The sequence below is a fragment of the Moschus berezovskii genome, chromosome 16 (assembly GCF_049115385.1).
Source record: "Moschus berezovskii isolate FMDL1 chromosome 16, NW_MosBer_1.0, whole genome shotgun sequence".
Lineage (NCBI taxonomy): Eukaryota > Metazoa > Chordata > Mammalia > Artiodactyla > Moschidae > Moschus > Moschus berezovskii.
In genome coordinates, this window is record NC_142475.1 from 17,622,259 (window position 1) to 17,738,039 (window position 115,781).

At 39.0% G+C, this 115,781-nt stretch overlaps 1 protein-coding gene across 2 annotated transcripts; it reads right to left on the reverse strand.

Annotated features, from left to right (window-relative positions):
- Positions 1 to 1,072: 1,072 nt before the first annotated feature.
- On the reverse strand, positions 1,073 to 57,964 carry RNF19A (ring finger protein 19A, RBR E3 ubiquitin protein ligase). 2 transcript variants are annotated; one of them, XM_055431750.2, is made up of 10 exons: positions 57,822 to 57,964; positions 32,650 to 33,415; positions 22,232 to 22,440; positions 20,417 to 20,561; positions 19,452 to 19,614; positions 16,387 to 16,501; positions 15,746 to 15,907; positions 10,041 to 10,254; positions 8,779 to 8,922; positions 1,073 to 8,114 (listed from the first exon to the last, which is right to left on the reverse strand). In XM_055431750.2, exons 2-10 carry the CDS (start codon positions 33,321 to 33,323, stop codon positions 7,424 to 7,426), a joined length of 2,517 nt encoding a protein of 838 aa, XP_055287725.1. In that variant the 5' UTR covers positions 33,324 to 33,415; positions 57,822 to 57,964; the 3' UTR covers positions 1,073 to 7,423. The 2 variants fall into 2 exon arrangements, with proteins under 2 accessions (XP_055287725.1, XP_055287726.1); XM_055431751.2 differs by lacking the exon at positions 57,822 to 57,964 and adding an exon at positions 57,058 to 57,198.
- Positions 57,965 to 115,781: the final 57,817 nt, after the last annotated feature.

Consider the following 115,781-nt stretch of genomic DNA (forward strand, 5'->3'; position numbering starts at 1 on the left):
TTCATAACGAGTCGCTCTTCTCATCAAGTGGCCAAAGTATTGGAGCTTCAGCTTCAGCATCAGTACTTCCAATGAGTATTTAGGGTTGAATTCCTTTAGCATTGACTGGTTTGATCTCCTTGCAGTCCAAGGGACTCTCAAGAGTGTTCTCCAGCACCACAATTTGAAAGCATCAGTTCTTTGGCACTCAGCCTTCTTGATGGCCCAGCTCTCACATCCATGACAAGACTGCTGGAAAAACCATAGCTTTGACTATACAGACCTTTGTTGCCTTGAGATCCCCATGAACCTATTTGGTTAACCTTGTTTAAAGTGACTGCCACTGTCTTGTTTCAAAATTTATTCTAGTGGTTCATGAACTCTGAGGCTTCGGTCCACACTCCCACGCCTTTACTGTTATTCTGTCCTGTTGTAGCAGCCTCAATGCCCTCTTCATAGATGGGAGTGCTTATTAAGTACACATAGGGAAGAGTAAAGACAGGATTCTTACCCTCGAGAGGGTTTCTTTCTTTTAAAGGTTTCTGTTTTCTTAGTATCCTGAATTCAGAATTTGGAGGCATCTGGTACACATGGGGTTGTGAAATATCTAAGTTTTACCTTCTCCATGCAGGATAAAAGGCAGCAGAAACAGGAGATCCAATATTCTTAGGCAAGAAGTGGGAAGAAAAACAATAAAATCAGGACTACATTGGCACCAGACAACTGCTAATCTCCATGCTCCAGGATTAGTAAACTCTCAAAGAGGAACGAACATGCCATGCCATGCTACTCATATATAAATGAAAAGGAACAGCTTACTAACCCTAAAAACAGGGTCTCCATGGTACTGAAAAACAAATCAGAAGGTCCAGTCAGGTTTAATAGTAATTTCTACCAAACATTCTCGGAAGACATAATTTCAGTCTTACATACTCTGATATTGAAGTTTATCCCAGGAGGTTAGTTTAATATTTGGAGTCAAATTCACTATGTTAAAAACATTAAAGGAATAAACCATGATTATATGATAGGTGGCCCTCCCCCCAAAATAGCAGCCAATAACGTATTTCCCAAGGTAAAAACTCTTGGCAACTAAGAGTTAAGTAAGAATTTAATAAATTTTATAAATGATATCTATATTTATAAATTGAACAAACATAAATATCATAATGGCTGAAGAATTGAAGGGGTTCCCTTTGAGATGGCCAGTAAGAGAAATATATGATGTGATGATCAAAGAGAAAGATCTGAATCCTTGTTCTGCCACTTACCAGCTATGTAATTCTGGGCAAAGCATTTAATAACTCTGTATCTCAGTTTCCTCATCTGTAAAATGGGGACAATGAGCATCTCCTTCACAGGGTTGTTCCAAAGAGCAAGGAAGAATATTTTAGAAGTACATAGAAACTGTTTGACACTTTAAAGCACTGTAAAAGTGTTTTTCAAATAAAAAAATTCATAGATGATGATTCTGTATAAAGAAATCTCAAAGACTCTAGAGATAAAAGACGCAAAATCATTACATAAAAATAAGCTGTGGTTCTATACGCTAACAAACAGACTGCAAGGAGATCCAACCAGTCAATCCTAAAGGAAATCAGTCCTGGATATTCACTGGAAGGACTGATGCTGAAGTTGAAATTCCAATACTCTGGCCACCTGATGAGAAGAACCGACTCATTGGAAAACACCCTGATGCTGGGAAAGATTGAAGGCGGGAGGAGAAGGGGACAACAGAGGATGACATGGTTGGATGGCATCACAGACGTGATGGACATGAGTTTGAGTAGGCTCTGGGAGTTGGTGATGGACAGGGAAGCCTGGCGTGCTGCAGTCCATGGGGTCGCAAAGAGTTGGACATGACTGAGTGACTGAACTGAAACAAACAGAAAATGGTATCTAAAAAAATTAAGTACCTGGGGATAAGATTTAAGAAAAGATGTGAAAGATCTCTAGAGGGATAATTATAGATTCAGTGCAATCCCAAACAAAACTGGTGGAATGCAACATGCTTATTCTAAAATGCTTACGGACATGTAAAGTGCTAAAAACAGTCAAGACACTCTCGAAGGAAAACAAGGTGGCTAACATATTTCCAGATACCAAACAAATTCCAACACTGATGTCTAAATTGTCCATTAACTCACCTGGGGAAAGATTTCTTTCTAGAATGCTCATCCAATAGGTCTGTCTTCAGTTTATCCCTCACTTTTAAAAAAAATACTTGCACCAGTGTCACATAAGACTTCTTTCCAATTTGCCCTGTATAAAACGGCATACCCAAAACTTCCAGTCACTTTTCCCCAACCCTGTATTTTCATAACATCCATTATCTGACAATATTTTAATGCATATGTTTATTATTTATGCCACTCTCCTGACTATAAGCTTGCTGAAATCAGAGAATCTGGTTATTTGCTATAATGCTATATAACCAGATTTACTTTCTTCATTGAATGAATGAATAAATAAATTGAAGGAACATTCTGACTGGCATAGAAAATGTAGTGACTCAATTTGAACTAAATGTATAAACTGCAAACTCCCCTTCACTATTTATCTGCTAAATGATGGCTACTAAAGTACTATAACCCTCCCCAGATTTAGAATACTATTTTGGGCTTCCAGAAACAACCAATATGTAAATAATGGCTTTACACTTAATTGAGGGAAATAAATGAAACAAGTCCGTTAAAAGAGCCATATAAAATTTAACTTTGAGAATCTTAACTGACTCTAAAATTGGCAAGATGATAGAGGAGTTTAGGTATTTTGCTCATGTTATGTATCAATTAATAGCTCTGATGGTTTTCAACATATATCTTATCCTTTGGTAATCTTAAGTTTTTTTATTTTCTAATTAAAATACAGTCTACATACAATTTTATGTTTCGGGTGTAGTGTACAGTGATTTGACATTTACAGACACTACAAAATCATCACTATGATGAACCTAGTAACGATCTCTCCATAGTTGTTATAATAGTATTGACCCTATTCTTTATGATGTAGATTACATCTCTGGGGTTTATTTTACAAATGGAAGTCTGTCTCTCTTAATCCTCATCACCTGTTTTGCCCAAAACACCCTTCTTCTTCCAAATCTGGCAACCACCCTTTTGCTGTCTGTATTGATGAGTCTGTTTTCTTAGTTTTCACATACAAATGAGATCGTATTTGTCTTTGACTTATTTCATTTAGCACAATACTCTGTATATCAAGTTGTTGCAAATGGCACAATTTCATTTTTATGGCTAATATTCCATACACACACACACACACACACACATATATAGGTATCTATACCCAAATATACACAGACACATATCCACATACCACATCTTCTCTATCCATTTACCTATTGATGGACACTTAGGTTGTTTCCCCATCTTGGCTATTGTAAATAATGCTGCTAGGAACACAGGGGTGCATACATCTGAAACGTGTTTTTGGTTTCTTCAGAAAAATATCCAGAAATGGAATTGCTGGATCATTTGGTAATTTCATTTCCAATTTTTTGAGGGGCCTCCATACAGTTTTCCATTATGATTCTACCAATTTATATTCTCACCAACAATACAGGAGGTTTCCCTTTTATCCACATCCTTGCCAATACTTACTTGTTTGATAACAGCCATTCTGATAGGTGTGAGGTGTTATCTCTGTGTGTTTTAAATTTGCATTTCCTTAATTATTAGTGATATTGAGTATTTTTTCACGTGCTTTTTGGCCATCTGTATGTCTTTCTGGAATAATGTTCATTCAGGTACTTTGCCAATCTTTTAGATGAAATTTTTTTTATATTGGTAAGAAATTTGATTTGATATTTGATATTCGGTAGGCTGCCTTTTCCGGAGAAGGCAATGGCAAGCCACTCCAGTACTCTTGCCTAGAAAATCCCATGGACGGAGGAGCCTGGTAGGCTGCAGTCCACGGGGCCACTATGAGTCAGACATGACTGAGCGACTTCACTTTCACTTTTCACTTTCACACTGGAGAAGGAAATGGCAACCCACTCCAGTGTTCTTGCCTGGAGAATCCCAGGGACAGGGGAGCCTGGTGGGCTGCCGTCTATGGCGTCACACAGAGTCGGACACGACTAAAGTGACTTAGCAGCAGCAGCAGCAGCAGGCTGCCTTTTCACATGGTAGATGATTTCATTCACTGTGCAAAAGCGAGTGGGTTTGACCTGGGCTCCTTCAGAATTTCTCACTCTGCTCTAGGACTTGGAGCATGTTGAGATTTTGCATGTGCCCTGTAGGAGCACCCCGTCCCACCCCACCCCCCAGCTCTCAAAGGTTAAGTCCAGTTGTTCAGAAAGGTAAGTTCAGTTTTTTAGCCTGTTTTTAAATCCTTGAGCAGATGTCCTGGGGGGTCATCTTTCCAGTGCAGAACTCCCGGACTAGGAGCCCAGCATGGGCTCAGAGCCCCCCTCACTCTTTGGGGAGACCTCTGCATGTGTGATATTCTTCCCATTTGGGGTCAAGGACTTGGGGGCGTGAGTCCAGACTATACCAGTCTCTCCCCCTCCTAGGCATCTTGTTGTGGCTCCTTCTTTATATCTTTAGCTGTAGAGACTCTTCTGCTAGTCTTTAGGTGGTTTCCATAGATAGTTACTCTGTAAATAGTTGTAATTGTGGTGTAAGTGTGGGAGGAGGTGAGCCCAGAGAGTCTTTCTTCTCCATCATCATGAGGAACCTTTCCAAAATTTATATTTAACTAGAGAATATGCTATGGAAAATCTTTCGTATTTATAAATTAACCTAATTTCTAGCAAAAGAATGAACTGTGTTAATATAAAAAGCTAATTTGTACATGTAAGAGAATTCAAGTAAACTGGTAGCACATACAATGACCAGTAGGGTATATGATCATAATCAGTGTATTCTCTCACTACGATGTCATTTTCCCCACAGGCCTTAAAGAAAGTGAGTATAAAAGGTCTTTAAAAGATTCTGATGAATTAAGTGAAAAAGTGAAAGTGTTAGTCACTCAATCGTGTCTGACTCTTTATGACCCCATTGACTGTAGCCCACCAGGTTCCTCTGTCCATGGAATTCTCCAGGCAAGAATACTGGAGGTGATGAGTTAAGGCCTGTCTTAATTCTGGAGTATTCTCTCATGCTAAAGAGTCGGACATGACTGAGCGACTGAACTGAACTGAACTGATGGTAGCCCAAGGTTGAGCTCCAGAGGAATCTGATTTGGTCCTTAATTAACCCAAGTTTGAAGGAACTTCTGAAGTCAATTGAAAGGTTTAGACCATTTTTAAAGTGAGACTGAGATGGTACTGGTTGGGTACAACTAGGAGAGGGAACGTGGTGAGCTGCACACACAGGCCTCCCGACGCAGCACCACTTTTGCTGTATTCCTCCTAAGATCATTTAGCTTTCCATTTAATCTTTAGTCTTTTATGAAATGTCAAGAAGGCAGTCAACATATTCATACATATTACTTTCATGACGTATTAACTATGTAACAGAAAAACAGAAAAACCATCGATTTTATAGAGGTTATAAGAATACAAAGTGTTTCACTATAATTATTAGCTGGAATTAACTGACTGTAGTTTCATAACCTAATGTTGCCAGAGTAGGATCTCTTAAAGTTAAGATCTTTTTACTTTTCAGATGAGGATTTATAATGCTTTTCTCTTCATAATTTAGTAACAGATCTACTTACTTTCCAACCAATCTACTTAAAAAAAATGAAATTCTGTGGATGAAGAAAGCAGCTTCTTTCTGAAAAAGGCAGGTCTTTGACATGAAGAAAGGATACTTTCAAACACTGTTTGTTGAGAATTTCAGCAGATGCCGCCCTCTGGGCTGAGACTAGAATGTAGAAGCCTCTCAGTGGCTTGCAATATTTATGAATTTACCACAGCAAATGAATGTTCCTGTTCTTATAAAAACGCCTGTGCACAAACCATACAGCAGTGATACATTAGTATTTACATTTATTTCATGTATGCAGTTTACACACTCACTATTGAACAAAATTGGAATGCAGACAAATATACAAATACCATAATAAGCATTATCAAATAAAATAACTGGCACTAGTGTTATAAGCATATTAATGGGCCTGGTGAGAAAAGTGATGAAAGAAGACTGCAGCCCATGGCATTTTTCCTTTTATCAAAAGAAAATGCTTAGTAGCACCATAATGGTAATACTTAATAGAAACATATAAGATGGAATATTTTAACTGCTAATCACTGAGGTGAGCCTGTTTTATTTAAGTGAATTATACTGGAAGTTAACAGTATAGGCAATATTTTGGCCAACTTTTGTTTATGTCAGTTGAACATGTTCCATAAACAAAAGCAAAGGAAAATAAAGCCAGCCATACACGGACCCCTCCTTAGTACTTGGTACAAACTCTGTGCCATGCTTTGATTTCATGATTGGAGAAGGTATGTGCTAAAAACTGAGGTTATTATGTAAAGTTATTCACTAAAGCCTGAGTGTGTCTTTGGTAGGCTAATACTTTTTCAGCATTGTTACTATAATTATATTGATGTTTCTCTATCCTGTATTTTTCTACATAATCCAAGGTGACTAAGGAGGACATTATGGAAAACAATACAGCCAAACTCTCAAACATGTAGGCCCTTAAAATCCAGTCTATTCCCAAGGCACCAAGGATCAATGGGGTGCAAAGTTCCCCTTTGGGAAAGGTGACTTTTTGTAATACTTATAAACTAATGGAATTTTATTTTGCAGCTTTGTATATCTTATTTGGTGCTGTCAGTATACTTAATTACCTACTTTTACACTTGTCTTCTAAGATGGCAACAATATACAAGCTAAATAGAGTACCACATATTTCTATTTCAAAGTTGTGCAAAACTGCCACAATCTTGCTCAAGGTGTCTAAGTATCCACATGGTAGCAAATGGGCTGCCTTAAGCTGTATATATCCACATTGCATATGAAGAAGAAATGAAATTTATGCCCAGTTATGAACAGAAATGTTACAAAGAATATCATATACTGAAAATAACCTGCAAGGTTCTTTGAACAGTATCCCTTAGTGGTTTCAATAAAATGTCACTAACCACTTATCCCTAAGCCTCAAGTTCTCTTCATAAGAATGCTGTAGAACTGCATTAGTACTTTATATTGATTATAAATTAAGCCAAATTTCTATCTAAATACACAAGTATGTGCTTCAAGCACTGATTTGTGGCAAACACACAAAACATAATTCTCTTAAGAATTATTGTCCTTACGATAATGCACTTTTAAAGCTTTCATTTCATAGTTTGGTAATTAAGATCCACATGAAACACAATGCTTTGCTGAACATAGAAAACATATCTGCATTATGATTATGTAACCCGGCCTTTGGTGGCACCTTGAAATTTAAAACAGTCATCTGTAGTTCAACCAGATCCAAACAAGGTTTTTCAAGTGGTAATTACTTTGCAGCATTTATAGGTCTATATATCAGTCTGAATTGCAACTTTTAATTCCATTGTCTGGTGTGTGTGGTTGTTATTTGTTTCTTTTAGTGCACTGCCAAAATATAAATCAACACTGGGTTTTATTCCACCGTTACTATGTTCTTCTGCAATATGATTCAACTGTGGAACTTCTGAACATGAAGCAGTTTGGGTAAGCACAGAAATGCTACACTGATGGGGGGAATTTTCCAGTCGGTCATTTTCTACCTCAGGAAGAATGTTAACAGTAGCAAAGCGGGCGTGATAATCAGTGGAACCATGACTACAAGAAGTTTTCATGCTTTCTAGGTCAGAACAACTAAATTCAGAAAAGTGACTAGAGTGGGAATCTGCTACGGACGGCATACTGTCACTGAGGGATGGAGCCTCAAATTCACTCGAGTTCGTGCTTTGTTGTTCTAACAACTGTGCATCCATGTCCTCTCGGGTCTCGTTTATCTTCATGTTACTCTTTTTCCTCAATTTACCACTTTTTGATTTCTTTCCTGCCGTTGCTTCTTTGGACCACTTGGTGGCGCTGGATTTACCTTCGGGCAAGCCACCGGACGAACCCCCAGGATGGCTTCGGGTGGCACTGCCATCCTCCACACTGCTGCTTCCACTGTTGTGCCTGAACTTGGATGGCTTTGATTCAATATCTACTTGAACCTCCATACTGTTGCCTTCTCTGGAACATAAATGAAACAAATATAAATTTCTGACTTCCTCTTTTTTTTTTTTAATTAAATACAAATGTATCAAAGGGGGAGGGTTTCTGGGTGAAATGTTAAAGACAGGATAAATGCATCAGAACAAATTAATACAGGATACATTCTACTAATGGAAAAAAGCTGCTTGAAATAAGAGAATTGTCTTTATAACAATGCTTCAATTAGGGGAAAATGAAAAAATCAAAAGCAACTATGCTCACTTCTTACATACACTGTTCCAGGTACTATGCTACCTTCTCCATTTTTTTTCCAGAACAGTTGTAATGAGAGAGAATTTGCATATCATAAATTCACCTGTTTAAAGTACACAATTCAGTGGCTTGTAGTGTATTCACAGTTGTCCAATCATCACCACGATCGAACTTGAACATTTTCATTGTCCTCCAAAGAAGCCCTGTACCATTAGCAGCCAGTTCCCATTCTCCCCTCCCCTCAAGCCCGAGCAACCACTAATCTCCTTTCTGTCTCTATGGATCTGCCTGTTCTGGACATCTCTCACCACTTTCATCTTTCAGAGAACCTAACAGAAGAGATAACAATTATTTACCATAATTCTGCTTAATGATAGGGATACAAATTAATCTAAGAATACTTTTGACTTTACAACAACTTTTTCCTTACTTGTCCAGTGGGATATAGGAATTCAGAATGGATCCTGCCATTGCCTTGGTGCTGGCATTATCACTAACTGTCCCCAAGCTGACTGTGCCAGACTCTCCACTTAGACTGTACCGTTCTTTCTGTACATCTGCTTGTACTTCCAACCTTAAAGAGAAGGGTATCAGAAAAAGACAAAAATTATACATAATATCAGCACTACTATGAGAATGCTTATCTTCAAATAATTGAGTAACAAGAAGCTAATTTAGAGACAACTATAAACATTATTTTTTTCAGTTTCCTTTTATTTGATTACTCAAATTCTACTGCAGTACACTGAATAGTACCAGTCATCCGAATAAAATGGGAAAATGAGCTGTCGGCCAAGTCAGGCAGTTACAGAGTAACACAAATAGAATAGAAGGGATTTTAACTTAAACATGCTCCATTATCCTCACTTAGGGTGTGGCACTCTGCTTCCCCTACTTCAGTGCAAAACGCCAAATCTGAATACACTGAAAGCCATTCTAAGATCGATGCATCAAAATATTCTGGGCATCTGTATATTAAAAATGGTTCTAAATTTAACACCTGACTCTTTAAAAAAATAAGAATATATACCACTATAACTTAAGAGTTTGTGTTTAAAAGCACACTACCTAAAAATAACTGATTTATATTTTAATTCATGTATTTTCCCCTACATTTAAAAATCCCCTAAAGCTAATACAAGTGAATTAAAGAGGAAACAAGAGAAGATAAAAATGCTTAACTTATCCTACTTATCTACATAGCTTTTGGTAAAAGACTTTATGAGAATTAAATAACCGTTAATACAGAAAAGGGCCCAGGCAGACTCTCATGGCCTCAGCCCATGCATTCCCGACATCCTGACACCACTTGTCCCCTCAGGCTTCAGCCAGTATCTCATTTCCAAACATCCAGCTGTGGCTACCTCCAGATAGATGTAAGTACAGGTAATCACTGCCTTTACAGTGTTCACCAGAGAAGTGAACTCCAGCACTGACTCATAAAATCTGACAAGTGCAGTGAACAAAAAAATGGAACAATGTTATCCCTAAGATTTGGTTTTTACCTCATCAGATCTCCTCATTCACTGTTTACCACTAAATTTCATTTTCTGAAACCTTAAAACTTACTTGAAACCTTGTTTTCAACCCTGACACAGTCGGATCATATGTAATCATCATGCTTTGTGTTCAAAATTCTCATCTAATTAGTTTACAATTAAAGCAAAACAAAACAATGCACAGTTTTCTTACCTGTTGAAACAGTTTACCATGGCACTTCCTGACAGACTCCCTGTGATACTGGCTCCAGCGAGTGCCATGGTGCTGGCCGTCTCACTCAGGTTGTCCCGGATGGCTCCTATTCGATCCATGTGGCTCCCGCTTGCACTCAAACTGCCAGTCAAACCACCAACACTTCCCTCCCCTATGCTGGGGTTGTGTCTTGCTTCTGCTACTGAAGTTGTGTCTAAATGCAAATATTTCAAAGAAATTAGTGTGATTATTAATTTCCCTCTCCTTAAGAGTCTGTCCTGATTTTCAGATAGGATTCATTTTCATATGAAGTGTAAAACATACACAGGAATAGAAAAGATGTCTGGAGTCAGGGACATATAAATGGGATAACAGTAAAGGGAAACCTCACAGAGCGAAGCTGGATTAAGGACTGGGCCTCAGTTCTAAATGGTCACTACAGGCATATCTTGGAGGAACTGTGGGTTTGGTTCCAGACCATGGTAATAAAGCAAATATCACAATAAAGTGAATCATGAAGTTTTGGTCCTCCTAGAAGGCAATGGCAACCCACTCTAGTACTCTTGCCTGGAAAATCCCACGGGCGCAGTCCATGGGGTCGCTAAGAGTCGGACACGACTGAGCGATTTCACTTCCACTTTTCACTTTCATGCATTGGAGAAGGAAATGGCAACCCACTCCAGTGTTCTTGCCAGGAGAATCCCAGGGACGGCAGAACCTGGTGGGCTGCCGTCTGTGGGGTTGCACAGAGTTGGACACGACTGAAGCGACTTAGCAGCAGCAGCAGCAGTGCATATAAAAGTTATGTTTATACTATACTATAGTCAACTGTGCAACAGCATTATGTCTAAAAATTGCATATACCATTGATTTAAAAATTTCTTTATGGCTAAAAAATGCTAACCATAATCTGACAAGTCAGGGTTGCCACAAACTTTCTTCAATTTGTAAAAATACGTAATGAGCTACAAAGTGCAATAAAATGAAGTATGACTGCACTTTAGAAGAAAATCTAGAAGATTTAAGAATTCTGTAAAGAACCTAATCGTTGAAAAATTTAGCTGACTTTGAAGGAAAATTATGTGATGGTTTTCAGTAAGGGTGTCTTGAGGTCAGTAAGAATGGGTCAAAAGTTGACTTCTGAATATATTCCACAGCTCCGATTGTAAGTTATTATGAGGTCTGATACCATTATATTCCAATCTTTCAGTACTTTTTCACATGCTATATACTGGAGAATTTACTTACTTGCTCTAATATTTGAGCTCCTATTACATAACCCAACTCTGTTTCTAAGTGCTGGGACACAGTGAATCAGAGGGACAAACATCTTGCCCTCAAAAGGTTTATGCTCCAATTGGGGAGAGCGATAAATACAATTATATGGTGACAAATGCTATGAGAAAAAATAAATCAGAATAAAGAGAGTGAGTAAAAGGCAGACAGAGTGATGAGGAGTGCATGCGTCTGTGTGTGTAAGCCTGCTTGCCTGTTTGCTGTTTTATATAGTGTAATGAGAGAAGCCCTCTCTGGAAAGGAAGTGAAGGAGTGAGCCATGAAATTATCTGGGGGAAGAGTAATCCAGGCAGAGGAAACTTCAAGTTTAAAAGCCTAGAGGTGGAAGTATGTTTGGCATCTCAGCATCAAGGACAGGAGGTATAAAATGGAATGATAAGGGAAGAGTTCAAAGATGTAGCTCAGGAAGGACCACAGGTGGACTTATGGGACATGGTAGGGGCTGTGGAGTCCATTCCCTCACCCCTGGTACAGTCAGAAGCACTGAGAGAATTCTGAACATAAGTTAGATCTAACTAATGGATCACGTAAGAGGCTACTACTATCACAGGCAAGAAGAGAGTAGTTTGTACTAGTCGAACAGAGATGGTGAGAAATGGTTGAATTATGGCTAAACATTGAAGGGACAAGCAGAATATGCTGATGGAAAGAGGAGCGTAATCTTAACTAAAGGTTTTAGCACAGCTATAGCAAGAATAAAGAGACTACTTAATGAGGTAAGGATGACTGAGAGGCCAACAAGTTTTAGAGTGAACGGTTTGGTTATAGAGAAGTCAAGCTTACAATTCTTGTTAAGACATTCAAGTGCAGATTAAAGAGAAGAGTTACATGTACAAACTGAAGTTCAGAGGGCAGTTCTAGCCTAGATATAAATTTAAGAGTCTCTGTCTATATATATTATTTAATAGACATTACCCAGGGAGTGATTATAGATAAAGAAATCTGAGAATGAGCCCTGGGAAACTCCACAATTCAGAGGTTAGGAGAGGAAAATGAATCAGCAAACAAGACTGAGAAGTGGCTGCAAGACATGAGAAGACAAGTAGAGAAAATGTTTTAAGAAGGAGGGCATGCTCTACCATGTCAAGTATACTGTCATAGTAAGATGAAAATCAAGAACTGACCACTATATTTGCTACATGGAGATGCCTGGTGACTCTGCTTTGGTGGAGTGGTAGAGAGGAAATTTTGGACTGGTAGGAACCAAAATCTAATTGGAGTGAGTCCAAGAGAAAATGGGAGGTAGGAAATAGAACACTATCTTTGCACACATGCCTGATTACAGATAAACCTCAGCTTACTGCACTTCAAAGATATATATATATGTGTGTGTGTGTATATATATGTATATGTATAATTACAAGTAAAATAAAGAAAGCGAAGTTGCTCAGATGTGTCAGACACTTTGTGACCCCATGGACTGCAGCCTACCAGGTTCCTCCCTCCATGGGATTTTCCAGGCAAGAATACTGGAGTGGGTTGCCATTTCCTTCTCCAGGGGATCTTCCCAACCCAGGGACTGAACCCTGGTCTCCTGAACTGTAGGCAGACGCTTCACTGTCTGAGCCACCAGGGAAGCCGAAAAGTAAAAGGTATGTGGCAACCCTGCTGTGAGCAAGTCTATCAGCGCCATTTTCCCAACATCATTTGCTCACCTGGTGTGTCTGTGTCACATTTCAAACTTTTTCATTATTATTGTATTTGTTACGGTGATCAGTGATCAATGATCTCTGATGTTACTACTGTCACTGTTCTGGGGTGCCATGACCGTGCCCATATATGACATATAAATACTAACAACTGATAAACGTGTGTGTATTCTGACAGCTCCACTGACGATGGGCTGTTCCCCCTTCTCTCTCCCTTCTCTTTGGCCTCTCTATTCCCTAAGACACAACAATATTGAAATTAGGCCAATTAAAAACCCTACCATGGCCCCTAAGTTTTTAAGTGAAAAGAACTGCACATCTCTTACTTTAAATCAAAAGTTAGAAGTGATTAAACTTAGTGAGGAACGTTCTTCGAACGTCACAGCAGGCTGAAAGGCTAGGCCTCCTGTGCCATTTAGTTAAGCTGTGATCACAAAGGAAACAGTCTTGAAGGAAATTAAAAGTCCTACTCCAGTGAACACATGAATGATAAGAAAGCAACACAGCCTAATCGCCGACATGGAGGAAGTTGTAGTAGTTCGGATAGAAGATCATACCAGCCACCACATTCCCATAAGCCAAAGCCTAACCCAAAGCAAGGCCCTGCCTTTAATTCTACAAAGACTGAGGTGAAGAAGCTGCAGAAGAAAAGTCTGAAGTGAGCTGTGTTGGTTCATGAAGTTTAAGGAAAGAAGCTGTCTCTGTAACGTAAAAGTGCAAGGTGAAGGAGAAAGTTCTGATGTAGAAGCTGCAACAAGTTATCCAGAAGATTTAGCTAAGATACTTAAAGAAGGTGGCTATACTAAATAATAGATTTTTAATATAGAGGAAACATCTCCTATTGCAAGAAGATGCTATCTAGGACTCTCATATCTAGAGAGAAGTCAATGCCTGGCTTCAAAGCGTCACAGGACAGGCTGACTCTCTTATTAGGGCCTAATGCAGCTGGTGACTTGAAGTTGAAGCTAGTCAGTGCTCATCTACCATTCCAAAAATCCTAGGGCCCTTAGGAATTAGGCTAAATCTGCTCTGCTCCTGCTTTATAAATGGAACAACAAAGCCTGCATGACAGCACATCTATTTACAATGTAACTTATTGAATACTTTAAGCCCACTACTGAGTCCTACTGTTCAGAAAAAAAAGGATTCCTTTCAAAATATTACTAGCTCACTGGCAATGCATCTGGTGACCCAAAGCTCTGATGGAGATGTAGGACAAGATTAATGTTTTCATGCCTGCCAACTCAACATCCATTCTGCAGCTCATGGATCAAGGGTTCATTTCAACTTTTAAGACTTTATGATTTAAGAAATACATTCTCTAAGGCTATATATGCCATTCATCAGAAACAACGATTCCTCTGATGAATCTGAACAAAGTAAACTGAAAGCCTTCTGGAAAGGATGCTCCATTCCAGATGCCATTAGGAACTTTCACAATTCGTGGAAAGTGGTCAAAATATCAACATTAATTGGAATTGTAAAGAAATAACAAAAAAGTTGATTCCAACCCTTGTGGATGACTCTGAGCGGTTAGACTTAAATGGAGAAAGTAACTGCAGATGTGGTGGAAATTGCAAGAGAACTAGAAGTGGGGCCTGAAGGTGACTGAACTGCTGCAATCTCATGATAAAACTTTTACAAATGAGTAGTTGCTTCCTCTGGATAAGCAAAGAAAGTGGTTTCCTGAGATGGAATCTACTCATGGTGAAGATGCTATGAAGACTGCTGAAATGACAACAAAGGATGTAGAATATTACATAAACTTAGCTGATGAAGCAGTGGCAGGATTTGAGAGGATTGACTCCAACTCTGAAAGAAGTTTTACTGTGGGTAAAATGCTGTCAAACTGCACTGCATGTGAAATCATTTGGGAAGAGAAGAGGAAGAGTCAATTGCTACAAAGTTTATTGTTGTCTTATTTTAAGAAATTGTCTCAGCTACCCCAATCTTCAGCAATCACCACCCTGATTAGTCAGCGACCATCAACATCAAGGCAGGACCCTCCATGTTCAAAAAGATTATGACTTGCTGAAGGCTCACATGATGACTAAAATTTTTTTAGCAATGAAATATATTTAAATTAAGATATATACACTTATTTTTAGACATAATGCTATTGCACATTTAATAGACTATAGTATAGTATAAACAAACTTCTATATGCAGTGGGAAACCCTAAAATTCATGTCTTGCTTTACTGTGCTGTTTGCTTTATTGCAGTGGTCTGGATTAGAATGTATAACACCTTCAAGGTATGCCTGTACTTCCATGAAACAACTTCTTTAATAGGAACTGTTGGAATTTCTTTAAGAAAAACTTCCACACTTTAAAAAGTGTAACTTATACTCCTACTGGTAGTCTACGATGGCCTTTATATGATCCATTTAAAAAAAATAATGCCTGTTTCTTTGAATAACATTAGGTTGAAGGTATTTTCTACTCATTGGGTATCTGCATTTCTTCTTTCATGAACTGCAGTTCTCTATCCTTTTATTACTGATTTGTAATGCTTTACACAAAATTAAAGATTAAAAGTCTAGACTTTCTAAGATACTAGATTTCCGTTGAAGGTTACAGGCACCCAGAACCATTCCACCACCTTTCATCCATGAATCTTTCCTCAGCAGCTCTTCTCTGATATACTTCCGGGTGAATACTATTAGGACTAGAAAGAGAGCAAAGCATGTTACCTACAGCCTCCCACTTACACTATTACCACTAGTAAGTAAATCTTCTTCCTTTGCTGAAAGGACTTACCTACAGCTGTATTTGTTCCACCAACATTTATATCATTTTCATCATCAAACTCAATTCTGACTCCTTTTCCATTGCCTGCTGAGACTCCACAACCTCCACTTCGACAGAGAGAAATTGGAACAACACCATAGACATAAGCTAACATAATAGGAACACCAATACCTAAAGAGGAATTAAATTGGTCATTACAAACCAAAAAATAAATCATAGAAACACACATTTTAGAAAGTTTTTCAAGAGAAAGTGTACAGGAGAAAAGTGTTAGGGTTCTGTAACTCTTGACCAAAGTGGACTTACCCAACTATTAAAGGATGAAAGCAGATTCAAAGCTTCTAGCCTATCAGGTGACATGAGGTCATATATATATAATCTTTCATGTGCCAGGGCTCTAAACTTTCTCTTGGTGGGGAACCATTAGTAACTTACAAACTATCCCTAAGGCTAGCCTCTTAAGTTTATATTACTTTTAACCAATTTGGTTACTAAATGAGAAGCTTTCTATAGGCTCAGCTTACTGTCCCTAAATAAATAAAAGTAACTCTCTTATCTTTAACAATAAGATACTCTGGTTTTCAAAATTCTTCCACAAAATTTTAATTCTATAAAAGGTGAGGTAATAACTATTTTAAAGTATTTCTTACCTACAGTTACTGCAGCTACAACGGGAGACACGATTACGGACAATGTTACACCACCTGCTATGGCCAAATTCCGTTTGTGCTTTGAAACATCCTTGCCTTCATATCGATTGTGAATCTTGAATTAAAAATAAAAATGGGGATGATGATTAAAGAAAAACCATATTACATATTTAAATAAAATAGACCTACATTTGCTGGAAGTGTAGTGATTTATCTTATAACTTCATAGTTAAGTATCCAAATTCAAGGTCAATATATTATTGTTCTTAAATCATATTCTTATCATTCGCTCTTTATTAATAATTTGTTTACACAAAACAGTGATTTAATAGATTTTACTTTGTGTTTATTTTTAAACAGTCTTGAGTAAAAGTAGTCCTTATAATCTTATTCAGGAACAGGATAAATCATGTTTTGAACAAAGACAACATTAAGAACATTATTTTCAACATAGTTAGGAGCTGGATATTTGACCAATAGGATTACTTCTAACAAATGTATCATTCCACAGTCTTCTAAATAAGCATCCCTAAGTAAAAACTGGTTCCTGGAAGAGGTTTACACAGTCTTTGGAAAAAAGAAAAAAACCTGACCTTAAAAAGCAGTACTAATAAGTAAACATCACTAAAAAGAATGAATTTTTTCTCAGATTCCTTTTTATGAAGAAAAGTATTATCAAATGACTCAGAATCCTGGACTCTTATTTATAGCTCAAAATAAGGGGTACAGAGAGACAACAAGAACAAATAATCCTGCCACAGGACAGCAGTCCGATCTACTTGGCATCTCTACAAAGCATAGGTGTTACTAATAAACAGAACTTAATATCACCATGGAAGCTGCTTGTGAGATATATGAACTTTAGGAAATAGCTCAGTATCTTTGTTCTTATGATTTCCAAGGGCTAAAACTAAAAAAGTACATTCCCCCTTGTTTCAAGACAGATTCAAAACAGCCTCAAAAGTGTACAGGTAGTCTCTAAAGTAAAATACCTGACTTAAAAACAATATCACAGATGAAGCAAAATAACATAATCTATCATTATCATGTGGTTATTTTGAAGGCTGTAAAGTACAATGAATCTTGTGGGATGTTTTAAACAGTGAGAAGGCTGGGGTGGGGAGACGGGCAAAGCAGGCATGAACAAGGAAATTTTCTATATTCTAGTCAGAATCCTGTTTTCCAGAACGGACTGTTTCAAGGAATGGGCCTCTACACTTCCCAAACAGTCCATACAGGCAGAGATGGCAAAGTTTCCCAAGGCATCTTTCATTATTCTTCAGTATTCCTTGCCACTCCCATTCCTAGAAAACTTAGCACTGAAGCAGAAAAAAGCCAAAGCTAAAAACTGGTGGAACAGACTTGCAAAAGCAGGCAGCTGAGTCTTCCAGAAAATTCTGCATCCTCAAGCACTAATGTTCAATTACAGTGATCATATCATCCTACTAACTTCTGGCTCAATTTTTTCTGTTTTACTATTTTGTGTCACATTTTCTATTTGTTATTGTAAAAAAAAAAAAAAGCTCACTTTTAAGTACTTTATCAATTATATAGGTTTTCCTGGGCTGGTTTGTATCCCTAAACACCACAGAGAACATGACTTCAATGGAAAACTAATGCATCAACTTGCAACCATTTGAGGACACATTTGAAAAGAGGAGACTTGTTACTGCACCTGAGACTGAACAATGAGGTAAATAATCTCTCCTCTATAAATTATTTGTAGGTATCCACAGTACAACAGTCTCTCTTCCCCTTCTACTTTGAAGTATCTGAATAGTTTTGTTTTTAGCAAAACCTTGCTTTGGACAACTCTATGAAAAGTTAAAATCTGTTATTGTGTTTAGGACTTTAACAATTATGTTTAATTACTTAAAACCTTCTGAAATAAACAGTTGGCCCATAAATATCTCTGTTTGGCCTCAGTTTCAAGCTAATTAAAAAATAACATGTACTATTATTTCTGACTATAAAAGGATGTTGAACATTACAAAAAAAAAAAAAGTGTGGTTGTTCTATGAAATAGGATCAGCCTTGTCTTGAGTTTTGTTCCAAAAGTCAGAACTAGAATCAAATGAAACAATTTAAAGGAAAATAGATTCTGACTCAACATAAGAATTTTCAGTACAGCTCCCTGACAGCACAATGGGCTGTTGGTTTCCCCACTACTGAAGTGCCCAAATGGCTAGGTTGAAATTTATCAGGGATCTTACATAAAGAATTTGGGCATCTGGGTTTAAATCCTAGCTCTGCTTCTTCCTGTGTAACTTAAGATAAAACACATAAATTTTTCAAAACTTTAATATTCGAACATAAATTGAGGTCAAAATGAGTCAAAGAATATAAAACATCTACCACACAGTTAAAACTCAACAAATGTTAGTTCCCTTTTTAAAAATTCCTGTTACTTTGTTCTGCTTGGTGCAGGGTTGGGATTAGATAATTTCTGAAGTTAGTTTTCAATTCTGAGATTCTACCAGCAGACTTCTTAACCACTTCATAAATCATCCCTTTAAGCTTTCAATAAAAAAGCATTTGCTTAGCTAATGAAGTATAATTCATCACTCAGGACAGTGGCAAATACTGGGCATTCAGACTTTCACAAAATGATTGTAATCTACCAAACTGCATATTTACTAATAGCAGTAAGAAAAAAAACTTTGAAGGTGGAAATAACTCAGGAACTGATTATTCTTTTGCCTTGAAGGCATAGATTATTTATCTATTAATTTCATAGACCTGAGTGTACAAGGACACACGCATGAGAAAAATGTCAGATGTGTATCCTTTAAAATTTTACATGGAAAGTTAAAATGCAAATGTGCTGAAGTGTCCAGATTCAGATAATTTTCAAGTAAGTCTACTTTTCATGCAGACATACAAGCTTGCCAAACACTGAAAATGTATTATCTTATGAAAAAATAGTAATTATTTTATATTTAAGATGCTAAAAATGACCTGTCTTTAAAAACAAACAAAAAAACAAAACAAACACAAAGCAAAACCATCAGTCTTAAATCAAAGATTAAAAATGAGATAAATTAACAAGGAGTCAAGCATTTTACCTTCCGGCCCACATACACAGGAATGCCAATGATCATGGCAGGGATAGCAATGCCAGCTATTAAGGCAATTCCTACGGGAGCACCAACAAGTGTGCCCAGTTGCCACAATATTTTCTTCTTTCGGCTCCAGGGTTTCTTCCCCCAGAAAGTACATCCTGATGGACTAAAGGAAAAAATGACAATGTAAAGTAACTGCTGCAAAACATCACAGTAACAATTGACTACAGTACATTCAGCAATGACTATAAAAATTCTCAAATTTAGCAATGAGGGGTTTTTCCCCTTTCTTTGAATTCTGGGTTTACTAAAAGCTAAAAAATCAAGGTAAGAACCACCATAAATTATACTAAAAGGATACTAAAGCTGGGATTCAGGTTAAACATTCATTCCTTGTCTTCCGTTAGCCTCAAAACCTTAGGTTTGTCTTTGAAGAGTAAATTAATGCAAAATATGCTTATTTTATCCCTGTTTTAAGACACAAAATTATCTGAATATATCATAAACTCACTCTGTGACCTAAATGAGGAAATTTATATATGAGAAAAGCAAATGGAAATATTTGTGACCTAGCATAATTAATATTAAATGCTGACTTTCCAGTTTAACAGAAACACAGCCAGGAATTTCCTGGAGGTCCAATGGTTAGGACTTGGTGAATTCACTGACCCAGGTTCAATTCCTGGTCGGGGAACTAGATTCCACAAGCTGTGTGGCATGGCCAAAACAAAACAAAACACAAAGCCAAACAAAAAAAAGAAAAAATTTCCGTTTCCTCTTTTTGACTAGTTATTAATCTCAAATGACTGGCATAATAATTGGCTTCCTGTTAAATTTAAGTAGCTAGAATAAAATAGATAGATCTCTTTAAGTAATACTAAGGATAATGCTTTTTCCAAAAAAAAAGTCCTTTTGTCTTACAATATAAAATTATATTTAGATGTAAGTAGCCCCTTCTATAAGCTTACCTGAGATAATGTAAATCTGAGATTTCTTTCATACACAACCAACAAAACTCACAACCACAGACAGCACATGTCATGTGATTACAGCTCCCATCATTCATCTTTATTATATAAGCAGCACATCGTGGACATGGTTTTATATCATCAGCTATTAGGAAAATAGACATGTTTAGTATATAAAACTTGTCTAAAAATAACAATTTATAGTAGATAATCAACTATATAGCATTGCCAAAAAATCTTAATGTGTATAGTTTGTTAACTGATAGCTTTAGCCTGCTATTTTCAGTATATAAAGCACTTTTTCCCCCCCTTTCAAGAAAAGGAACAATTTTACATTAAATTTTCAAGCTGTAAACATTTTTCAAACAGCAGCAAAACAATGAGAACAAAGAATAGCAAAATAATAAAAAAGAAAGAAATGAGAACCAAAGGCAGCTCTAGGCAAACTGGAAACCATACAAGGCTTGTCTTTGTCCCTCCCCCATAGCTGTCTTCAATGAGCAGCACTTCAAGTTCTACAGCTTTTTTAACCATCTCCACTTAAATAAAATGTAGATATTCCCCAGTCACGCAATGGAAAAGAATCTGCCTTTAATGCAGGAGAAACAGGAAATGTGGGTTCAATCCCTGGCTTGGGAAGATCCCCTGGAGAAGGAACTGGCAACCTACTCCAGTGGGAATTTCTTGCCTGGGAAATTGCATGGACAGAGGAGCCTGGACATGAGGTTGCAAAGAGTCAGACATGACTGAGCAACTGAGCACACACATAAGTAGCTAAAGGCTATAAACAGTAAGGCATGCCAGAATAGCTTTAGCTGATTCTACAGAGTACAGTTTAGGTATATTTGGCTCTTCCCGGAATTGCTTCTGAAACAATACGTACAAATTATTATTAATAATACTTTTGGAGTTCTATCCTAAAATCTTCAAGAAAGGAAATAAAACAAGTGAATCAGTGAACAAGCAAGAAAATCCATGTCCATTATATAAAATATCAAGTGTTGAATTTAAAGTTTCTTTAATTTTAAATTCAACTTTAAATATTGAGCAAGACTTCTTTTTCTAGTAGCATAAAGTACATGACTCTTAATATGCTGCTGGTAGGAATATAATTTTCTCAATAAATTTCTGTATTTTCCAAGTTTTTTCCTTTAATAATCAATGAAAAAAGTAAATATTTTTCTAAAAATGAAGTTCCAATAAAAAGTGAAAATTCTATGAATGTACGATAGACTTTTTCTAATTTTTGAGATTTATGATGTATGTTTGCTCATGTATAGATTTCCAGGCAACTTTAAATTTCTAGCCAAAGACATAAAGTTTTCTTAGTGTACTCCCCACCAAGGTATGACTTTGAATCCCTGATCCTGGAATTGGTAATATTGAGAAATAAAAACTGCATTTCGTAAAACATGTAAATGAAAAGGATCCAAAAAATACTACTTAAAATCTGTAACTGTGTGATATTAGCACAATAAAAAATAATCTCTAAGGAATATTAGTATTTAAAATAATTGCTAAGCTTTGCATAAAACACTTTTATTTTAAACAACAGTTTCGGACCATCTTTAGCTATCAGTCATAGAAATCATCTGTGACATTTCTTTTTTTCCTTTCTATTTTTGGACAATAAAATCTTTCCAACTCAATACCACTTTCTTCTACAGAAAAAAATGAGTGATTCTGGGACAGAAATGCTAACACGTAAAACACAAAAGAAGACCAGGGACTGAATATTTATTGCATTTTTGAATTAAAATAACAGGTGTTCTACATGTGTCAAATATTTTGCTAGAAGAAGTTAGATGTAAATACCTGCTGCTCCAGACTCTTGACTATAACTAATGGATGAAGAACGTATAGTTCTCAGACGTAAACTCTGAGCCCTCTCCTGTCGAGCAGCATCACAGGTCTGATTGGGGTGCCAAATCTGCTTACAGTGGTAGCAAAACTCTGTTCCACAGCCTTCTCGCCCACAAGTTAATTTTGGACAGCTAGCACATCCAAATGCTATCACAGCATACCTGTAAAGAATAAGAAAAATGATTTAAAATGTGATATAAAATAAGAGATATTCATTCAGTAAAAAAATTATCCAATTTAAATGCTATTCTTGAAAAAGTTTTATATTTATGCATGAGCTAACAGTCATAAACTCATGAAATCTAAAACTATCTTCCCATTAATATAAAAATGGGGAAAAATAAACAGTTCGCAAAAGACACAGAAATGGCTAAAAAACATTGTTAAAGTTTAATTTTCAACTTTTAACAAGAACACCAAACTGTATATATAGCCTATTCCTAATTTTATAAAAATTCTATTAAATTAGCATTGTATGCACATAGAAAAGACTAAAAATACACCAAAAATCTCAACAGTAGTGGTATTAGGGTTTTTTCTTCTTTGTATACTTAAGAGGCCAATTCATACATTTTGTGAGTATCTTTTATTTATGCATAAATTCTCATATTTTTGTTTTTAAGATGCATGGCAGAAATAGTCTTTGGTACCAATTAATTTCTCAATTCTCAATCAGGAAATGTGTATTTTTTTTGCTGCAGATAAAAGACTGAGAACAGCAGATTCGTGACTAATATCTCTTCTCTAAGTTAAAATTTTTGGCACTTTAAGAATTTCTGACTTAAATAAATTCTGGGCACTCTTAGGTATTTATCCCAGAGAAGTGAAAAGTTACATTTATACAAAAGCCTATACACAAATGTTTACAGCAGCTTTGTCATAGCTCCAAACTGGAAACAGCCCAGATGACTTCAACAGATGATGGTTCAACAATCTACGATACATATATATAACGGGATAGTATTCAACAACAAAAGTGTTCATATACTTAACAACTTGGATCAATCTCTGGGGTATTATGCTGAGTCAAAAAAGTCAGTCTCAAAAAGTTATATACTTATGATTCCATTTATATAGCATTTTGAAATGACAAAATTTTTGAAATGGACAACAGATCTGTGGTGGCCAGAAGTTAGAAATGGGGTGGAGGCAAGGAGTGGGCAGAAGCAAGGTGGATGTATTTAAAAAGTGAGATATTTTAATATGAGCGATCCTTTTGTGATGGAATTGTTCAACACTTTGACTATGGTGGTGGATACACAAACCTACAGGTGATATAACAATATATAACCAAATACGCACACAAAAATGAGTACAAGTAAAACTAAGGAAATCTAAACAAGAAGATTGTATCAATACTGATATCCTGGTCGTGATGCTGCTTTATAGCTTTGTAAAATTATACCATTGAGGAAACTGTTCAAAGGATATAGAGAATATCTCTGTATTATTTCTTACAACTACACATAAATACAATCAATTATCTACATAGACCTTTCAATTAAAAAGTGTAGAGTTTCTGGTTCTCTTTGAAAGAAAACAAGTCATCTATACATAAGAGGCTTTTTGTAAATATCAAACACTTTTGCCCAGAAATTTAGGGGAGTTTTCAGGGCTTCTCTTGTTACTGGCAATAAAATTTAAATACTAGCTGTAACAGAGATTTTTACTGAATTTCAAGGTAATCTATTAAATTATGCAAAATATTAAGAGTAAGAAAGCTTCTCTAATTTTGGACCTCTTGCCCCCTTAGAATCTCACCTTTAAACTTAAATTTTATATATTAAATTCTAATTTATTTCTGATAGGCCATTTTCTAATTACCATCATCTATCATAAACATGTTCAAACATGAATGAATTAAGGCAGTTTAAATCAACACAGGGTAATCTAGGAAAATTTTGTTTCCCTGAGCTCTAAGATCTCCCTGAGGACTTATTCATTGCAGTCTCAATAAAAAGAAAACAATTCTTCAAAGACTATTTTCTCCCAAGTTATAACCTTAAGCAGTCTTTATAACTAGTAATTTTGGTGAAAAGAAAATGGTATTCTCTTCTAAAGAAATCTCTTCTCTACTCTAATTTTTCTTGAAAAAAGGAGAAAAGGAGGGACAGAATGGGGAGACCTGTGGGGGGTGGGGACAATTGTAAGACCAACTATTTTTTTAAGTCAATCACAATTTACAAAAGCAGAAGAAAATTTTAGACTACCAGATTCCACTTCTGCCACTTATTACTTGTATAAAAGTTACACATAAACTGCCTACAACTAAGTTTTCCCAAACATCTAATGAAGTTGCTCATTCCTCTAACTCTTTGCAATCCCATGGACTATAGCCTACCACATTCCTCCGTCCATGGATTTTCCAGGCAAGAATATTGGAGTGGGTTGCCATTTCCTTCTCCAGGAGATCTTCCCAACCCAGGGATTGAACCCAGGTCTCCCGCATTGTAGGCAGACATTTTACCATCTGAGCCACCAGGGAAGTTCTTAAACATCTAACAGGGATTCACTGTGGCTCAGTGGTAAAGAATCCGCCTGCAAATGCAGGAGACACCAGTTCGATCCTTGGGTTGGGAAGATTCCCCTAGAGAAGGGTATGTCAACCTACACCAGTATTCTGGCAAATTCGCATGGACAGAGGAGCCTGGTGGGCTATAGGCCATAGGGTCACAAAAGAGTTGGACATGACTTAGTGACTAAACAACAAAATTCTGGCTTAGCCTCAGTATTCAGCCAAAAACGGCTTCAGCTTTGGTTTGACCTTTTAGAAGGCCAAATCTGCAAATGATTGCTTCAGTGACATTTCTAGTACCTCTGCATTTAGAGGATGAGATGGTTGGATGGCATCACCAACTTGATGGACATAAGTTTGAGCAAGCTTCGGGAATTGGTGATGGACAGGGAAGGCTGGCGTGCTGCAGTCCATGGGTTCGCAGAGAGTCAGACACAACTGAACAACTGAACTGAATGAACACTATCATTTCTACATCAATATAAATAATGTATGTCATTTAGATTGAACATTAATATGTGAATATTCATTTTAAAATAAATGCTGAAAGCCTTTCTAAGACATAACACAGTAGAAATCTAATTGCTTGAAATGATAACATTTTACTGGACAACTTAAGTATATAAATGTACACTGTGCTACAAAAAGAAAATGTAATATTTAGTGATGATTGTGAAAGCCAAATTTAGATACAAATTTAAGAGCTTTCAAAATATTAAACAGGGAAACAGATTTATAGTAAATATGTCAAGATTGCTTTAACTAGATAAATGTAGGAAGAAAATATTCTTTCTGAGCAAACAAATATGAAGCAGTTTAGCAGAAATTGGGCTAAATCATAATTCTAACCTTTGTAGAGGCCATTCAGTATACTAGTATATCACTAAGCAGAACTTTTAAGAACTGACAATTTCTAATTAGTGATGTAGGCTATATAGAGATAACCTTTCAAGAAAAAGCCTTTTCTGGGAATTCTTCACATCATGATGAGAATTAAAAGCAGAATGTCAATTTTGCCATTTCAAAATTTAACAAGTTCCAAAATCTAGCAAAATATCCATAAAAATATGCTATAGCAAGAAAAGTGAGGACTCAAAAACATAGTTTCTTCTCAATAATCAAATTTCCAAACAGCTTTATAAATTCCTTTAAGATGAAAATTTCTTATAGTTTTGAGTCTAGAGACTTAAGTTTGCTGAGAATGACTGCTCGTAGAAGTGCATATCTATTTAGAACATTAAAAAATATGCAGTAATTATCAGGAGAAAACTAACAGCTGACATGTTAGAGTAATAATCAGTCCTAGCATTATGATGTCAAACATTTAATATCTGATCGCTAATTTTAAAAAATTATTTCTTAGAATTTTGTATTTATTCTTGTATCCCAGAAGTTCGTCCCTGGTGATATTACACTTTGAGACAAACACTGATTAAACATCTGGCCACTTGACTTTTGTGAAAAATGCAGGTTTTGATGTTTTTCAAAAATTAGGACATAATAACAAGAAAGAGTTATGGTATTTATATAAAACAAATATATATGGTATTTATATATGGTATGTGGAGGGAGTGAGGGTAAGAAAGAGGAGAGAGAGGTGGGGGAGGGGAAAAGAAAAGAATAGTCACAGCACATCATATGTACTCAAATGTTAGAACTAAAGTACATCAAACTTGTTTCATGCTACTCTGCAAGTTAGGGTATTTTGTCTAGAAAGTTTTTCTTATGCTAATAATTACTGAGTGTTTACTATGTAAGTGTTCCATCTTCCATACATATTCAATCCTAATAGTAACTGTTAAGCACATTTTATCATTTTATTGGATAATATATCAAGGAATTAAACGTACCGAGCATTCACATATTTTGAAAACAGAATGACAGGACTCCGGAAGATGATTTTCATTGTGTGGGAGCCACACTTTTTTTCCACTAGAAAATAACTCTCAAATTATAATGGAAGCAAATGGTAAAGTATTTGCTTTAAAGAAAATTTTCAATGCTCTAGTGCATTAGATATTATTTGTGAAAATAACACACTCAGCAGTTCACAGAAATAACTGAATAATATTAACCAACTAAAAGATATCTAGCTTAAACAGTACGCAAACCTCAGTTCAGAAGACAGTTCTATTTCCTTTTATGATTCCTTATTTAACTCAAGCCTTAACTTTCTGTCTCTATTTTTCAGCTAAAGGTCTCCAGTTACTTGAAATGCTTAAACCTTTCTACTTAGCAGGGGTGGAGGGATAGGAAGAAAGTGGGGCAGAGAGAAAGGCACTGAAACAGAAGAGTTTTTCCAGAAATATTTTCTATTTGTTGGATTACTAAAGGTGATCCATATTAAGAAAGAACTCAGTGGTAAAGTTAGAACATACTAAGCAAAATTAAAAATGAGGGGAAAAATTTTTTTATCCAGGAGTCCAAGGTAACTTCTCCCCAAAAGCACAAAGCCTTAATTAACAAAACCTCTAAAGAACAAAAAATATAATCAGAAACACTGAAATCAGTTGGTCCAGTTAAGGGGAAAAGTCAAGTTTTACATTCAAATCAAAAGGTTCATGATTCCACTAGCAAGAAGTTATTACTTTTCTGTGGAAAAAGAATGACTTAATTTATGTATTTGAGAGTCTAAACAAAGCGACGGAGAAGGCAATGGCAAGCCACTCCAGTACTCTTGCCTAGAAAATCCCATGGATGGAGGAGCCTGGTAGGCTGCAGTCAGTCCGTGGGGTCGCTAAGGGTCGGACACGACTGAGCGACTTCACTTTCACACATTGGAGAAGGACATGGCAACCCACTCCAGTGTTCTTGCCTGGAGAATCCCAGGGACGGGGGAGCCTGGTGGGCTGCCGTCTATGGGGTCACACAGAGTCGGACACGACTGAAGTGACTTAGCAGCAGCAGCAGACAAAGCGAGGCTCATTTCCTGGTTCCTCCTTTCAGGATCTGCTTTCCTAGATAGGATGCTTTCTGTTCTGCTTTCCTGTACATGCTGCAGGGAAGGTCTACAGTTGTCGAGAACTGCCCAGACTATTTGCAGAAGTCTGTCTAATTTCAGGGTGGAGTGTTACCAAGCCATTTAGGATGAGTATCTAAAGCTAACTTCTTTAGCTGACTAATTAGTAAGAGAAAGCTGACATGTCTCTGTGTCTTATATATCAACTCAGTTCTTGTTTTCTAAGGCACATGTATTTGTTTCCTTGGGAGGAAATCAAAGTTGGATCTGTTCTCTATTGTAAAATTTCTAAAAGGTTAGCTTACAAAAGCATTTCCAGCATGTCGAAAGTTGGGCAAGTTATGGCTAAAACCCGAAGAGGACAGGAATGAGAGTCATACAGACAGCATAAAATTCTAAAAATGCATATTCTTTAGTTTCTAAGCCTATGGTGCCATTCTTTTTTATCCATTATTAACAGTTTCTTCCACCAGAGTAAGTTAGTATTTAGAGCCATTTAAATGTCAGAAAATCCACTCAAAGCTTCACAAATCTGATTACAGTTGAGCACATTACTTTAAAATGGTTTATTAACTGTTCCTAAGATATACAGTTTATATTAATGCATATAGTCAGATTTGTTCATTCAATAACTCTTTATTGATCATGGAGTGAACCTGTGGTTATAAAGAAAAAAATACTTTTATTTTTGTACTTGTCTTCCTGCTCACAAATATTAAATCACTTTTTATATTCTAGTATAATAAATGTTCCTGCATATTCAAAGCTCCCCAGTAAAGTCAGAAGTACTCACAGGAGATGACATAGATAATGTGTGCTAATAATAGGGTAGTCTTAGCCAACTGAAACAAGTGATGACAGACACCAAAATGCCAATTTTTTGCTATTTACCTAGACAATGTACAAACTAAGTCTCCTAGGCAGAAGGTAATAAGATATTTTTATCCAAGACAGAGTTTATGCTTCTCCTCCTACATGTCCCTCACCACAATCCTTTTCCTCAGCCATGGCCATGGCCAGATTTTTCTCTGAACTTGTACAGACTGGCATGTTCAAGAAACAGACCAGCTAACTTTACCCTGATTAAATCACCACAGAGGTTTGGCCTCCTAGACCCCTTCTCAACAGAGGTTTTCAGAAATACATACTGTCCTTTAAACAAGCTTAATCTTCTCTGGCCCTCAGAAAAGTAGAAAGAATTTTAAGTCAGAAACCCTCAGAGATCTCAAACAGAAACCAGATCAGGTTTTCTTTTTACTCTGAGCTAAGAACAATTATTTCTCAGTGTGTTAAATAAATCACAGGGTGAATTAAAACTGGTGTCAGATAGAGAAAATGGTCATTTTGGTAAATATCAAATGCAAGAGAAAAGGCAAAAGTTTACATCTAGCATTTCTGAAAAGAGTCTTTTAAGTATAATGTATTGAATACAATGAAAGGGATTAAAATAATACATGCATAAGCATGCCTGTAGTCCTAACATATACTGTGGGTTAAGCATTGCTATGAATAACTGCCAACAGCCAGATATTTATCAGTATCCCTTCTGCCAGATTTCAGCAATAAATATAGCTTAAATTAAAAAATTTCCCTCTGCAAATCCAAAGATTTTAGTAAGTTCCAAGAGGGAAGAGATTTTCATCTTTTGTTAATTATTAAAAATGCCCAGTACCTGGCACATAGGTACATTAAATAGTTTGAATAACTATCTGATTTAAAAAAAAAAAAAAACACTTCAGAAATGGAGATGAGGAATGATAAGTAAGAGTTATAAAAAGCTTACTGTGTGCTCGGGATTACTCTAGCAATAGTATTAAAACCCTTCTCAATCCTTAAAACAATGTAATATGATATTCAAAATCAAGTCTGTCCATACTCATGTTAAGTACAACTATAACTTTTAATACCGCACAATATCATGCAGTATTCCATGTTATCAAAGCATACGTATAAATTTTGTCACAGGTGACCTTTTCTACATAACACAACCAGAAAATCTACAACATAATCAAGTATACAAAATATGCTCTCAACAATTTAGTGTATCAGCATAAATTGAAAACAAATGAAAATAATCTCTGTGGCATTTTCTTTTGTCTTTTGTGGGTAAGACTGACAACCACCAAAACCAAAAATTAATTTATAGCCAAATTAATCAAGGCTAATTCTTGTTCAACTTATATAACAAATCAAGTGGTTTTCATAATAAAAGAATCTATTAAAGTACTTCTATTATTTTATGTGAGTTTATATTTGCGTTAACATTCCTGTCTTCTTCTCCAAAATACTTAAAATAATAAGCCATTTTTACTTTTTACCCATGAAGTCTCAACCAGAAAATGTGCAAAATACTTAAAAGTATAAGATTATGAAAAAAATTTAAATTTATGGAGAAATGTCATATCTATCAAAGGATTTATAAAGAATAATAAAATGAATACCCCCTGCATCTACCACACAAGTTAAGAACAGTATCAGTAGGGTGATCATTTAATTTGCAACCTAACTGGAACACCTGAAAAAGAAAGGTAATGCTATTAAAATGTACACCAGTACCATAATCATGAATTGGAACTACCTTGGGCAAACCAGAATCTATTGTTACCTTACTTGGCTTTGGCTTGAGAAGTTCCTTGATTATCCCTTTAAGTTCATATCCCTTCTTTTTCCTCACAAGAGGTAACCATGAAACTAAATGTATTTTATCCATTTTACTGTTAATGAATATTCTTTGTTTGTTTCTTTGCTATTAAGAACATTCTTAAAGATGTCTCCTAAATAGATGTCTCCTGGCACAAAAGTTAAAGAGTTTCCCTATGGTCTTTAACTAGGAATGGATCTTCTAAGTTACAGGGTAAATGTGTGTTCAACTTTATTAACATAATTGTAGGTGAGCTAACCAATCACCTGTATTTTCCTATAGTTTAATTTTTTTCCTTTTATTTATATAACTTACCTCTATAATCTGTTTAGACTTTGTTTTGATTTATTATATGTTGTGACAATCTAATTTTTTCCCCTCAAATAGCTAATTTTCACAATTCTATATAGTGAATATCAATCCTCTCCCAGTTGGTTTGGCATGATTCCCCCCACATCAAGTTCTTACACAAGCAAAAATCTATGTCAGCACTACTTACTGTGTTCTTTCAGGCTGATAGTGTTGATATTATCTTCTATGATGACATGATCCATCAACCCAGCACAAGAGAACACACCTATTTAGTGACCAGAAAACTTATGCTCTTGGATTTATTCTCTCAATCTCTCCTGGTCACAGGTTGTTACAGATAAGCATCCTTTTAATTTGTTACATCATTTTCCTTAAAGTATTAAATGTTTAAAGGAACTTGTGAAGCACAACTTATCCTGGGGTTCCATGAAAGACAGTTAGAAAATCACATTTTCTCCAGATGAAATGCAATATACTTCTCCCTATTTAAACTCCTGCTATAGGGATATTTGCTATAATGACTTGCATAAGTCCTTTTTTTAACCTAAAATTTGCAAATGACTTGAAATCTACTCTATTGAATGTGCACACCTGCATAGTGAAAACTATTCTACAGGGGTCCATAGGATCAAGAGTGATATAACTGCACCTAAACTGTTCTCTGCTTGTTCAAGTTCTTTAAAGGCACTGTTCATTATCTTTATTTTCTTCCCATCTTTTTCTTGAGAATTTAACCCTTCACAGGTTCCAGAGTTTGCTTCTACCATAGACCTGGAAGCACAGCAACTTCGGCTCAGTTTAGATAGTATTTTTAATATATTATTTTGTGATTTATGTTACAGTATGAGCATCCTGCAGTATAGGAGATCATAATCTGATACTGAATAGTACCTCTGAGTCTTTCACACAACTAATGAATTCATAAAATGTTAAATAATTAGATAATATTTAATGCTTTATGTTACACAGAAATCCTTGGCAGAGAGCCAAGTCCTAGTGAGACCTGGGAAAACTGGTTGGAATTTGCACAGGCTATAAACATATTATTACTTTCTTATTTAAAATTACAGGATTTATAGACTAGATGCAACATGAAATTTGCTGCTCAGTAAGCTTTATAATGAATTTGATTAGGCAGAGTCCTAAAATTGTCATTTGATAAAGTGATTTGATAAATCACATTCCAGTCTTATCTCTGATGATACCCAGATTATGTTGGAAGTTCTAGGTTTTCCCAAACTCCTAACTATAATCTCTGGTTTACTAATGGAATGCTAAATCTCACCTGGTCTTCACGGCTTTCATTCTTGAAAAGCCTATGACTATTTCTTCCTAGTCCTGACAACCACACATGGTAAATGCTATTAACAGGGGCTGCCGTTAACATAATAACCAAAGATACAAGCAAAATTATTTTATTTTAAATATTGGGAAAATATTTGTAGTTCACAAACTTGAGGCAAATGAAGTATTACATAACCTCCAGATCTTGAGACTAGTAAGTACTTACATATTCCTACAGGAACACATCATACTGTGGCACACATTAAGAGGCCTTTCGAAAGGGTCATTTAAGTTTATACAAATAACTCCCCCACCAAAAGCAAACCGACAAAATGTCTGACCATTTTATCTATTATACCAAAGTAAAAATTCTCCAAGTGGATGGGGAAAATCAATATGACTAGATCCTGTACTCTACCATCTTATCCTTTTCTTCTGAAAATAGCCTATGTGAATATATGATGGAAAGACAATATGACAATATAAAAGTGAACATCTAACACTGTACCTGACACACAGTATATACTCAATATATTTTTGCCTATTGAGTGAATTAACTACTTGGCACTTTAAGACTTTTCTTTTAAGTAACAGAAAATTCATATTTTATCCATAGAGAAAAAAATCAACTCAAGAAAAATCAAACAAAATTTTCTTACCCACAGTCTGGAGCTGGACACCACCTACAATCAGGATCTGCAACGAGCCACCGTCTAAGCATAAATTCTTCATATTTTTCCATCAAGACATCATCACTTAATATCAAGCGGATATCATGGGGATTAAACCGTTCAGTACATTCTGGGCAACTGATATTAACTCTACTTTCAGAAATTTCTATCCTTAGATATTGTCGTAAGCAATCCACACAAGATCTATGATGACAAGTCATTATCTCAGGAAATCTGTCTTTAGAATGCCGCAAAAGGCACAAGGGGCACTCTATAAAGTCTCCAACTTGTTTGCTGATGGAAGTTAGCCCATTGTCAGAGGAGGTATTTGTAGAGAAAATGGAGTTCTTATCAGTACACATTTCAGAATGTATACTCTCAATACTTGCAATTCCATCCACCCCGCCATTCAGCTCCCTTGATTTACGTTTGTTATCCTTTTTCCTCCGAAACAGAGAGCCTATTGAAATTCTTCTTTTTTTGGGTGCCTTTTTGACTGAAGGCAAGCTCACAGATGAAGCAGAAGACTGAAGATCTCGATCTGAACCCATCTGCCGATGTAAACTCATGTCTAAAATGCTCATTAGAATTGAGTCAGGGTCTGTGTTTACACACAGCCCTTCATTATATTTAAAGATAAAATCTATTTCTTGTTCTTGCATTCAGATTAAGTCATGATGCTCGAAAATCCTACTTGGTTCCTTCAGAGAATTCTTGAAAGAGTTCAATCTGTAGAAGACTTATCACGGATGTTCTGAAAAACAGAAGAAAACAAAACACCAAGATTATTTAATTGTATTCACCATGTGCATGTCTTTTTAATAAACTTACAAACTCTCTATGAAACGTCAAACAAAAATATACTTTAATCACTGGTTTTTGGTTTTGATTTTTTTAAATAAGGCCAGTTTACGGTAGTGCTAGTGGTAAAGAACCTGCCTGCCAATGCAGGAGATGTAATGATACGCGAGTTCAATCCCTGGGTCGGGAAGATCCCCTGGAGGAGGGCATGCCAACCCATGCCAGTATTTTTGCCTAGAGAATCCCATGGACAGAGGAGCCTGGTAGGCTACAGTCCATAGGGTCACAAAGAGTCAGACTTAGCATGTAGCACGTTAGCAGTGAGCAGTCTACAAGAGATATAAAACCAGTGCTGATATAACAAAGATATTATTTAAACTTAAGAATCTAGATTTGAGTTGACCTTATTATTAAAATCTTGTATAAAACTTATGATTTTTATCATATGCAAACCTCAATGATTCCCACTGCTTTTAGGAGTTTTTTAAAAACTGACTAAAAAATGTACATGCAAATACAAAGGGCTAAGAAGAGCTTATACAACTTTGAAGAATAATGTGTATGTGGAGAAGGAGCAGATTCTCTTACACTGGCAGAAATAATGACTCATTATAAAGTTACAGTAATTAGGAAGACAGTGTGGTAAAGACCAACGGGGAACAAAACGCAGTCCAGGAAAAAAGTCCCACTTATACACATGAATACCTGACTTGCTGTCAAAGGTGACCCTGCTGAGCATTAAGAATGGCCTTGTCAAAAACAAAACAAAAACAACATAGTACTGTTTTACTGGTTACCATCTGAGGAAAGGAACTTAACCTATAGGTAACCCTCTGAATGAAAATCAATTCCAGATGGTTAATAGATCTAAATGTGAGAAGTAAAATCATAACACTTCTAGCATTCAGTAAAAGAGACTATTTCAATGAGAAGATTTCTTAAATGAAACATACTAAAGTACCTGCCATAAAAGACTGTTAATTCGACTACAATAAAATCACAAGATAGTATTAAGGGAGTGGGAGAAGACATTTGTCACATAAAACTAAAGGACCAGTAACCGGAATACAGAAAGAATATAGAAATCAAGACAAAGCAGAAAAATAGAAAAATGGGTGAGGGATGCTCACAGGCTCTTCACAAAAGAATATGAAAAAGTGCTCAACATCATTTGTTGTACACATCAAAGCCATACTGAAAGACACCACACACCCAGCAGGATGGCTAAAATTCCAAAAGACATTTCCAAATGTTAGCAAAGATGTGGACTGCTGATAGGAGTGTAAAATGGCATAACTACTTTGTTCAACAGTATCTACCAAATTTGGACATATGGATATTCCATTACAATATGTAATAGTATCTATTACATACTGATACTCCTAGATATGGATGCACAAGAGAAATGGATGCATACATGCATCAAAACATTCACATAACAATATTTATGGCAACACTAGTTATAACAAGCCCAAACACTGGACACAACCCATATTTCTATCAACAGTAGAATGGATAAATAAATTGTGGTATATTCATTCCACTCTAGTATACCAGAAAGCAATGAAAATGAATAAAATACTGCTACTTATAAAACAAATATGAATCTCTCATAAAAGGATGTGTGTATATGTGCTGTGCTTAGTTGCTCAGTTCTGCCAACCCTTTGAGACCCCTGGGCTGTAGCCCGCCAGGTTCCTCGGTCCATGGGTATTCTCCAGGCAAGAATACTGGAGTGGGTTGCCATCCCCTCCTCCAGGGGATCTTCCTGAACCAGGAATCAAACCAGGGTCTCCTGCATTGCAGGCAGATTCTTTACCAGTTGAGCTACCAGGGAAGCCTGTGTGCTGTATCTGTTCTGTTCAGTCGCTCAGTCGTGTCTGACTCTGCGACCCCGTGAACTGTAGCCTACCAGGCTTCTCCATCCATGGGATTCTCCAGGCAAGAATACTGGAGTGGGTTACCATTTCCTTCTCCAGGGGATCTTCCCGACCCAGGGATCGAACCCGGGTCTCCTGCCTTGGAGGCAGACGCGTTAACCTCTGAGCCACCAGGGAAGCCCTGGCTGTATAATTCAATTTAAATAAAGTTCAAAAACAGGTAGAGTTAATCTCTAATATACGTCAGAAGTCAGGACTATAGCTACCTTTTGAGAAATGGCACATGTACAGTGGTTACAAAGGTGTATTCACTTTGTGATAAATCACTGACCTACAGACTCACGTTTAATGTGTTTTTCTGGGTGATCTTTATATCAGAATTAAAGGTAAAAAAAAAAAAGTTCCCTGAGGTGACAGTCACACATATTCTTAAGAAAGTAAGAAAGGCTTACTTTCCTAACACAAAATCTAGAAAGCCATTTCACTCAGGCAAACTTTATGTCCAACCGTTTATACCTTCCCATCATCTGCTGCATATTCCCTTAATTCTGAGGGAAGTACAGTGTAATGGTAGACTCAACTAAAATTTTCTGCATATTTTCTTCTCTACAGTTATTAATTTCTCTTGCATCTCAAAATGCTTTCTGTACTCCAGGGTTCAATATAAGTATCAAAGAACAGACTATCTTGGGGATCCTAAGAGTTTATCACTTAAAACATTAAATCAGTGGTCACCTGGAGAATTTTTCAAACACACTTTTAGAAATTTGATACCCACATAATTTATTATCCACCTAAGAACCTAGTACGAGTGAATGAGGTGCTATTAATATTTAAAATAGGATGTGTGTATGTTAGTTGCTCAGTTGTGTCCGACTCTGGGACCTCATGGACTGTAGCTTGCCAGGCTTCTCTGTCCATGGAATTCTCCAGACAAGAATATTGGAGTGGTTGCCATTCCCTTCTCCAGGGGATCTTCCTGATCAAACCCAGGTCTCCTGCATTGTGGGCAGATTCTTTACCGTCTGAGCCACCAGGGAAGCTCTTAAAATAGAATAATGGGGACAAACTAGAACATATGGTGATCCCACTCAGGGAGCCTTTCCAAAACATTGTGCAAATAAACAAATATGCCTTAAAGGAAAATAAACCTGAATACTAAAAAATTTAATATTTTTATATGGTAAAAAGTATAATAAAATAGGAAGACACGATAAATCAGTAAAATACAACAATATTTTACATATAACAATGAACAACTTTCCTTAGTATACAAACGGCTTTTACACATTAGTGAGAAAAAGATGTACAACTCAGTGGTAAAATGAGCAAGGATACAGGAGGAAGAGTTTGGAGAAAAAAAAATACAAAAATTAGGAAGACAGGAAACAGTGTTCAACACACTAGAAATGAAAATTCAAACAGTAGATACCATCTCTGTAAACATTAGGCTAATAAAGGTTGAAAGGGTTGGTGAGTGTGTACTGAAAGAAGCACCTCACATACTGTTAAGAGGAGAGCAGTCAGCACAACTCTGGGGAACCAATTTAGCTGACTCATTGGAAAAGACCCTGATGCTGGGAAAGATTGAGGGCAGGAGGAAAAGGGGACAATGGAGGATGAGATGGTTGGATGGCATCACCGACTCAATGGACATGGGTTTGGGTAGGCTCCAGGAGTTGGTGATGGACAGGAAGGCCTGGCGTGCTTCAGCTCATGGGGTCGCAAAGAGTCGGACACGGCTGAGCGACTGAACTGAACTCGAAATGGAACTGTTCTTTGACCAGCAATCCTACGTGTAAAATCTATCCTTCAGAACTTATAAGGACACAAGTGTGCAAAGAAAGTGTGCAAGGAAACTCACTGCAGCATAGTTGACAGAGGAAATAAAACAAGGCAAACAAGCCCCATACAAAACCTGGAAATAAGTGTCCAACAGGGAACTGGTAAAAATAATCAACCACAATTTACAGGTAATGATAAGGAATAGATCTCTCTATATAACACTGAATGAGCAATAATAACTGCAAAACAGTAGTATGATTAGTATGAAACTGTTTGTGGGGAAAAAAATGCACCCACAGAGGCTTACAAGTACCTACAGAATTTCTGGAAAAATATTAAACCATTAATAATAGCTATGTTGGGGAGAATAATCTTTAGTATTCACTTTCTGCCTTCTGCATAACTTACAATTGTATCATGAGCATCTATTGCTCACAGGTTAAAAAAAGAAACCTAATTGAACCCCACAAACAACAACAAAAAAACATATTCCACTCTAGAATTAGCCAATCAAATTGAGAATGTGGTCCAGAACTTGTATATTTTGCAAATGTTCTCAGTAATTTAGTTGCACACACTGATCAAGAACCACTAATACTAAAGAGTCTGCTAAATTCTTGCACTTAAAAACAGAATTCTGTATGCTCGGTCTCCAAAACAAGGCTACTTGTTTTTCATTACTTTAGGTACTAAAAATAAAAGTTCCATTAAAAAAAAAAAAAGACAAAAGAAAACCTCATGAAGAAACACTTCCAAACCCATTCTACGAGGCCACCATCACCCTGATAGCAAAACCAGACAAAGATGACACAAAACAAGAAAAGTACAGGCCAATATCACTGATGAACACAGATACAAAAATCCTCAACAAAAATTCTTGCCAACAGAACCCAACAACACATTAAAAGGATCATACACCATGACCAAGTGAGGCTTATTCCAGGGATGCAAGGATTCAACATATACAAATCAATCAATGTGATGTAACATATTAACAAACTGAAAGATAAAAATATGATAATAGATGCAGAAAAAGTGTTCAACAAAGTTCAGCAACCATTTCTGATAAAAACTCTTCAGAAAATGGTCACAGAAGGAACCTACCTCAAATAAAGGCCATATATGACAAACACAAACAAACATTTTCAACAATGAAAAACTGAAAACATTTCCTCTAAGATCTGGAACAAGACAAATACCAGATTAATAGTTGCAGGATTAGCTTTTAAAAAATAATACAGTCAGAGTTATTGATAGCTAACTTATTTATCAATAACTTTCAGTAAGTTATTGAAAAACTCAACATTCAAAAAACTAAGATCATGGCATCTTGTCCCATCACTTCATGGCAAATAGATGGGGAAACAATGGAAACAGTGACAGATTTTATTTACTTGGGCTCCAAAATCACTGCAGATGGTGACTGCAGCCATGAAATTAAAAGATGCCTGCTCCCTGAAAGAAAAGTTATGACAAACCTAGACAGCATATAAAAAGGAGAGACATTATTTTACCAACAAAGGTCTGTATAGTCAAAGCTATAGTTTTTGCAGCAGTCATCTATGGATGTGAGAGTCAGACGATAAAGAAAACTGAGAGCCAAAGAATTGATGCTTTTGAATTATGGTGCTGAAGAAGACCCTGGAAAGTCCCTTGGACAACAAGATCAAACCAGTCAATCCTAAAGGAAATCAACCCTGAATATTCATTGGAAGGACTGATGCTGAAGCTCCAATACTTTGGCCACCTGATGCGAAGAGCCAACTCACTGCAAAAGATCCTAATGCAGGGAAAGACTGAAGGCAAAAGGAGAAGGGGGCAACAGAGGATGAGATGGTTAGACAGCATCACTGACTCAATGAACATGCATTTGAGCAAACTCCAGGAAACTGGAGGACAGGGGAGCTAGGCGTGCTGCAGTCCATGGGGTTGCAAAGAGTCAGGCACGATTTGGCAACGGAACAACAACGAGAAATAGGAATGGCCCACAACTGGTATTTCTACCACGTATGCTAAAGCCTTGTGGACCAAAGATGTAGTATAAATGCTGATAACTTTGTACCGACACATCAAAAATGTTGATCATTAATTCTGGTCACTACTGAAGCCCAAGCTATTTCATATTCAAGTGAGAGTCAAGAAAGGAGATAAAGAAGTAAGACTTTCTATTTTAGATTCTATTAAAAAACTATTTTATATTACAAAAGCATAACAGGCCATTAAACTTCTTAAGCAATAAACACTTATGTTGAGAGGTTGAGAGAAGATGATGAATAAAAGAAAAAATTTTAATGAATATATATCTGGTATTAAACATGGTTCTCACATGTTTTTAAGTCACATTTTGCTTTCTGTGAACTAACCAGATGTTCATATTCTGCTGCTGGTATAAGGTTTTTTTATATAAAGGAACTCTACTATTATGTCTCAAATACATTAAAAAAAAACCCAACAAACCTGCATGGCAATTTTCCAATGTAGAAATGAAAACTTTCGTGTGTGCGTGTGTTCAAATTCACATATTTTTCTCTTTATGACTTTTGGATTCTATATTCTTGGAACAATTCTGCTCACTCCAAGACCACATTTTTAAAATTCATTTCTATTTCTTTCTGGTACTTCTATATTTTGTTTATTGCTTACACTGTTTATCCATTTCAATTTATTTTCATGTTAGAACTAAGTAGAGATCAAAGTTTGATTTTTTCCTAAATGGCTAGCCAGTTTTCTCAACACCAGTTACTGAATAATTATCTCCTTTCTACCTACCTCTGACCTAATTTGATAAGCTACTACTTAGTATATAAATTTCTTGCTATCTAGGTGGTAGGGACTTCCAAAATATGCTCTGGAAGTAAACAACCAAACTGTTTTGCTCCAATTTTTCTGCTATCTAGGTGGTAGGGACTTCCAAAATACTTGCTGCTATCTAGGCAGTAGCGACTCCAAAATACGTTCTTGAAATAAACAACCAAACTGTTTTGTTCCAATTTTTGCTCCCACCAATTGGAAAGGTGCTTATTTCTCTGGATTCTAATCAACAGTCTATATTATTTCGATAGCTTTTTCTAAGTCATGAAGAAAAAAAAAGTAAGCTACTTTCATTTCTATTTCTTTGATTACTAAACAAATCAAACATTTGTTCACACTTACAGCCCTCTTTATTTTTTCAATGATTTATCTGTTCATATGTTTTTGCCCATTTTTTACACTGGAATATTAATGGTCCTCTTCAATTTTAAAACGTTCATATTTACTTCCTCTTACTATTTGCCCTTTAATTTTGTGATTTTTGAAGTAACGAGGTTTAAAATGTTTATTTAATCACATCTACCAGTTCTTCTGTAAATTCTTTCATTACTTTATATGCTTACAAAACATTTTCTGGGGATAAAATCCATTTATTGACACATTTACCATTTGTGGCACTTTCTTTTCCTTCTTGTTGCTCCAAGTTTCATCTGATGTCTTGATATTATTTCCCTCCAGCCTGAAGAACTTCCTTAAACATTTCGTGTTGCAGATTTCCTAACAATGAATTCTCTCAAGTTCTGTTTATTTGAAAAATGTCCTATTTCACCTTCATTTTCATGAGTATTCTTTTCTGAATATAGGATTCCAGGTTGATAACTTTCTCCTTTCAGAACTTAAAACAGGTCATTCCATTTTCTTCTGATCGTCAATCATTTCTGATTAAGTCATCATTCACTGATATTTTAATTCCTCTATAGTAATGCGTGTTTTTTCTCCTTTGGCTGTATTAACATTTTCTTTCCATCTATGATGTTCAGCAGATTTGATCAAAATATACCTAGATGTTATTTTCTCTATATTTACCATAGTTGGGGTTCATTGAACTTCTTCAATTTCAAGTTGATTTAATTTTTTGGCAATTATTTCTTTATATATTTTTTTTTACTCTACTGTCTGTGTCTCTCTCTTCTCTCTCTTTCTGCCAAGGCTCTGTTCATTTTTTGTATTTTTATCCATTCTCTGTATATGCAAATTTTTACTGATCTACCTTCTAGTTCATCAACTTTTTTCTCTTGCCTTCTCCAGTCTGTTGTTAAACCTATTCAGTAAAATTTTTACTTCAGTTTTATTTTTCAGTTCTAGATTGTCTATTCTGCTATAGTTCCTATTTCTCTGTTGAAATTGCCCACCTATATTTAGTCATCATGATCACGCATCTCCCTTTAGGTCACTGAATATATTACAGTTGCTTTCAAGTTCTGTTAATTCTGCTAATTTTAGGGCCCGCTATCATTCTGGGGTCAATGGTCATGACATTATACCACATTTTCCCAATTCTTCACATGTCTAGTAGTTGTCTATTATAAACTGGGTATTGTGGACATTATGCAGTAGAGATATCTTCTCCTAACAGTGAAAATTTTCTGTATACCTGGCAGTTAAATCTCTGGCTCATAAACTCAAACTTGTGGAGGCTTGGTTTTATGTTTTAAAATGTGTCTCTGAGCACAAATGTTTTACCAAGCTCCGTCAATTTGGTGGGAATCAAACACCAAATTGTCTCTCCTGACCCGAGTACCAACTGAAATCTTTACCCAGTTTTTCCAGTCTGTTATTATTTTCCACTGAGCTCCATGGACTCTCTCTGCATAGTTCAGGGGTCACTAGCATATTTTAGGTGAGTTTTTCATAGATTTTAGGGCTATCCGACTATAACTCCCTCCATTTATCCACTCAATTTCCAGCCATTCTGGCACTCCCAAACTCCATCCCTTCACACCTTGAGCCAGTAAGACTAGTTTTCTGCTTGATTTTCAGCTGTCCTGTGTTGCATGATCTTTTCCTCAAGAGGAAAGTTGTATATATTTGATGCAGGGGAAGCATTTGGCAGTTTTCCGAAGGATACCTTTACCTAAAGATCTAAGATAAATATTCTTGAATCTGTATATGATACCATTTTAGGAAATTTTGGCTTAAGTATACAATTCATTGTTCTTTATCAGCATTAATTCACTTATTCTTTCAACAAGTATGTTCAGTGTTTATCACATGCCAAATACTCTTCCTGGTGGTAGACACAGAACAGTGAACGAGAGAGACAAGGCCCCTGTTCTGTGGAACTCTCATTCTAGTGCATCCAAACCAAGCACTGAACAAAGACATTTCGGACTGTCTTCCCCAAACAGTAATACTAGACTTTTCAAGGATATAAATTATAATAAAGTGATTCCCTTTTTTCATAAGCATAATTTTGAAAGAAAAGACTTGATTTTATATGAGCATATATAATAGTCCCATAATCTAAACATTTTAGTCCCCAAATCTAAATATTTATCAATATCTATTTAAAATTTTCTTTCTAAAAGACTACATATGTGCTTTTGACAGCATTCTATTTTTCACAATGACAGTAGTATTTTAGCATCATAAATAGTAGACAATTTAAGCTGTACAAAGAGGGGTCATTAGTTATCTGACCAAATTATCTAATACAGAGAAAATTAACTTAGCTAACTGAGCATGACTTCAGAAGCCAATATTGGTGAATAAACAGTAGGGGATATCCTCTATACTTAACTAGATTTTTTGGCCCTGCTCTTCCTCTAGAGTTAAAAAGTTCCTAAGGCAATGGAAAAAGGAAATATTTATCTTCCATAGCATTTCCTATACAGAGTTGCAAACAATAACATATCAAATTTAACTGTGCCTAGGTACAATTTAATGTAGTAGCTAACTATAAAAAACAGAATTAATCATCATAAGCCATCCTTTGATCAGACCACAACTGGAAGTGATGTACTAGAAATGATGTATCTGCATACAAGCTAATTGTGGCCCCAAGTAAATACAGTTTTTGTACATCTGAACAAGTTCATTAAATTCTTTGGTTTTTCCATATGGATTTCTCTGTACAGTGATACATCACTAAAGTTCATTATAATGAAGTTTCATATTGCTCAAAAAGGTTATTTAAATGTTTAAAGTTATCTTAAGTTATGTCATTCATCTTGCTGGTGTCAAATGTGAAATGTTAAATGTTATATGTTATGCATGTGAAATGTTAAATGTCAAATGTTATATTTTCCTCTAATAAATCTATTCCCCAAGATAGCTGGAAATTCAGCTCTCTGGGTATCATTTTTGCTGTCCAAATAATATTAGACAAACTCTCTTATAAAAACTCTGACTTATTAAATATCTCCTTATACAGTCAGTTAAAGTAAAAATATAATAGGCACAATAATAAATTTTTGGTGAAGGATAAAAATGCTTAAAAACACAGCTTATCCATGGATAGGCTTCATAGAAATCCATGAAATTTCTAAAATTGTATAGTAAATTTTATAAATATAGGTATATTCCAAAGATAGAATTCATAGATTTCAACAGATTCTCCAAGGAGTCTAAAGTATAACAAAAGATTAACCACTACTGCTGAGATGGTGGAGTTTAATTCACCAGTAAAAGTTAACATCAGATTCTGTAAATTGGGTCTGCTCTCACTAATTTACATTATTAGTACTATATTCATATCTATTCTAATTATTAGCTCAGTTAGAACACAATTCTATTCCTTTAAGATAAGTTGCAGTTCCAAAGACTTAAGTTTGGGGAAAAGTTTAAAAAAAATAAACCACCTTCATCTGTAAAACAAATGTCTCAGATTCACAATGCAAGAATAAAGTATGTAGGTGGCCTAGAGTAACCCATCACACATTTAAAAAACAAAATCTAACAAATAAAGACAAATTGTTGTACATTCAAAGGAAAGCTGTGTATAAAGATATTACAGAGCTATTATGTCATCTTCACTTAAAATGGCAGTTACCACTGAAAATTTTAAGTTCATCAATCCTCATAAGGTAAGTCAATAACACTATCTCTATCCCAAGAACCCAGATTTCTTAGATCTGTATATAATATGCTCGTATTTCTGAGGACAGATTCCAGTAATTAAAAGGCTTTTAGGTTGTCTTTCTAGCACCACTGCTGACTGTTTCTCACTGGCCATCAAACATTTTACTTCTTTGTGCTGTTCCATTTTAAATAGAGATAGTGTTTAAGTAGAGATAGTGTTAGCCTGTTTCATTTTCCTTCCATTTGCAGCGAGACACAGTCATGTGTCCAGTTCTGGCCAATGCCATGTGAGGATGATGATGATGCATGCCACTTCCAGAACTAGTCCCTAAATCATCCTTTCAATCATACTTTGAGCTCTCTCCCTTTCCTCACAAGCTGGCTGAATGTAGTAATTTCAGTGGTTGACTCCAAGCAGGTCTTTCAGGACAGCTGAGTCACAAGATGGAAGGAACTGGGACACCTGAGTCACCCACATGGTTCTTTGTGTGAGTGAAAAATTAACTTTTATAGAGTTCCGCCATAAGTTTTGGGGTTTTTTTTTGTTTCAGACACAACTACCTTACCCAAGATGAGATAAAATGAGGGAATAACTTAAGAGTAGCTTGGAAGGAAAATTCTGAAAACAAATATAAGGTAATAATAGCTTATTTTTATTCAGAGAGTAAAGCATGGGACTTCGGAGTCACAAAGTTTGGGTTCAAGTTCAGATTCTGACACTAGCTGTGTCACATTGCGTTAAATTACTAAGACAGTTTACTACACTGTAAAATAGGAATAACAAATAACCTACAGTCCACAGATTACTAGGATTAAATAAAATATATAAAGAATCTAGCACTAGTATGACATATTAATCACCTGACAAATATTAGCCATTATAAATATTTGAGAAGATGACACAAATGTAACTAAGCCACCTACTGGATAAAACTTTTAAAAAAAGATTATCATGCTTAAGGTTAGAAATAAAATGAAACAAACTGTTGGCTCTGAAATGGCTTGTCTAATGTAATCAGAATACTTAGCCACTTGCAAGTTTGGAATACATCATTATAGAACATAAATTTCTCCAAGATGAATATCGTTTTCACCCTTATGTTTATATAGTTGTAAACTTACAATAAGTGGTCTAACATTAAAAATGGAATAAGTAAATTCAACTTAACAACTTTTATACATAGGGGAGGTGGAGGAAGCTCAACAGATCATTAACATAGGCACACTGTTTCCAGCAAGTTTTTTGGAAAGTGAATGCTTATCAAGATTCAAATATACTACCTTGAGCTCTATCCCTCTAGATAATGTCTAGGATCTCCTAGAAACATAAACTAAAAGTTCAGAATAAACTATTCCCATATGCCACAAAACCTCCCCCAAAAGACAGTTTAAACTACTGCAGAAAGAAAAGGCATTAGTCATTCCATTTTCCAATAAGAAAAAATACTTAAAACATTTTGACTAGCTCCTTCCAGGAACTATTTAGAAGGGCAAACAACACAGCAAAAAGGAAAAGGATGGAAAAGTATAGTGCAAAATGATGTGTGTGATGGAGTGCCCAGAGACATGAAAAAAAGTTTTTAAAACAGGTTAAAAAAAAGAGCGAGCTGTCAAAAAAAAAAAAAATCTTTTTGACTGGTTAAAATACTCACTGCTATACATCAACAGAAGGGAGATATTAACATAGTTTGAGATATTAGTCGTTTGCATACTTTTGAATTTCAACTTCCCTACTTGAAAGCTAAAGTGATTGGATGAAGTAATGTCTAAGGTCTCTTAGTCCTAAAAGACTGTGATTCTAACACACAAATACATATACAGCTGTAACACACATCATGCGTGCGTAGTCGTCCCCAACTCTTTGCAACCCTATGGACTGTAGCCCGCTGAGCCTCGCAATTTCCCAGGCAAGAATACTGGAGTGGGTTGTCATTTCCTTCTCCAGGGGATCTTCCCAAACCAGGGATTGAACCCGCATCTCCTGCATTGGCAGGTGAATTATTTACCAATGAGCCACCTGGAAAGCCCAATACATAAATACTCTAGGGTTGCTGCTGCTGCTGCTTAGTCACTTCAGTCGTGTCCGACTCTGTGTGACCCCAGAGATGGAAGCCCACCAGGCTCCCCCATCCCTGGGATTCTCCAGGCAAGAACACTGGAGTGGGTTGCCATTTCCTTCTCCAATGTGTGAAAGTGAAAAGTGAAAGTAAAGTCGCTCAGTCGTGTCCGACCCTTAGCGACCCCACGGACTGCAGCCTACCAGGCTCCTCCATCCATGGGATTTTCTAGGCAATACTACTGGAGTGGCTTGCCATTGCCTTCTTCGACTCTAGGGTTAAAAGTGGACAATTAATAGTTTCTGAGATAATTTTTGTTTCTGTTCTTTTAGAAGTATCTCCACAGTCTCTAAAGTGTTGGTATACTCTTTGGTCTTAGTAAATCCAGTGGAATGAACTGCAAACTGAATTTTACCAGTTTTATCATGCATCTGAATAATTCTACTATTTGGACAATTACAAATATTAAGTATTTGGGCTAATTTTGTCATAACTAATTTTTGTGTAAGTTACTTCAAAAAGTATTGATAACAGCAGTATCCTGCCTCTCCAATTTTGGAAATTCATTTGTCTCTTTCTCCTAAAGAACATGAGGAGTGGGAAAAGCGGAGACCTCTGGTTAGGGTAAATCATTACGTGTGTGTGTGTGTGTATTTAATTTTACAACATATGTACATGATAAGGTAGAGCACAGACTAGAAGAGCTATGGGGCAAAGTCCTAAAAACTTTCCTTAAAACTTTCTTCAAATTATAAAGTAATTCTCAGAAGCAACAGTATATCTTGGGAAACAAGAGGTATAATAAGTAAAATGTTCTATTTTGCTCCAGATACACAGCATTTATAGAGCTTCCCTCTAAATATGTCCCCCCCAAAATAAAATCAGAACTGAAATACAAATGAAATATTTATTAATTTTACAGAAGAAAACAACTAAGGGAGTATTTTCAAAAGAAAGCAGGAGAATCTAGATAAGAATTACACAACAGGTAAATAATCATGAAGGTTTATCATTGTTATGGCTTTCTCATTAAGAATTCAAAAGAAACAAAATGGGTTTAACTATAATTATACAATATAGTATTTAATTAAACATATTAGATATTTTAACTATAAATGTTTAGCTACAGGAAACACCAACAATTTAAAAATCAGCAATCAAGAGACAGAGGGAATCTCAAATAAGTCGTGGAGATTCAAAAAATGAAAAGGCTACAAACTGGAACTATTCCACAAATACTAGTCATACACAGGTGAATCTGCTAGATACCCATGTGAGTTCCTCAGAACAACTTCATTTGATTGTGGAACCTATACTTCTAGTGACACTAATGTTCCAATCTAACATTAAACTTTGTAAGTGAGAAAACTGTAGTCTAGAGTTACTCAGTTGAATACATCATCACTAGCCATATGAGGCTATTTAAGTTTAAATTAATTAAAAAAAAATATTAAACTCCAGTTCTTCAGTTGCACTAGTCACATTTCAAATGCTCTGTAGCCATATATGCCCTTCTGAGGTTGTGCTAGTGGTAAAGAGCTCGCCTACCAGAGACATAAGAGATGCAGGTTCAGTCCCTGGGTTGGAAAGATCCCCAGGAGGAGCGCATGGCAACCCACTCCAGTATTCCTTCCTGGAGAATTCCATGGACAGAGGAGCCGGGCCAGCTGCAGTCCACAGGGTCGCAGAGAGTCGGACATGACTGAAGCGACTTAGCATGCACACATAGCTATATATGGCCACTGGCTACCATATTGGACAGTGCAGGTCTAGAATACTTCTGTCATTGCAGAAAGTTCTATGACACAGTGCTGGTCTAGCGATTACTTGATTTATCCATACAGCTAATGTGCCAGAACAAACTCTTAGTCCTCTTTCTACTATTTTACTTCCTTGACAAGACCTTCATTAATCACCTGGTTTCTGACTGATCACGTTGGCCTTTTGTTAAGTTCTGCTTACAAACATCCGTTTGCTTCCCACAGATAAATGAATTTTAAACTTTGCTTGGAATTCAAAGTCTTCCACAAGCTCACGTTAGTCTCTTACCATTCTCTGACATAAAAACACACTCCAGCTAACTGGTCTACTTGTTAAATATATTAATAAAACATAGTTTCACCTTCATGACACTTCCTATGTCTTTGTCTCTGCCTGAATACTTTCTTCTGCCTTCTTTGCTCTGCTTCTTAGGCAGCACAGTGGTAAAGAAGCCTCCTGCCCCCTGCTGATGCAAGAGACGCAGGTTCAATTTCTGGGTCAGGAAGATCCCCTCGGGTAGGAAATGGCAACCCAAGGGATTTTCTTGCCTGGAAAATTCCATGGGCAGAGGAGCTTGGCAGTCTACAGTCCATGGGGTCAGCAAAGAATTAGACACAACTGAGCACACACACACACCCATACCGCACTGCTCTGCTTAAACTCCTGTTATTCTTTGAGGCCCAACTCCTATCTTATGTCCACAAATCATTCTAGATCAGTAATTACAGATAAACTACTAAAAATTATTTCATACTTTTATACAGAAGTTTAAAATTTTCTAAACATGTCACCTACATATTTTACTGTCATTTTTGCTAGAAGTGTGGGGGAAAAGTTAAGCAGAGTAAAGGTGATCGAGAGTGTATGTAAGAATTGCTGATCACAATTTAAAACAATTTTTTACTTTTGGCTGTGCTGAAATTCCGTTGCTGCCTCTGGCCTTTCTCTAGTTGCAGTAAGCAGGAGCCACTCTCTAACTGCAGTGCACAGGCTTCTCATTGCAGAGGCTTCCCTAGTTGTGATGTGCGGGCTCAGGAGCTGTGGCACACCGGTTAGCCCTGAGGCACACAGGATTTTCCTGAAGCAGAGATCAAACCTGTGTCCCCTGCACTGGCAGGCAGATTCTTAACCACTGGGCCTCCTGGGAAGTGCCACATGACAATTTTTTTAAGGGTGATCAGAACTAACTGAGAAGATAACACTTAAACAAAGACTTGAGGGGAGTTAGCCATGAGGAAATCTAGGAAAAGAGCATCCAAGGGAAAGGCAACAGCCACTGCAAAGGCCTTAAGGTTAAATGTGCCTGATCTGTTCAAGGAATAGCCCAGAGGCCAGAATGAGGTCTAAGGGAAATGAGCAAGGAACATATGAGACAGGTCAGAATGTTATCAGCCCAGCTTGCGTAGGGCTTCACAGACCACTGTAAGAACTCTGACTTTTATTTCTAAGCGAGATGGGAAAACTTAGGAGGCTTAAGGGGCTTCTAAACAAGATCCAACCAGTCCATCCTAAAGGAGATCAGTCCTGGGTGTTCATTGGAAGGACTGATGCTAAAGCTGAAACTCCAATACTTTGGCCACCTCATGCGAAGAGTTGACTCACTGGAAAAGACTCTCATGCTGGGAGGGATTGGGGGCAGAAGGGGACGACAGAGGATGAGATGGCTGGATGGCATCATCAACTCGATGGACATGAGTTTGAGTGAACTCCGGGAGTTGGTGATGGACAGGGAGGCCTGGTGTGCTGCGATTCATGGGGTCGCAAAGAGCCGGACACGACTGAGTGACTGAACTGAACTGACTTCTATTCTTAACACTAGAATTATCCTTTTAAATTACTCATATCCAGATTCTAAATTATCTTGTTTCAGTTCAGTTCAGTCTCTCAGTCGTGTCTGACTCTTTGCGACCCCATGAATCACAGCCGCCAGGCCTCCCTGTCCATCACCAACTCCCGGAGTTCACTCAAGCACATGTCCATCGAGTCAGTGATGCCATCCAGCCCTCTCATACTCTGTCGTTCCCTTCTCCACATGCCTTCAATCTTTTCCAGCATCAGGGTCTTTTCAAATGAGTCAGCTCTTTGCATCAGATGGCCAAAGTATTGGAGTTTCAGCTTCAACATCAGTCCTCCCAATGAACATCCAGGACTGATCTCCTTTAGGATAGACTGGTTGGATCTCCTTGCAGTCCAAGGGACTTTCAAGAGTCTTCTCTAACACCACAGTTCAAAAGCATCAATTCTTCTGCCCTCAGCTTTCTTTATAGTCCAACTCTCACATCCATACATGACTACTGGGAAACCATAGCCTTGACTAGATGGACCTTTGTTGGCAAAGTAATGTCTCTGCTTTTTAATGTGCTGTCTAGGTTGGTCTGCAAGGAGATCCAACCAGTCCACCCTAAAAGAAACCAGTCCTAGGTGTTCACTGGAAGGACTGACGCTGAGGTTGAAAGTTCAACACTTTGGCCACTTTATGTGAAGAGTTGACTCATTGGAAAAGACCCTGATGCTGGGAGGGATTGGGGGCAGGAGGAGAAGGGGACGACAGAGGATGAAATGGCTGGATGGCATTACTGACTTGATGCACATGAGTTTGAGTGAACTCCGGGAGTTGGTGATGGGCAGGGAGGCCTCGCGTGCTGCGATTCATGGGGTCGCAAAGAGTTGGACACGACTGAGTGACTGAACTGAACTAGGTTGGTCATAACTTTTCTTTCGAGGAGCAAGCATCTTTTAATTTCATGGCTGCAGTCACCATCTGCAGTGATTTTGGAGCCCCTCAAAATAAAGTCTGCCACTGTTTCCACTGTTTCTCCATCTATTTGCCATGAAGTGATGGGACTGGATGCCATGATCTTTGTTTTCTGAATGTTGAGCTTTAAGCCAACTTTTTCACTCTCCTCTTTCACTTTCATCAACAGGCCTTTGAGTTCCTCTTCACTTTCTGCCATAAGGGTGGTGTCATCTGTATATCTGAGGTTATTGCTATTTTTCCCAGCAATCTTGATTCCAGCTTGTGCTTCATCCAGCCCAGCGTTTCTCATGATGTACTTTGCATATAAGTTAAATAAGCACGGTGACAATATACAGCCTTGACGTACTCCTTTTCCTATTTGGAACCAGTCTGTTGTTCCATGTCCAGTTCTAACTGTTGCTTCCTGACCTGCATACAGATTTCTCAGGTGGTCTGCTATTCCCATCTCTTTCAGAATTTTCCACAGTTTATGGTGATCCACACAGTCAAAGGCTTTGGCATAGTCAGTAAAGCAGAAAGAATAGAACAAGAAAGAGTTAAAGACAGTAACATGGAGGACAGTTTAAAGGTGGCTGCAATACCCTAGGAGAGAGATGATGATGGGCAAAAAGACATGTCTTAAAAGTAGAACTGACAGAACTGATATGGATTCCAACAGGATTTTGGCCTGATTAACCAGAAGGCTGAAACTGCTGTCCACTGAAATGGAAAAGGCTATGAAAAGAATAAGTTTTAGGGAGAAGCTAAAAGCAGGGGTTCCCTTTAAATCTTAGGTGAGAATGTGCATCCAAATACCCAAATGAAAAGCATGGAATTCAGGAAAAAGCTTGGCCTAGAGAGAAAATTTTGAGAAAAGTTGTTACCTGGATGGTGTGTAAAATCACAAGTATGGATGAACTCGCCGAAGGAGTAAATAAAGAAGTGTAAGGACTGAGCCCTGTGGCACTCCATCCTTAAGCTACAGGGTTTACAGCAGGATCCAGTAAAGGAGACGGGGAAGGTAGAAGGAATCACACCTTCATAAGACAAAACCTGTTGGTCTGTCCCATCAGTATTATGTTTTCACCCTTCCCCTAAATATAAACTATATCTTAAAAAGTCAAGAGCAAACAGGGGCAAACTGGCAGGAGGAGTGAAGAATGACATGAGAGACAACAACAATGTATCTTACAGAATATAAACTATTTCTTAGGCCTGTTCAGACTTGAGGGTATTCAGACACTTCCTCTGATATTTCTAAGAATGGATTAGCACTCCAAAGGAAGGGCTGTCTAATCTCTGATAGTCACAGTAAACGATACAAAATAAAGATAAGCAGAGATCTTTTTATTTTTGACTCTATATTAGTTTCCTATGACAAATTACCACAAAGTGAGTGACATAAGACAACAGAAATTTATGTTCTCACAGTTCTGGAGGCTAAAAGCCTCAAATCCAACAGGGTTATAATCCCTTTTGGGGTGGCACAGGAGAATTTGTTCTTCACCTCTTACAGCTTCTGGTGATCACAAGCATCCCTTGGCTTGGGGCCACATCACTCCAATTTCTCCCTCCACGGTCAAACTATCTCCACCTCTTCTGTTTATCTCCCTCTCTTTTGTCTGTCTGTAATTTCCCTCTGCTTTTTCCTTCTAAGAGCAACTTGTCATTGAATTTTGGACCCCTTGGATAGCTTGGGATGATCTCCTCATCTCAAGATCCTTAATTACATCTGCAAAGACTCTTTTTTCAAATAAGGTGTCATTCATGGGTTCGAGAGGTTAGCACGTGAACACATCTTTTTGAGGGCTACCACACAATCTACTGCATGATTCCAGAAATTATCAGTAAAGTGTGTTATGTTTATGCAAAAAGTCAAGGGATGTTCATCTATAATTTTAATAAATCATTATTTTTAATGAAAGCATATGGCTATCAGGAGATACCTATTTGGTTTGGCTATGTATTTGATTTAGCTATATTTGGCTATGCATAATTGCTTACCAGGTAACCACTGCAACCCCTAGTTTAGATAAAAGAATGAGTCATTGTGCTATACCATACATATCCTGTGATGACAGTTATTTTCCCCATTTATATGCACGTAATCAGTCCCCACCCTCTACTTCCAAAGGACTTTATTTCATGATTTTAAGGATGCCTATATAAGTGTTGGTTATTCATATAAACAAAAACTGAAGGATAAACTAGTTCATGCAATATTTAAATAGATAAGAGGTTTAATATTTTGTTCTGGAGTAGACCTAGTCACCTCTCTTGACTCAATATAAGAGCATTTTGTATTGATTTATCCACTGTAACTTACTCCAGTGTGGGAGGCACCAGGACCTCCACATACAGTAATCTCATGGGTACTTCGTCCTTCTGTTTTTACACTGAGATCTGCTATGACAAGTTACTAGTAATGAAAAAAATCTCTTTTGTAACAATCTTGTCTGAGTAGTTACATGTTTCAAAGACATGGGTGTGTGTGTGTGTCTGTGTGTGTGAGTGCGCGCATGAACGCACATGCTCAGCTGCTCAGTCATGTCAGGCTCTTTGCAACCCCATGGCCTATAGCCCGCCATGCTCCTCTGTCCATGGGATTTTGGAGTGGGTAGCTTCTCCAGGGTATCTTCCCAACCCAGGGATTGAACTCACATCTCTTTCATTGGCAGGAGGATTCTTTACTAATTAGCTACCAGGGAACCTTCAAAGACATAATTTATACTAATAAAATGAAATAGATGATAGCATATTCTCCCTCATTTTATAAACAGGGAAAGTGAGGCAGGGTCACTTTGAGAAAGTTGTACGAAAGAAAGAAGTCAGGTATTCTGACTTTCAGTTCAACTCAGTAATTCCAATTCAATGATACATGTGCTTCTGTATTTGGATTCAAAAGACATGTTAGAAAAAAACTATCAAAAAGACCAAAGAATTTCTGTGGAAAGGAACAAACATTTCAAACAAAATATTCCTAGAGCTATGCTTCTAGTGTAACCACATAGTGGAGCAAAGACAGTATGAATAAAACAATGCAAAGTCATTCATTAATACATGCTGAAATGGTATCTTTATATGTTGGATTAAATAATACATATTATGAAAATTAATTTCACTTGTTTCTTTTTACTTTTTTAATGTGACTAGAAGAAAATCTTCATGACTTACATTATATTTCCATTAGATAGCCCTATTATAGGTATGATATAATTACATTATACATACTTTATTCAGTTAGCAAATACTGAATCCAACATCTATCACTGTCAGGCCTTATGCTAAGTGCTGAGACTTAAAAGAATAAACAAAGATAATGGTCCCTGCCATCACAGAGTGTACATTATCTCTTACCTTCCACTACACATGTCATATGTATTATCTCACTTATGGTAATGCATAAGAATAACAGAACACCATTTGGGGAGCAAATGCCAATACCTGACTTAGAAATCAAAAAATATGAATCATCAGCACATTTATAGTACTGGTCATCTATTTTTGTGATATATTACTTACATTATTATGTAAGCATTCAGGGGTCTCCAGAGAAGGACAGAGGTTGAAAATGTTAAGTGTACATAATTTTAAGAGGCTGAGTTCAGATTTTTGGACCCAAGACCAAGATTTAAAGTTTTCTTTCAGCTTCAACAAGTCAGGCTGATTTCTGAGGATTTTGCGTCAAAATTCGACGCACAAATTTATTTGAGGGCTTAAACAACTCTTTATTGGTTCTGTCCTACTAAGACTTTCACATAAAAAACCATCATATAGAAAATTTTAAAAACTTAACAAGTAGCATTTCTTGAGTACATGACTTTTAAAACAAAATATTAGGTAACGTCAATAGGACAAAAATGTATAATGCTTTCTAGGCTAATAACTTTCAAGAAAATGTTACTAATAAACAAAATAATTGTTCAGGTTTTATTGACAGCTACAAAGAGCAAGCAAAAACTACTTTATCAAAAAGTGTTAATTTTTCTTAATTTAATACAGAAAGTATTACTGACATATGATAGCTATTGAGAAACAAAGTTTCCAAGTTTGAAACACCCAAAATGATTTCACTGATATTTTTGGTTGAAATCTACCATCATCTGAAATACAGATGTGTTCAGAAAAGGAATACTATCCCTCGGCTTTTAGCTGTGCAGGTGTGGTTATATATAGCTGCTTCAAGGTGATACAAAGCTACATATACAAACTGATACCTCATAACTTAAAAACTAAAAGGCCAAAGAAAAACAATAATTACTCTGGACTGGAGAAAAAAAAAATTACCTAAGGAAAACTTAGCTGATCTCCATAACTAATAAGATGAACATTTTGCTTCTAAGAAAGACCAAACCCAAACCTTTAAGCTAAAGTACTTCATATATGATCATGAGTCCTTTCAAACCATCATTAAAACTACTAGTGCTAGTTTGCCATGTACAATGCAAATACAATCAAATATAAAGTTAGAAATGCAACTTTCTGTTTTGGTCTTCAGTCCAAAATGGCCTAATTTTTATATGGGCCTTAAATAATACAAGATCATAAAGCTTAGTAAGCAGGAAACCAGCCTGAGTTTTTGACAATCAATTGTCACGTGTCAGACATCAGAAAAACAAATAAGAATTCTCTAAGATTTCCTTTATAACCTGAGTAGAGAAGAAACGAAGAAGAATTCAGATATAAATGCGACAAAATTTATCCCCAGCTTACTTTCTGCCTAGCACTTGACTAAGGACTTTTACATGTTATCACAAATATTTGTTCCTTCTCCTCCTTGGCAAATTCAGAAAACTACATCTTCAATCCTCAGTGCCCTCCAAACTGGGGAGAAGTGGGGTAGGGATGGGCAGGGATGATGAGAAACCAAAGAATTTCTGTGATAAATTTAAGTGCTTTAAAATCAGAACCTGCCATAATATACAAGAGATTCTTTCAAATGTTAAGTTTGTTTCAAATTACCTATATTTAAATCCATCTAACAACCCCATGCAAATAATACCTTTCAATCTGATTCCATTAGAGAGGCGACCTCGTGTGTCTTAATCAACAACTACAAAAATATTACCTCACAACTTCCTCTATTTCAAATTTGTGATGTGCATTTATTTTCCACCAAAATGCTGAAGTAGCTTTATAAATAGACACTTATCTTAGCATATTTCACATATTAAGTAGGAAAAAACATTGTTTCATTTAATCTAGTAAAAAGGCACCCAAAATTCTATAAATACCACAAACATTTTAAAAATTCCAATACTGGTCTAAAGACAGTAAAACGGGCTGTTCTTTATATAAACTCTAATGATCAGGTGAAAGGAAACACCAATATTTCAAATAGCTATTATCTGAAGACTAAAAATTGAGTTGTGTTTCAACTCCTAAGATAATGTTACAGTTTTAAAATATAACCTTACTGGAATCCTCCTGGAAGTCACAGATACTGAAAAACTACCAACCCACTCTCCTATTCTTGCCTGGAGAATCCCCATGGACAGAGGTGCCTGGTGGGCTACAGTCCATGGGGTCACAATCCGACTGAGCGACTAAGCACACCACTAACATTAATTGGCCCGATCTAATTTTTCCTCAGAAAACACCCTTTGTTAGGATATTAAAACAGTTCCTGAGGATATATGAAATGGAAATTTCAGTTACATTGTATACAATAATAAAAAGAGGAATAAAGCTAACAAAAAGGGGTTTTGTGGTTGTTATTGCCATTGCATAATTTGGTTTATTAAGTCCCAAGACTCTAAATCTTTACTATGAAATTGTAAGTAGCAGGCAACGAACATCTGAAAAGAAGTGTTAACAAAAGATCATCGCCATTTTCTAAATAGAAATATTTACATTTTGATTCAGTTCTGACAGCTGGGTGTTAAGGAAGCATAAACTGGCAAATACGGTAAAAATGGCTTGACTTATAAACCGAAGTGGAAAGATGCTTATTAAGATGGTTAATGGCAAAACTGAAAATGAAACTTGGGCATACCATCAGACTTCACACAACAAAATGGGTCAAGGAATTCAGTTAAAATAAAAGATACATATGTATAAACAAAAACAGTCATGTACTTACCACTTCCCCCCCCCAAAAAAAGGAATGGAAAGGAAAAATCAGGAACATTTTAAGGCAACCGATCAGAGGAAAGAACTGCTTTATTCCTCCACTGTTTACTAACATTTAACACGAGCATTTGCAGCCAACACCTGGGTTTGAAAATTGCAGCAGCATTTAAACGCTGTCCTTTCTAACGTCCACCCAACAGGACTTTCAGCAACATTTTGAATAGTAAATATTAACCAGAATAAAGCATCGTTCGTATATTTCTCTCTTCAAGAGCTAATGGGGGGGGCAAAAAAAAATAAGATCTTTCTTTCTCCCATATATAGCCATTCTTTTCCCTTTTATTTACTGCCCTTGTCGCGAGCTTAATGAACCCTAAACTTATTTTCCTTCCTCCTATTAATGAAAGGGGGTAGGGAACGATAGAGGGGAATTCAAATAAGAAAAACTGGAAATTAAAAACAGTGGCATTACTTGCTGGATGAAGACGGAGAAGTCTCTCAAGGTTTAGCATGAAGGAGACAATCCTGGAAGATCCCCGCGTAAGACACACTTTACCCCAAGGCCACACCAGTTTTCGTCGGTTTAATTTCTGCTTTTGCAGAGGGTGGCCGTCCCCCGGATGAACGTTCCCCGAGGCACGCCTCTCTCTTTTCCCCGGGGGAGCCCTCCAGCTGCACCGGGTGTGGGGGGTGGGGTGGGGGGCGTTGGCCCCGGCTCCGAATTTTGCAGCGAGGCCCGGAAATCGGTCCCGTTAAGAGCCGATTTCACCCATCAGGAATGCGCTCCGCCCCCGCCGCCGCCTCTCCGCCGCGGCCGCCCTCCGGGTCGCCTGCTCCGGGGGGCCGGCGAAGTGCCGGAGGGGAGCGCCGCCTCCGCCCCCGTCACAACACCGCCGGGTCGGCCGCCGTCGCCCCAGACTGCCCGGGCCAGGAGGACAGGGCTCGCGGGGCGGATCCCAAGCCTCGCCTCCCGCCCGCGCGGCCGCCAGAGCCGGGGCCGAGCCGCAAGGAGGGGACGCGGATCCAGCGCGAGGCCTGACCCCCCAGCAGCCCGTCGGCCCCCGGCCCCGCCGCGCAGAGCGCGAGAAGGGGCGCCTCTCCCGTGGGGTTCCCGAGTCCATTTCCGTCCCGGGGAGCGGCCGGAGAGCCCCGCGTCGGAAACGCGAGCCGCGCCCCTGCCCTCCGGCTCCCGGGGGCAGCCTTTCCCCCCTCACGCCACCCCGGACCCGCCCGTACCTTCAACTCCTCGGCAGGACGCAGGGCTGCGGGCGAGCAGGCCCATCTCCCGGCGGCGGCGGCGGCCAGCGGGAACACGGAGGAGGGTCCCTCAGAGCCGCCCAGGCGCCTCTCAGCTGGCGCGGGGGGAACGCAGAGGAGGGGTCCCGACGGCCGCTTTCCCGAACTCCTCCTCCGCAGTTCTGTCTTGACGGCGGCTCCCGGGAATCAGCGCCGCAACTGCCATTCTCGGCCCCGGCCCCGCTTCCCTCAGCCCCCGCTGTCTCCGCCCCCTCCTCCCACTCCTTCCTCCCGCCCCCTCCCCGCCCGGCCGCGCCTCGCCCCGCCCCGGAGCGCCGCCCGCGCGCCTTGCGTCGTGGCGTCACGCCCACCCCGGCCCGGCGCCGGACGCGCGCGGACGCGGGCGTTCGCTCTCGCACGTTCGCCCGGTTGCCCACACGGGAGCGTCCCGCCTGCGGCTCGGGTGGCCGGGAGTGTGGCGCCCCCGCCCCGCACCTCCTGCCTGACCTCCGCCCGAGGCCGTCAGCGGCCCTTCCTGCCTCTCTGCCCGCGGGACTTCTCCCGGCATGTGGGGCAGGTGTCTCTGGACGGGTAGGGGGTCGCCTGGAAGCCGCTTCTCGAGGTGTCGGGAGGTGATGGACTCGGGGACCCCACTCCCCGGCTTTCGGGGTTCCGCACGCCATTATTCGGTCCTTTTGTTTTCTCGCGGGTCACCTGCTGGAGTGGCAGATCCCAGGGAGAGCAGGGAGGGGCTGCTGCAGCGAGCTGCTTCGCTCTGCTGGAGGAAACGTCCTCTCAGAGTTCCCCCTCACCTTCTTTTAATAGAGCGCAGGCACTGCTAAAAGCAGCGCTTTTTAGCCACAATTTAACACCCTTTGTGAGGGTTCGGAGAATATATACCGCTCGCCTCTTTTTTTTTTTTTTTTTGTCCCACCTCTTTGCTATCACGAAGTCTTTTAAGTATTCAGAATTCATATTTCAGTCGTGTTTGATACCTTCTGCTGCTGCTGCTAAGTCACTTAAGTCGTGTCCGACTCTGTGTGACCCCATAGACGGAAGCCCACCAGGCTCCCCCTTCCCTGGGATTCTCCAGGCAAGAACACTGGAGTGGGTTGCCATTTCCTTCTCCAATGTGTGAAAGTGAAAAGTGAAAGTGAAGTCGCTCAGTCGTGTCCGACCCTTAGCGACCCCACGGACTGCAGCCCACCAGGCTCCTCCATCCATGGGATTTTCTAGGCAAGAGTACTGGAGTGGCTTGCCATTGTCTTCTCCATTGATACCTTCTAAATGACGTTAATCCACTTTTCCTGTCCATCCCGTCCTAAAAGCCAGTCATACCCTCTTTGAATTTTTTAACCTCCACATGACTGGTTATCAGTTCTTCTTAGTTGAATAACATTCAGGCCTTTCCTTCTTAGTTGATGTCAAGATTCAGTCACTCTGGAATACTGAGAAATAGGGATGTGATGCATGCTGGACAGTGTGTCTTTTTGCCATCTGTTACTTAACTAAATATATCACCCTATCAATCCTTGTTTTAGTGTGTCTAATTAGACACAAAGGAGCCGTGGTCTTTCAGAGCGTACTTGGTATCTTTGGTAACCCAGTAAATGTTTACCAATTACAAAACTAAACAATCTAGGCAGTTTAGTTCTAAGTATCTTTGACCACAAATCTTGAAATAATCATAAATATGTTCGTTTTCATTTATCCGGTGTTTTAAAGCTGTTATATATTCCTTTCAGTGCTATTTGAAGGCTGCCAGCAATTTATTAAGTGGGATACTTTAAGCCTATAGGTAGTACAAGAATAGTAAGTTAAATGGATTTATAGAATTGAAACCGCGGTGTTTTTCAGGGCCTTCGAAGAGCTCTGGTGCTATATAGTTCTTTATGTCTCAGTGCAGAAAAGAATTGAGAGGCAAGGTGATAGACAAGTGATTTATTAGAATAGAAAACCAATGAGGTTTAGAAGTGGCAGATGAGAAATGCTATGCCTTGAGGACTTACTGGGCTACGTTTCATAATCAAAGGAAAACTGGGGAGGCGGAGAAGAGCTTCTTTGTCATTCTTGAGTAGATGCTTTGCTTGGATCATCATGAACTCCTCCTTGTTATTCAGGAGAGTTTTCTTATCCCTACATGGTCAAGCTAGGTCCACAAATTACTGTTTTTATGTGTATAGAGAACATGTCCTGGGGATCATTAACTTACTGTGCTCGCTGGGTAGTATGTGGGTCTCATGCCACCATTGTTTTGTTGTTTGGACGCCTGTCTAGTGTTATGCTGCATGGTTTTGTTGCTAAGCAAGCCTGCTTGATTTTGTAGTTCAGCAAACCTGCTTTCTTGAGTAATCGTTAACTTACAAGGGTTTCCCATATGTTTTTCTACTTATAATCCCCTAAGTGGGATTAACTATTTAATCACCTACTTTGTTCCCTTACTGTCCCTGTCAGAATGGTACCCACACATTATATAATTCTTCTTGTAATTATGTCAACATGTTGAACAACATTTCAGAACAGATGGGACATTGGCTTGGAAGGGAGTTTTGAGTATAGAGGCTCTGCAGAATGAGAATGGTCTTGGGTTCTAATTGTCATAATTTCCAGAGATGCCACCTCCTACATTTCTTGTTTAGTTGCTCAATCTCCGACTTTTACGATCTCGTGGACTGTAGCCTGCCAAGCTCTTCTGTCCATGGGATTTGCTGGGCAAGATTATTAGAGTGGGTTGCCATTTCCTTCTCTAGGGGATCTTCCCAACCCAGGGAGCAAACCCATGTCTCCTGCATCTTCTCCATTGCAGGTGGATTCTTTATTGCTGAGCCACCAGGGAAGCCCTGTTCTTCACTGCTGCTGCTGCTAAGTCACTTCAGTCGTGTCCAACTCTGTGCAACCCCATAGACAGCAGCCAACCAGGCTCCCCGTCCCTGGGATTCTCCAGGCAAGAACACTGGAGTGGGTTGCCATTTCCTTCTCCAATGCGTGAAAGTGAAAAGTGAAAGTGAAGTCGCTCAGTCGTGTCCGACTCTTCGTGACCCCATGGACTGCAGCCTGCCAGGCTCCTCCGTCCATGGGATTTTCCAGGCAAGAGTACTGGAGTGGGTTGCCATTGCCTTCTCCGTGTTCTTCACGAGGAAAGTGTAAATCTATTAAACAATCTGTTGAACAGCTCCACTCAAATCCCCCCAAGCAGTTCAAATTTAGTCTGTCCAAGACATAATTTGTTATCTTTTTCTCAAAACTTGCCTCTATCTTTTACCCAAGACCATGCCAGAAATCTAGGATTCTTCCTAGGCACCCTCTTTTTGATCACTTGCAATTCATAATTAACCACGAAGTCCTGCTTATTGTGTGTTCTAAACAGCCCTGCATGTACCCTCTCTTCTATATCCCCCTTCTGCATCTGGAGCAATGGTTTCAACTTTGCCTGCATGTTAGAATCTCCTGCAGAGTTTTTAAAAATTCTGATGTCCAGGATGCATATACCAATTAAATCAGGAGTACTGAGGATGGCACTCAGATGTCAGTAGTTTTTAAAACTCTCCGGGTGATTCCAATGCAGAGCCAAGATTAAAATCCAGTGCTGGGGCTTCATAATTTCTCACTGGATTACTGAAGAAGTGTAATAATTAATTTTTGGCATTCTCCCTTCTTTACCTACTCTATTCTAATTCATTCGGTATTAATTCAGTAAATATTTATTGGGTGCCTAATATATGAGGAGAGGATTTTGCTATTATAGAAAGTAGGACTGTAGCAATGAAAAAGGTATTATATCTGTTCTCATGGAACACATATCCTGAAGGCAGATTTGGTGAAGGCAGAATAAATAACAAGACATAAAAGGAAATAAATTTACCAGAGTAATGTATAAACCAGGGAGCTTGTTACTTCAGTTTGGGGTATCAAACAAAAGTCTACTCCTCTGACATTTGAGCTGGTTTCCACAAGATAAGGAGGAAAGCAAATTAAGGGGTTGGGGAAGGCAGAGAGAACAACAGATGCAAAGTTTCTAGCAAGACAAACTTGCTGAGTTCAAGGCAACTAGAGGCTTAAGCGGGCTTCCCTGGTGACTCAGACAGTATAGAATCCTCCTGCAGTGCAGCAGATGTGGGTGTTATCCCTGGGTCAGGAAGATCCCCTACAGAAGGGAATGACTGGCTACCAACTCCAGTATTCTTGCCTGGAGAATTCCACGGACAGAGGAGTCTGGTGCGCTATAGACCATGGGGACGCAGAGTCAGACACGACTGAGAGACTAACACACCCACACACAGAGACTAAAGCATAGTGAGAGGGAATATGATGTCGGTTTACAGAGGCAAGAAGGAGTCAGATTATTAAGACCTTTTAGGGTCATAATAACAATTCTAAATAGTTGGGGCAGTGTGTGATGAGAAACAATAGATTAAGTGGAGTGACCCCCAATTTACCTTTGGAAAAGATCACTGACCTTGTTTTTGTGAATCAGATTATAACAGAGCTAGAGTGGAAACAGGGAGAGCTCTTAGGAAGCTACTACTAGAATTCAGGAAAGAAGTCATAGTTCTTTGGACCAAGGTGGAGACAAAAGAGGATGATCTTGGTATTTGTTTTAGAGGAAGAATTGATCAGACTTGCTTGGAATGGAGTAAAAGTAGGGAATGAGAGAGAGCAGTGAGGTAACAATAATAACTATATTGAATACATATTACATGACAGGCAGTGTTTTAAGTGTTTTATAAGTAGTAGGCCATTTAATTATAAGAGTCCCAGAAGGTAGGTGCTATTAATATACCATTAACAAATGAGGATCTGAGGCTTAAGAGGTTAAGTTGTTAGCACAAAGTTACATAGCTGATAAATGGCAGAGCTGAAATTTGGACCATGCAGGCTGTCCAGCTCCAGAGCTCCTAACCTTCCCCCACCTCTACCCCAGCCCCCTCCATTGGTGACACAGTGAAAATTTCTTTAGCCACACAAAACTGCTTGCACAAAACCTTTCTCCTTTCTCCCTTGGCTCCTTCTCTGTCTCTCTGGCACTTGAGCATCTACTTTTCTCTGCACTTGCTATTTACTCCGCCTAGAATGCCCCTCCTTTCTCTCCATCTGGTTCAATATATCAACCATCACTGGTCCTTACAGGCTAAGCTGAGTACATTTTCTCTGGCCCCACAGCAACCCTTAGATCTATAACTTTCTGTGTAAAGCACTCATTATTATTTGTAGGTCTTTTCCACTAAACTCTGAAGTCAGGTAGCTTATTTCCTGACACATAAGGAAGAGAGGAAGGAAGCAATCAACGATGCCTAGCCATGCACACATGACATGCTTTCCCTGGGCAATGGGAGATACAAACATGGTTAAGGATTGTCCCTGCTTTTGAGAAGCTTGTAAACTTGGCAAGGAAGCAGACACATAGAAAATCACTCTTAATACAAGAACCCGAAGAGTGATAAAAGCATGTAGGAGCACTGGACAGGACATAGGGGAAGAAGCTCAGCTTTAGCGTCGTTTTGTTGAGAAAAAAGGCACCCAGGAAGGGGCTCCTTGGTGCTTTATTGTCCATCGTCATTTAACACAGCTTGGGGAGGCAGTCTTGGGACCTCATCCAGGAAGACTTGATTCTCAGTTGACATGGTTGGTTCAGTGGGATGTGCCACTTCCTCCCTCCCCACTCTCACCTGTCCTTTTGTGAATACATATATTGATTCCCAAATTGGTTCAGTTTCTTCTTCCGGGCAGGGTCACAGAAATGTCTTCTTAGACAGTTCCTTTCTTCTATTCATCAGTGAGGTTTTAGAGCCTTGGTTCTAGCTGCTTACCAAACTTGTACGACCCACAGTATAGGGCCCGGTGTGTGAGGCTGTGGAGAGGGTGCCAGGAATATAGACCACATTGTGCACACTGCCCTATAGATGTGCTTTGCAGTGGCCCTGCTAACATACCCCACCATCAAACGGTGAAAACAGTACATACCCCACTGTGCTGTTCTCTAAGAGTCCCTTGGACTGCAAGGAGATCCAGCCAGTTCATCCTAAAGGAAATGGGTCCTGAATATTCATTGGAAGGACTGATGCTGAAGCTGAAACTCCAGTACTTTGGCCACCTGATGCGAAGAACTGACTCACTGGAAAAAATCCTGATGCTGGGAAAGATTGAAGGCAAGAGGACAAGGGGACGACAGAGAATGAGATGGTTGGATGGCATCGCCGACTCAATGGACATGGGTCTGAGTAAACTCTGGGAGTTGGTGATGGACAGGGAGGCCTGGTGTGCTGCAGTCCGTGGGATCACAAAGAGTCAGACATGACTGAGTGACTGAACTGAACCCCACTGTGTTGTTCTCAGGATTAAATGAGTAAATGCAGATACAGTACTTGGGCTTGGCACACAGTAAATCATCAGTAAGTGTTAGCTACTGGTACCAGGTAAGGGGAAACTCACTTGAGTGGGAGATATTCCAGTTAGGATTTTACAGCTGAGGTCATCTGTGTCCAAGCTTGGCTGGATCTCTGAATTGTTGGGACCATATAGAGAGTCCAGAAAGAGGGCCTTTTCTCTTCCAAGTTGAGAACCTAGGCCTCTCACTGGAAAAGTCCTTCAAGTGACTGAAGGCTGAGTGGCTCTGATCCACCTGTCCCACTGCTGTGCCTCTTACACCTGACCTCACACAGGGGAACTGGCACTGTATCGTCCCCAGATCCCGCCCAAGATACCCTTCCTTGTGGGAAGGCTAGACTCCCCAAAGGACTGTTCAATCAGTTTTTGCGGTGGTATTTCTCAGCATCTCTGATGGTCAGAACCATCATTGCTAGAATCACCTGGGGTGCTTACTAAGCTAGATTCCTGGGGGGTCCTGGAATCTACTTCTTAACATGCACCCCAGATAATTCATATCACGTGTTTGAGACCTATAGCTTACATGCTTCAGCCATTATGACAACATTCCAGCTTCAAGCAGTTTCCTTCTATTAGATCTCTTGTTGGGCCCTTCAGAAAGGACTGTATCTCCTTCCTCTTCATGGTGTCCATTCAGCTTCCTGAAACTTGATTCATTCTCCCTCCTACCCATTATCCAGATGTGCCATTTCCTTTAACCTTTACTTGTTGGAGACTGGATTCTCGGGGCACCATCATCCATTGCTTACTTCAGTCTTTCTTGATTATCTTCCCTGTTTGGCTGGCTCCTAAGCAAACTGACTGCATGCTGGTGACCTGGACCAGAGTCCCCCAGGGTGACCTATGACTTGAGCTGGACAGAATGAGTTTGGCTGACTAGGTCCGTAGTGGCGAGCTGCAATGGGAGCAGGATGTCAGTGGATGATGAACAAGGATTTAGTGTAATTATATATCCCAGTTGGCTCAGGGCACTCCTGGCTGCTACCTGTGTGTGAGCTTAATTAATAGTACCACCTTTCACTCTTGAAGGGTTCTGGATTAGACAGTGAATTATACAGTCATCTTGGTGATAAGCCTCATGTCAAGACCATCAGCTGCATTGCTCTAGCCCCTGAATTGTGCCTAGACTACCACCTTCCTACCTTCCCATCCTCCAGTTCCATGCCATGGTTCCTTTTCTTCCCTCCAATTACTTAATGAACTTACTGTGGTATCATGCTTTGGGCCTACATTAAGGGATTTATCAGAAAGCACCATGAAATGTGTTCCTGTATTTACACTTACTGACAGTCTCTGGAAAATGTTTTTCTTTAGCTTTAGCACCTGGTGTAGTCATGTTTCCCTTGTTTATTATACCCATTTGTTTCGTCTTCTGGATATCCAGTTGTGGGACTGAACGCATTTTGCTTGTCTGTGAGGAAGCTTGGAGCCATGTATGTTACATCCTTCCGGTCTGTGTTTGAACGGGATGCACTTTACATACTTAACTCACTTCTGATTTAAATCCTCTGTTTCCACTTCTTCACTGAATTTGGATCTAATTTTTCTGCTGTTATGTGTATCTATAACCCAGCTTTTATCCTTTTTGAAACAAGGCAGGTATAAAAAGAAAAAATGTGTATGAACATATGCCCACAAACTGGTACTGATTGCTAGTTATATAACTGAAAGGAATTAATTGTAAATGTACACAAAGAATGTTTTTCTCCCTTACAAAATATAATGTTAACAAATGAATGGCACTTTAAGTAATGTTGAGTATAGCATTCTTCAACTACATTATTATCTAGAAAGTGAAAAGATTCCAAACAAAAGCAAACAAGAGACGAGATTAGTTTTCAAGCTGAAATATTTTTAGCTATGACCCAGAACCTTATACCAAATAATGTAACGAAGAATGCTCACTGAGGAAACCACATGGCCTAATTAGATAGCAATCAGGAGTGTTTACCTTCACAGTGAGGTCCTGCGCTCTGAGAGATGCAGAAAGGGAGAGGAAGAGGGAGGTCAGGAAATCAGATTTGGGGGGTACAGTCCAGATAATAATGATGACCATAAGGAGGAGTCTGTGATCAGAAGCATGTGGCTTATAACAGTCCCCAGACAGCTGTTCTTTTTCTTGGCCTTGATAATACTGCAGGGGTCTTGGGGGCTGGCTCTTCGTGGTATGCAGCTAATATAAAACCACATAAAGAAATTCACCTTAATGAAATGACTGAAGAATGTGTTTTATAACTAGTTTAAAATTGATACGCTGAATTGATACGACTCAAAGCTAGCTGTTCTATGGATGGTATACTGAGTCACTTTTGAATCAACTGGGCATCTAGTTAAATCTGCTTCCGAAAAAATGTGTTATGGAGGTAATGTTCTATATGGTGATCCCTGCCCTTTTCCAGTATGAATATGCCTATATATGTTTCTTAAGATGAAATTTTTGAATTTTTAAAAATTGGACTATAATTGCTTTACAGGGTTGGTTAGTTTCTACTGTACAACAGCAGCTATATGTATACATATATCCCCTCCCTCTTGAGTGTTCCTCCCCCCAACCTATCCATCTAGGTAATGACAGAGCACTGAGCTGAGCTCCCTGTGTCATACAGCAGCATTACACTAGCTATCTATAGGTTGGAATTATTTTTAAAATACAAAAAATTTTCAGAAAATAAGGTAACAAACTCATGTAGCTCCTGGTAGGACAAATGTTACCATTTCCTCATGTTTGTATCATTTTCTAAAGCAAAAGGAATGAGACATTACAGAGTTGAACTCTACTTTGTACCTTCCCCTCACCCAAGGTAACTGTTATCCTGCAAGTTCTACTCTTCTGGTTCACATGTTTTATCCTTTTACAACAAAAATGCTTACTTCCAAATAACATATTTTGTTTTTTTCTTCCAAATGTATGTTTTACTAAACAAAATTTTAACATAAATGGTATGTAAATTCATATCATTCTACAGCCTTTCTTTCCCTAAATAACATTGTTTTTAAGATCTATCCATGTTAATATGTGATAATCTGGTTTATTCATTTTAAATGCTATATAAATGAGCATTCTCATACATATTTCTTTTTGCATGTGTGCAAGAGTTTCTCTGGGGTGTATTAAGTATAAGCAGAATTACTGAAGATGCTCTTTTAAAAGTTTAAAAGTACTGTAACTCATCTTGTGGCCCCCACCTCCACTTTGATTATACTTGTAGGTATTAATATTCAATGGGTGAAAAAATACACATGTGCACTTGGATTCTCAGAGTCCTTCCAGTAAAAGGTCTAAAATTACTAGTACAGGCAGCTAAATGCTCATGATCAAGGTTCCATTATATCTGTTTCCTCATTTCATAAAGAAGGCAATAAAAATATCTCCTAAGAGTTTCTGGGAGCATTAAATGAAATAATAAATATAGAGTATTTAGCACTGTGCCTGGCACTTACTAATAGCTCAGTAAATATTCAGTTCAGTTCAGTCACTCAGTCATGTCTGACTCTGTGACCCCATGGACTGCAGCACACCAGGCCTCCCTGTCCATCACCAACTCCCAGAGTTTACTCAAACTCATGTCCATTGAGTTGGTGATGCCATCCAACCATTCCATCGTCTGTCGTCCCCTTCTCCTCCCACCTTCCATCTTTCCCAGCATCAGGGTTTTTTCCAGTGAGTCAGTTCTTCGCATCAGGTGGCCAAAGTATTGGAGTTTCAGCTTCAGCATCAGTGCTTCCAATGAATATTCAGGACTGATTTCCTTAAAGATGGACTGGTTGGATTTCCTTGTAGTCCAAGGGTCTTCTTCAACACCACAGTTCAAAAGTATCAATCCTTTGGCACTCAGCTTTCTTTATAGTCCAACTCTAGTAAATATTAGCTATTATTAATAGTATTATTAATTATTTTAAGATGAGTAGATATTGGATTCAGTGGCTTTTATTTGAAGATAGTCTTTGTCACAGTAAAGTAGATTTGTAAGGAAGAAAGAAAATTTTATTCCTCGCTGTAAACCATTTGGGGAAGTTTTAAGTTTTTCTTTTCCTTTCAAATTGGGCTTGGTATTTTTGGCAGTAAGTAAGAAGATACCAAACATTTGCACAGGGAGAAAGCACTGGGGAGAGGAAACCAAGGCTGAACTCAGCCTCGCTGGGAGTAGACAGCTGTTTCGCAGGTGCCGTCTTTCACCCTTTTCTGCCATCCAGGCTGTTCAATGGAATTGTCACTTCAGCTCCACGTATGCTAGCCAGGAAACTCATCAGCAATTACCAAAAACAATTCTGTTTCTAGTATGGTTCCAATTTCAAAAATCTCATCTACCTTTGCCAGGGGAATCCCATCAGAAATATGTTAGCAGAGGACATATTTAAACAGTTATTTCCTAGCAAATGTGGCTAGACTCCAAAATGGCTAATTGAAAATATATGGGATGTAAAAAGAGGGAAAAGAGATGACATGTCATACCTTGAATGCACCAACTGATATTTAGGGCTAAAAGGGAGAATTAAACTTTGTTAACTTGCTGAAATTCATACTTGGGAGTTTGCAAAAGAAAAAAATAAAATAATAATAATCACAAGTTTGGAGCTAAAATGACTGTGCCAAGCCAACATTCCTGTCAATGATCAAAGAGAATAAGATTTTAAACTAGTTGGATAACTAAGCAAGGGAGAAAAATATCTATAGTCTCAGGGCCAGAGATCTGTATTCAATTTCAAACTGTTTCTAAGGGGTTTTATATCCTGTGATAAAAGCAAAAATTTTAAACAATATATCTCAAGGACATGAAGGAAAAACAATTGCTACAGTGCTGTGATTTTGAGATGGCTTTGTTCAAATAAAAATTGCCACACACTAAAGTTGTATTATAATTTGCTTTTTACCAAGAACATGAGGGAGCCCAATACAGATTTTGCACAATGTTGGTTCCACACTTCACACAAGCTCTTTTAAATTATCTTCTCTGTATTGACTAGAAGAGAAATAATTTCATAGCAAGCACTTTGGAATTTAGAAAGAATACTTGAGACATACTGTTTTTGGAAGTATAAATTTGTAGCACCATCAAATTTAAGAACTTGTATGACTAAAGTAGATGATCAATTGCAAAGAAGTATTTATTTTGTCTCCATCTTAATCTTTTACTGATTTATAGACCCAACAGAAAAACAAGTGTAGAGTTTTTGTTTTCCTTTTAAATGAACAATGGATTCCCTTGAAACATTACATTTTTAAGACTTAGGAAATCTGGAGGAGAATGGAAGTTCCTTTCATTCTCTTCTCCCTCCAGTCTCTACTCCCACCTCACTCGTATCTAACAATGAGTCACTGTTTCTTTTAATTAGGCTGCTAATGTACCTTTGCATTGATATTCCATAAGTGAAGAATTTCCAACCTGAGATTCCTAAGTATACAAGTATATATATTTGCAAAAAAAAAAAAAAAAAAGACATGAACAAAATTGAACAAACAAAATTAATTCCAAAGATTCATCTTTTAAGTAGAAAGTCCTAGAAAGGAAAATATGTTTGATATTGAAGGCAGAGAAATTAAACAGCTGATGGGTTTTGGCAAAGGGTTTGACTCTGGGGCCTTCCAAAGAGGCAAATACACAGTAATTCTGGATTTTTACTTTGTATATGGTACCTGCCAATTTGTCCCTCTGTTTGACTGGTTAGTCTTTGATCCTGGTGAAATGGTATCATATCTACACCTTTTCCTTTTAGTAAGTGGACTCTGAACAAGATGGCTCTACCTGGAAATTTTGTTCTGGTACTATGCCCTCAGTAGCTTCACATCTCCAGCCTGTCCCTTGGGTCTTCAACTTCAGTATTTACCAGCTCTTGGTCCCATCCTACCACACCAAAGATAGAACAGAACTCAGTGAACTGACAGATTTTCCAATTACAGCTGTCAACCACAGTATTGCAGAAAATATCTCAGAAGGTTTATGATGGAATGTTTATATATGAAACCATTCACCTCAGAGTGGGACTTGAACCCATGTGCCAGACTCAAATCCAGTCAAAACCCACAGTCTTCTAACTGAGATCATACACCTCATTTCAAGACTTAATGAAGCTCAGGTTCTTGATGTCTTGTCCCTGGAAGAATTCAGTGAGAAACAAAGTGACAGGTAAGAAGTGGATTTATTTAGAGAAAAATAGACTCCACAGACAGGATGTGGACCATTTCAGGAGATAAGAGTGGCCTCAAAATGCTGTGTAGTTAGCTTTTATGGGCTGGGTAACTTCATAGGCTAATGAGTGAGAGAATTATTCCAACTATTTTGGGGGAGGGGTGGAGATTTCCAGGAATTGGGCCACCGCCCACTCTTTTGTCTTTGATTGTCAGCCTTGGAACTGTAAGGGTGCCTGTGGGTGTGTCGTTTAGCTTGCTGATGTGTTACTGAGGCTCAAGGTCTGGTGGAAGTTGACTTGTCTGCCATCTTGGACTCATTTGACCCTAAACAGTTCATGTCATGTCCTCAAGCTATGTCACTCTTTCGAAGATTGTGCCCTGCCCCCTTCCCTTCTGTTTGTATTATTTGCATTAGTAAATACAATATTCTATAAAATATTCTGTTTAATATTTGTATTATTAAACACATGCTCAAATTTTATATACATTTATAGACACACGAAATATGAATAGCTCGTAATTTTAATAGACATAACAGATGCCAATGATGTCCTCCTTTCTCGCCTCCCTTTTTTATTGATTTACTCAAACAAACTGGGCTACAAGAATTTGGGCTATATGACACAATTCTTGTCTGAATAGTCACAGGATTTAAAGTAAAAATTTGAGTTGGACCCGTAGCCTCTTACAAAGCTATGTGTTATAAAGAGTCTCTTTGCCTGAAGAATGCAGAAGTATTTGTAACCTCACGACCTTGGCAATCTACTGCTGCTTTCAGTCTCTCTGTCACCTTTGACCCCATTTCCAGCCTGGCCCTCAGTGCCTTCACACACATGCTAGATCCTCTTATCCTTTCTCAATTTCACTCTCTTGGTCACACCAGTTCCTGTCTGCTTTTCTCTTCTTGCTTCTGAACTTCAGAGAAACGCAGATTCGATTCAAATGCATACCACCCAAACTCAGTTTCAGTTCAGTTCAGTCGCTCAGTCGTGTCCGACTCTTTGTGACCCCATGAATCACAGCACGCCAGGCCTCCCTGTCCATCACCAACTCCCGGAGTTCACTCAAACTCACGTCCATCGAGTCGGTGATGCCATCCAGCCATCTCAGATTCAGTTCAGTTCAGTTCAGTCGCTCAGTCGTGTCCGACTCTTTGCGACCCCATGAATCACCGCACGCCAGGCCTCCCTGTCCATCACCAACTCCCGGAATACACTCAAACTCATGTCCATAGAGTCGGTGATGCCATCCAGCCATCTCATTCTCTGTCGTCCCCTTCTCCTCCTGCCCCCAATCCCTCCTAGCGTCAGACTCTTTTCCAGTGAGTCAACTCGTTGCAGGAGGTGGCCAAAGTATTGGAGCTTCAGCTTTAGCATCAGTCCTTCCAATGAACACCCAGGATTGATCTCCTTTAGAATGGACTGGTTGGATCTCCTTGCAGTCCAAGGGACTCTCAAGAGTCTTCTCCAGCACCACAGTTCAAAAGCATCAATTCTTCGGCAATCAGCTTTCTCCACAGTCCAACTCTCACATCCATACATGACCACGGGAAAAACCATAACCTTGACTAGATGGACCTTGGTTGGCAAAGTAATGTCTCTGCTTTTTAATATGCTATCTAGGTTGGTCATAACTTTCCTTCCAAGGAGTCTTTTAATTTCCTGGCTGCGATCAGCATCTGCAGTGATTTTGGAGTCCAAAAAAATAAAGTCTGACACGGTTTCCACTGTTTCCCCATCTATTTCCCATGAAGTGATGGGACCAGATGCCATGATCTTAGTTTTCTGAATGTTGAGCTTCAAGCCAAACTTTTCACTCTCCTCTTTCACTGTCATCAAGAAGCTCTTTAGTTCTTCTTCACTTTCTGCCATAAGGGTAGTGTCATCTGCATATCTGAGGTTATTGATATTTCTCCTGGCAATCTTGATTCCAGCTTGTGCTTCTTCCAGCCCAGCGTTCCTCATGATGTACTCTGCATATAAGTTAAATAAGCAGGGTGACAATATACAACCTTGATGTACTCCTTTTCCTATTTGGAACCAGTCTGTTGTTCCATGTCCAGTTCTAACTGTTGCTTCCTGACCTGCATACAGGTTTCTCGAGAGGGAGGTCAGGTGGTCTGGTATTCCCATCTCTTTCAGAATTTTCCACAGTTATTTGTGATCCACACAGTCAAAGTCTTTGGCATAGTCAATAAAGCAGAAATAGATGTTTTTCTGGAACTCTCTTGCTTTCTCCATGATCCAGTGGATGTTGGCAATTTGATCTCTGGTGCCTCTGCCTTTTCTAAAACCTGCTTGAACATCTGGAAGTTCTTGGTTCACATATTACTGAAGCCTGGCTTGGAGAATTTTGAGCATGACTTTACTAGCGTGTGAGATGAGTGCAACTGTGTGGTAGTTTGAGCATTCTTTGCCTTTCTTTGGGATTGGAATGAAGACTGACCTTTTCCAGTCCTGTGGCCACTGCTGAGTTTTCCAGATTTGCTGGCATATTGAGTGCAGCACTTTCACAGCATCATCTTTCAGGATTTGAAACAGCTCAATTGGAATTCCATCACCTCCACTAGCTTTGTTCGTAGTGATGCTCTCTAAGGCCCACTTGACTTCACATTCCAAGATGTCTGGCTCCAGGTGAGTGATCACGCCATCATGATTATCTTTGTTGTGCAGTTCTTTTTTGTACAGTTCTTCTGAGTGTTCTTGCCACCTCTTCTTAATATCTTCTGCTTCTGTTAGGTCCATACCATTTCTGTCCTTTATTGAGCCCATCTTTGCATGAAATGTTCCCTTGATATCTTTAATTTTCTTGAAAAGATCTCTTGTTTTTCCTATTCTGTTGTTTTCCCCTTTTTCTTTGCATTGATCGCTGAGGAAGGCTTTCTTATCTCTCCTTGCTATTCGTTGGAACTCTGCATTCAGATGCTTATATCTTTCCTTTTCTCCTTTGCTTTTCGCTTCTCTTCTTTTCACAGCTATTTGTAAGGCCTCCTCAGACAGCCATTTTGCTTTTTCGCATTTCTTTTCAATGGGGATGGTCTTGGTCCCTGTATCCTGTACAGTGTCACGAACCTCTGTCCATAGTTCATCAGGCACTCTATCTATCAGATCTAGTCCCTTAAATCTATTTCTTACTTCCACTGTATAATCATAAGGGATTTGATTTAGGTCATATCTGAATGGTCTGGTGGTTTTCCCTACTTTCTTCAATTTAAGTCTGAATTTGGCAATGAGGAGTTCATGATCTGAGCCACAGTCATCTCCTGGTCTTGTTTTTGCTAACTGTATGGAGCTTCTCCATCTTTGGCTGCAAAGAATATAATCAATCTGATTTCGGTGTTGACCATCTGGTGATGTCCATGTGTAGAGTCTTCTCTTGTGTTGTTGGAAGAGGGTGTTTGCTATGACCAGTGTGTTCTCTTGACAAAACTCTATTAGCCTTTAGGAAACAATTAACCCTGTCACCTTCCCTTTCTCTGTGTCCTTCTCTCTGCTTCTTATTCAAGTCTTTTTTACCTTCCCTCCTTTCTCAGGAAAAGAGCCAATCTACATCCTTTCCCATGAATTCTTGATTTTATTCCCGTCTTCCCTCATCCAAGACCTTACTCTCTGTCATTCTCAATTTTTTTTACTCTGAAATAAGTGATATTTCTCTTTAATCCTTTAAACAGTCTGTATTAAACACAAAGCTGTACTTTGGTAAAAAAAAAAAAATGCTGACTACATTTGCTTATATCTTCAAACTCAGGGTTGGCAGAGTTTCTCTGAATGCTATCTCGTGTTTTACTTTTTTCTTTTGAAATTTGTGTTCTGTCCCAAAATAATCAGCATAGGAGCCAGGGGACTGACATTCTTGGATCTGGTCTAAAGTTTCTGGTGAATAGTTCCTCAGCAGATAGATCAGCATTACTTCTTGTTAAATGATTCTATTTGGATTCTCTTCCAGGTACTTTCTATTTCGTCCTGAAAAAGTCCCACATATCAAAGCTTGGTTTTTCAGTTTTTAATCTTAGACTGGCTAGCAAATCTAAAGAAAAAAAAAAAATTTTAATTTTGTGATCTACTAATTTTGGATTGGTAAGGAAGATTGTTTCAGTATCTAGGAATTAGAAAATTTCCAGTTAGATTTAGTAATTACTTCTTATACACTATTTACTATGTTGATTCATGAAAACCTCTCTCCTATAGATGATGTCATCCATTAGTACTTTATTGTGGTCATAACCTGAAAAATCCTGAGTATATGGTCCCTCAATTCCAGGACCTTATTTTTCAGAAGGTGTTAAAAACTTCCCCTTAGGAAAACATCTGGTTCCCCTTTTTAAAATAATATGAAAAAGGCATCACACAAAACAAGTTTAGAAAGGTGATGAGAACATCACTGATGGTTTTGTTTTACCGTTGCTCTTCAAGCCAGCATTTCTTCTTCAGGGACACAGAATATGTGAGCCAGAAGCATAAATATATCTTCTCTTTATTGCTGTTGATACAGTCTGACAATGAGCTATTATAGAGACCTGTGGGAAAACAGAAATAAACCCCAGCAAATAGGTAGGCACTTCAAATGTCTGAAGTGTGGGTCCTACACTGTAGTGAGAGTCTGAGACCTCAGACCTTCTTCTTTAAGGGTGACTGCATTGGGTTTTGAATGCATGCATTACAAGAGACAGGATGAAAGGGCAGCTGGTATCTAGTCCTGACACAATGTATCTGCCTTCTCTTCTTTGGGTCAGAGAAGAAACTCCATTTGTGACCACACCCTCAGTGTCACATTTTCTTTAGTTATCATAATTGGCACTTTCCCAGAGGCTCAAGTACTTAATATCTCCTGGGGCAGAAGCAGGCTCAAGCTGTTAGGAGGGCAGAGTTGGGGCTAAGAGCGGTGAAGTGTGAAAGGCACTCAGTAGTGTCTTGCAATCCCATGGATGATACAGTCCATGGAATTCTCCAGGGAAGAATACTGGAGTGGGTAGCCTTTCCCTTCTACAGGGGATCTTCCCAACACAGGGATTGAACCTAGGTCTCTCACATTGCAAGTGGATTCTTTACCAGCTGAGTGAAAGAGCAGTGGAGATGAATTAAAGCAAATGAGCTAGCCTCCATCCAGGAGAGGTCAGCTGTCAAAATCTTCACGTCCTAGGGACAAGGTGAATTTTAGGGCACTTTGGAGTATCTATGCAAAGGGTCTATTCCGGGTCACCTGGGGTGATGTATAGGAGAAAGTTTCTAGATATTAGCATCTTAAGACAATAAGTGGTGTGCAAATATTACATCAAGGAGGCCTTTCCAAATTCTGGAGCAGATGTATTTCTCCTTGAAAAGAGTCTTCTATGAACCAGATGAGGGATTCAAAAGGGAATCAGGAGGGCTTTAGTTCCAGTAAGGATTGGGGTGGGGCCAGGGGGCATCAAGGAATCAGGAATCCAAGGCTCCTTAGACAGTTTGGCTCTGGGGTAATGGTTAGTTAGGCCTCTGAGAATTCTGCTTTAAAGCACAGGCCAGATGTGAGTAATTATAAATCCTCCTGGAGCTGACCTAGATGCTACTGTTTCATTGGCCATGTGGGACAGAGGGCCAGCTTACTGGGACCAGGGTCTGCTCATTTAGAACAGCTGGCACAAAGCTGGCAGTGACTGACCTGAAACACAGGTCAAAGCTCATCATCTGATACACACACACACACACACACAAGCTATGAGTTAAAAAGGCTGCCCACTTATTAATGATTTAACATATGACCAAAGCATCAGCAAACAATAAAAGCCAGATTATTTAGGAATCAAGCATGAGAGTTGACCCATGAATAAACCAAAAGACCAGTTGGGTGAATGGGAGGGTTCTTCTGTTGCAGCTAGATCTATAGGCCTCATACCATCTGGTTATAAAGTGTCACATTTTGGCAGGGAAGTAACAGGATGGAGTCTGAAAGAAACAACAAGAGATTGAAAAGAAAAAATTAGGAAACTCCATTCTTCTGGCTAAAAAAAAAAAAATACTGCTTGCATAGTTACAAAAGGCCTGACTTGGCAACTATTCATGAGAAAAAAGACCTGGGGATTTCATTTGTAACAAGCTCAAAATGGGTGAGTTTGAACAGTGTTGCAAAAAAAAGCCAATGAAATCTTAAGTTGTATTAACAAAGTATAGTGTCCAGATAAAGAGAGGCAATAAAGATAAAGAGAGACACACATAAATCATCATGAATCCAGTGAAAGACAATTAGGCTATAGAAAAAGCTGGAAACCATGTTGCCTGATATGTGGTCAAAAGAACTGGTTGTGCTTGGCTGAAAGAGAAAAGACTGGGGTAGGAATGTGTCTCCCAATGATTAAAGCACCGTCCAATGAAAATAGTAGCCTTGAGGTTCATTAATCCAGAGGGCAAACTGAAAACTAAATTTTAGCTCAAAGAGAAGCAGACATTTTAAAGAATCAAATCTGATGAAAACAAAATTAAATCCTTTCCAAAATCATGAACTATCCATTATGAGTATGTTCAAGTAGAGTTCAAATGGTCTTGTAAGGGATCCTAATTTATGTGTAGAAGCTCCCAGAAGAGAAGTAAGGGAGCTGCTTTGGGCAGCCTCCATGATCCTTCCCAGCCCTTGGAATCCATAATTAGTTCTCTACCATGAATACTTCCATCTGAACGCTATCCCTTCCCATTTCTTCCAGAGTTTGCTCCCATAATTTCCCCCACCATATCTAGAATCTTGACTTTTCCCTCTCTCCAAAGATGTTTTCCAATTTTTATTTCTAAAGAATGGAACGCTATTCATTTGATTTTTTGTTTTTGCCTAGAGTGGAATGGCCACCTGATGCAAAGAACTGACTCCTTGGAAAAGATCCTGATGCTGGGAAAAATTGAAGGCAGGAGGAGAAGGGGACAACAGAGGATGAGATGGTTGGATGGCATCACCCATGAGATGGACGTGAGTTTGAGCAAGCTCCAGGAGTTGGTGAAGGGACTGAGCAACTGAACTGAACTGAAGAATGGAGTGCTATTATTGATTTTACTTATTTAGCATCTTTGTATTTGGAAACAGCATCCTGATTTCTTTGGAGGAGTTACCCCTCCCTCACTCTTAGTTCATAAGATTAGAGCGGTGTTAACCCTTTAGTTCAGTTCAGTTCAGTTGCTCAGTCATGTCCAACTCTTTGCAACCCCACAGACTGCAGCACGCCAGGCTTCCCTGTCCCCATCACCAACTCCCGGAGCTTGCTCAAACTCGTGTCCATCGAGTCGGTGATGCCATCCACCCTCTCATCCTCTGTCGTCCCCTTCTCCTCCCGCCTTCAATCTTTCCCAGCATCAGTGTCTTCTCCAATGAGTCAGTTCTTTGCATCAGGTGGCCAAAGTACTGGAGCTTCAGTTTTAGCATCAGTCCTTCCAATGAACATTCAGGACTGATTTCCTTTAGGGTTGACTGGTTTGATCTCCTTAGGGGTGATTATATGACATTTGCCTGGTCTACTAGTATTTTGAACAGGATTATTTCAGGATTATTCAAGCTGTCCAATAAATATTATTTCTAAGATTTTTACTAGAATTCTTAGGAACTACTGGGGCCACTTACTTGTTAATTATAAAATTGGAGCTGTCAGAAGCCAGCATGTTCAAGAGTCTACAAGAGAATGAAGCCAGCACAGAAATATAGGGGGGGAAGTAGAGAATGAGAAAGAATATCCGGATGATATTGTCAAATCTCTGGACTTTCCAGTTACACAAGCCAATAAATTCCCGCTTTGGTTTAGATCTCTGTTTCTTGAGGCCAAAGTGGTCTGAACAACATGTCTGGGCTTTCGGTTTCTTTCTGCCTTCTCTCATTCATTCTCCCTCCACTGTGCAGTGTCTAGGACCCATGGCAATCTGGCCCCACACACCCGTCCAGTTTCCTCTATAGCTTTGACCCTGCTATAGACAACAGCACTGGTATGGAAGGGGCAGGCTGGCTCTGGGCCACTCCTTCTGAAGTCTGATTCTCTTGCAACATTTTTGCAAGTTACCTTCTTTACACTCATAAATGCTTTAGTCTCTGAGTCATTTTTTCACATGGATCTCTCTGATTCTCTCTTTGGCTGCTTCAGTTTTCTATTCTTTAGAATATTTTAGTCATCTAAGACACGTTTACCAAGCACCTACCATTTGGGCTAGATGGTGGTGATTCAACAGGGAAGTCAACATTGACAGCCACTATGAACCTGGGCTTACCATCCAAGGAGACTCCAACAGTACAGCTTTATCCAGATCACAACCGGGACAGAATCCAAGCAGCTGCCCTATTGAACCTTGATTTTACACAGTGTAGTAAAGCCATCATCATCCTCTTAACAGTCACATTTCCCCATTGTAGATACAGAACATACAGTTCAAAAGGAACAAAAGGATAAAGGGAAAATTCTCGGCCTCTCTCAGTGCCCTCATTTGCTTATACAAGCAAATGAACACCTATGCTCCTCACCCCTTTTACAGAGTGGTAGTCTTTGCATCTTACTTTTTTTCAACACTATATCTTGGAGAAATGCTATATCAGTACCCACAAAGGCACATTGTTCTTTTTAATGGATGCATAATATTCAACTGTACAGATACATCATGTATTACTAAAATATCCTACTAACATATCTTAGGTTGTTTCCAATATTATTCTCCTATAACCGAATTTGCTATGATGATTTGGGTTTTATATTATTTCATACATATTGTGAATCATCTGTAGGATAAATTCCAAAAGTGGAATTGTTGGGTCAAAGGACATGTCTCTTTTCCACATTGAAATCTATTGTCCAATTATCCCCCAAAGTGATCACATAAATTAGCAGTATATTAACAGTGGAAGAGTACCTGTTGTCTAATATCCTCCATGACAAAGTCTGTTTATTAAACATTTTGGTCTTTGCAAATCTAAGTGAAAATGCAATCTCATTTTCATTCTAACTTGCATATTTTATTGTCAGGAAAGCTGGGTGTCAGTTTGTATTTAAAATCCACTTGTATTTCTTTTTCTAGAACCATTTGTCATGTCCTTGCCCATTTTTGTTAGACTGTTGACCTATTGATTGGTATAAGCTCTTTGTATTTTTTAAAAGCAGACTGTTTTGTGCCATGTGTTGGATTTTTTTTCTAGTTTGTTATCTAATCTTTAATTTTGTTCATTTATTTATTTGCTTTCTCTTATTTATATTTGACCAAGAACATTGAATCTTCGCTCTTTTTCATCCTCAGGTATTTTACTAATTCTAAAATTTGTTCCTTCTTACTATTTCTAGATGGGAAAAGAGAAGGGACAAACCATTCACATAAGCAGTTAATAGGCACATAAAAAGTTCAACTTCACAAATTAAAAAATATAAGTTAGATTTCACTTTTTTTTACTTTAGCAAATTAGGAAAGATAATTAGAGTAAAAAAATAACATTGCTCTACTCTTTTGGCAGGAGTGCAAATTAGTTCAATACTTGGAAAAGCAAATTCTCAGCAAGTAAAAAAAATTTTTATTCATTAATGTCTTCCAGGAATTTGTCTTATGGATCTAACACCAGGATAGACAGATTAATACATAGAGACATACTTCCACACAGCACTTTTTTTAACAGGGGAAGAACTGAAAAAAAAATTTAAATCTATTGCCCTACAGATAAATCATAGTACATCCATGTTAATAGAGGCAACACAGCTACAATAATAATAGTTTAAAGCTATTAATGATGTAGAAAATTCTCACACATATTATATTAAAGATGGAATACAAAATTGCTTAGACAGTGAGATCACAACCACATGAAAGTATATGAAAAACTGGAAAGAAATGCCAGAGAAGTGGTTACCTGTGTTTAGAAAGATTATGCATTTTTTCTTTTTACTTTTCTGTGATTTCTCAAATTATATAATGTGCATGTATTATATAATCTGACAAAGGTCAAAATAAGCACACACAAAAGGAATGTAAAGCTGTTTCTAGGACTTACTCTCATCTGTTTCTATTATGGCAAATAGGCCTTCAGTTTTTGTTTTTTTATTTTTAATTTCCCACATTAGGATTACTGCAACCATCAATATTACTTAGTCTTGATATCTCTGGTCTCCTCCAATATTCCATCTGATTACTCAGAAACATTGTCTATCATTACTGAAGACCCCACTCCTGTTGGGACCACATTCTTATTGCATAACATTTAAATCACTCAGCCCTCCATAGTCTGGCCTCACTCTGCTTGAGTCATCCAAGTGTATTTCCTCTGCTCCCCAGGATATCCTGCACTCTCAATACAGTGGTCTCCTCACTGACTGTGTCACCCCATGCCCTTTCTTTGACTCTGTTCCTTCTGCTCTCTGTTCTTGTAACTGCCTTCCCCAGGCTCCCTTTATGTCCAGGTCTTATTCATTCTCAGGAGGCTTTTTTCTCCTCCACGTTGACCTTCCCCTCAACCTTGGCTGCACTCTCAGGGCATGTCCCTTCAATCACAGTCACGAAGTATGTAATGCCTTGCAGTTCTGTGACTATTTCTTTCTTTCACTGACTGCACGGGGGCTCAGTTGTGGCACACGAATCTTCGATCTTCGTTGCGGCATGAGGGATCTTTAATTGTGAACTCTTAGTTGCAGCATGTGGGATTTAATTCCCCAATCAGGGATCAAACCCATGCCCCCTGAATCGGAAGCATGGAGTCTTAGCCACTGGACTACCACGGAAGTCCCTCGACAATTTCTTGAGTGTAATATTGACTTCCCAGCTGTGTCAAAAGCTCTGTGAAGGCAGTCAATGCTAATCACAATCTTCTTGCCTCATTTCCCTTTGTTTCCATACAGTGCTCAGCAGAGGGTTAAGGCCCGGCCAAGTCCTGAGGAGGCTGCAATGGTGAGCGGGTCCTTGGGCAATGTTTTTTCTCCTTTCCTCTGTTCTTTCCCAGAAGGCTGTCTTCTGAGGAGGGCCTGCCCAATGGCAGAAGCCAATCAGAAGAAGTCCTAGTGGAGTCCCAGAGGATAAGATGGTTGGATGGCATCACCGACTTGATGGACATGAGTTTAAGTAAGCTCTGGGAGTTGGTGATGGACAGGGAAGACTGGTGTGCTGCAGTCCATGGGGTTGCAAAGAGTGGGACACGACTGAGTGACTGAACTGAACTGAACTAGTGGGGTTCCAACCCTGGCTACACTTTAGAAGCATTTGAGGAGCTTTAAAAATATGGCTGAGTAGGACTTCCCTGGTGGTACAGTGGATAAGATGTAGGAGACATGGGTTCTATCCCTGGTCTGGGAAGATTCTGCAAGCCGTGGAACAACTAAGCCCTGCACCGCAACTACTGAACTCTGAGTGCTCTAGGGTGCATGTTCTACAACAAAAGACGCCACTGCAATGAGAAGCCCATGCCCCACAAAGAACAGTAGCTTCCGCTTGCTGCAACTAGACAAAGCCCGCACAGAGCAAGGAATAAATAAATTCCAGTGCAGCCAAAAATAAATAAGTAAAAAAACAAATATGGCTGCTTTCCCTCTTCCATCCCCTCCCCCAACCCTGAGGATTAGAATTTAATTGGTCTAAGGTGGGACTAGCATTGATTTCTTTTCTAAATCTCTAATGGTTGTGTTGAGTTCTACTTCTTTCAGGCCTCAGTCCTGTTGGCGTGCACCCATTCCAGCACTTTCCTGTCTTATTTCCAGGCAGGAAGTCATCCTAGAACTGGCCAGAGACTCCAAAGAGACTGACTTTAGATAAATGCTTTGGCATCAGCGCTAGCCTTTGTTGTTTTTCAAAGGTGTTTACTTTCAAATTGACAGCTGTCTGACTGGAGCCTGCTCTGAAGGGTGCCTTGCCTGGGTTGCCTTTCAGTCTAGGCACCAAGATAAGCTAATAGTGCTGGTCTGGATAGCAGACCAGAAATAGGGTTAAAATAAGCTCAGAACCACCTCCTCCCCCCCAAATCACTGTTGTTATAGAGTATAGCAAGTCAATTGAAGCAGTTTGTTTCCTGTGGAAATACAATACATAATTTGTGTGACAGAGCTAGAAGAAAATGTCAAATAGAATACATATGTACAAAGAGAAAAATCTCAACCATTATGAAAATCCTACTAACGTGTTAGTACATACTTCCCTTATTTATATGATAGTAACAAAATAAGAGCAGCAGTAATTAATTAATTTTGAACACCAACTATACACCAGGTACCCACACTAAAGATTTTATTTGGATTATTTTGTTTAATCTCACAACTCTACAAGACAGGTACTTTTATAACCCTCATTTTAGAGATGAGGCAATTGAGGAACTGAATTACTAAAGAATTTGCTAGCTGGGAAATGGCAGAGCCAGGATTAGAAAACTTTCCGAAGCTTTTGTTCTTAACTTTGTGGGACTAATTCTTATTTCAATGAAAAATGAGGTTTTTTTTTCTCTCTTTTTTAAACCATCCAAGGTTTCTCAAATATCTGAATACACATTAAATAACTTCTGTTATTTTTACTTTCATGATTTTCCATGAAAATGCTTCCAAAATGTACTATACACATCACATGATTCTTTAGCTAGAGGACACAGAATACGATTTAACCTTTTCTTAAAGACTCCAAGCTACAGGACTTCCTTGTAGCTCAGATGGTAAACAATTTACCTGCAATGCAGGAGACTTGGGTTCAATTCTTGGGTCAGGAATATCCTCTGGAGAAGGAAATGGCAACCCACTCCAGTATTCTTGCCTGGAGAATCCCATGGACACAGGAACCTGGCAGGCTACAGTCCTTAGGGTCGCAAAGAGTCAGACATGACTGAGGGTCTAATATTACTACTAAAGACTCCATGTGAGAGTCATAGACTCTGTCTAAGGAAGCTAGTTGCAATCTGATTCTCTCAGGCTTTTTAAGGTTTCCAGAGTTAGGTCACTCAGACCTACTGGGCTGGACAATTACTGCAGCCACTTTTCCCTCAGCCCCAGTAGAGGTATCTGCTCATGGATCCTGCTGAGGTGTCAGCCCCAGACAGCTGTGCTCTGTTCTCTGCAGGCCTTGCAACTCTTCAGTCACCGCTGATGAAAGGGCTCAACTCCCGTCCTAAAGCAGCCATGCTCTAGGCTGGCCAGCATCTACAAAATGAACCGATGGGAAAAGTTTAGCCAAAACTGGAGACTGTGGTTCAGATCTCTACCTCTGGGGGATTTGAGCTGGGAATTACTGGTTAGCAGTGGGAGCTAAAAAGATGTACAGAGGGAGCCGGTGGGGTAGAATAAGCCAAAGTTCCGAGGAAGCAAATGTGATGCTAAGCTGTGAGATAGAAAAGAGGTCGAGAGCAGAAGTCACCGACTCCGACACCTTCAGCAGGAGGGGGACGGGCTATGCAAATGAGGGGAGAGGGCGTGGCGAAGGTAGCCGGGCTTGGCAAAGATTTGGGTGACTGCCTAGTTCATGCCCCACCCTAGGACCTTTGAATTCTAAACGTGAAGCCTCCAAGCCGGCCAAACAGAAGGAGTCTGCAGGTTGCCACAGGTCAAGAGCTGGCAGTTTACAAATCCCAAACGGGTTGAGGAAGCGGACTGGGGGGAAGCAGAGAAGCTGCGAGCCACTCCAAGCACAGCCAGAGGGGAGAACTGAGGCCGTAGATAATTGATCACAGAGGTGACGATGTGTGAACTCCTATGCCGAAGTCCTGGGGTAACCTTGGATTCTCCATGGAGCCCTGGTTCCAGTCTTCCTGAGGTCTGGCTCTGCTGCAGCGCCTGTTCTTCCAAAGGCTTGGTGATTTGGCCTTTGGTAGTTCCCACGAGGCCCTGTGGGGTTGAGAGTCTTGTTTTCTTCATTCCTTACAACTCCTTCCCCTAATATTAGATGTAACTTGAGCTGTTCCTCGGAACTAGAAGGGCCTGACGAAAACACGCTACACACCCCAGATTGCTCTTTTTATTTTTTTTTTCTTCTTTGGAATTATTGTTCTCCTATTTATAGTTTTTCTATTTCCTCCTTTGCTGCTATGCTGTCAACTGTCACTTTTTATTGCCGTAGTGTGCTTGCTTCTACTGGCCATTCTCTCTTGGTTATTAAGGCTACTGGTAGACTTGGACGTGAGATTTGGATTGGTGGGATTAAAAGAAATTTAAAGTAAACAGACAATTAAAGAAGGGTGAGTGTTATAGTAAGTGAATTATCTTCACAAAGCTGCTATAAGAAATTAAGTAAGCAATCAAAGACTCTTAGTGTCTTGTGAGCTTTAGTCCATAGTATTTTGGAAATGTAATTTGACTGTTCAAATGCCTTTCTTGTTTATCTTTTTTGACTTTGGGCTCTAGTTCAATCAGTGAAGGCTTAGTAAAGTATCCCTTGATTCTCAGAAACCAAAACACACTGGAGACAGCACAAGAAAAGAAAGATTTATTTTAAGACATTATCCAGAACCCAGCTGAAGAAAGCTGAAGGTCGCTCTCTCGTTCTCCCCTCCTTCTAGCTACTTGGTTCCCTAATGTCTCGTCGTCCTTGTTTCACAGCTGGTTCATCTTCCTCTCTGCAGATGAGTTATTCTGCTTCTCTGTGAAGTTTTTAGTTTCCTTTCCTTCATAACACTGGCTTTGGGTTGCCATGCTTTCGATTCTGGCAACAACTCTTCATGACCTCGGCGTCTTCAGTGCCAGCACCCTCCAATTCAACCTTTTCCGTCTCTGAAAATATGACTGACTCACTTTGGGCCAAGAATCTGTCCCTGGCCAAATTAAGTGGTCAGAGAGCAGGGCAGGATGGCTCCTCTTCACAGAAGGCTCTTCTGATCTACAGGCAACAGGCTGAGGAGACTTTGGCAGGGGAAAGTGACTGGCATTTCAGCCTGAGCACAATTTCTATATTTCAAAACTCTGATAGGTGATGTGTTATTATATATCTACATTTCTCCTTCTTTGTTATTCTCTGTTCAGTGCTTAGAGTCCTGTGAATAATAAACAAAGTATTTATTGATGATGATATTACCTATCAGAATGTCCCTGTAGCTCAAACGGTAAAGAACCTGCCTACGATGCAGGAGACCAGGGTTCAATCCCTGGGTTGGGAAGTTCCTTTGGAGAAGGGAATGGCAATCCACTCCAGTATTCTTGCCTGGAGAATCCCATGGACAGAGAAGCCTGGCGGGCTACAGTCTGTGGGTTCGCAAAGAATCAGGCACGACTGAGCGACTTAACACACACACACATATTACCTATCACCGTCTGGAGTTAGATGATCTAGCCTAGTCAAGAGTCACTATCTTGGTTTTCCTGTATGTATAAATACAAAATACATTAAAGGCAATTCTTTCCTTCAGTGCTTTCCTGTCATCTGTTATGATCCTAGTACTCTTTGTAAAACTTTAGTTCATACTAAACCAAACATAATTAAAATTTAACTTTTAACAACATAGCTAAAATTATTGTTGATGTTTCAGTGAAAAACCACTTTAAACTCCACACTGAAAATCCACATGGAGATGTTTTCCTGACCCAAAAGTAGGGATGATTTGACAGTTTGACTAAAATCACTACTTTTGAAACCATGTTTCCTTCTTTTCACAAAAGTATGAAATAATTGCCAGTCAGTCATGGGTGGAAGAGTTTATTATTAGTTTTTCAAAAGATGCCAAGTGTTGCAGGAAATTTTTCTCTTAGACCAAGATGAGAACAATTTCATTTTATAAACAATCAAATGCAAATTAAATGTTCCTCCAGTTTTAGTCTAGCATTTGAAATGCTACTAAACAGGTTTCAAACATTTTCTTATGCATGACTGAACTTGACACTCAAAATAACATTCTGAGGTTGGTAGTATCATTTTGCAACTGGAAAACAGGCTCAGGGACGTTAGAGGACTTGTCCAAAATCACAGTACATTGTGATCCAGATACGGACTGGTCATTTTACTCCAAATCTTCTGGGTTTTGAATGGCACTTTGCTCTTCCTTTATTTTCTCCCGAAGAATTTGGGGGGAGGGAGTTGGCCTCTATTAAGTGCTATATCTGGGCTTCCCTGGTGGCTCAGTTGGTAAAGAATCTACCTGCAATGCAGGAGACCCAAGTTTGATCCCTAGGTCAGGAAGATCCCCTGGAGAGGAAATGGCAACCCATTCTAGTATTCTTGCCTGGGAAATCCCATGGACAGAGGAGCCTGGTGGGGTTTCAAGAGTTGGACACGACTTAGCGACTAAGCCACCACACCAAGTGCTATATCTAAGTGTTTCAAAATCCACAAATTCTCCATATAATGCAGATTTATTTTTCTAATTAAGGCCCACGAACTTGATGACATAACAAAGTACCACCTAATTACTTATGATAAATGAAGAAGCAATAGACTGAAGATTAATACCACTGATGACAATGTTTGACCCTGTCCCTCACAGTTGAAATCACATATGCTATTTCATTCAGTGAATCCCTTTCTAACCCTTTCTGATTTTGCCAGAGATGTAACCCTAATTCTTGAGATGAAAATAAAATATAAATCTCTAATGAAACCATTCTTGGAAGGAATAACTCTCAATGCTATCTCAAGAAAAAATTAGTCCCAAGTGAGACTGTGACTGTGTGGTTAGGATGCTAGCCTACTTAAAAGTGGAAAGGTTTTCAAGGAGATATACCCTTTTGCTATTCCACGTTTACTTTCTTTTTTTTTCTTCTTTGGCTGATCTTGGTTTTCATTGCTGCTCAAGGGCTTTCTCTAGTTGCAGTGAGGCAGGGCTACCTTTTGTCTGGGTGCTCGGGCTTCTCATTGAGGTGGCTTCTCTTGTTGCAGAGGACAGGTTCTAGGCACGCAGGCTTCATAAGTTTCGGAGCGTGGACTCAGCAGTTGTGGCACAGGGGCTTAGCTGCCCTGTGGCATGTAGAATCTTCTCAGACCAGGGATCAAACCCATTCTTAACCACTGGACCACCAGGGAAGTCCTTATATTTAAACTGATCCTACTAACTACCCGAAGTGTTATTCAATTATTAGGGTAGGCAAAACTTAGCAAACCTTGCTTAGCATTTCAAGTTACTTAGCAGTTCAAGTTGAACTTAGCAGTTCAAGTTGTTTAGTCGCTAAGTCACATCTGACTCTTTGCAACCCTTTGGACTGTATAGCCTTCCAGGCTCCTCTGTCGATGGGATTTCCCAGGCAAGACTACTAGAGTTGCCATTCCCTTCTCCAGGGGATAGATATAGGAATAATGCAACAATTTAGCTTTTTTTTTTTCTTTTGGCTGCACTGGGTCTTCATTGCTGCATGAAGGTTTTCTCTAGCTGAGGCGAGTGGGGGCTACGCTTCATTGTGGTGCACGGGCTTCTCATTGGGTGGCTTCTCTTGTTACAGAGCATGGGCTCTAGAGTTTGGGTTCAGTAGTTGTTGCATATGGGCTAGTGGCCACTTAGTGGCCCCAGGGCCTGTGGAATCTTCTCAGACCAGGGATGGAACTCGTATCCCCTGCATTGGCAGGCGGATTCCCAACCACTGGACAACTAGGGAAGTCCCAGCAATTTAGTTTTTTAAAATGGTCTGTGATTCATATTTTTCATGAATTTAGATTTGTTTTTCCTTCTACTAAGTCTAAAATGAGCAAGATCTCGTGGTGTTAATTATTATCCAAAGGCAGATATTAGACTGGCATTCAGGTCCTTTGTGTGCACTATTCACTAAATTTTATTGGTTAAAACAACATTCAATGCTTATAACAAGATTCTCAAGACTGTGCCAGGCAGAGGAATTCTAATAGTTGTGGTCTTAAAAGCACAAATAAGAAATAATCCACATGGAAAAAATTACTAAGAAACTGCCAACATGTAAGTTATTTCTATTTCTTATTCTTCCTTATGTTGACTGTATTCCTATTCTCTTTGCTTAAAGGCACTTAAGATCACTTTGGGAAGAAAAATCACTGAGACATTTAGGAACATTTTAGGGGAAAGGAAAGCAAGTGCAACTGATAGAAAAAAATGAAAGCGTGAGAGTTGCAGTTCAGAACAGAGAGGAGAAGTCAGAGACAAACATAGAGGAACAGCAGCGTTAAGACTTCTGTTAAAAGAAAAAGGATCAAGGTGGGTGTTAGGAAGAAATGAGAAAAGTTATTTAAAGAAGACCACAAGATTTGAGAACTGTGAATATAAAGAGAAGTAGATAGTCCCCTTTTCATATATGAGTTTGTAAAAATGTGAATTAGAGTAAACTGCATGAATGCTAATTAATAGAATGATATATTTGAAGGGAGGATTTTATTTCTCTGTGTGTGTGTGTATGTGTGTGTGTGGATATAATCTTTGATAATAAGGCTCTAGCATTTTACTCATATTCTCAATTTTGCATTTTTCTATCACAACGTGATATAAATTAATCAGTTGAAGTCTAAAAAGCATCAGAGGAGAATGAAGATTTGCTCCTTTTTGTCATAACTATATTGTTTATAAGACTAATGCTTCTTATTCCTGTCAATACTTCTATCTATATTTTATACTCTTCTAATAAAATAAAGGTAAAATGCAGTGAGCTGTTAAACTTGTCCAAGGAGTGTAAGGCAGACTGTGGCCTACCAGCCCACTTCCCTTTTCGACCTCAAATGATCATTTAGCTGGAACAGAAAGGATCCAAGTTCAGCACATGGAGGAAACTTAGAAGCATCAGCCAATATGTGACTGTGAATTGAAGTCAGGAAAGTCAAGTACATGGAAGGACTAATGTGGAAAGTATTTTTTCAGGAATATTTGCAACGTATTCGAATATATATTAATGAGAAAAACAAGAGTTTAGGTAGAAGTATCCTTTTTTAGATAAAGGGAAAAGACAGTAGAAATTTAGCTGTCCTGAGAAGGTAATGTTTTAGTAAAGGTTCAAAGGATTTTATGCATTTTGGTCATAATCTCCATCAGGGTACTTAGCACTTGCCTTGAACTTGAGGAAGTCCTGAGTGACCCCAGCCATGTACTTTCCCTTCAGTGGGCTTCATTTTCCACACCTGATAAATTGGGAAATTATTCCTTACTGCACTGATGTAAAGATCTCTAGGAAAAATACTTGAGGCACTAGTGCAGTGACTGTCACTTGGGTACTTAATGGTAGTGAGTTTTTGTTTGATGGATATTCCGAAGAATAATAACTTCGGATTCTCATAGACCACTCTTCACTATTGTCATAGTTAGCAGAAGCCTACTCCATCTGGTGTTGGGGGAAAGCCACACCCACAGCAGCAGCAATCACACCATGACTCAGACCTCCCAAGGCTGGTTAGGGGTAGTGTTTTACAAAGACAGGAATCCTTTGGTGACTTCTGGTAGCCATTTTACAATTTGTGAGAGTAATGGAGACAAGAGCAGAGACATTGGCCCAGATTCCTGATATTATTTTGTCATTTATTTAACTATTCACAGAGCTTCCTAGTTCTAGATTTTTTGTTATGTCCTGTTATTGAAAGTCATTTGAGGGGGTAGATTTTACTGGCAACCAAATATACCCTAATGGCTACACAGAATATGTAATTTGATCCCATAAACAAAAAGCACAGAATAATCATTGGATTTGAAGTTTGCTCTTCAACTTCATCCAGACCCCTAGTTCCTGCAGCCTTTCCTTCTTGCCCTAATCCATCAATCCCTCACGGACTCTTTTTCCGTCTAAACTTCTCATTCATTTCTCAGTGAATTCACCCTTTTTACACTGCCAAGTCCCTCCTTGTGCTGGCCTTCATTGTTTGTACACTGTTGATTTGAGCAATACAAGTAAGGAAAGTTGCCCAACTGTGCAATTGAAACAGCTACAATTTCAAGGTTTCCAGACTCACTTGGGCCCCAACACTGTTTAATTTGTCTTTCCTTTGTTACTAGTTACTTCTCTTTCCCATTCTCCTTAGCATCTGTTCCAGATCTATTCTTCTCTAACCTATTTTACACCCCTGTCATCCTCCTTTCATCAGATAATTTTGTGTCCCTTTAGAGGCCCAAACTTCCCACTACCTCAAATACAAATTTGGTTTTAATTTTGTTTTCTGCTTTAGCATCAAGATAATCAGGAGAAAATGGTTCATATAAAACTTTGTTGCTTGTTCACAATTGTTTCTTAATATTCCTGACAGAACTTAAAAGCTTTTACACAGCAAAGGAAATCAAACAAAACAAAAAGACAATCCAAAGAATGGGAGAAAATATTGCAAATGAAGCAATTGACAAGGGATTAATCTCCAAAATATACAAATAACTAATGTAGCTCAATATCAGAAAAACAAAGAACCCAATCAAAAAATGGTCAGACGATCTAACTAGACATTTCTCCAAAGAAGACATACAGATGATCCAAAAGCACATGAAAATATGCTCGACTCAAATATCTTATTAATGTAAATAAAACTATAATAAGGTATCACTTCACACCAGTCAGAATGGCCATCATCAAAAAGTCTACAAACAATAAATTCTGGAGAGGGTGTGGAGAAAAGGGAATCTTCCTACATTTTGTTGGTGGGAACATAAATCGTACAACTAGTATGAAGAACAGTATGGAAGTTCCTTAAAAAACTAAAAATAGAACTGCCATTTGACCGAGTATTCGCACTCTTGGGCATATATCCAGAGACAACCATACTTCAGAAAGAACACATATCCCAATGTTCATTGCAGCACTATTTACAATAGCTGAGACATGAAAGCAACCCATATGTCCATCAACAGAGGAATGGATGAAGAACAGAATATTACTGTGCCATAAAAAGAATGAAATAATGTCATTTGCAGCAATACAGATGGACCTAGAGATTATCATACTAAGTGAAGTAAGACTGAGAAAGACAAGTATCACATGATATCACTTATATGTGGAATATAAAAAATATACAAGTGAACCAAATAGATTACAGACTTAGAAAACTTACGGTTAGCAAAGGGGAAAGGAAGGGGAGACAAATTAGGAAGCTGGGATTAACATATATACATTATTATATACAAAATAGATAGATAATCAACAAAGACCTACTGAACAGACCAGGGAGCTCCACTCAATACTCTGTAATAATCTATAGGGGAAAAGAATCTGAAAAAGAACAGATACATGTACATGTATAATTAAATCACTTTGTTGTATACCTGAAACTAATACAATGTTGTACATCAGATATACTCCAATATAAAATAAATAAGTAAAATTTTAAAATTAAACTAATCAAAACCCCCACAAACCAATAAATTTTGTTTTAATTTCTTTCTTTTCTGTTTTAGAGGGAGAAGGAATTCATTTTTGTCTTCATAAACTCCTTTCCCAATCTCCTTCTACCTTTTTTGCAATCTTGCTCTATTACTTAACTTTCAACATCCTCCCTTCTCCAAATATGTTCAAATTTCCTCTCTTCTGGTTTATTTCTTGAGTTCAGATCAAAGTGCAGAATATGAAGATCCTGAGTTCGCCTCCTCCCATGGACTCACCAAAACTACAACTACATATAGAACAACTCATTTTAAGAATGACCGGGAGTAAGCCAAACAGATTTTCTACAACTAAAAATATAAAGAAAAGCCACCATGAGATGGGTAGGAGGGACAGAGATGCAGCCTAGTTATAACCATAGTCCTAGTGTGGCAACCCCAAAATGGTGATGCTATCGCAACTATGGAGGTCCACCCTGAGGAGTGAGGGATTTAAGCACCACACTAGGCTCTCCAGCCCAGGGAACCTGCAGCAAGAATACGAGCCTGCATAATACCTGGCTTTGAAAACCAGTGGGGCTTACATCCAGGAGAGTTGAAGGGCTGGGTGAAACCGAGACTCTACCTCTTGAAAGGCACACACACAAACTCACCTGCTTCAAATCCCAGGACAGAGGCAATAGCTTGCAAAGCGTCTGTGTCATATGAGACGATCCACTGGTTAATATTAAGGAAGGTACCGGAGGGATAGGGATCTGCTGGAACTTTCTCTGGGGGGTAGAAGCACTGGCAGGTACTGCTCCTTTTTTTAAACTTTCCTTCCATCTCGCTGGTTTGGCAGGCACCATTTCAGTCACTCTTAACCAACCTAGCTAATGCTGTGCATCCCATCCCAGTGTTCCCCTGAGGACCTCTCCTGCCCAAACTGCCACCCTGCTGGCCCCTCCAACATGACTCTCACCCTGCCTCACCTGATGGGCATCCCTAGCTGGCATCAGTGCCCCTCCAAAGTGGCTCCCACCCTGGGTGGTGAGCCCCACTTCACCTGGTGGGTGGCCTTGGCTGACACCGGCAACCTCCCAAAGTGTCTCCTGCCTCAGCCCTGTACACGAGCATGCTCACAGTTGTGGCTGGGCCTCACAGGCAGTCACTGGGGGCCAGCCCCACCTCCCAGTGCACCTGCAGGATGGCAGTTGTGGCCCAAGCACAACAGAAAGGCTCACACAGCCTATACAGGGGACACGCACCAGTGGTCTCCACAGGACACCTTCTACATAAGGCCAACTTTTTCCAGGCCGGGAGATATAGATGATATACATGATACATGGGAAAAAAATGTAGAGAGTTAAGCAAAATTAGGAAACAAAAAATTATCTTCCAAAAAGAACGAGATAAAACACTAGAAAAATAACTAAATGAAACAAAGATAAGCAGATAAATAAATTTACCAGATAAAGATATCAAATTAATAGCCATAAAAATGCTCATCAAACTCCAGAGAAGAACGGATGAACTCAGAACTTCAACAAAGAGATAGAATATATTAAAAAATCAGATTTGAAGAATACAGTAACTGAAATGAAAAATACACAAGAAGGAGTCAATAACATGCTGCTGCTAAGTCGCTTCAGTCGTGCCCGACTCTGTGTGACCCCATAGATGGAAGCCCACCAGGCTCCCCCGTCCCTGGGATTCTCCAGGCAAGAACACTGGAGTGGGTTGCCATTTCCTTCTCCAATGTGTGAAAGTGAAAAGTGAAAGTGAAGTCGCTCAGTCGTGTCCGACCCTTAGCGACCCCAAGGACTGCAGCCTACCAGTCTCCTCCATCCATGGGATTTTCTAGGCAAGAGTACTGAAGTGGCTTGCCATTGCCTTCTCCGCAATAACATGCTAGAGGATGGAAAAGAATGGATCAGAGATCCATAAGATAGGGTAGAGGGAGTCACCTAATTGGAACAGCAAAAAGAAAGAAGAATTTTAAAAAGAAGGATAATTTAAGGGACCCCTGGGACAACATCAAGCATATTAATATTCTCATCTGAAAGTAGGAGAAAGAAAGGGACAGAAATCCTATTTGAATAAATAATGGATGAAAACTTCTCTAACCTGGTAAAGGAGAGACATTCTAAATCATGGAAACAGAGTCTCAAAGAAGATGAACCCAAAGAAACCCACACCAAGACACATTATAATTAAAATGTTAGGTAAGGAGAATCTTAAAATCTGCAAAAGAAAAACATCTACTTACATACAAGAGAACCCCCATAAGGTTATAAGTTGACTTCTTAGCAGAAACTTTACAGGCCAGAAGGAACTGGTATGATATATTCAAAACATTGAAAGGAAAAAACTTACAACTCTACCCAGCAAGGTTATCATTCAGGATTGAAGGAAAGATAAAGAGTTTCCCTGACAAACAAAAGCTAAATGAATTAATCATCACTAAACTGGCCTTATAGAAAATTTTAAAGACACTTCTTTAAATGAAAAAGAAAAGGCCACAAATAGGTACAAGAAAGTCATGAAAGAAAAAAAATCTCACTGGTAAAGGCAAATGAGTAGTAAAGTTAGTGGATTTACCAACCCCCTGTAAAGCCAGTATAAAGGTTAAAATATAAAAGTAGTAAAATCATATATATCTAAAATAACTGCTATATGAAATAAAAAGATGTAAAATATGATGTCAAAAAACATAAAATGAAAGGAGTAAACATGTACTGGTTTTAGAATGTGCTTGAACTTAAGTGACCATCCAATTAAAATAGGCTGCTATATACATAGATTGTTAAATATGAACCTTATGGTAACCACAAACCAAGAAACTATGATAGACACACATACACAAAAGAAAAAAATCCAAACATAACACTAAAGAAAGTCATCAAATCACAAGGGAAGACAAGAAGAGAAGAAAAGAGCAAGGAAGAACTACAAAAACAACCAGAAAACAATGAACAAAATGGCAATAAGAACTCTGGGAGTTGGTGATGGACAGGGAGGCCTGGCGTCGCAAAGAGTCGGTCACGACTGAGCGACTGAACTGAACTGAACACACCTATCAATAATTACTTTAAATGTAAATAGAAAAAATGTTCCAATCAAAAGACATAAATAGGGTGGCCGAATAGATTAAACAATAGAAAACAGAACACGTCTCATGAATTTGCTACCTGAAAGAGACTCACTTCAGATCTAGAGACAAACAGATTGAGTGTGGAGGGATGGAAAACAGTATTTCATGCAAATAGGAACTACAAGAAAGCTGGGGTAGCAATGCTTATATCAGATGAAATAGACTTGAAAATAAAGTCTGCACCAAAAAGAAAGAAGGGCATTGAATAATGATAGAGGGATCAATCCAACAAGTGGATATAATGCTTATAAGTATCAATGCACCCTCCATAGGAACAACTAAATATTAAAGGGAGAAATCGGTGTAATACAATAATGGTAGAGGACTTTAACGCCTCACTTACATCAATGAATAGCTCATCCAGACAGAAAACCATAAAGGAAACATTGGCCTTATGTGATACCTTAGATCAGATGACATATATATATATGTATATGATCAGATCATATATATATATAAAATATTCCACCTCCAAACAGCAGAACACACATTTTCTTCAAGTACACATGGAACATTCTTTAGGACGGATCACATGTTAGGTCACAAAATAACTCTTAATAAATTTAAGAAGAACTGAAGTCATATCAAGCATCTTTTTTGACCACAACAGTCTGAAACCAGAAGTCAATCACAAGAAGAAGGAAAAACACGAACACATGGAGGTTAAACAACATGCAAGTAAACAAACGGTAGGCCAACAAATGAGTTAAAGAGGCATAAAAAATACCTTGAGACACATTAAATGGAAATACAGTATTCTAAAACCTATCAGTGTAGCAAAAACAGTTTTAAGAGATGTTTATAGCAATACAGGCTGACCTCAGGAAACAAGAAAAATCTCAAATAAACAATCTAACCTTACAGCTAAAGGAAGCAGAAAAAGAACAAAGTGCAAAGTTAGTAGAAGGAAGGAAATAACAAAGATCAGAGTGGAAATAAATGAAATTGAGACTAAAATAACAATAGAAAAGATCAATGAAACTAATAGCTGGGTCTTTGATAAGATAAACAAAATGGATGTCTTTAGTCAAACTCACAAAGAAAAAGAGAGGCGCCAAATAAATAAAATCAGAAATGAAAGAGAAATTACAACTGACACCACAGAAATACAAATGATAAGAAACTATTACAAATATTTATACACTAACACACTGGACAATCTAGAATAAATGAATAAATTCCTGGAAACATACAATCTTCCAAAGCTAAATCAGGAATAAATATTAATAGAAAATCTGAATAGATCAATCACTACTAGTGAAATTGTAAACACTCCCAACAAAGTAAAGTCCAGACCAAATAAATTCAAAGGTGAATGCCACAAAACACTTAAAGGCAAGTTAATACCTATGCTTATCAAACTATTCCAAAAGGTAGAAACACTTGCAAAATCATCCTATAAGTCCAATAGGATAACAAAACCAGAGAAAGACACTAAAACTAAGGAAGAGAAAAAGGAAAATTAAAGGCCAATATACCCTATAAACACAGATGAGAAATCCTCAACAAAATATTAACAAACAAAATTCAATAATAATTAAAAGGGATCATACACTGTGATCAAGGTATTTTGGGGATGTAAAGATAGTTCAATATTCACAAATCAGTCAATGGAATATACCGCATTAACAAAATGAAAGATAAAAATCATAGACTCTTGTCAATAGATGAAGGAAAAGCATTTAACAAAATTCAGTAACCATTTCTGATTAAAACTCAACAAAGTGGGCAGAATGAGAACATACCTCAACATAATAAAAGACCATATATCACAAGCCCTCAGTTAACACTATACTTAACAGTGAAAGATGGAAAGTTTTTCCTCTTTCATCAGGTAGAAGACGGGGTGCCCACTCTCACCACTCCTATTCAACATAGTACTAGAAGTCCTGACCAGAACGAGCAGACAAAGAAAATAAGTAAAAGGCATCTAAATTGGAAAGGAAAAAGTAAAACTGTCTTTGTTTGTAGATGATATAATCTTATATATAAGAAAACCCTAAAGACGCCACCAAAAAACAAAAAAACTATTAGACCTAATGAATGAGTTCAGTAAAGTTTCAGGATACAAAATTTACATAGAGAAATCAGTTGCATTTCTATACCACACTAACAATAAACTCTCTGAAAAAGAAATAAACAATTCCATATACAGTTGTACCAAAAACAATAAAATACTTAGGAATAAATTTAACCAAAAAGATGAGATCCATACATGGAAGACTATCAGTTTGATGAAAGAAATGGAAAAAGACACAAATAATTGGGAAGTATCTCATGTGTGTGGATTAGAAGAATTAATATTGTAAAAATGTTCACACTAACCAAAGCCACCCATAAATTTAATACAACCTCTAACAAAATTCCAATGGCATTTTCCACAAAAATATTAAAAACAATACTAAAATTTGTATGGAACCATAGAAGACTCTTAATAGACCAAAGCTGTCCTGAGCAAAAACACAGCTGGAAGTATTTTACACTTTCTGATTTCAAACTATACTGCAAACCAATAGTAATCATAGCAGTACTGGCAGAAAAGTAGACTCATAGATCAATAGAACAGAATCGAGAGCCCAGAAATAAACTTGTACACATATGATCAACTAACATTTGACAAGAGAGCCAGGAATATTCAATGGGGAAAGGATAGTCTTTTCAATAAATGGTGTTGGGAGAACAGGACAACCATATTCAGAAGGATGAAATTGAATTGTATCCTATATCACTCACAAAAATGAACTCAAAGTGGATTAAAGACTTAATCACAGAGCCTCCAGCCATAAAATTCCTAGAAGAAAGCATAGGGCAATAACTTCTTGATAACGATCACAGCAAATAGCTTTTAAACATGACACCAAAATTTGCACAAACAACAGAAGCAAAAATTAATAAATGGGACTATATTAAACATAAAATCTCCCACACAGCAAAAGAAACGATCAGCAAAATGAAGAGGTAAGTTACTGAATGGGAGAAAATACTTGCAAATCATGTATCTGATTAAGAGATTAATTTCCAAAATATAGAAAGAACTCATAAAATTCAATAGTAAAGCAAATAAATAAAAACACAAACAATTCAATTAAAATATGGATGGGGAGCTGAAAAGACATCTTCCCAAAGAAGACATACACATGGTCAACAGGTACCTGAAGAGGTGCTCAACAGCACTAATCACCAGGGAAATACCAATCAAAACCCCAGTAAGATATTACCTCATACTTGTCAGAATGACTATTATCAAAAAGACAACAAATAACAAGCGTTGGTGAGAATTAGGAAAAAAGGGAATCTTCATGCACTTTCAATAGGGTTGTAAATTGCTGTGGCCTCGGTGTATGCAAATATTTACAGCATTTTAATTTATAATTGCCTCAAACTGGAAGTAATCCAATATTCATCAACTAAGAAACAGATGGGACAAATTGTGGTATATCTTTACAATGGACCAGTAAAAGGAATAAAAAGGAATGAAGTACTAAAGCATGCAACAACATAGATGACTCTCAGAGGCATCAAGCTAAATGAAATAAGCCAGACACGAAAGGATCCTGATTTACTTGATATTCTGATTAAGTCAAAGTTAGTGGGACACTAATCAGATCAGTAGTTCCTAAGGAATAGGGGTAGGGAGAGGGGACACAAGAAAACTTTCTGAGGTGATGGAAATACTCTATATTACGGTTGATACATGATTGTATATTATTTGTCAAAACACATAGAGCTGTACACCTAATACAATAAACCTGAGAAAAAAACATACCCTAAAAAAACCCAGAACAACTCCTTTACCATGCTTCCTACCTTATTTATTTACTTATTTACCTGATTGTGAGGGTTCTTAGGGAAGGGACTTTTTCTATGTAGTTTGCATTCAGCTAATATTTATTCACTGTTTACTATGTGCCAACATCCATTAACTGCTGGAGAACTGAAGTGAACCAGACGGTTTATCTCTGCTCTCAATATATTGTCTTAGCGTTAGTTATAACCTGCTTCTATTTCTTTTCCAGCAAGTTTCACAGAAAGGTCATCTAAACTTAAAGCTCATATTTCTGAAAGATTCAACTACTAGGTACATATCTAGCTAGAAACTTTTGCTCATCTATAACAGAGATCCTCCCAAATAGTGGCTTAAATAAGACAGAAGTTTGGACATAGCCAGTCCAGGGCTAGTTGGAAGCTTCATGGTATTAACTGGGATCCAAATTTCTTTCTGCTCTGGCATCCTCTGATTGAGGATTTTATTTGCAAGACACAAGGTGGTTTAAGCTGACTGACAGGCCTTCAGCTATAATGTTTGTGTTACAGGCATCAGGAAGGACAACGGAGGAAGACGAACATCTACCAACCCCCACCCCCGACACCTGTGCTTTAAGGAGACTTCTGGAAGTCCCACAGAGCAGTTCTATGAGAATTTAGTCACAAAACCACAGCTATATATCATATATATATATTTCATATTCATATATATATAGATTTCAGGCAGCACTATGTCTAGTTTAAAAAAGGAGGTTTTGGAAAAATGACCATTTGGCAACCACAATGGTGAAAATAGATCTGGACAAGAATAATCAGAGAATCTAAATCCAGGGAGGCACATTTGCTGCACAGCAGAGCATTTATATGCTCATAAAGTACTTCCCCACAGATTGCTTACTGGTCACAAAGGGAGGTAGTAACTGTACAGTGGAGTAACCAGACGACACCCTGACCAGGTGATCAAGACGAATAACAACCAACGAGGAGCAGGCGGACATCATGTGGCCTCCAGATGTGACTCTGTGAAGGCCATGACATTGCACTCTAGCTATTCCAGCTGGAAATGCATGGTTTGAACCTAATCACGAGAAAACATCAGACAAACCAAAACCAAGGAACCGTCCGTAAAACTACAGATCTTTTCAAAAATGCCAGTGTTACGAAAGATAAGGAAAAGCTGATAAATGTTTCCAAGATTAAAGGAGACTAAACAGACAGTAACCAAATACAATAGGTGATCCTGCACTGGTTCCTGGGCGGGAGGAAAACAAAATGCTCTGAAGGATGTGATGGAGACATTTGACTAACCTGGTAGAGATATTGACTTCACAGAGAGAAAGAGTAAGATTTGAGGACTAGTCTTGAATCTATTTCCCCCTTTCTATCCTCAGAGGCATTGTCTTAGTTCAGTTTCTCAGTGGGTACCCCATCCCCTCAGCCTATCTCCTGAATCTTCCATGTAATATCACAAAGTCCATTGTCTTTCCCTTCCAGTCTGTCCTCCACATTGTCATCAGGGTGACTTTCTTAAAGCACAAATCTGATTGTGCCACATTCCCTTAGTCCGTTTGGACTGCCATAACAAAAATACGATAGACTGGTTGACTTTTGACCAACAAACATTTCTCATCATTTTGGAGGCTGGGAAGTCTAAGATCATAGCACTGGCAGATTTGGTGTCTGGTAAGTGGCTCAGATGGTAAAGAATCTGCCTGCAATGCGGGAGACCTAGGTTCAGTTCCTGGGTTGGGAAGATCCCCTGGAGAAGGGAAAGGCTACCCACTCCAGTATTCTTGCCTGGGAAATCCCATGGACAGAGGAGCCTGATGGGGCACAGTTCATGGGGTCGCAAAGAGTTGGAAAAGACTGAGTGACTAACACTTTCACTTTCAAGAGCTCATTGTCTCATTTTTTTTAATTTCTTGGTCGTCTCTAACTCTTTGTGACTCTAGGGACTGTAGCCGGCTAAGCTCCTCTGTCCAAGGAATTCTCCAGGCAAGAATACTGGAGTGGGTTGCCATGCCCTCCTCCAGGGGATCTTCCTGACCCAGGGATTCTGTTCTTGCATCTCCTGCTTTGGCGGAAGGATTCTTAACCACTGCATCATCTGGGACGGAGAAAGCATGGCAAGCCACTCCAGTACTCTTGCCTAGAAAATCCCATGGATGGAGGAGACTGGTAGGCTGCAGTCCATGGGGTCGCTAAGGGTCGGACACGACTGAGCGACTTCACTTTCACTTTTCACTTTCACACATTGGAGAAGGAAATGGCAACCCACTCCAGTGTTCTTGCCTGGAGAATCCCAGGGAGGTGGGAGCCTGGTGGGCTTCCATCTATGGGGTCACACAGAGTCGGGCACGACTGAAGTGACTCAGCAGCAGCAGCAGCAGCATCTGGGAAGCCCAACTGTCTCCTTAAGGGTGGCCTTTTCCCTGTAACCTCACATACAGGAAGCGGCAAGAGTGTTTTCTTGGCTTCTTTTGTAAGGGCACTGATCCTATTTATGCAGACTCAAACAACAGTGGCCCGATTATCTCCCAAAGGCTCCACCTCCATCATGTTGGGGGTTGGGATTTCAATCTGTGGATTTGGAGAGGGCACATCGATTCAATCCCTGGCACTCCTGATGAGAGACCATCTGTGGCCTGATATTAGCCACTTAACCATCATTCTTTACGTGAACTCAGAGTTCCCTGTGGGGCATTTCTCTCCTGCACTCCCATCACAAATGGTTTCCGTTCTTGAATGTTCCCTCCACCTTTCGTCGTCATGACATAATGCTGTGCATGAGATAATGAGGATAAGCAGAAGAGGTTATAAGCCAGAAAGATAAGGAGTTATTTTAAAGCTTTTACCTAATTTGAAATACAGGCTGGACTATCATGTGAAATGCTCCCATTAAACATTTTTAAAGGAATTAATTTTTCAGAGAAATAAGTAAGTGTCTACTGTTTGTGCCAACTCAAAGGGAAGGGCAAATGAAGATGGGCTTGTTGGCTGACTTCCACCTTAGAATTTCCTGTGAGGCTATTAGATGCAGCCAGCTAAGGATCTCATTATCTTAGTCAGACTTATTCTGTCAACAGCCCTTTTTTTCTGTCACAGCTGGTACCAAGAGCCATATGTCATAAAACTCCCTGTACTCCCGAAGTTTGGAACCTTTGCTGGAACAAAAATACATCACTGTTGTTGAATCAAGTGACCTATGGGGGTCCCCAAAGAACTGTCCTTTATATCTTATAGTTCTGTGGTGAAAACTCATGCCTTTTCTTACCCATGTGACTTTCCCCTCATTTCCCATCTGTTTACTCCCTATAATTTTTCCAAAATGTTATTCCATCAATCTGTTCAGTAAAAAAAGCTTGCTTACCTCATTTGCTCTCAGGAATAAAAAAGCATCACAAGAATTGCATTTAGTGATAAGTTGATACAATTCTGTTTCCTTGGACTTATCAAATAAGATTACCAGCAAATAAACACTTAACTAGAATACAAGACAGAAGTTCCAGCTATTATATATTAATATCTATTCCATAGACCTCTATCTGTACCCAAACTCACATTTTTAAGGTATTAGTTTTTACTGTTGTCAAGCATTCCCCTTGAAAGTCAAGTCTGTAGTAATATAATGAACAGTGAGAGAGGATTGAGAGTATAATTGTCGACTGCTTGAGTGAAGATTATTCATTCTGCACAATGTATTCTGTTAAGTGGAATTCTAATTTGTGACCAAGCATCATGTTCATTTCCATATAGGAGAGATGGTCTACAGAGCTCTTAATAGCTTTGTATTTCAAAGGGATGCTGCTGTATCATTTTATATCTAATCTATGAACTTGGCATGTCTATTTCTACTTTGCTCTATGAATTTAAAAAGTCACTTACCTCATATTCTTGGAGTAAGTGAAGTAATAGATTATTTGTGACAGCAGCAATTTCTAAGCTATGGATCCATTTAATATAAGTTATTAGACTCTAAAATCATCCGAGATTTACAATTAAATTCCAGGAAATTGATGGAGAAAATCCGAGTTACTGTCTTACCTTTCCAGAGAATATTACTGTTTCATCAATGTCCATGTAAGTTTCCAAAGAATTGCCAAAAATCTTGCATGCTTAACACTCTTATATGCAATAGATTAGTGATCACTATTTTAATGGAACAGATAATAACTTCTCTATGCACCTCACAGGCTTCTGAGAATCTTAAGAAATAATTTATAGGAAAACATATAAAGAAGGGTTACTCTATTATTAAGTATATTTTATTAAAAATAACAATTTCTTAAGTTTCAGATATGATCAGAGAAACATAACTCTTGAGAAATCACCTAATATTATTTTGTAACAAAAAGATATATTCTGTTCACAAACCAGAAAGAACAGTCTGGTCTCATTATTTATTGCCTGTGAAATCAACAGTGCTTGGAAACCTGTCTTGGGGTTAGGGTGCTAGGGCCTGGACTTGACTCGAATCATGCCTCCCCCTCTGCCTTATTGAAAATATCAACAGTAGTATCTTTTATTAAAATCTTCACTCCCCCCACCGCATTCTCTAAAACAAGTCAACAGCCATGACAGACTCCAGCGGGGGTGAAGTTCCATGTCCAGGATAGCTGTGCTGGTTGTTTAAGGCTGGCATCCATTCTGATTGATCAGAAGCTGTCCTAGACACCCTGTGAGGTAGATGTCATTTATTATTATCATCACCATCATCATCTCTATTTTAAAATTAAGAAACTGAGAGGTTAAATAACATTCCCAGGGTCATATAGTTAATAAGTGGCTAGAGCCAGTATTTGAACTCAGACAGGCTGTCTTGTGGCTCAGCTGGTAAAGAATCTGCCTGCAATGTGGGAGACCTGGGTTCGATCCCTGTGTTGGGAAGATTCCCCTGGAGAAGGGAAAGGCTATCCACTCCAGGATTCTGGCCTGGAGAATTCCATGGACTGTATAGTCTATGGGGTTGCAAAGAGTCGGACACGACTGAGCGACTTTCACTTTCACTTCTCAGTCTGTTTCCAGGATCTATGCTCTTAACCTTGACACTATTGATAAGCAGCTGCGTGCAAGGATCTGTAGAAAAGGAGTCATATCTGGGATGTGTAGGGAATCAGATGCGTGGAGAGGATACAAAGGGGAGATGGCAGATCTCCTAGAAAAGGGCTGGATGGAACATCTGTAACTAAATACTTTACATTCAAGGAACATTTGAACTGAATGGGAATTTGAGAAAAAAGACAAATGCCTTCCTTTTACAGATGAAGAAAATGCAGTACCAAAAAGTACCTAGTTGCCTATGGTGACTTAGCTCCTTCATTCAATTTAATCATTTAACCAGTCAAATACTGTGCTAGGTGTCCGAGAAATAAAAATAGCAGGTCCCTTTAGTCAGAAAACCATGTATGAAAACCAAAATTATGAAACAGCAAAAATACTATAAAAGAGATATAAGTGAAGTGTGTGAGAACTCAGAGACTTTCCCCGGGGGTCTTTCCTTGAAGGCTTCCCAGAGGAGGCAGCCTTTGAGCTGAGTACTGAAAGATGTGTAGGAGTTTCCCACATGGAGAATGAAAAGAAGTGTATTCCAGGCAGTCCAGGTGATGGGTGTTAGAGTGCAAACTAAAACGCCTGTGTCCTCACTCAGTCCAGCCCTCAGCCTTCCATACTACCAGGGAAAGAAATCCCCAGTCTTGGGAAGCATTCTTGACAGGACTGTTCTAGATCACAGGAGAATATACGCCAGAAAAACACACACAATTGGTGGTAACTGAAGATTTAAAATCATTTCTCCTCTCCTAATCCAACATTTCCACATCTCTTACTAATGCTTTCATTATACCTTGTTCAGTTCAGTTCAGTTCAGTTCAGTCGCTCAGTCGTGTCCGACTCTCCACGACCCCATGAATCACAGCACGCCAGGCCTCCCTGTCCATCACCAACTCCCGGAGTTCACTCAAACTCACGTCCACAGAGTCGGTGATGCCATCCAGCCATCTCATTCTCCGTCGTCCCCGTCTCCTCCCGCCCCCAACCTTTCCTTGCATCAGAGTCTTTTCCAGTGAGTCAACTCATCGCATGAGGTGGCCAAAGTATTGCAGTTTCAGCTTTAGCATCAGTCCCTCCAATGAACATCCAGGATTGATCTCCTTTAGAATGGACTGGTTGGATCTCCTTGCAGTCCAAGGGACTCTCAAGAGTCTTCTCCAACACCACAGTTCAAAGCATCAATTCTTCGGCGATCAGCTTTCTAGCTATATGTAAATTACACATTTAAGATATTTTATCTGCTTTCTCCTTATTTTGAAATGGCAGAGAGATAATTTAACACTTCCATCTAAGAACCATCATTTATTTTGTTTTCTTCTTAGGATCTTATTTCTCTTAGGAGAGTAAGACCAGTCCCAGCTTTCAGCATTCAGTCTTCCTGCTCTTGAATAGCTGCTAAAATTTCTGTAAAATTCATAGACTTTGTTATTTTTTAATTAAATGACATTTTCTTTCAAGTTATTTTTTCCCTGCCAATTAAAATAGTAACTACATTGGTTAGCTGTGTTCAGAGTATATGTGTTAAGATTATGTGCTGGGTTTCCCTGGTGGCTCAGTGGTAAAGAATATGCTTGTCAATGCAGGAGACACAGATCCGTTCCCTGATCAGGGAAGATCCCACATGCCCTGGAGCAACTAAGCCCTTGTGCCACAGCCATTGAGCCTGTGCTCTAGATCATGGGAGCTGCGACTACTGAACCTATGTGCCACAACTACTGAAGCCCACATGCCCTAGAGTCCACGCTCCACAGCAAAAGAAGCCACCACGATGAGAAGCCAGCACAACTAGAGAGTAGACCCCACTTGCTGCAACTAGAGAAAAGCCTACACAGCCATGAAGACCCAGCACAGCCAAAAATAAATAAGTAAATAAATTATTTTTAAAAAACGGTTATATACTGAACAAGGGCTCCTGGAAAGAAGATGTATTGGGAGTAAAGTCCATCTTGAGACTTCTCAGCCTCAAGGAATGGAAGACTTTTCTGGTTATTCAAACATGGACTTGGTCTTCGGTGGAAAATTAGGAGGATTTGGAATGCACAGTTCAACTTTGGGCTTTTGAAAAGATAATGACTCAGGGCTGGTTTCTAATCACACCATCAGCTTAGCTTTGACCCCTATGGTAGACCAGGACTTGAATTCAGTCTGACTCCAGAACCCTTGCTTATGACCATCAAGATGGGGTGACCCCACTGTACAACTCTGCCTTTAATAAAAAACATACAAGTCCCATCATAGCACTGGGGCCTGAAGTTCCTGTGCCTGCAGTCTGTCAACCCCTGTGATATCCCCTCACCCCAAGACCCCACCAAGTAAAGAACGCTCCTTCTCTGGCAATTTAGGGCAATTCATTAAGGTAGGGGGAGGAGGATGGAAGTGTTCACACTTGCCAGTTGGCAGCGTCCAGCTTGTTGCTTCTCTTCTGCTCCTGCTCCCTTCTTCAGTGTTGACTGTCTGGGAAGGTACTTGAAGGGCCCTCACTATTTTTTTTTTAAACTTTTTTAATACCAAAAACATGTTTTATTTGGGTACAGCCGATTAACAATGTTGTGATAGTTTCAGGTGAACAGTGAAGGGACTCAGCCACACATATACATTTATCCCTTCTCCTCTATTCCCCGCAAGCCCCCATCTAGGCTTGCACATAACACTGAACAGAGTTCCATGTGCTATACAATAGGTTTTTGTTGGTTATCCATTTTAAATATAGGAGTTGGTACACGACCTTCCCAAAGTGAAGGGGCCTCACTATTGCCATAGGCGATGGTGTCCTTCCAAAGAGGGTTATAGCAAGCAGCAAATACTTAGATAGTACTCACCATGTTCCAGGCACTGTTCTAAGGGCTTGACACATAACACTCCTTTGATACTTTAAGCAGACCTGTGAAGAGGACAGTCTACTATCCCTCCATTTTATACACTAGAAAGCTGAGGTACTTAGAGATTAAGTAACTTGCCCAATAAGGTAATAATGAAGCTAGTCTGACTGCAGTGCCCATCATCTTAAGCCTGTTACTGTACTAATGTCCCAAGACCCTCTCCTGATGCTTCTAACAGTTGAGGTGAAAGAAAGGCTCTGGGTTCATTTTAGGAGTGATAAGAGCCGGCTGGGAAAGGTTGGGGGCGGGAGGAGAAGGGGACGACGGAGAATGAGATGGCTGGATGGCATCACTGACTCTGTGGACATGAGTTTGAGTGTACTCCGAGAGTTGGTGATGGACAGGGAGGCCTGGCGTGCTGTGATTCATGGGGTCGCGGAGAGTCGGACACGACTGAGCGACTGAACTGAACTGAACTGAAGAGCCTGCTCCCAATTGGGGCGACACTCTCAACTCCAGGGAACCACCTGCACTCAGATTATCTCAAACCCTTTAACATGAACAGTTATTTGGTTTTCTCGAGTAAATGTTTCCTAAAGAATATCCATAAGTATGGGCGATGGTTGTACTTAAGGGTAGTAAAGCAATGCTCAAAATTCTCCAAGCCAGGCTTCAACAGTACAAGAACCGTGAACTTCCAGATGATCAAGCTGGATCTAGAAAAGGCAGAGGAACCAGAGATCAAATTGCAAATATCCGCTGGATCATTGAAAGAGCAAGAGAGTTCCAGAAAAACATCTACTTCTGCTTTATTGATTATGCCAAAGCCTTTGACTGTGTGGATCACAATAAACTGTGGAAATTCTGAAAGAGATGGGAATACAAGACCACCTGACCTGCTTTTTGAGAAATCTGTATGCAGGTCAGGAAACAACAGTTAGAACTGGACATGGAACAACAAACTGATTCCAAATAGGGAAAGGAGTACATGAAGGCCGTATATTGTCACCCTGCTTATTTAACTTATATGCAGAGTACATCATGAGAAACGCTGGGCTGGATGAAGCACAAGCTGTAATTAAGATTGCTGGGAGAAATATCAATAACCTCAGATATGAAGATGACACCACCCTTATGGCAGAAATCAAAGAAGAACTAAAGAGCCTCTTGATGAAAGTGAAAGAGGAGAGTGAAAAAGTTGGCTTAAAACTCAACATTCAGAAAACTAAGATCATGGCATCTGGTCCCATCACTTCATGGCAAATAGATGGAGAAACAGTGAAAACAATGACAGACTTTGCTTTTTGGGGCTCCAAAATCACTGCAGATAGTGACTGCAGCCATGAAATTGGAAGGTGCTTGCTCCTTGGAAGAAAAGCTATGACCAATCTAGACGGCATATTAAAAAGCACTTTGCCAACAAAGGTCTGTCTAGTCAAAGATATGGTTTTTCCAGTAGTCATGTATGGATGTGAGAGTTGGACTATAAAGAAGGCTGATTGCCAAAGAATTGATGCTTTTGAACTGTGGTATTGGAGAAGACTCTTGAGAGTCCCTTGGACTGCAAGGAGATCTAACCAGTTCATCCTAAAGGAAATCAGTCCTGAATACTCATTGGAAGGACTGATGCTGAAGCTGAAACTCCAATACTTTGGCCACCTGATGCAAAGAGCTGACTCATTTGAGAAGACCCTGATGCTGGGAAAGATTGAAGGTGGGGGGAGAAGAGGATGACAGAGGATGAGATGGCTGGATGGCATCACTGATTCAATGGACATGGGCTTGAGTAAACTCTGGGAGTTGATGATGGACAGGGAGGGCTGGCATCTGTAGTCCATGGGGTTGCAAAGAGTCAGACATGACTGAGTGACTGAACTGAACTGAATGGGTCAGTTTCTTGCAGAGGAAAGTTGAAAGCAGACACAAATCTGTAATGACACAGCTACTTATTGCATACAAATTATTTTATGTTCATTTGCTCATTTCCTCCCTCCCCCAACAAATATTTAGTGAGCACCTACTCTGTATTCAGGGATGTGGTAGTAAGTCAAACAGTCCAGCTTGCTGCCTTTATGAAAGTCATATTCTTACAGAGAGCAGTTTAGCTACTTGGAATCATGCTACAACCATTTCCATATGAGAAGAGGTTCTACACTCCATGTTTGAATAATTAATTGGCCCCATGTGACCGTCCCCTGTGCAATTCCACAGGGGCCTATACTTAGAAGGAGTGTTTGTGTTAATGCTCTGCTGTCACCATTTTGGAATTTTTACAAATTAATGAACAATGGTCCTGCACTTTCCATTTGTACTGGGCCCTACGTATTATATAGCCCGCCTGATTGGCTCCTGTAGATCTCCTTGTTCATAAGACTGAAAACTGCCTGCAGTCCTGAAATGGTTGTTTTCCCATTCACATTTCAGAAATCTCTGTGCCAAGTTTTAATCAAAAATCAAATTCAATGTTGCAAGATGCCACTGGGCCACTTCCTCCTTCCCCTTCTCACTCCAAGAACCACCGTGCGTTTGTTGTACATCACTTGGTTTCTGTAACTCTGACAACAAAAACTGGTTGAAAACATGAACTTGCACCAGATTACTGACTAATAAGAAAATAAGGTTACATTTAAGGAATTGTACCTCAGTCCAAACCTCTGACTTGATCTCTTTTTGGCTCCCCACTTGCAATCCACTTATTTTTTCTTCCTCCCATGTCTTAGATTGTGATGAGAGCAGTGAGCTATTTGTCCTTTGGGGACCAAATGGGACCAAGGGGACGTGGCAGAACTGGAAAAAAGGAATCCCTGTGATCCTGCTTTTGGCTAGATTGTAATGTAGGCACTTGGACTCTAGATTCTTCCATGACACTTATTCTTCCTCAGTATTCATGATCTTTTTTCTTAAAACTTGCTCTGTGGGAAAGAAGAAGAGAAATACAATCAAATATTTTTTTATCAAAATGCAAACAACTAGTTAATAAGATTTAATGTGTATCTCTTCTCATAATGTTTCAATTTTAACATAGTGTGAAACCTGTCTGACCATGCTCAAGGCTGAAGAGCTGATAGGAGTATTCGACTTCAATCAGGAGGACCCCAGGGATGTGTGGGGAAGAGTGGGGAGATGAGAGAGGAAAAAGGAGAGCTCTTCCCACTACTCCTGACTCTTATCTAGGAGTAGTCCTGAAAGATCATTCTTTGCCCTGAATAAAATGGAATTGCCCTGAGCTTTTGAATATGGAGGCTATAGACCAGGTAGAAAAGGTAAACTGAAAACTGGGTCAAAGAAATAAGTAAATGTTTCCCATGGTAACTGGGGCATAAACATCTTTGTGAATTAGTATGGAAGGAGATCCATCCCGCTGGTGCCCCAGTTAACCCGCTTGTGATTGTCTGTCCTGACTCAGGCTGTTCTCCAAGTGGAAGCAAGTCTATCCAGGGACTTTTCTGTTTCCTGATTGTCTGTTCTCCTTCCCTATGAGCCTCCTTTGTTGTTGGCAGATAAACTGTGTCTCAATATTGCTCTTGATATTTCGGCAGCTATGCCTACAATTCTGAATAAAAATCTAGCACAAAGGAGTTGACAGTGATGGAACAATAGTCCAAGAATACACATTAGCGAGACAGGCATCTTCAGTCAGTTCAGCAGTGTCAGTTTGCTGGACAGAGTTCCTGGGAGCAAATGAATTGGAGTATCATGACGTTTTGTTGTTGTGAAAGTTTAGGTGAAAGGCAGCTGTAGTGAGAGACTCTAAAAAACAGTGGACAAATGTCTTGGGGCTGAATTTATTCATTAAACTTGGAGAGATCCTCTGGGGGAAGAGCTGGACGGAGAGAAGGAAGCAGTAGATGGTCTATGGGCCAAAATTTCTCCTTCAAGAGAAGTGAAACAGGGTGCACAGGACCAAATAACATGGCTGTGAGAAGAAGCCTTACCCCAAATCAGGTTGAATGGTAAGGGGCGGCCTGGACTTCTCATGAAGAATGGTGTGGCCTCCTAAGGGACAGGTGTTAGGGAGGAGGGCCAAAGAGATGGATTGCCACCTCTACTGGACACATGGTTTAGTAATCAAGAGGGGCTGAAAGTTATATGATTTACCTTTTAGGGTTACAAAATGGGGGGCAAATGTTAAAATGTGGATAGCATCAAATGACATATTCAAAATGACCCCATCAAACCCTCATGCATTCTTTGGGGGCATCTGAAGTTCTGGTTCTTGAATAGAACTATGGGCATGTTCCTTCTCTCTGGGATGGAAGGCAGGGGTTTGATGGCAGCAGGGACACCTGGAAGGTGTTCCAGAAATACAGCAGAGCAGATGGGTGGGTTGCATATGGCGGAAAAAAAGAAACACTTCACTGGGGTTGGTGTGTTCACTAGGCAGGGGCACTGAGGTGGGTGGCTGGGTATGAATTTTATGGGGGATACTGGGTCCCTAGACCCCTAGGAGTAAAACAAACCCCATCTGTAAGACCTGGACTTTGGAGCCCCACTTTGAAGTAGGCGTCAATTTGGATTGAGTAGAAGTTTACAAAGGCTTCCCTGATGACTCAGATGGTAAAGAATCCATCTGCAGTGCGGGAAACCTGGGTTCCATCCCTGGGTTGGGAAGATCCCCTGGAGGAGGGCATGCCAACCCACTCCAGTATTCTTGCCTGGAGAATCTCCATGGACAGAGGAGCCTGGTGAGGGTCACAAAGAGTCAGACACAACTGAGTGACTAAGCACAGCACAGCACAGCACAAAATTTTACAAAACTGGAAAACCTTTGCCATAAATACCTGGGGGAAAACCATTATCATCTCCAATCTGCTAATACAAAAACCACATATTATATAATCTTTTAGTCTCTCTTTTTTACTCTCAATCATCAAATTCAAATCTAGCACCTAAGACAATGGATAAAAACAAGCTTAGTGGAAGTTTGTTGCCTAGATTTTTTTTCTCAGAAATTTTAAAAGTCAGTATGTGATTAAACCAGGTCACAAATCAAAAGTGTACTTCCCCCTCTTGTCAATAAGGACAGCCCACTCTGGGGACAAGACAGATGCAGAACTCTGCCCAGGAAGCAACTAGGACATGCCCAAGGTATTTGGAAAGAACTGACAGAATCAAGGGATTAAACTCCACATGAGGGATAAGGGAGAGAGAAAGCAGAAAGAAGAGTCAGTATGGGGGAGAACAAGTAAGTTCTGGTTTAGATGTGACAAGGTCAAGGGGTTGGTAGGCCATCCGTGTTGAAGCATCCAGAAAGCACGGAAGGCTATCAGGACTGACGCTATGAATGGGGGTCACTTGCCTAGACAGTGGTCACTGAAGCCATGACAGCGGGTGAGGCCGTGTGCTGAGAGTGGGCAGGCTACGAGGTGAATGGCCATCAGGACATGGAAGACTGCCGCGGACTCGAGGTGGACGGAGAGAAAGCGCAGACGAAGACTTGAGAAGGTGAATCTGAGAAGTCCAAGAAAAAGCACCCTGTTGTCGTGTCTCTGAGGCGGAGAAAGAAAAATGGACCGAAAGCATTAAGTGACCAGTAGATGGGCAAGGGAAAAAGTTCTCAGACTTGGCTAGTTAAGGTCGTGGCTGCCTTGGCAGGGTACAACTGCATGAGAACGGAAGGCGGACGGCAAGGGGGTTGAGGCAGGAGTGACTGCAAGGTCAGCCATGATTGTCTTTTGTGAAGTCTGATTTTAAATTCTAGTGCCGTTCGGCAAGGATTAAAGGTCCAAGTCATCAACGTGGAATCAGGTTTATAAGATGCTGTGGGTTTTTTGAATGGCAGTAAGAGGTTCGTCGACTTTTCTGGAGGCCTCTGTCGTTTTCAAAGCACTTTCTTATAGCAGCCCCTTATTTCATGCTCTCAAGAAGCCTCTGAAAGCATTTTCATCTTAAAGATGAAGACATTAGATCCAAAAAGCTGTGGCCAGCCCAGGGTGTCACAGCTGATTTGTGGCAGATCTGGGACTCAAAACCTGTCTCCTTGTCTCTAAGTTCTAAGACGACATTTTAATTCACAGTTAACAAGAAGTACATTTAATGACAAACTAGCGTTCTGGACTTCAGCGTTCCTCTTTTAGGCCGAAGTTGAATGGGGTATGTGGTTGTGTGTTGGGGATAAATGTTCCATGTTTGTTTGGGTGAGGGGATGAGTCAAGTCGGCTGGATCAGCATGGCTCAGAAATGTGAGACAAAGTGCATTTACTTTCTCTTGCTGTGATGTGTAGCCAGAATAGCTGCTCTCAGCAGCACCAGTCTTTTCGGAGGTTAACTCAAATTTATTACCAGTTGTGCGCCAGAGTCCAGAGGGCTTGAGGATACAAAGACCCAGCAAGCCTCTATCTATCTAGTTCCAGGACAGAGAGTGTGACAGAGTGTTGATATAAATGTGCATGTTTGCCATGGTAGTTGCAAAACTGCTTAGAAGAAATGTCATTTAAAGGTTGCTTTTGAAATGTTTGGCACATAGTTTTTGTTCTAAATGAGTGGATTTTGGTTGAACAAAATTATCAAATAAATGAATGAGAGATAGCTAAAGATAAATTCCTGGAATTAAGTGAGTTCAGTGGTGAGATGAAGAAGAAAAACACAGAATGTGCATGGGTATATGTGTTGAGGGTGGTGATGGGGAGATGGGGTTTAGTAGAAAGAAGACAAGTTCTCCATGGATCTGGGCAGCTTGGACCAAGGCTCAGAGGTGGTGAAGGGTAGGACAGATGTCGGAAGGCATCAGAAATGCGTCTCGCTGGAGATGAAGCCTGAGGTTTTGGATAAGAGAGCTTTGGAAGAAAGCAGTGGAAGAAACTCAATCAGTAAGTAGCTTGTTGCCATATTTTCTTCTTTTCCATGTCCTTGCAAGAAGTTCACAGGCATACTGCTCTTGTTTATAATGTGAATTCTAATCCAGGTATACCTCCAAGCCAGCTAGCCTGTTCTTCTGAGGTAGTTTTTACTCCAGGCCACTGTCCTAGTAGCCTATGAAACCCTGGCACAGGGTGAAAGTGATAATATGTCTTTGTATGTAGGAAAGTTTTAGGATAAACATCACCATTGATCTCTGAAAAGACTATACTTCATGCAGCCTATAAGGCACAAAACATTAGGCTTGTGACTGTTAGTTAAGCAGGATGCTTGAACTTAATTTTAAAACAAAAGAGCAAAGGAATGTCACCATTACTATAAAGTATGAACTGTCATTACCTTATTCTTTTGTGTCCCATTTAACAGATGATATGCCTTTAATTTTGTGAAGACACAAAATAAACGCTACTGAAATCTTCCTTCATTTCTCCTTTAGACTTCAATTTTCCCCACTAAATTAGCTAACTAAATAGAAACAAAGGGAAAAGGTCCTTTTTTTTCCACATGATGAAATTCTAATGGCAGTTACACATCAAAGTGGTTACTGAAGATATTTATATTTTATTTTGATGCCAAATCACTTTGTTTAGGCTACTAAATGTTAACAGGATGTATAATTTATCATCTTCTCTGATTGCATCATTTTTCTTCTTGATAAAAATTTAACCAGGCATACAGCAGAATGACAAACATCTATCACCCTGGGGAAGAAGGGGTTTATGTCTGTAATGACTTGTTCTATTTTATAACCTCTCATATTTTGTCAAACCAGGCTTTGACTGTAGGCTGATTATTCTTGATTATATTATTTAGTTCTGCCAAATATACAGCTATATGGAGTTAAATATTAATTTCCTCCTACACTGCAGTTCTTTGTTAGACTATATAGTATTTGAATTGGATTCCAAACAATTGTGTTCTCCGTATATTCAAGAAAGCAGCATGGTGTAGTATGTATGGTAGTTAAGATCATAAGTGGTGAGTTGGTTAAGAAATAGGACTCTGGATTTAGATGGCCGGAGTTCTGATTCCAGTTCTGCCATTTACTACTGTGTGATACGAAGTGAGCCACAGTTTGTCTGTGGGGGCTAACTAAGAATGCTTACCGTACAGGGTAATTGCAAGGATCAGATGAATTAATACATGGAAAATACTTAGAAAAATTCTGGTCCTTAATAAACACTCAATACATATAAACTGTTACTGAAAAACCTAGCTTTACTTAATCATGGCAGATCTACTACTTATGATTCTCTGAATAGTTTTTTAGTAGCATATTGATTGAGATACAATTCAATACCAAAATTCATGTGCCATAAAATTCACCCTTTCTCTCATTCGGGGCTGTGTCTGCAGGAACTGCTATCCATCTTTGTCTTTACATTTGGGCAGCTTTAAGCATAAGCTTCACCATCAGGGAAGGAGGGAGTCATCTCAGGGGTACTGTGAAGAAGCCTCCCGGTTAGCCAAGAAAAGGATAATGTTTCGCTGATTTGAATATGCAAACATTTTCCTGCTTCCCTTTCATTGTCTCATTTTTGAGGATCCAATAGTTTTCTTGTTTGAGTCTAGGTAGGTACTGGTTTTAGAAGGTTTTGAAGTGAGATGTACAGAGAAGCCCATTTGACAAACCTGACTTAAGCAGAACCACTGTAATTGAGTTCAGATATGCCAAAAGGCTAAAAGTTTATGTCTTGCCTGCCTTCCAAAAACCTCTGCTGATGCAAATCAAGCTGTTCTTTCCATACACCATTCATTTTTAGCTGGCCTAAAAAATTTTCCCTCCTCTGCTTCTTATAAATGCGGTTTCCAGTTATTCTGTGGTGATGCTCCAGTACTTGCTTGAATCCTTGCTAAACCCTCTGCTGTTTAAGATTGAGCACAGAACCTTCTTATTAGAATTAACGTTTACCAAGGGTATAGTAGGTGTTGAGTATTGTAAAAGACACTTTGCAGACACTATCTCTGTCATTTACAAGAACTGTGCAAAGGTGACATTATTGTTCCCGTTTTTCTGATAAGGAAGCTGCAGTTCCAAAATTTGCTTGCCCAAGATAACTCAGCTTCAATGGGATGGACCTAGGATTCAAACTGATCTCTTTCACCCTCTTTCTGCTGAATTCTGATTCCTTACTTTATTCTACTACCACAGTTTTTCTGTTTCCTTAACAATTACTTTTCTGCCACTTTTATGCATCTCAAGCAAGATTTTTCCAATTCTCCAAGGATTGTGCAAAAAGCAGTCAGAGGTTGGTAAAAATGCTACATCTGTATCCCATAACCAAAACCCGTGTTGTCAAGATTCAAGTCTTATTGCCTGTCATCTGTTATATTTTGAAACAAATTTGCAAGAAAACGCTGCCAGGTCTGAGCCTATTATCATTTTAATCTCTGCAGAAGAGATACAACTGCCCAAATTGATTAAATTAAAATGTAATTTAGATTCAGAAAGTTGCATGTCTAAGGGAACAGAACGTACAGTTTCCATATATGAGTTCTTAAGATTCTAGCTGTCCAAGGTACATTAGAGTGTCTGCAGCTATATGCAATGGAATTGTCTTTGTTCCCCAAAACAGGGAGGATTTATTCATTTCGGCATTAACTAATTTCAACCAAATCTTCATTGCCCACTCAAATTTGTGTAACTTTTCAAAGAATTGAGTTACAAATGCCTTTTGTTTAGCCAGGAGGACATCAACTGAGTCTAATGTTAATAGTTTCCT

What these genes read in the sequence shown, in the direction of transcription:
- RNF19A (XM_055431750.2), bottom strand. Translation starts at nt 33,323, where the DNA reads ATGCAAGAACAAGAAATAGATTTTATCTTTAAATATAATGAAGGGCTG. An exon ending in TGTCCAGCTCCAGACTGTGG is followed by an intron (nt 22,441 to 32,649) that starts GTAAGAAAATTT and finishes TATTCTTTACAG; the next exon opens with GTATGCTGTGATAGCATTTG. An exon ending in TGGAACAAATACAGCTGTAG is followed by an intron (nt 10,255 to 15,745) that starts GTAAGTCCTTTC and finishes ATTTGCATTTAG; the next exon opens with ACACAACTTCAGTAGCAGAA.